This window comes from Notolabrus celidotus, chromosome 16, assembly GCF_009762535.1.
Source record: "Notolabrus celidotus isolate fNotCel1 chromosome 16, fNotCel1.pri, whole genome shotgun sequence".
Taxonomy (NCBI): Eukaryota; Metazoa; Chordata; class Actinopteri; order Labriformes; family Labridae; genus Notolabrus; species Notolabrus celidotus.
Genome location: NC_048287.1, coordinates 4474866 through 4592417, shown reverse-complemented (window position 1 = coordinate 4592417; position 117552 = coordinate 4474866). Strand labels below are relative to the sequence as shown.

The window sequence follows — 117552 nt, the reverse complement described above, 5'->3', positions numbered from 1 at the left end:
TCAAAAGTAAAGTAAACAAAATAAAATAAAATAAAATAAAACAAACAAACAAATAAATAAATACATTAATAAAATAAATAAATAAGTAAACAGTGATGCACAGCTTAAACGTTGACAGCATTTCTTATGAACTTCTACCACAGTGTTCCCACAATTGTTTAAAACACTGACCTTTTAAATTCTGTTTTTTCTTTCAAAAATGTTTTAGAAATCGTCTTAATACCTCAGGAAGATGTGTCCTGATTATTCTTCTAGAATAGTACATAAAACCCCCTGCAAATAAAACTATTTTATTCAATAAACGGTCAACATAATGGATATAAAATAAGATAAGATATACTTTATTGATCCCTCGTTGGGGGAAATTCTCTTGTTCCAGCAGCTAACAACACAGGACGGGAGAGTACAACAATTATACAGTACTTATATAGTGGGTTTTTTTTGGTGAACAATTGTTTATTGGCTGTTTTGCAGTGGCTTTTACATTGCAAAACATAGCACAAGTGATGATTCAGCCATGTTATTGGATAATTATAATAGTAACAACAATAATCAAATGTTAATCATTATATTAATCATCATGATAATAAACTTTAAAATTAAAATGTATACTTACATAGTTAAATATATAAAAAATAATAGTAGTAGTAGTTTTTACCTTTATCATTACTAATAGTAGTAATAGTAATGATAAAGGTAAAAATTTAATAAAATAGAATAAAATAAAATATAGCAAATATTACAGATATATACTCACTATGTACAATTACATCTTATGAATAGACAGTAAGATACACAGATACAATTGTACCAGCTTGTTAAAAACATACACAGTATGAAAAGCAGATGTGAAATGGTTACAATAGTTTGTGAGTGGGAAACCTAAACAATATAACTAATATACTTTCCTACATGTAAAATATTGGTACGGCTGCCAAACTTTAATAATCCAATGTTTGCCCTCCTACCACAACCCTTTTTAAAACTTGAACCAATACAAAAAAAAATGCCCCTCCAATAACAAGAAAAAAAAACCTATTTCAAGGTACTTTTACCTTGAAATGAGCAAAAACAATCTGGCAATAGAATAAGTGAAAATTTGCTTGGTAAGATTTATTAAAATATGACGGAATATTTAGAAAACTGATCTTACAATTAGCAGGGAAAACTTATTTTAAGCAATATTTGACCAGTATTTTAAAGCTGAGTGTCTCAGATTAAGGCAGGAATGAGAACAATTAGTATTTTTTCACTCAAAAAAGATTTCTGCACTAATACATTTCATGTCAACTTCTTCATTTGAGATATATTCACCTTAATTTGAGTTGTATTATAGCGGCACTTCTCTAGGTTTAAGACCATCTTGTGCTTGAAATAAGATGACAAAGTTTAATTTGAGCATTTTGAGATGTAATGTCTTCTCATAGTGAGCTGGATATACTAATATTCAGTCATGTTGTTTTTTAGGATAAGCCAGCTATGCTCTAAAGTAGGTGTTTCATTGTGTGCATGTGGTTTTGGGATGTATATTTGTATCTGATTTAGAAGAAACAGTGCCTGAAAACTGAAACCCACCCTTAAAAAAAAAGTTTTCTCTCTTTCTTTCTTTTATCAATGGAGCAGTGTTCTGATAGATTCTACAATAAAATGCATTTACTTAAATCAAGTAAAGGGTTTGTCTTCAATCAAGATTATCCATCTTCTACAAATAAGATCTCAGCTTGAAAAATGTCTGAAATGTAAAATAAACCTTGTTTCTTCTAAATTACAACTCAAAACAAGATCATTTCAAGATTGTTTGACTTAACAAGATATTTATGATGTCTTAAAACAAGTCCCTCTATCTTGCTCAGATGTTACTTGTTAAATAAATTTATCTTAAATCAGGTGGGAGAAGACATTTTGACAATTTCACTTGGTAAGATGTTGAGTTTTTGCAGTGTGAATACCTGTTGTTTCGACACCCACAGAGCTCAGATGGTCATGTGGTAGCTACTGTTTTTTCCCCAGGTGGGGGAGCAGCATCCTGCCGAGAAATGCGCATGCGCAGCAGCATTTAATCTCCCTACCGAGTTGACTCGCAACACCTTTTGACAGCTAAAAGAAGTTTTGTCCACACTAGTTAGCTACTCCTTTGGCATTAAGCGTTCACATCAGGCGGTGTTTGTTTTCTTTGCTTCACCGTCCGCACCAGGAAGTGACTTTAGTGACTGTGTTTAGGTGAAAAGGTGGAGAAGTGAAGCTAGTTCCGCCTTGCCTTCTCTGTGAATGGACCGAAACGACAAGTGTCAGAAGTGACCAGGGGACAAAGATACACGGGAAAAACTCGACTCCTGACTTCTGGAGAGCTTCCCAGCGACAGACAAAGGGTGAGTACCCGTTCACAGCATGTTATAATGTGCTTTTTAAGCTACACAGTAAAACTAATTTATATAAGCTAACAGAGCTAATGCTATAGCACTGCTGCAGAGATGTAAGTTAGCCACCTGTTGCTGGCTCTCGTTCACTTTGGCTAGCAGAGGATTAGCATTATGTCAGTACTCGTTGTAATCAGGTCTATCTTTAGCTCACAGGCCACATTAGAAGGAGAAATGGATATTGAGGCTTGAAGTCACTTTAATGGACTGTGTTCAGGCTGGGATAGTTTGTTTAACACTCCAAAATCACCCTGTGGTGGCTGCACCTGTAGGGGAGACCGAGGTAGGCTGTCACACTGTTAAGTACTCATGAACAGTACATCCTATAAAGATCACTCACAAATAAGATGAAAGATTAAGGTTTTCCTTTTTAATGAGTATCCTTTTTATTCTCTTAAATTATTTAAACAGTAAGTTATCAATGATTGAAGACACTCTGATGCAACAACCAATCACAGGGTTGGGTTTCACAGGGTGTGTGGGGTCAGTTTATCCTATATTAATCATGGTGTTGAAGTCAAATAAACATCATTTAAGTATTATTATGTTTTAATATTTTAAGCTAGAGCCACATAAGACACATTGATTTTAAAAATATACTTTTTTTAAATCAATGCAATCACTTTAAAACTCACCAGTACTCTTTGTGATACAAAAATAAGGGCTCGCGAATCATACATTTAATTTATTAAAATAGTTATTATGTATGTCAGTGTGTGTATCGGCCAAATTCCACCAAATCCGTCTCCGATCCGTCACAGCACTGGGTCTGATAGGGTCTTATTCTAGTCAATGTGTTAACTTCCACTGGATCCGCTCTGTTGTGTTCTGGCTGCGTCTCTGATACAGCAGGTCGGAGCCCTCCGGATCAGATACTCAAGGCTTCTATTGTTGCCGGAGCACGATGCATCAATCTCAACAGAGCAGATGGAGCGGGACAGGAAGTCAGGTTTCACCCTAACAAAATGAAAACATCCGGTTAATTTTCAGAATAAAACACTCTGTGTTATCACCAGATCGTATTTCACTTAACTACAACAACAAACCAAAGTCATGATGAGCGGAGCCAGGCCTGGAGTCAACAGGTCAGAGGTTTTCAGAGGACCAGAAAGACAACATGGATGAGGAGAGGAGGAGGAGGAGGAGAATCCTTGATTCAGTGATTACTGCGGGAAAACTTCGGTCACATGACTCCAGATGTCCGGAGGTCCTGCTCTGTGCTGCGTTCTGAAAATGCATGGGTGTTGACGAACGAGAGAGCACGGAACAGGACCACAGCGGATCAGAGACGGACCGGACACGAATCTGGTGGAAGTACTTTGTGTGAGAGAGAGAGAGAGAGAGGGAGAGAGGGCGAGAGAGAGATAGAAGGAGAGAGAGAGAGAGATAGGAGAGAGAGAGGGAGATAGACAGAGAGAGAGAGAGAGAGAGAGAGAGAGAGAGAGAGAGAGAGAGAGAGAATGAATGTGTCTGTATTGACCAAATAGTTTGAGGACATACTGTGCGTACTTTGACGTAGATGTTTGCTATGCTGACCATCTCTCTGAGCTGATTTCTGGAAAAACAAACTTAAAAGACAACCTCTAAAGTCGACATCAGTGTTATACAGACTACCATATGGCTTTATCTTGCTATCTGAAACTGAGTTTGAATAAGTGCTGCTGCCTTCCATGTTTTGATAAAGTTTGACTGTGAAACTTTTAATACGAAAACAAAATCTACTGTAAAAAAAATCCCCTTTCGACAAAAGCCCCGTTATGCAGTCCAGCCATCACGACGCCTCTTTCCTTCCACATTGAACCCTGCAGAGGTAACACTGGTGTCCCAGTGTGTGATTTCACTTCATGCATTTTGTTGTTGCAGAAGCGTGAGAGGCTCGGCTTGTAAACACAGCGGGAGCGCCACATACACACACACACTCAGACGAGCACACACGCAGCACTACTGGCACAGCTGCTTCGACGTCGCCACCGTCGTCCCCTGATAATGCTTCTGTTACTACCTCAAAGAGAGGATCAGAGGTCGAAGGACTTTGCTCCACCTTTAACAATCAGTGCATAACACATCACTGATGAAACGTAACAGAGGCGTCAATATCTCTCTTAAGACAGTGTGTAAGAGCGTGAAGTGATGTGGTATGATTAATAGGAATAAGTTCTGTACTTTGATAATTGTGAGGCACCGACCCACTGCCTGCAACCAAGCCACCTGGAGTCGTGCCCCCCACCTGTACTGGTCACTTATCCTGAATTAAGGAGTCTCCCTCACTGCACTCCCGGTCATGAAGGTATATGTCTGTGATGAAGCTAGCTAATATAGATTCTTAAATTAGAATCCCCAGTGTTCATTTTGGCGGCTATTTTGGATTTAGTCTTATTCTTAGTCTTTAGACAAAATGCCTGTTAGTTTTAGTCACATTTTAGTCTTTTCAGCCCTTTATAGTTTTAGTTTAGTTTTAGTCGATGAAGACTCAAAACACTGTAATCAATTTTTGCAGAGACATTTTCTCTCTTTGAATATGAAGTCGATCAGATATCGGTATCAGGGTTATACCAAGTGTTCAAATCATCAACATTTCACTCCTTTAACACTTGTGTAATATCTGAAGTGAAATAATTCAGCCTGTCCCTGCTAAAAAGACAAAAGCAAACATTCTTGATGTGGCCACTGTGACTGTATTTTGATTCTCTTGATTCACAGAGAAATGCCATGAAAGGACTGTATTGCACTTTTACAACGTTCCTTGATTTTACCTGCAGTGACAGGCGCACTTGACAAGACAGTCAGTTCACGGCACTCTGAAATGCATCTGTATCTCTGATGACTAGGAGTTGATCCAAACTTACTGAAGGTGTCTGATGTATCACCAAACTTGATTCAATCAAGCTGTAGATGCAGAGCTTTTTGCAGTAATAGTGGCAAAAACGGAAACATGAAATATTAAACAGACGTCCCCCGGTTGTGTCTTTGTCACTAACGCACACCGGGGGTAAAAAGTCCTCAATGAAGATGAGACAGATGCATGGAGGTGAGGAGAGCTGGTTCATAAAACACACCTGCTGCAGGTAGAGACCAAGCCAACACTGAGCCCCTCAGATAATAACTCAGCCTGTCACAGGAAGTCATCACGCCATCTTTAAAGACGCACAGCGGGGGAAACATGGATTCTGAATGTCTGACGGTTGGCCACTTAAGTTTTCGTCTCGTTAACAAAATCAAAACATACGTTCGTCATAGTCTACTTTTCGTCATGAAAAAATGAGTCTTTGACGAACATTTGTCCTCATAATTTCGTTAACAAAATTAACATGTGGCGTGGAACTCTGCTTTTCAAAATCCACTGCAAGTGGAGTCGAGTGGTGATGATTGCGGTGGCTGTGCTTTCGCCAGCTGGAGTGTCATTGCCGTGTTTGGCACTCTTAGAGTCGCTCATCTTGCCTGAAGTAGTTACAATAAATCTGTCTGATGAAAAAATGTTGTCGAACGAAATATTTAAAAGCACGCTGCAAACTCCAACACACGTCCTTCCCCTACTTTGCAACCGGAAGTTTCCCTGGAGCTAGCTAATATAGCGCTATTATCTGGGCAAAAATACTGTTACACGATAAAGTACCTCTCTTTGCATTTGATACCGGTTTATTACCTGGCTCTCTTCCTGATCTTCTGGAAGTGTAAGATGCTTGACTCTGATTGGTCAAAACCTTTTGACAATGGTTATTAACTTTTACTAACATGATCAACACCAGAGACAAACTGATCACACGTCATGTCAAATCAATCCACAGAAAAGAGTTCAGACACATTTAGCTTCTGCTTGTTGACACCATAGACCGTAAGGTGAGGTGAAACCGTTAGCTTCCGTTAGCATCAAAACAATGTGGCCAAAGCATTAGCTTCAGTTAGCATGTTACGGACAATTTCGTATTGGATTGTGTCCATCAATATGATGAAGGAGCAGAGCAGGTGAGAGAAACTTTAGGTTAGCGATCTCTAACCCTGTCAGAATTCTGTTTCTCATAACTACCTGCTAAACAAACATTATTCCTTACATATTGGTTATACTGGTATTGAGGATGCAGCCCACTTTTTAGAGTGAAAAAACCCACACAAGGCATGTTGTCTTTGCACTATTTTCAGTTAGATGTAGGTTTTCAATGATTTGCAAGCCATTCAAATCTGTGTTAGTTGATGTATCACACAGTGCACCAGCTTTTTCCGAGTCGTGGTCGTCATTTTGACTCTCGTTCTTCCTCTAAATCTGCTCATTTGCGCTTTAAGTTCAACTTTTACACTGCAGCTGTAGCGTCGACTCAAACCCCATTTTCATGACTGGAGGTTGGCTTCAGGTGTACAATATTCAGCTGGAAGGGAAACAACTCTTCTCTGTGAAGCATTCCTCTGCATTCCTTTCACAGGCCTGTCTACTTGTTCTAACAAGCACACAGTGCTCCTGGTACCGGCTGAAAGCAGTTATACGCCCTGAAGTATGACACAGGCACAGAGTGAGAGGAGACAAAAGGAGCTGCAGCTTTATTGTATTTGTTCTAGATAGGCAGCATTGTAATCGGGTCAGTCATGTTGTTGTGCTTTGAATAAAAGATAGATGTGGATTGTTGCAGCCGACGGGGATTATACGCAGAAGAGGTGTTGGAAACTTTCATTTAAATCTAAACTCATAAAGGTGCGTATCACTTTTTAATGTTTGGAGAGAGTGGTGGTGATTGTGTGTGGTGCAGAGGATTGGCATTGATTTTCACAGGATTAAAACGGTGAGAAACGAACGCCTACCTTGGCTCTGTGCAGTAATCTTGTTTACAATGACACTGTCCTTGGCAGGTATCCAACAGATGTCTGTTGGTACACTATCCCTCTGCCAAAGAGATGGTGGTTTGATCCAGTGTCCCTGATAGTGAAGAGCTTAGTTTAAAACTTTATTTAAATGTGTCATTATGATCCGGTTCCTTTTTTCAACTTTCATTCATGTCATGTAACATGTTTGATAAGCCTGTCAGTGTATGGGGGACAGGCTGCAGCTGACAGCTCGGCTTGTATCTGGGTAAGGACTCTTGCAGTGTTCATCATTCACAAGGTTCTTAATAAGAGCCAATTATCCAGACTTCTAAAGCTTCAAATCCGTCTCTCTCCTGCACATTTTCTGTGAATCCAGGATATTGACCTGATTGCCAATCTACCGCTAATACCTTGCTATAAGAGATGCAAGCAACGTCTTCATCTTTGGGGGATAACAGGAGCTAGTGTTCATGCTTTTGTGCTGTCTTTGTGGACTTCATTCTGTTTCCTCTTTTTAAAAATAAATCCGTTTTTCCCCAGGCTGCTGAAACTGTGTTTTGCATTCGGGAAGTGATCCCTACTCCATTGTGCAAACAAAGAACTGCACATTAAAGCCTCAGGAAACATAAATGGAATATTTAAAAATCACATAGAATTTCAAAATTAAATGTGTAATCAAGCTTCAACAAAAATCTGAGTGAAAATAAACATCCATAACTCTGAAGTCACTCTGTTCAAAAACATCTCATTTCACAGGTCAGAGCATTTCTCAGGACTGTGTGGGCGTGGCCTAACTCTTTGATTGACAGGTCAAGAGAGAGTTCACAGCATGCATGTTTGAGCCGTCTGACTCTGAATCTAAAGACATCAAAACTCCAGAATCTGAAAATGATTCATTTACAATGGTCTCTGAGTGCTGAGTCACAAAATACTTCAGAATCAGGACTTCTATCATTTATTAGTTTTATCACTCCGTAGTCTCCGGGGCATCAGAAACATTGGACGCTCGGAGCAGCGGAGGCTGAAGTGTAGTATGTGCATGCAGAGGAGCTCGGCTCCGGGTGTCAGACGGAGCTGTTTGTCTAAACTCTGAACTGTTTGGGGATAGTTAGTGAACCTTTCCTGGGGATGGTTAGTGGAATGGTCCTGGGGAAAGTTAGTGAACTGGTCCTGGGGAAAGTTAGTGAACTGGTCCTGGGGATAGTTAGTGAACTGGTCCTGGGGATAGTTAGTGAACCTTTCCTGGGGATGGTTAGTGGAACGGTCCTGGGGAAAGTTAGTGAACTGGTCCTGGGGAAAGTTAGTGAACTGGTCCTGGGGAAAGTTAGTGAACTGGTCCTGGGGATAGTTAGTGAACTGGTCCTGGGGAAAGTTATTGAACCGGTCCTGGGGATAGTTAGTGAACTGGTCGTGGGGATAGTTAGTGGAACAGTCCTGGGGAAAGTTAGTGAACCGGTCCTGGGGAAAGTTAGTGAACTGGTCGTGGGGATAGTTAGTGGAATGGTCCTGGGGAAAGTTAGTGAACCGGTCCTGGGGAAAGTTATTGAACCGGTCCTGGGGAAAGTAAGTGATCCGGTCCTGGGGAAAGTTAGTTAACCTGTCCTGGGGAAAGTTAGTTAACCTGTCCTGGGGAAAGTTAGTGAACTGGTCCTGAGGGAAAGTTAGTGATCCGGTCCTGGGGAAAGTTAGTGATCCGGTCCTGAGGGAAAGTTAGTGATCCGGTCCTGAGGGAAAGTTAGTGAACCGGTCCTGGGGAAAGTTAATGAACCGGTACTGGGGAAAGTTAGTGAACCGGTCCTGGGGAAAGTTAGTGAACCGGTCCTGGGGAAAGTTAGTTAACCGGTCCTGGGGAAAGTTAATGAACCGGTACTGGGGAAAGTTAGTGAACCGGTCCTGGGGAAAGTTAGTGAACCGGTCCTGAGGGAAAGTTAGTGAACCGGTACTGGGGAAAGTTAGTGAACCGGTCCTGGGGAAAGTTAGTGAACCGGTCCTGAGGGAAAGTTAGTGAACTTGTACTGGGGAAAGTTAGTGAACCGGACCTGGGGGAAGTTAGTGAACCGGTCCTGAGGGAAAGTTAGTGGACTGGTCCTGAGGATAGTTAGTGAACTGGTCCTGGCGAAAGGTAGTGGACCGGTCCTGGGGAAAGTCAGTTAACTGGTCCTGAGGATAGTTAGTGAACTGGTCCTTGCGAAAGGTAGTGGACCGGTCCTGGGGAAAGTTAGTGAAGCAGTCCTGGGGAAATGAGCGGATCCATTAATATGAAGTAAATATATCCAGAGTTGGTCATCTATATTTGTTGTTTTATCAGACCCTCTTGTAGAGAGTGTTTCATTGCGTCGCTCTGTGAAAAAGTCTCTGAGTTTGGTAAAAGCAGCGTCTTTGTTTGGTTGATTGAACGATCAAAGGAAACATTTCAGTTGTTGGAGCATTGGGACATGGTGGGGCTGTGTGGGACTTACATAATCAGCTGTGTGAGCCATTATCTGTCGACAGTGGCTCATTGAGATCCACGCAGCTCACTCTCAAACTCCTACTCAGCTCTTCATTTAGATTCTGCAGAGTCTGCAGGAAGCAGTTGGCCCGCTGGCTGATTGGACTCTCTTTATCCGATGAACTGAGAGTTCTTAATAAGCTAATTGGGAGCTTACAGTGAACAAACAGGATTGTGTAAAAGTTGTGGACTAACAGTGCAGTGCAGTCACAGCTCAGCTGAGTTTAAGCTGTGACCTTTTAAAGGAATCAAATCTATTAGGCGTGTCGGTTATTCCTCTGACATTTCTGCATCATGCATAACATTTAGGATTTATACATCATGCTAAGGCAACATGATCTGCTGATGAAAACAGTGGCTCTGTGGGTCCATTAGAATTAAGAAACACTATGAACAAGTACAGTTTATAATGCTGACTTTGAATTGAATTATACAGTATAAAAGATTCCGACTTGTGCTTTTAGAGGCTGTTTAAAGGTTATCCAATTTGCCTGATATTGGTAAACCTGGTGGTTTGAAGACCTTCCTGTGGCTTTACTGAGTGTGCATTGATTTATCATTGATGCATGTCAGGGAAATGCTGTGTCATGACCCCAGTGGGCTGTGTTACAATGAATTATGTATACAGTAGGGCTGAACGATTTTGGAAAATAATCTAATTGCAGTTATTTTCGGCAATGTTGCAATTGAGATTTAATATGCGATTATTTTTTCAAGGACCTCTCCATGTAATTTTCAACAAGCACAAGCAATAAGTCAATCTGTATTACAGATAAATACAATAAACAATATCAGATTTAATTGTTCTGATTTTAGCTTTCTTCTTCTTCTGTTATTTAATGTGGTTAGCAAACAGCTTTAAGACGCTCTATAGCCACCGTCTGGCGGGAGTACTGTATTACAACCAGGCACCGGTAAAAACAATGAAAAATTGTACTTTCAGAATGAGAAAATATTCACAGTAACTAGATTTTTTACAAAGTGAACAAATATTTCAAAATATTAAAGCAGCAGATGCTTGGTGGCTCTGTTTCTTAAAGAAATAGCCTTCCTTTCCTGAATTTAAGCTGAATCAGATTATTGGTTAGTGAGTTTTATTATACAGTAAAACTATAAAGATGCATCTAGAGTATGAAATGACGGTTGAAGAATGAGAGATTTTGTTTGAAGGTGGGGTCTTAGAAAAATAGTAACTTGCAGTAAGTCTTGTAATTCAAAGAGCAAACCTAAAGCGTTTATTACACTGCGTTGTTGAAGTTTTGATTCTGATTGGTTACCAATTCTTGTCTGCGGTAATAGTGAATTAGCAGTTGGTTGTGATCTTGGAAACTTGAGGACTACATCTGATTGTAGCGATCTCGTTTTTAATAAATTCAACGTCAGCCAATCACTGAAGAGTGTCTGTGAGCCTGTTGATATAAAACCATAGACTGTATAAAATATGGACGTAGTATCCGTGGCGTCACCCATCTGTTCCTGAGAGCTGTTTTGAAGCAAATCGACGGCAGCAGCCATATTGGTAATGCGGAACTCAACTAGGCAGAGTGTGACGTAGTGTGAGTCTCTTAGCCAATGGCTGTGTGTTCCCGACGGGGAGTCACATCAGTCATGTCCTTATTTGGGCAAAACTCATAATCTTAATATCTTCTTAACCGTCAGGTTAGAAAAAAATTCACCCCCGTACAGTGTGTGCCATTAGATAGATTAGCGTTGTAGGGCCAAGCCGTTTTTTGAACCAGGCTGTAAACATGTTTATTAATGCTGCAAAGATTGTCTTTTTCCCCATTCATATCTATGTGGTTTCTGGTGTTTCTGCAGCCAGCCTCAAGCGGATTTTCGATGTATTGCAGTTTATAACACTTCCGCATTGGCTTCATCGTTTGAGACCGGAGTTTGCTGCTTGTATAAAACAGAAGGGATGTTGGCAAACACAGAAATGTAGGACTGACAATGAACAATCAAAGACATGAAGTAGTCAGATAACAGATGTTACTTTGACAATTACAGGGTAGTTCATGCAGCCTGCTTCAGATGTCACTTCACTCTTAATTTAAAGGAATAGTTTATGTGCAATGCGTTCGCTAAGTCGGCTAATTTAAGTCCTAGAGTTTATTGCTGCTTTGAACAAAGTTGTGTTTATAGACGGATCAGAGTTTATTTTATTAACCACACAAATTAAATCACCACTTAAAAAGACAGCTCGCCGCTCATTGCTGCAAAAACAGGGCCTCGACTCTCACATAAAATGCCATGTGCTCTGATTCTGCTTGACGGATGAGGTGATGTGTGCATCCACATGTAGCAGTGATTGAAAGTCTTAGCAGAGAAATAGTTCTGATTTTTACAACTCAAAAACTAAAAATGATTACCTGCATCAGCACCATGATGCAAACATACAAAACATGTCTTTTAGCATCTTCAGTATCAAACAAATGTTGAACTCTAGTTGATAAAGGCAGTACAGTAACATCCAGAATATCACTCATACGTGTCTAGAAGACGCAGTCAGTTTTTGCCCTCAACCGATTCGATGTGTCAAATTAAGGAGTCTTTTCAATCAAAACAGTAGGGCCCAATATTTATTCACTAAATACTATAACAGAGTTTCCTTTAAATGCATGATTGGGGACTAATAAGTGAGGATAGCTGTAATAATGTGGTGTTGTTAGACTCGTCTTCCTCACTGAATATCTGGCATACTTTGGCAGCAAAGCAATGGCTGGATTCTTTGAGTGCTATGCTCTGAGTAATCAATCAATCAGACTTTATTTATAAAGCTCCAAATCCCAACAAATGTTCTCCTAAGACTCTTTCCAAACACAGCAGGTCTAGACCGTACTCTATGTTCTATTATTAACAAAGACCCAACATCAAGACAGGATAAGATCCAGTCCCATCTTACAGACAGGACTCAGTCTGATCTCATCTTAATCCACCATGAGCAGAGCACTTTGCAGCATTTAGCAAGTTACAGTGGCAAGGACAAACTTCCTTTAACAGGCAGAAACCTCCAGCAGGACCAGACTCATGTTAGACACACATCTGCTGAGACTGTGTTGGAGAGAGGGAGAGAGGGAGATGAAGAGAGAGAGATGATAGTGGTGAGACGGTGATAGTAGTAGTTGTAGCAGCTGGAGTCTGGCACGTCCACAGCAGCAGAGATCCAGAGGAACCTACGAGACAAGGGAGCTCAGGGACTCCAGAAAGGTCTATGGTTAGTAACTTTAATGGGACAGGGTGAGTTAAATTAACAGATGGGCAGAGAGAGGAGAGAGAGGGAAAGACAGGATCCTAGTGTGTCCGTTCCCCTGGCAGTCTAGGCCTATAGCAGCAAAACTAAGAGCTGGTCCAAGCCTGATCCAGCTCTAACTATAAGCTTTATCAAAAAAGGAAAGTTTGAAGCCTACTCTTAAAAGTAGAGAGGGTGTCTGCCATCTGGACCCTGACTGGTTGCTGATCCCAAAGGAGAGGGGCCTGATAACTGAAGGATCAACTTCTCATACTACTTTCAGAGACTTTAGGTACGATGAGCAGGCCTGCATGTTGAAGTGTCTTGTTCACTAAATTTTGCGGTGATACTTTATTGAATGGTTTGAATGATCTGCTGATAAATCAATGATAAAAGTGAATGAATGAAACAGTGAATTGACATGATCCTCCTGTTCATGCTGCCAAAGTTTAGAGAATAGTAAAGAATTGTTTGCAGGTTTGTTCAGATGCTTTTTATCTGTCATCTTCTTCAATAACCTCATTTTCAACTCTTGGCAATGTTACAAATAAACATGTATGACAGCACAGCAAACTCTGCATTTTATTCAGTTTATTGAACCCGTTTATTCTGAAATATCAGTCAGAGCTTGTGTTCAGTGTTAGCTGAGTGAAAAAGTATGAGGCCTCACCTCCATTAAAAATACAAGAAGGCCTACACTTACACTCATGTGAAAGTATACCCAGCTGTAATCCCGCTGTGAGATCCAGTTACCAAACCTGAAAATCTGGCTGCCAATTCGTCTACACTTCAAAAATTGCGCTCACCGCCTGCTTATGCTGAGAATGTCCATGTGGGCTTGTTTTCCGGAGACGAGCTCCATTGAAAGCTCGGCCCAGCTTTCTTCTCCTGAAGCTTTGATGCTCTGTGGAATAATGACAGGACTGGGTGTGAACCTGTGTGCCTGTTTGCGCCTGTTTGTACACGCTCACGTGGTGTCCTGAGGGCTCCACCATTACAATGTAGGGGGCCCGAGTCCACAGGTTCAGCTGCTCTACTTTAGTGGCTCGTGTGCTAACAAAGCGCTGCACATTAACCCAGCTGTGTGTTTGCTTTGCTGCCAGCCTGCACCAGCTAGCTGCTGCATCTCAGAGCCGGAGCTCACCTGATCTCAGTGCAGCGGGGGATATCGGAGAGTGTGGCTGAACTTTGTCTGGTAAATTATTTGTTAGTTGAAGCGCGGATCAACTTCTCCCTGTCTCTGGGCAGCTTGGAAACCATGAATAATACATGGATTATACCTTTTTTAAATGACATCAACTGTAACATTCAGTAATCAGATGTTTTCCTAATGTTTGAAGCAAAAATGCCAAACACATGGTGTCCTTCTGTCATGTATAAGAGTTCAATTCTACTCTCTTCAGGAGGAACTTTACCCCTGAACTACATGCATTTCGACCAGAGGACCCAGGGTCTAAATTTAGTTCAGGGGTAGATAATCTCCCCCCTAAAAAGCCCCTGCTAGGGGTAAAGTACTTTTCAAAGGTCCCTGGGCTTTCGGGGGGCGGGGCCTGCAATGCTGAACGTGTCTGATTGGTAGATTAACCGCAGTGTTTTTATTCCGCCCATCGTCCACAATAACATCACACACATCTGTGATTCACTTGATTTCTCTTTCTTTCATTAGTTTTTATTTGTTCTATCTTTTTTGTATGTGTGTGTACTTTTCAAAAGAAGAAGCGGTGATTCTCTTGATTTAGCAGCTTGTAACAGTAGTCTTCTCTCAGCCCACCGTGAATGCGTCTCTCCCGGTGTTCCGGTTTTAAAAGTCACCCTGTAAACTGGAGACCTTCAGCTGAACGTGTCAGTGTTTGTGGAGTTTCCACAGCTGTTGAAACACAGAGGGAGTTCCTGGGAATGCAAACTGGTTTAGTTTTTATTAAGATTTCAAAATATCCTCATCAGATATTTAATGATCGTCTAAAGACGTTTATGAGGGATGCATCCGGCTGAAAGTCTCCAGTTAACAGGGTCGCTGTTTAAACCATAACACCGGTCGATCTCTGCCACGGCTTTTTGAGTTCAAAAGGATTTTAAAGCCGTGTTGAAACGTCTTTGCTACTCGAGCTTATCTCCTCTCACGTGTTGATTCAGTGAATCCATCTGTGATGAAATATAGCACCATCTAAAACAGCACCAGCTGAGTCTCTTCATGCTAACAGGCTAATACCTTTTAAAATAATAATCAAGCGTCATCTCTCTCTCTGACGATGCCAGAGAGAGAGAGAACACAACAGACAATCTTGTAGAATAACATTTGAGTTTTGTAGCTTTCTAACACCCGTCTACATTTGCCTTGGTGTGCTTGGTCACCAAAAACCCTGTCCTCCTAATGTGTGCAGCCCATTGACTGTAGTCTATGGAGCTACTGCATTTGAAGGCTAGTCAATCAATCAATCTTAATTTGTAAAGTGCCAAATCACAACAAACGTTATCTCAAGACGCTTTTTTTGCACCTCACAGTATTTAGCTAGTTACAGCGGAGAGGACAAACTTCCTTTAACAGGCAGAAACCTCGAGCAGAACCAGACTCATGTTAGACACACATCTGCCTCAACTGAGTTGGGTTAGGAAAGAGGGATAGAGGAGAATAAGAGAAAGAGGGAGCGGTGATAGTGATGAGATGAGTAGTAGTAGCTGTTGCTGCTGGAGTCCAGCATGTCTGTATCAGCTGGAGTCTGGAACGTCCACAGCAGAAGGACATCTACGGCAGCTCAGAGGAGCCTACGAGACAAGGGAGCTCAGGGCCTCCAGAAAGGTCTATGGTTAGTAACTTTAATGGGACAGGAAGAGTTAAAGTAAGTGATGAGGGGGTTGGGGGGAAGGGGGTGAGATTTGGGGTCAGTGTGGCTAGTATATATATATATAATAATATATATATATATATATATATATATATATATATATATATATATATATATATATATATATATATAGTGGATTTCAGAAGATGCAAGCCCCTCCTCCCACACCAGTGAACATCCAGGGAACAGACATTGAGATTGTGAAATCTTACAAGTACCTGGGTGTTCACCTGAACAAAAAACTGGACTGGTCAGACAACTCAAATGCACTCTACAAGAAGAGACAAAGCAGACTCTTTCTGCTCAGGAGACTCAGGTCTTTTGGTGTGGAGGGGGCTCTTCTGAAGTCCTTCTTTGACTCTGTGGTGGCATCAGCCATCTTCTTTGGAGTGGTCTGCTGGGGAAGTAGCATCTCTGCTGCTGACAGGAAGAAGCTGAACAGACTGGTGAAGAAGGCCAGCTCTGTCCTGGGCTGCCCACTGGACCCTGTGGAGGTGGTGGCTGACAGGAGGATGATAGCAAAGCTATCTTCTCTGATGGACAACACGTCACACCAGGAGACCATAACAACACTAAGTAGCTCATTCAGTGACAGACTTCTTCACCTGCGATGTCTCACAGAGAGATACCGCAGGTCTTTTCTTCCTGCAGTGCTCACACTCTATAACTAATAATATATATATGTGTGTAAGATATGCTTATTTTTTACCTTTTTAATTGTTATTGCTAATAACTTTTGAATAATTGTTACTTTATAGGCTCTTGTTTGCTTTATATATTTCTTTTGCACTGTCTACTCTGTTACCGTGACTCTTGAATTTCCCCTTTGTGGGATGAGTAATCTCATATCTTATATATCAGGAAGCTGTGTGAGCTTAAATTGCCGTTAAATGTACTTGAAGCAGATGAAAGTGGCACAGAGCAGGGCTCATTACAGACTCTCAGCTCTCAGAAACATGAATGTATCATGGACCATAAACAATCTCTTCATTTTTGGATGACTGATGCGGAAAGTAAACTGGAAACCGGTTTAACTTCCCACTGCCACGCTCGTGCACAAAGCCCATTACTACTAGCAGAATCACTCTTTTTACCACCGGATCTTTGTCAGCCACATTCCTCTGCGTTAGAGAGTGGATGCACATGTTTCCCTGAAAGGTTTTCTCTTTCATTGCAGCTCAGGCAAAGTGTTCAACATGCAGATCCATATCACAGTGACACTGAGGATACAGTTTGTTGTGCAGCTTTTGTGTCAAGTTAACTGTTGATTTTACTTGTGCACGGATCATTTGATTGCACTAGATGATTGTTGTTATGTATTATATAGAAGAGACAATGAGGAGCAGTAACATACACACACTTGTGACAGACGTGGACATAAGCCTTTTAAATGGACCCTGTGAAGTGGTGCAGTCTGGCCTGCAGCTGTTGAGCACACTGTGTGTACATTACAACCAAAGACCTGTCAAACCAGTCGGACTGAACCAAAGCTGACCAGGCAGAGTGTTGCAGAGAGCACACCAGCTCATTTAAAAGTTAGAGACAGAGGTACTTCTTTGGTACGTGTCTGAGGTACTGAACTCATGGATTGTGGTCTACCAGGATGACTCCTGAAAAGGGATCTGAGCAACTAAAGAGAATGGCAGCCACTAAAAGCTTATCTGTTTAATTGAGGTTACATTTTCAGGTTTTGTTTAGAGTAGGAAGATGACCTCCTGTTAAATATATCTGTCTGTTCTATATCTTACAGGAGGCCCCTAATTGCTTTGCTGCCAAGCTGTCCTGCTGGAACCAGGACTCACAGACAAACTGCAAGGACAGCATTACGGGGGAACATTTCATCAGTGATCGATGAGCATCGTTAGAGGTAAGTGGGCCGAAGAGGAGTACACTTGAAAGCTAAATGAAGCTGAATTTAGAGAGCCTGTCAGAAGAACTGGTCTACCTGATCAGTCTCTCTATCTACACTGCACTGTGCACAATCCTCCGTCTGCTCAGTCACACACGCCCGGCCTCTTCAGTTTGCTGTTACAGGACTTTTAACCCTCCAAAGTCCAGTCTGATACTGCCGTTTAGAGCTTCCTCCTGTCGGCGTCACGATGTAGCCACACCCACTGGTGTTGACCAATTAGGGCAGGGCCATCTTTGAACAGTGACAGTGAAGTTCACCAAAGTAGAAAGTAGAGCGCATACTTTGTCTGTTTGTCAGCTGCCTATCAGAGCGCGTAATCCTGATCTTTACACCTGGAGCGTCAGATACCCTGTCTTAAAGCTACAGGACCAAAAACACCTTGAGGTAGTTTACCATACCTCCCTGCTCTTCATCATCTATCAATCAAATGACATTGTAACACAATGTACATAAAAACAACTTAAGATAGAAAAAAAAGATATATCTAAAAATGTCTTAATTAAACCATTAAAAGAAAATAAGGTGCTATACTTAAAATGAGTAAATAAATACATTAACTAATTAATTAATTAATAAATAAAACAAGATAAAAAGTCCCTAAAAATTGAACTAGATAATAAATGAATAAATAAATAAATAAATAAAAAATAAAAAAGAAGTTGCTGAGGAAACACTCTCATGATATCTTAATGAGGAAACACTGGAGGTAAAATAAGATGTTAAAACTCAACACAGGAAATTAAACTCACCAAAATAAAATACATTTCTAAGATATTAAAATATTAAACCACTTAAAGAAAATAAGATGCTTTACTTAAAATAAATAAATGAAAGAAATAACCATTACTCATCTTTATATGTGGTTGAAAAGAGCATGAAGTGGTCTCCTTTAAGACTCGTGTGGTTGACTTGATGAGCACTTCAGGGTTAAACCTGTGTTTTCCTCATTGGTTGAATTATGACTCTGGCACACTGCCAATGTTACTAATGCTCCACACCTCACCTGCTCTGGAGCAGGTTTAAATCCAGATAAGAGATCAACACATATAAAAGCACTTCCTACTGACCTACTTGATCCCAGAGCTCAGCGGTTTGTAAGACGGGAGGTCAAGAGTGTTCAGAGACCAGCAGAACTAACGGTTTTACCTCACCTTACGGTCTGTGGTGTCAACAAGCAGAAGCTAAATGTGTCTGAACTCTTTTCTGTGGATTGATTTGACATGACGTGTGATCAGTTTGACTCAGGTGTTGATCATGTTAGTGAAAGTTAATAACCGTTGTCAAGGGGTTTTGACCAATCAGAATCAAGCTTCTTACAAAACCAGGAGGATCAGTAAGAGAGCTGGGTAATAGGGAGGTATAAATGATACATAAATATATAAATATATTATATGACAGCATGCCTTCGATAGGCGCTGACATGTTTTGTTGGTATCGCCAAGGCACTATACAAACAAAGTTGCCTTGCCTTGCCTAATAATAAAAACATAATAATAATAAACAGTAGAAACAAAAAGGAAGATAAACATAAGAAAACAAGGTTAATAATAATAATAATAATAATAATTGTTTTTAGAAAGCTTAGAAGAAAAAACACATTCTGGGAGACATCTCACGGCCCCCCAGGAGGTCCTGACCCACACTTTGGGAACCCCTGATCTACAGCTTGCTCTCTGTTTGTTAAACGTGGGCAGTCCTCCTATCAGACTGTGATTGGTCACACACTGCAAAACACCGTCCCTCGTTTGTGAATGCACTCATGTCAGGATGAGGAAACCCGGGGATTGAATTAGGCAAGTTGATGTCATGCATCTGCTTCTGTTGGGGTGCTTGGAGCCGGGTGATGATGATGAAAACTATAGAGCAGACCAGGCCTGTTTCTATAGACGGGTCTTTCTTGGTTCCCTAAAGGAGGCATTGCTCTACTGGTAACAGCTCTCATGTGAATTAACTGTGAGTTTGCCATGTTCCTTTTTAATGTCACATATTTCACCCTTCAAGCTTCAGCAGGAGGGAGACGTACTGACACTGACAGCAGTCTCATCCTAATTTCCTGAAACACACACGCACTCACACACACACACACACACACACCGCCCGGACTGAGCTTGTTTTGCTATTCATTGGACTGATATGTTGAATCGATCGGTCTCGAGTTAATGTGTGTTTTCTATCAGGTGTGTTTGTGGTTCCACACTGATCTGCACAAACACACCTTTGTTTAAGTCTTTAGTTTTCTGCTGCACTGAGAGCTGATGTTGTTAAAGGAAGTCCTCTACCTTTCCTGCAGGATGAGTGTTGTCTGACCTCATTTGATGTTCTAAATCTAATTTGCATTTAAATTGTTCTCTGATAGGAAAGTACTTTTTATTACTAGGCTTTGAGTTTAAAGAGTGTCATGATGGGCAGATCCTGGGTCTGTAGTTTTAGATCCTTAGACCTCTTGCACGGCACAAATCGTCTAAAATATTTACACAGAATGCAGGACCATGCGTACTCTCAAACACTAGATCTATGAGACATTTCAGTGATACTGCCTGAGATGGACAGGATGATCATTTCTTCACAACAGGACTACGTTCTCCATAAGTCCTGCTAAACTAGCTCAGGAGTGAAACCGTAACCTTGTATCAGTAACTGTTTCCAGTAAGGTGTTTTGTAGGGTTGAAAAACTGAAATCTTTAACTCAACTCAACTCAAACTTTATTTATAGAGCACGTTCAAAACAACCAGAGTTGGCCAAAGTGCTGTACAGATCAAAAGCAGCACAAATGACAGAAATAACCCAAACAATGCCAAAGATACATAAACGCAGTGCAAATATATATCAAATACGATAGAATAAAATCAATTAAAATTTAACCAAGATTTTGTCAGATGTCCACTCAACCTTGATTAAAAGCCAGGGAGAAGAGGAGAGTCTTTAGAGATGATTTAAAAACCTCAATTGATCCCGCAGGGCGAGTCTGCCAGGGCAGTTTGTTCCAGAGCCGAGGGGAGCCGCCACGAAGGCTCGGTCACCTTTGGTTTTAAGCCTCGTTTTGGGGGTGACCAATAACAACTGCCTCTACGATCTAAGTGTTCTGGAAGGGACATGGTAATGGAGAAGCTCGGTCAGGTACTGGGGGGCTAGACCATTAATAAGAGCTTTAAAGACAAACAATACAATTTTAATCTATTCTAAAAGCAACCAGGAGCCAGTGCAGCGAGGCTAGGACAGGGGATATGTGGTCACGCTTGTGTTTGCCAGTGACGAGATGGGCAGCTGCGTTTTGTACCAGCTGCAGGTGGTGCAAGAGTGAGTGGTCCAGGCCAAAATACAGTGAGTTACAGTAATCCAGTCATGTGTTAACAAAGCATGGATTACAGTCTCAAGATCTCTATATGGCAGATATAAGCTATTTAAATGTTAATATGTAACTCTTAAGCCTGCTTTATACTTCTGCAACGAATCGACGGCATAGCCTACGCCATAGGACTTCGTAGCTTCTGTACCTATGACGTGAACCTCCTTCAAAATGTAACTACGTGTCCAACAACGCGGACCGTAAGCCCAGTGATTGGTCTGCTTGGCGACATTGTACAGTCATGGCCAAAAGTTTTGAGAATGACACAAATATTACATTTTCACAAAGTCTGCTGCTTCAGGGTTTTTAGGTGTTTTTGTCAGATGTTTCTATGGTATAATGAAATACAATTAGAAGCATTTCATAAGTATCAAAAGCTTTTATTGAGAATTACACAGAATTCATGCAATAAGTCAATATTTGCAGTGTTGACCCTTCTTTTTCAAGACCTCTGCAATTCTCCCTGGCATGCTGTCAATCAACTTCTGGACCAAATCCTGACTGATGGCAGTCCATTCTTGCATAATCAATGCTTGGAGTTTGTCTGAATTTGTGGGTTTTTGATTGTCCACCCGCCTCTTGAGGATTGACCACAAGTTCTCAATGGGATTAAGATCTGGGGAGTTTCCTGGCCAAGGGCCCAAAATCTTAATGTTTTGATCCCCGAGCCATTTTGTTATGACTTTTGCTTTATGGCAAGGTGCTCCATTATGCTGGAAAAGGCATTCTTCATCACCAAACTGCCCTTGGATGGTTGGGAGAAGTTGCTCTGGGAGGACGTTCTGGTACCATTCTTTATTCATGGCTGTGTTTTTAGGCAAGATTGTGAGAGAGCCCACTCCCTTGACCGAAAAGCAACCCCACACATGAATGGTCTCAGGATGCTTCACTGTTGGCAAGAGACAGGACTGATGGTAGCGCTCACCTCGTCTTCTCCGAACAAGCCTTCCTCCAGATGCCCCAAACAATCGGAAAGGGGATTCATCAGAGAAAATGACTTTACCCCAGTCCTCAGCAGTCCAGTCCCTGTACCTTCTGCAGAATATCAGTCTGTCCCTGATGTTTTTACTGGAGAGAAGTGGCTTCTTTGCTGCCCTCCTTGACACCAGGCCTTCCTTCAAAAGTCTTCGCCTCACTGTGCGTGCAGATGCACTCACACCTGCCTGCTGCCATTCCTGAGCAAGCTCTGCACTGGTGGTGGCCCGATCCCGCAGCTGTAACACCTTCAGGAGACGGTCCTGGCGCTTGCTGGACTTTCTTGGGCGCCCTGGAGCCTGTTTGGCAACAATTGAACCTCTCTCCTTGAAGTTCTTGATAATTGGATAGACGGTTGACTGAGGTGCAATCTTACTCGCTGCTATAAACTTCCCTGTTAGGCCCTTTTTGTGCAATGCAATGATGGCTGCACGTGTTTCCTTGCAGGTAACCATGGCTAACAGATGAGGAACAATGGTGTCATGCACCATCTTCCTTTTAAAGTGTCCAGTCACTCAATCATGACAGATTGATCGCCAGCCTTGTCCTCATCAACACCCACACCTGTGTTAATGCGTGTGACACCTGTGGGTCATTGAAATGATGTTAGCTGGTCCTTTTGTGGCAGGGCTGAAATGCAGTGGAAATGTGTTTTTGGTGATAAAGTTCATTTTCAAGGCAAAGAGGGACTTTGCAATTAATTGCAGTTGAGCTGATCACTCCTCATAACATTCTGGAGTATATGCAAATTACCATTATAAAAACTGAAACAGCAGACTTTGTGAAAATGAATAGTTGTGTCATTCTCAAAACTTTTGGCCATGACTGTATTACCAGCATTTACAGCACTTCTGGGATCCCCGCTCATCGGCCGTGTATTTCATCTCCTCCTCTCTATTCTTCATGTAATCATGTCTGTATGATAAACAGCAACATGTATCAGCTGTAGATTAACATAACACGCTCTGAATCTCTGTGGAAAAGGAAACAGAGATCGTAGCGGGGCCGGAAAAACAGGCGACTGACTATCAGAGAGACCGTAATTCACGGACACATCAATGCACAAGTATGTGGTGCTCATGTTCGCGTCAGCCCCTGCTGCGTAGGGGAGACACAGAAGACACAATCTCAATTTTATACTTGCTTTGCAGCTTTAAATGCACTTAGAAGTGTCCAAAGCCACTAATTCCCTACACTTGTAAAAATGTAATACAAACACAGAATCACAGTCTTCAGGTAGACAATGTCAAATTGGTTTCCCCAAATGTGGCTAACTCTAGCACTACCAGCCTTCAGTCCTCCCTGCAGGTTAACGTCCACATGTCTGTGCTGGTTCCTCATGTCTCTGCTCAAGTGGTTATGTGTCAGTTTAATCAAACACATCCTACATACAACTTCACCTCAGTTCATTAGATGTAAACACCATCAAACCCTGCTGCACTAGGAGATGCTCTCTGTCAACCGTGCTGGTCTACATTCAACAAGTAAAGCATTGTAGCATTTTGGCAGCAGACATTCAACAGAGCTACGGACCCCAGCTAGTGGTGGGTGCCATTGCTACAGCTTAGAACAACATATTAGCAGCATATGAAAAATATCTTTCTGGAGTCCCTGAGCTCCCTTGTCTTGTAGGTTCCAAACTCCAGCTGCTTCAACTACTACTATCCGTCTCACCACGTGTCAGATATTAAGTGTTAAAGCCAAGATGATCCCAATTAAATATTGGCATAATGTAACTGCTTTGAAAGATTATTAAAGGTGACATATCATGCAAAATTGACTTTTTAATGGTTCTTTACCTGAAATATGTGTCCCTGGCATGTCTACAAACCCCCCGAGAATGAAAAAAATCCATTCTGCCCCTGTTTTGATTTCTACACCTTTCTGTAAATGTGTGTGAAACGAGCCGTTTCAGACTTCCGTGTTTTTGTTACGTAACAACAATATCCGGTCTGTCACGGAGTCAGAGCTCGGAGCTTGTTCAGCCCATAGACAGTATAAAATAATACTGAATCCCTCCCCCGTTTTTCATTACCTGCACAAATGTGTGCTAACAAGGAGCTTAGGAGGGAGGCATGCTAGTTGTAGGCTGTCTTAATAAACACAAAGGTCGGTTTTACTCCCCACGTCTGCAGATTTGAAGATATAGTGGATGATTTTTATTTGTCATGGATAAGTGCTAGCGCTAATTAGCATAGCCACATAGCTATATGTTCATAGCTGTAGCTGTATACCAAGACACATGTCGACATACTGACAAATAAAACAACAAGAAACACTAAATCTGTGACCAATCCTTCATAAAAGGTCCTGCTGCCTTTCTGGCAGAGGTCGGTTTTACTCCCCACGTCTGCAGATTTGAAGATCTAGTGGATGATTTTTATTTATCATGGATAAGTGCTAGCGCTAGTTAGCATAGCCACATAGCTACATGTTCGTAGCTGTGTACCAAGACACACATCTACATACTGATAAATAAAACAACAAGAAACACTAAATCTATGACCAATCCTTCAGAAAGGTCCTGCTACAGGCGCCTCTCCGTCAGGATCAGATTCAGAGGGTTGAAGTAACGCGATCTCTGAGCAGCCGTGTATATTCAGCCAACATGTAAACATTAGATCAACGTGCTGGAGAGCCGAGGCACATCCACTTCCGGAGGGGGCGTGGTCAGAGGGAAAACAGAGTGTTCTGATGAGGAATGAAGAAGAGGACTATTCAGGCATGCCAAAATCTGATTTCAAAGTGTTTTTTTGAGCATAAACTTTAAAGACATGTTTTGGGGACCTCTTAGACCAATATATATTGATGAAAAAAGCGTGATATGTCCCCTTTAACATACACCACTATCCTCACTCCACTAAGTCTCTGAAAGTAGTATGGGAGGTAGAACCTTCAGTTATCAGGCACCTCTCCTTTGGAATCATCTACCAGTCAGGATCCAGGAGGCAGACACCCTCTCTACTTTTAAGAGTAGGCTTCAAACTTTCCTTTTTGATAAAGCTTATAGTTAGAGCTGGATCAGGCTTGGACCAGCTCTTAGTTATGCTGCTTTAGGCTTAGACTACAGGGGGAGCTGACACACTGGGATCCTCTCTCTCTCCTCTTCCTGCCTGTCACTTACTTTAACTCTTCCTGTCCCATTAAAGTTACTAACCATAGACCTTTCTGGAGTCCCTGAGCTCCCTTGTCTCGTAGGTTCCTCTGGATCTCTGCCGTAGACGGCCTGCTGCTGTGGACCTGCCAGACTCCAGCTGCTACAACTACTACTATCCATCTCACCACTATCATCTCTCTCTCTCTCTTTATTTCCTTCTATCCCTCCGTACCTGAAGTCTATAAAAGTATTATAGGTAGTAGAACCTTCAGTTATCAGGCCCCTCTCCTTTGGAATCATCTACCAGTCAGGGTCCGGGAGGCAGACACCCTCTCTACTTTTAAAAGTAGGCTTCAAACTTTCCTTTTTGATAAAGCTTATAGTTAGAGCTGGATCAGGCTTGAACCAGCTCTTAGTTATGCTGCTATAGGCCTAGACTTTCGGGGGAAGTGACACACTGGGATCCTCTCTCCCTCCTCTGTCTGCCTGTCACTTACTTTAACTCTTCCTGTCCCATTAAAGTTACTAACCATAGACGTTTCTGGAGTCCCTGAGCTCCCTTGTCTCGTAGGTTCCTCTAGATCTCTGCTGCTGTGGACGTGCCAGACTCCAGCTGATATAACTACTACTATCCGTCTCACCACTATCAACTCTCTCTCTCTCTCTCTCTCTCTCTCTCTCTCTCTCTCTCTCCCTCTCCCTCTATCCCTCTATCCCTCTATCCCTCTATCCCTCTATCCCTCTCTCCAACCCAGTCTCAACAGATGTGTGTCTAAAATGAGTCTGGTCCTGCTGGAGGTTTCTGCCTGTTAAAGGAAGTTTGTCCTTGCCACTGTAACTTGCTAAATGCTGCAAAGTGCTCTGCTCATGATGGATTAAGATGAGATCAGACTGACTCCTGTCTGTAAGATGGGACTGGATCTTATCCAGTCTTGATGTTGGGTCTTAGTTAATAATAGAACATAGAGTACGGTCTAGACCTGCTGTTTGGAAAGAGTCTTCAGGTATATCTTTAAATACTGCAGACTCTTCTTATGAGTCGTACAGATAAAAAGAGGCGTTTAGTAAATTGTTGGTGTAGTAATTTGTTCCAGTCTTTAATATTGCCCGCTGTGTGTTTCTCTTTTACTGTCAGCAGCAGTATTCAGAGTGGTGTTTCACTCACTTTGTGAACTAGTTAATTCAGTGTTTTGTCTTAGCTAGCACAACAGAGCTTTTGTTCAGCCTCATTCTGGAGCCTCATTAGCTGCACAGAGCAGCCTGTTTATCGCAGGGGCCCTGGGAGTCCGTCACTGACTCACTGAGTAATAACCACATTCTCAAATCCTCACTCACAAGAATAACTGTGGTGATTTTAACTTGAATATCAGCTGATCTGGGTTTTGATGGAGTGGTGGGGAGTTTTTCTGAGGTTTGGTACAAGTTATAGAAGTTGTGGAGTTATATTTGGGACATTTATGACATTGAAAGAGGAAAAAAAGGAAAAACCAGGATATGAATTCATGAGTAAATACAAATATTTAAGAAAACATATAACATTTATGTGGTGCTTCTTTAGTCCTATGATTCAATACTTTTATAATTGAGCTCTGAGCTCTCTGCTCTACACATTTCCTCTCTCTTCAGCTCTTCTATCCATAACGGAAAAATGCCCCAAAAATGTAATAAAATAGATGATAATAAATAAATAAAATGTTTGTATATAGTGTTGTAATTGTTTTTCCCCATGTATTGCATTATTAACATTTTAATGATTTTTTATTTGATGATGATGATAATGATTTATTATCATTATTATTATTATTATTATTATTATTATTATTATTTATTTTTCCTCTTTTTGTTATTTTATTTACAAGACAAAAAAACGAAAACACTACAACATAGAAAGACAACTACAGTGCAGACAGGCACAATTAACACATTTCCGGATCTTCTGATCAGTGTTTGTGCGTGTGTGTGTGAGTGTGTGTGCGTGCGGGTGTATGTGTGTGTGATGAAGCGTGGTGTGTGTCTGTGGATTGTGGATTTGAAAGCAGTGAAAGAGTTCTGGATGGTTTTCTGGCAGTGCAGGTTAGAAGTTAAAAAAGTCTTCATGGACTTAAATTTCATTTATCTGGTTTTGGGTTGGTCTTCTAGACAAGGCTGTAAACAACATAATTAAACAAATTGATACAATTTCAAAAGGAGGAAAACTTTGACTCAGTATGTGCAAAATAAATATGAATATTTATTTACAGCAGTGTTTCCCCTACCATTATACTAGGGGGGCAGGGCGCCCCCCAAACAGCGGCGGCCGCCCCCCTTGGAAGTTCAGTAAATTTTATTTTCTATATAGCGCCAGATCACAGCAGAAGTAATTGAGGGTTACCTCTCTTATAGATCAGGTCTTAAACTTGTTCTTTTATTAAACAGACTAATGATGCGAGAAATGTTCATCAAAAACTCGTTCTTTCAAGACGAAAACGAGACTATGATGAGCTAAAGTGCATCACTGATAATACAAACTCAGATGAAATCTTAAGAAGGACCGTCGGACATTAACAATTCATATTTTCCCCGCTGTGCATCTAATCTTTAGAAATTAAAGCTATGCATTCCTGTGACAGGCTGAGTTATTATTGGTGTGGTGCAGTGTTAGCTTGGTCTCTACCTGCAGCAGGTGTACAGTGTAAACTCAGTCTCCTCTTCATTGAGGATTTTTACCCCTCTGTGTGCGTTAGTGATAAAGACACAACCGGGGGACGTCTGTTTAATATTTGACGTTTGCTGTTTTTGCCGCTCTTACCATAAAAAGCTCTGCATCTAGAGCTTGATTTAATCCAGTTTGGTGATACATCAGACACATTTAGTAAGTTTTGATCAATTCCTTGGCATCAAAGAGTGCCGTGAGCTGACTGTCACTGCAGGTGCATTCAGGGACCGTCGTAAAAGTGCAATGCAGACCTGTATTTTGTGTTCATGGCATTTTTATTTGAATCAAGAGAATCAGATATAGTGGACACATGAAGAATTTTTTTTTTTAACTTTTTTGCAGGCTAGATTATTTAACATGAGATATTACAAAAGCAAAAGTGTTAAAAGAGTGAAATTTCGACAATTAAAATACTTGGTAAAATACTTGGTAAAACTCTGATACCAATATCTGATCGACTACATGAATTATTTAAAGATAGATAGATAGATAGATAGATAGATAGATAGATAGATAGATAGATAGATAGATAGATAGATAGATAGATAGATAGATAGATAGAAAGATAGATTGTTGTGACAAAGTCTGTCTGTCTGCACCCCCCCCCCCCCCCCCCCCAAGGCTGTAAACCTAGGGGAAACACAGTATATATTTTTTGTATATGAAAAACAAATGAAATACACAAACAGAAGCTTATAAAAAAATCTTATTTAAATTTAAGAAATTCCACATATCATCTTCAGTCTTTTTTGAACTGTTATATTTTTGGCACTCTTGTTCTAATCCATTGAAAATGAGAGAGTAATCATTTAAAGAATCAGTCGTGTTTACGTGATTTTAAGAAACTTTCTAATCAGACACCAGCATCTCAAATTAACATTTATTTTCATCTGAAACATTACCTAACCATCCAATCTGTTCTTTTGTTTCAGGAGCTGCTACCTGCTGAGTTCAACACTGTGATGGAAAATCATGGTAAGAGAATCTTCCTGTTCTATGATTGTTTTTAGTTTGTATCCCTCTATTCGTCCACTGTGCTGTAAAACCAATCAGCAAATACAGCATGTGAGAGGAAGTCATCGGTTTCAACGGTCATACTTAATGTAGTATTACTGATGTAATCTCAGCGACAGTATCATGCATCACGGTGACAGAGAGTTGCATCAACAAAGTCCAGGTTGGCCATGGAGCTGTCGTGAGGAGGCGGGCCCTGTGACTCATTGTGCTGGTGACACTGCAGCCATCTGATTGGCCTTCGCCCTCAAGACACACCTGTTTGTTATCTGAGCCGGTTTATCTCACTGCTGCTCATGGCCTCGTGTCTATTTCAACACTGAACCTGTTCACAGACTGAAACGTGTACAGTTCACACTCAGCAGGCCCGGAGGATCTTTGTTTCTAGCCTCAACAGTTGGCGTGCAATTGGAAAATACCTCAATGGCGGTTCAGTCTGAATGTGTCTGTGAGTACCGGATTTCTGTTTGTTGTAGATTTTGTGAATTTTCAGTTCCTTTTTAATTCTCCAATATCTGTCGCTGAAGCAATCGCTACATCCTGTTGAGATTGCACTGAAAGGAAATGATGAGTTTTTTAAATTTGGTTCAATTAAATGCCAAAACAGATCCGAGCATGGCCCCATGATCACTTTCTAAGCACCTATGGGATGTTTGGTACGGATTAAGGGAGCCTGATCTACTTATCCCTGACCAGATTCACGGCCAAGCTGTAAAAATAAACTGGACTTTAATGTGGAGCAAGTAAACACTTCACTTTACTTCTTTCTGATCCATGAGTATCCTCCGGCATGTTGGCTCTTGTTCAGTTATTTTTAGTGTTTGTGTTTGTTCATCATGATGATGATGATGTTTGGTTGGTATTCCTCTGAGTCATCAAGCTTTTGTAGTTGAGCCAGGTTTCATGTTCTTACGTCAAGAATCCTAAAAAGTGTTTGTCTCCATCTGCTGCTGCTCTGTGGAAACACTGAGCAGGACCGTGGAGCCTTGATGAGTCACAAGATAAGGCGTGTGATAGGCTGAGGTCCCTGTTTGTTGTTTCCAGCGACTTCCAGGAATGTTGTCCCGGTTACGTCGTACCCAAACATTGATTGTGGTCTCTGCATTCCTCACATTCCTGTGTCAGAGCGGTGGAGGTCCTGATCTGAAGCTTTAATTGGACTCCAGGGGGAGCCACTGTGAGGTTATATACACTGTTTACAGACGGGGGCATCATGAGGGAGGTGAAGTGCTTGAAACCAGGATTACTCAGCAGTTTAAAAGTCTGCGCTCCCTCAGAGTCCAAGAACTTATTTTAAGTCTTTGAGGGCTGTTTAGTTCAAGACTGTCCACAGGAGGAAGAAGCAAGGCCCTCCACAGCACATGACAGGACAAAGAAGGGCATCACTGCAGGTTTGGGTAGCATTTCTAGCTTTGCCAATATATTTTTTTGTCTTGTGGTTGCATGTCTTCAGGAAAAAGTCAGCTGTTCTTTAAAACACATTTATACATTTGTACATTTATGCTAATCTTCAATAGTTTTCCAAGCAAGGCAAAGCCGACCCACCTTTTATCTTTAAGAAACTGTAAGGTAAGGAAACTAAACCTTCGTCTTCTCTTTTCTCCAGTGAAATTTAAAAACATTGGATTCCATTCAGTGAACTTTAAACTGTCATACAGCTTTATATCACAGCCTACAAAACAAATTTCACCTCATTAATGGTAGATCAAAAGATTTCATTTTTATCTCTAACATGCTTGAAGGAGGTCTTCTCTCTCTCACACACTGATTTTGTTAACAAGATTATTATTGTTATTATTATCTGAGGGGCGCAGTGTTAGCTTGGTCTCTACCTGCAGTAGTTGTGCAGATGTTTATTTTTTACCTCTTTAATTTTAATTGCTAATAACTTTTTAATAATTGTTACTTTACAGCCTCTTGTTTGCTTTATATATATATTTCTGCCCTGTCTACTTGCTACTGTGACACTTGAATTTCCCCGTTGTGGGACGAGTAAAGGACTATCTTATCTTATCTTATCTTAATATGAACTCTGGTCTAGCTGTATAACAGATGAGTTAGTATGTCAAGTAACTGTTAATTGTTGGCACATGCATTTAGGAGTTTAAAAGGACAATCATTGGAGAGTCATTGGAAACCTCTGCTGTGTCACTTCCTCTCCTCTGGCTTTGAGCTCCACCTTGGCTCGACTCACCTTCCACTTCTCCAGTTACTTCATCCCCGCAGAGCCCGCCCCTCGCCTGCCCCTCGTCCTTCAGGGAGTAGTGTTTTGTCAGTGTGTGAAATGTTGCTAGCAGGGGGGCCCCACCGCATCCATCAAGGACTGATGGCTGGCTTGGCCAAACCTCAAAGCCCGCCTGCCGTGAACTTTGCCCCTGAAAAATCTGCTCTCAGGAATGAAAGGCATTTAAGACTGCAGGATTACCTTATTGGTGTACCTCACATATGAAGTCAGAGCTGCAAGAAGGGAGGGACCTAAGAACTTAGCGAGTGAGTGTGTTTGTGTTTTAAAGCACAAGAAGGAGGGAGGAAGGGAGGGAGAGACCATATCACCCAGGCTGAAGGGAAGGGGGGAGGGCAGGACTACAGAGGAAAGAGAGACTGAGCGACACTAGCGAGCAGTCCAGACTGTCTTAAGTTACCAGAGCTCTGATGTCTGGTTCCAGAGGAGCGAGGTGGCTGTAGGTTTTCCTTTCCTGCCGCGGGCCTCAGGAGAGGCAGGGCCCGGCAGGCCAGCAGGGACAGGAGCTGTAGCATGGGACACAGTGCTAGCAGTGAGACAGTGGCCCAGCAACCGGGCCAAAACATCACGGGTGAGTTGGAGTCCAAAGGTTCAGCACTAAATGGTGGCTGTGAACATTTGATTTATAAAGTGCATTTGTGTCTTAAGTCAACCCGAGGAGGTATAGTTACTGAGACCAGGTGTTGGAGAAGTGCAGAGAAACTGGAGGGCGGCAGGCTCAGACAGGTGTACAAGAATGTGTGCAGATGGAATGTGGAGATTGTGAAATACACAAACTTCTCTCTGTCTGCATGCAGCGCTCACATCTCTGTGGAAGTTTGAAAACATCCAGGGTTGTGCTCTGACTGACACAGGATATCCCGTAGTGTTAGTATTCAGCGTTGTTTGTCAGGCTCAAGTGTAGTAATCACCGCTTTGGCATCCAGTCCCCTCGTCTCTTTGGTTAAGCTAATTCTTCAAACTTTCAGAACCAGTTTTTGTTGTCAAAAGAAGGGTCCTGTCTCTTTACACACCTATGGTTCCGTTTAATAACACGGCCTGCAGCTTTTGGAATTCAGCCTCCATGTAATACAGGCCACCCACTGTCTGTCACCTCTTTTCTGCAGAACTTCACAGCCTTTCATTTGTTGACGCTGAGCTGCAGGTCACGGCCTAATGAAGGGCTGCCTGCTATGACATAAACATGATGGATGTGTAATTTGGAAATACTGCCACTTTGAAGAGCATCCGTATTATAACCAGAGAGCTACATGTCTGGCTCTTTTATTTATCCACATTAAGCTCAAAACATCCTCTGTATCAACTTAAGGTGCATTTCAACCAAGAGTTCCGGGTCTTTTAGCCCCCAGAACTACTTTACTCTGAAATAAAAGGTTCCTGTGCCCTCATTGTTGTCTGCATTTCGACCGCGGGCTGAAGGCCCGGGTAGATTGTGCAAATCAGGCCAGTGACGTATGGAGAAAAAAAAAAGTAAATGCACTACACCACCAGACAAGTAGGGGCAGTAAATCGAAGACGAATGCCATTCATCACAGATGACACCATAGAGTAGCAAAGACGTTTCAACACGGCTTTAAAATCCTTTTGAACTCAAAAAGCTGTGGCAGAGATCGACTGGTGTTTTGGTTCAAACAGCGACCCTGTTAACTTGAGACTCTCAGCCGGATGCATCCCTCATAAACATCTTTAGATGATCATTAAATATCTGATGAGGATATTTTGAAATCTGTATAAAAACATAACCAGTTTGCATTCCCAGGAACTCCCTCTGTGTTTCAACAGCTGTGTAAACTCCACAAACACTGACATGTTCAGCTGAAGGTCTCCAGTTTACAGGATCACTTTTAAAACCATAACACCGGGAGAGACGCATTCACGGTGGGCTGAGAGAAGACTACTGTTACAAGCTGCTAAATCAAGAGAATCACAGCTTCTTCTTTTGAAAAGTACACACACATACAAAAAAGATAGAACAAATAAAAACTAATGAAAGAAAGAGAAATCAAGTGAATCACAGATGTGTGTGATGTTATTGTGGACGGAGGGAGGAATGAAAACACTGCGGTTAATCTACCAATCAGACACGCTCAGCATTGCAGGTCCTGCCCTCTGAAAGTCCTGGGACCCTTGAAAAGTACTACCCCCCAAGCAGGGCCTTTTTAAGGGGGAGATTATCTACCCCTGAACTAAATTTAGACCCTGGGTCCACTGGTCAAAACGCACGTAGTTCAGGGGTAAAGTTCCTAGTTCAGGGGTAAAGTCCCTCCTGTTGAAACACGCCTTTAGAGTTAATCACTGTCCTGTGAGGGAGAGAGACTGTTTCTGTATATGGAACTCACTCGAGGATTTCTAACACTTTTAAGCACACGTCTGTAGAAACAAGAGACATTTTGCCTCAGGAGTGCCACTCTGTGAACTGGCGTCAACATGAAGTGTCATGTGATTGGCATGAGTCATATGGACAGCTTGACCAAATGACTGCAGGGTGTTACATGAGTGGTGGACAGCAAGTGCAGGTTTCATGTTTTGCATTGGACTGGCTGAACATTTACAGAAGCGCATGTTTTTACTACAGTCTCAGGTTTTGTTTGAATAAGCTTCCCGGCTGAGTGGAGGTTTATAAATGCATACTCCCGGCCCGGGTCATTCAGCGTGTGTGGAACTGCTGTCGGCGGTCCGTCCCTTTTACTCTCTGGTTCTTCTGTGAAAAGCAGCTGTCTCAGATCGTCATCGTCTCATGGCACCACATCAAGCTTCGCCTCAGTAGAAGCTTTACCACATATATGTGCTCTCCCAGTTTACTACCAACCCACCCAGTGGAGTCTGTGCTGTGTCAGAAATAGCTGCGAGTTCACCGACCTCTGGTGCCTGCATTTTAGCACGAGATTTCACACATACGCTACCAGTGAAAAGTTTGGACACACCTTCTCATTCAAGGGTTTGTATTTATTTTAATTATTGTAAACACTGTAGATTAATACTGAAGACATCAAAACTATGAAAGAACATATATGGAATTATTGAATGAACAACAAAGTGTTAAACAAAGCAGAATATGTTTTATATTTTAGATTCTGTAAAGTAGCCCCCTTTTTCCTTCATGACAGCTTTGCACACTCTCTATTCTCTCAGTCTGCTTCATGAAGTGGTCTCCTGGAATGGTTTCTAATTAACATGAGCCTTGTCAAGAGTTCATTTGTAGAATGACTTGCCTTCTTAATGTGTTTGAGACCATCAGTTGTGTTCAGAGGTAGGGTTAGAACACAATGGATAGCCCTATTTGACGACTGTTGTAATCCAGATTATGGCAAAACCAGATTATTTCATAGTTTTGATTTCTTCAGTATTAATCTACAATGTTGAAAATAATTAAAATAAATAAAAACCATTGAATGAGAAGGTGTGTCCAAACTTTTGACAGGTAGTGTAGATTCAACAGCCTGATTTACTTCATACAAAGTAGGGGAGAACGGGGTTGGTTGTCACACTTTTTACTGTTTTGATGATTGCTCATCATCAAAACATCTTTCAATAGTCATTCCTACATTAAATTGAAGCTTAATGTGTTGGCTTTAAATGTGTATCCCTCTCATTTTCCAACTCATTGTAACAAAAAGGCAATTATTTATCAAAGAAGCTCTGACAAATTGTGACAACCAACCCCATCACAGGGTTGGTTGTCACAATGGTATTTCAATGGGAAAAATCTTATAAAGAAGGCAGAACTAAATTTGAAAGTTTAATTGCACTGACAAGTGATAGGCCTACATAACTTAATGCATTTTAACATAACATGATCAAGGAACATGAACAGGAAACACATCTTTAGGCCAGCCTATATAACAACATTAAGAACCAAACAAATAGGCCTAACAATAATGGCCTACTCAACTAGGCTACATGCAGTCACTGTCTGAGTTACAGAGATGGCTCCAACTCATTTCACCATGCATGATTTTGCCAACACAGGGGTTGGTTGTTACATGTGACAACCAACCCCAAAGAGAATGTGACAACCAACCCCAAAGAGAATGTGACAACCAACCCCAAAGAGAATGTGACGACCAACCCCAACTGGATTTTTTTTCTAGCATCAAGGCTAACAACCATCTAACAACTATTTAGCTAGCTATTAAAAATCTAAGCTATAGCTTTCCCCTCACACTTTGTAAGGGTAACACTTGTTTTGTTATAAACCCATCGTTTAAAAGCCTAGAAGAAAAATACTGAGGAGCTGAATATTTACAATTTGACATGAAAAACACAAAAGGTCCTCTCACCTCAAGTTCAGCTGTCTTACTCCAGAGAAGACTACGTAGGTGAGCTCTGATCCTAATTCTGGTAATGTCCATACCCCAATTTGAGAGACAGCGCCCTCTGGTGGCGAGATATAACGAGTGTGCCAACCAACCCGTGTGACAACCAACCCTGTTCTCCCCTACACTAAACACTTTACAGAGGAAGATGATAAAGTTTCAGAGCCTGCTGATTTAGCATGCTAACCGAAGCTAACATTTTAGCCACATTGTTTTGATGCTAACAGAAGCTAACGGTTTTACCTCACATTACGGTCTATGGTGTCAACAAGCAGGAGCTAAATGTGTCTGAACTGTTTTCCGCGGATTGATTTGACATGACGTGTGATCAGTTTGTCTCTGGTGTTGCTCGTGTTAGTTAGGGGTCTCAGGATGAAAAGTTTGGGAACCCCTGCTTTAAATCACCAAGTTGCTCGACAAAACAGACAAAACAACCAATTAAGGAAGCACTGAACATGGAACTATTACATGGCAATTTTTTGTCTGGTGGCTTTGAAGAGAGTGATGTAGTAGCTGCACTTATATTAAAACAAAAAGGGTTCTATCTGCAGTGATTCTTCTGTAATGTGTTAGAAACGTTTTAAATAAAACCAGAACATTTTTCACAAGCACACTAAGTGGACACACTTTTATTGAGCTGATTTGCCATTAAAGAAAAGTTAGCAGCCATCACAGCCTATCTAAGCCACATAACTGGGCCACTCTGAGACTTTTTTGCAAATATCTTTGGTTGAGAACCAAATTAGAGCAAAAATTTTAAAAAGTCCAGATTATGCATGTATGCCAAACAGACGAACTTCATCTACAGCGGTCAGTGATCAAACATCATTAGTACTTAACAGAGATATACAAAGAGTAAAGAATGTGTAAAATGCAGCTTTTTGGCATAATGACAAACGACTGTGACCTGCTGCCAGTGTGAAGTGTTTTTTTAATCTGCCCCCAGCAGAGATAAATGTAACTGAGTGCAAAGACACAAAGGACCAATTAAAAAGGAGGTCAAGGCTGAAGACTGCTCATCCTGAGGGACTCAAAACATTGTAGCACGATGTAATCTCAGATTCACTCTTGGGATCGGATTTATCCTCTAAATTGTAGCTAACAAACTAAATAAAATGTCCACTGAGTCACGCTCTGCTGCAGGGGCATCCACGGCACATGACTTTCACACGTTCGGTAGGTAACAAAACTACAACACAGAAATGCCAAGCTCATTCTGAAAACATACACTGTCCAAGCACACTTTAAACCAGTAACACGTCACACTTTGCATCATAATTCAGAGATAATTATTAGCATATCTTTGAAACTCCCGTTGATATTTGTGCCCCCTCAAAGGCCACAAGCTTTGGGACTAAATCGTAATCTGAATGCAAAGCTGCTGCCCCGTCCTTGTTTATACTGCAGCGTTAAATCTAAACAGAGACCGTGCTGGAGCCAACTCAAGGGCGCTAAGCCTTTGTGAGAATTTATGCGTGTGAGCTGATTCGTCTCTGTAGCTGTGTAGTAACACTCTTGAATGATAGTTGGCAGTTTGGTCCACAGTGTTGAGCTTTTACTGCCTGTGTAGTTACATTTCTCATCCACGCTGCACTGTGCAGAATCAACATGAAGGTATAAGTCTGTCTGTCTCAAAGCAGGCAGACCTGGCAATGCAGATAATGAATCATGCATTAGTATTTCCCCAATTTCTTGCTTTGATGTCAATAGAAGCATTACATTCACTTTTAAAATCTGAGGCATTTTGTTATAATTGGAAATTCTGCAAGAAACCGGCTCAGAGCTTTTCCCAGCAAGACAGGGAAAGGGACTTTCTGCAGTTCGAATCAGACGTTATGAAAAAACTCTCATCTGCTCTGTGTACATGTGCAGCCTGATTAAAATCAGTCCAACTAGAGATTCAATCTTCAAGATTTGCATGGATGCTAAATAAAGAAATCAGATTGAGACTTGCGTAAACATTCATCAAGCATATAATCTCAATAAATCCATCGTGCAGAGAATAAAAACACCTTCAATACACGCCGTTGCATCTTGCTCCTCTACAGCAGGGGTTCCCAAAGTAGGGGTCCGGAGATACTAATGGAGGGGTCGCAAGCTTATTATGGTTTTTTAAGTAATCTAAAATGTCATATTTTGTCAATTACTGTAAATATATGTAATAAAAAATAGTAATTATAAATCCACCTTTTTCGTTAGTTTTCTGCCTTTCTTTGTTGCTCGATGACTTCCTTAGGTTAGGGTTAGAGTCGGGGTTAGTTAACTATAACAAGAGCATTAGTAGTAGCCATACATTCATAACAGCACAGCAATGAACACTGCAATTTTCTGCAGACCAGCTAAATGAAGTATAAAGCTACATTTAATCACTGAGGTACAGAGGGGGTCGCGAGTCTTTGGCACCTATATTTTGGGGGTCGCGGGCTGAAAGATTGGGAACCCCTGCTCTACAACACAGATTAAACTCTCCTCCTCTCTCAAGTCTGTGACTTTGTATGTCTGTATTCTATTTATTTATTTATTTATTTAATTAATTATTTATTTATTTATTAATTTATTAGCTTATTAACATATGTACTTATGTATTTTTTTATTTTTTATGTAATTACCAATTTAATTATTATTTGCTTATTTATTTATTTATTTATTTATTTATTTACTCGTAATCATTTATTGATTTAATTATCTATTTTTCAAAACGTATTTACTTATGTATTTATTTATTTATTTATTTACTTATGTATTTATTTATTTATTTACTTATGTATTTATTTATTTACTTATGTATTCATTTATTTATTTACTTATGTATTTATTTAATTTTTTAAAATATGTTCTTATGTAATTATTTACTTAAGTACTTGTTTATTTAATTATTTATGTATTAACTTATTTACTTAAGTACTTATACATTTAATTATTTATGTATTAACTTATTTAATTAAGTACTTATCTATTTATTTATTTATGTATCTACTCTTTTACTCATTTATTTATTTAAACTTCACTTTTTAAAGGTATATTTTGTGGGTATTTTTACCTTTAATGGACAGGACAGCTGAAGAGAGACAGGAAATGTGGGGAACAGAGAGTGGGGTAAGACATGCAGTGAATGGTCAAGGCATGAATTCAACCTGCGACCTCTTAGACGAGGACTATGGCCTCTGTACATGGGGCGCACGCTTAGACAGCTAGGCCAACGGCGCCCCATGTACTGAACTTTTTGGCCAATGAGACATGTAGGTTGTTTGAGTCGTTTTAAAGTCTCCAGGAAAAGCTTCAGATCAGTTTGGATTTGTTCCCTCTGTGTCTTGATCAAATCCGGCAATAACAAAATCAGAAACTCATCACGTCACTTTGGGAGGACGAGCTCAGTGAGTACAGTTTTGACTCAACCGAGAAGAAACCAAACCCAACCCCCAATCGGTTCCAAATAAGGGTGTGATTGGGGTTGCCTGGAAGCTTGATACCTGCAGCTTGAGTAAACCAAGCACAGAACCCCGGACTGAAGATCAACACTGTCAGCTCTTATTGTAGTGATTGATGAAACTCCAGTCAGGGATTTGGTGGATTCTGCTCTAAGTCCTGAGTTGTTGATACGAGCTACATTTAACTCTGGCCTTGAAGAACTCATTCTCAAAGCAGAGTTTCACAAGGGCTGTAAAACGCTACAATCTACTTCTTCATCTGTCAGTGTTACGTGCATGACAAACCTGCAGCACACTATCAGTCAGTCTCACTTAGGACCTCCTCCTCCTGTCAGGCGTTGCGGTGCTTGAATCACTCCGTTATGGCGCTCCTCGTATTGAAATCTAATTCAATCTTTTCACTTTGATCTGCGTCGTTCCTCACGTGTAGCGTCTCACGGCCCCTCTGTTTGTGTCGCTTTCTCCTCGTCTGTGATCATTTTAACCACATCTGACGCTCGATGTGATGAGTGCAGCAATGTAACATTAGTGTTCTATGATGACTGCTGTAATTAGGTTGTGTGTATTGTAGACAGCTGATATTTAAGACTGTGATTATATTGTTTGAATTCTGAAGAAGAGGTTGAGCGTGTATTTACTGGTACTTTAATTACTGCTTTGCATTTCACCACTTGTGCAGTCAGTAATGTAAGAACAGTGTGTTACTGAGAACATACATTCTGCAGAGACGACTAGTGCTGCATGATTAATCTAATTGCAATCAGGATGTGAGGATGATGGATTTAACAACCACACAAAAGGATGCAGTTTGTAATTTGAATAAATGTGCACGTGTGTTTGTAATTGTTCCAACTTCCACTGTGATTGTTTGGAGTCTGTTTGGTTCTGCCCATCGGCTGCTCTGACTGTGTGTGTGTGAGTGTGCTCATCAGGACTATCCAAAAACAGGAGCGTGACGGGAAAGCTGATGCTGAACTGGTGGTGAAAGAGAGAAACGAAACAATTCAGAAAGAAGGGCTGTGCAAAACTGGAGAAGTTTGCAGTGTTAAGTCACGTAGCATCACACTGCCTTTATTTTGTTATCACAATCAATCAATCAATCAATCAATCAATCAATCAATCAATCAATCAATCAATCAATCAATCAATCAATCTTTATAGACTCTTTCTAAACAGAGCAGGTCTAGACCTTACTCTATGTTCTATTATTAACAAAGAGAACTGAAGCTGAGCCCATGCTGTGTTATCATCCTCTCATTGTGCACATGTAGGCCAATGCTGATTATTGAAGTATACGACACACCTGGTGACAGATAGAGTCTTTTGTTACAACTATGTCATGTGATGTGAAAATGAGCTCACCTGTCTTCCTGTACGTGAACCTGTGGATAGGTCAGCCCCCCTCCCTCCTCCTCCTCCTCCTCCTCCTCCTCCCCCCATCCTCCTCCTCTGTTCTTACACCACAAACCTTCTGCACAGCTTCATGCTCTGTTGTGCAACCGCTGCTGCACGACTCATCACCCAAGAATTGCCCCGGTGGTTTCACGCCCAGTTGTTCCTGTTGGAGGATTTTCAGCAGCTCAAGACCAGCTTTGAGTCACGGCTTCTGTCTGTCTTCTTTTCATTCACATTCAATCAATCTTTTGATAGAGCACCTTTCATACAAATCAAAGGCAACCCAAAGTGCTTTACAGTGATTGGAAACAAGAAAGAAACAGAAATAAAATAATGGCAAGACATATTAAAAAACAAAAATGGATTTTAAAATAGAGACTCATGCACTCTGACAACAATAAAATATGTGTAATTAAAATAGGTTAAAGCATCAAATTGATATTAAGAATATAAATAGTTAAAATAAATACATTTTAAAAGGGTAAGGATAAGAGTTGAAAATAAAATGAATGCTTAAAATATCAATAAAACAGAGTAGATAAATTAAAATAAACAAATGAATGAATGAATAAATAAAAATAAGATAAACAGTTAAAAGTAATAAAATAAAGCAGTATTTAAATCAATATAACAGTTAAAAGTAAGTATTAAGATTGTTAAAATAACATTACTCTGGTTTTTAACAAATTGTTTACACTTTTGTTATTGACAGTGAACCTGAGAAATGCAGATGTTATACCATAACTGCCACATCAATTCTCACGTCCATGTAAATACAAGCAGAAATCTCTGCCCATATATCCCTGTCTGACTCCATGGTGACAGCTGAGGCAGCTAAGCAGGACTGGAATTTGGGCCAACCTTATTTTGAGCTTTGGTCAATTTTATTATGACAGATAATTGAAGCAGCAGCTTAGAGCCCGGGCCCCGCCCCGTGTGTGGACGTGCATACCTGATGAGGCTGCTGCCACAGAGGAGGGACTTTCCTATCTCCAGTTTTCATACATTTATAAAAGCTGTCATAGTGATAATATAACAGACTGAGGATGGAGGTGTAATGCTGTTCCAGTGAAAATTGAAAATTATGTTATCACAATAAAATATTTCATATCAGTCAATATCGATAATTGTCACGATAAATATCAAATCATTATTTCATTTAGATTTAAACGCTAGTCGCCACCCAACATTAGACAGAAGAAGAAGACGGTATTGAACAGCAAATCATGTCGCAGGGTGAGAGGTAGGCGGGGCTTAAAGATGTTCAGAGCAGAATGTAAACACAGCTGAGACAAGCGACAGAAACACTGAAGAAAACTGAAAACCTAGCCGCTCAAAGCAGAGTCATTAGTCTGACACTGAGTTGACTCTGCTTTAACTATTAACTTCATACACTTCATTAAATATACTTTCAGGATGTGGGTAAAGGAAGAGCACAGAGACATCTTCTGCTGTGCATTTCTAACACGTTTAATGTCCACCGTGACCGTAGAAAAACTGAACACAGAACAACCATGATGCATTCACTGCACTGTGGGAAACAACACCACTCTGCCTGTAACCCTTAGTAATGTTAAAGGGGAGAGCACTACTCAAAACAATACTCTATAAACTTATACACAGAATACAAATTGATATATCTTTGTTGTAGATTTAAATAAAATTATACATATAACCACAACCTGAGAAAAATAAGAATCTACAAACTAAAACTTCACAAAAATCTCATCTTCCATTAAAGACCTGCTTCCTGTTAGCACCGTCAGAAATGATGGATTCAAGAAGCTCATCAGAAACTAAATCCAGATACAAACTAAGGAGCAAAAATCTGCCTTTAAATCTAAATAAAATATAGATATCGACTGATATGAAATATTTTATCGTTATAATATCATTTTCAATATCGCCCAGCTTTACATTACTCCCTTTCTCCCTTTTCAGTGGTTGGGGGTGTAATTGCAGGTTTAAATATATTGAATTCAAACATTTGTTATATTTATATTGAGAAAAAATATATTGCGATAAGTACTGTCATTGAATTATCGCCCAGCCCTACCAGGAAGTGTGACATCACTGCATAATAAAATCAAACCTTCCTCCTTTCATTATTCATCCTGATCCCTGGCCTTAATACTCTCCCATAGACGCTGTGATCCCTTTAAGCTGTGTGAATTAAAATTGATTGTTCCCCGAGTTTTGTCTAACATTTAGACCAGAAGGTGAGTCAGAATTTACATTTCTGCTAAAACAACCAGGACATCAGTTGCATCACGATTACAGCCCTCCATCCTTTCTGTCTTGAACCCTCCTCTGCACACCGACAGATCAAATACAGAAGGGCAGAGACTGGATGCGCTGCGGTCTTCTCAATTCATATTTCAAATAATCAGCTTCAGTGGATCGACACTACTTTGTAGTCTCAGAACCTGAGAGGAAGCTCACTGAGCGGTGCTGTTTGCTGTAGTCACAGGCTCCAGCAGCTGTCTCCGGGATACATTCAGCAGAGCAAGCATCAGATTCCTTCATGTCAGTGTCGTAATAACGGCTCGCCAAGAACTCTGTGATAAGCCTGAAGTATATCTGGGTTAGTCAGCACAACATTGCATGGACTGATCAGTGAGATTAACATCCTCACAATGCACTGCTGAACAAAATGTGGGCGTGTGACGTTGCAAACTTCTCTCTGTAAGGATGAATCCGAAGTTTATGTTACGCAAACTCTCTGACAGCTTCGACCTCAGCGTTAGTCACCGGCTGCAGTGTTGGTTTCATCTGAATGCTGATTTTTGTTCATGTTCACGCAGATGATGATGTCGACCTGCAGAGCAACACGGCACAGAGCGAAGAAGGGAGCTCTGGGGGAGGATCGCCTCAAACAAAGCGAAAAGGCAAGTTCTCCAAGATGGGCCGGATCTTCAAGCCGTGGAAGTGGAGGAAGAAGAAGCAGAGTGAAAAGTTTGCGCAGACATCAATAGGTAAGCTGAGTTTGTTATTGTTACCTGGTGTGTGCTTTAATTTCTGCATTATTTATTCAATCAATCAATCAATCAGACTTTATTTATAAAGCGCTTTTCATACAATGACATTGTAACATAAAGTGCTGTACATAAAAACAACTTAAAATAGTATAAATTAAGAAAATATATATAAATAAAAATAAGTAAATAAACCCCAGCACTGACCTCAAACCCACCCCACAATCTTAAGGTTAAGAACACAATATTTGCAACAATAATAATAATCAGAATCAGCTTTATTCGCCAAGTATGCTTGAACACACAAGGAATTTGACTTAAGTAAACTGTGCTCTCTTTGTACAAGGCATAAGAATAAGAATAAGAATAAGACCTACAATAAAAAATAAAATAAAAATATAATAACAATAACATCAGCTATAAATACAAAGAAACAACAATAGGCATGACTAATATGTACAGGCCAAAATAATATGATAATAGTACAGTGGTGAGTAGCAGAGGTAGTTTTTACATTATAAAAATAGTAGTTAAATTACAAAATAAATAGAAATATGGAATTCTGCTTGGAGAATTGTTGCATTGTGTATCTACATGTATATTTAGAGAGAGTGTTTATCCAACAGGTATGACACTGTTATGGTTTAGTGTTCATCAGAGTGACAGCCTGGGGGAAGAAACTGTTCTTATGGCGGGTTGTTTTGGCGCACAGTGATCTGTAGCGCCTGTCGGAGGGGAGGAGTTTGAAGAATTTGTGTCCAGGGTGTGAGGGGTCAGCGGTGATGCTACCTGCCCGTTTCCTGGCCCGGGACCGGTACAAGTCCTGGATGGGGGGCAGGTCGACACCGATGATTTTTTCTGCAGTCCTTATAGTCCGTTGCAGTCTGTGTTTGTCTAGTTTGCTTGCAGATCCAAACCAGACAGTGATGGAGGTGCACAGAACAGACTGAATGATGGAGGTGTAGAACATGATCAGCAGCTCCTGGGGCAGGTTGAACTTCCTGAGCTGACGCAGGAAGTACATCCACTGCTGGGCCTTTTCTTCTGATTGTGTCTGTGTGGGAGGTCCACCTGAGGTCCCGGGAAATAGTGGATCCCAGGAACCTGAAAGACTCCACAGTAGACACAGTTCTGTTCAGGATGGTGAGGGGGGGGAGTGGCTTCTCCTGAAGTCCACTGTCATCTCTACCGTCTTGAGCGGGTTCAGATCCAGATCCAGATCCATAATAACTATAAAATAAAATGAATAAATAAATGAAAAATAAAAAAGAAGTTGCTGAACAAACTGAGGAAACGCTCTCATGATCTCTTAATGAGGAAACACAGGAGGTAAAATAAGATGTTAAACTCAACACAGGAAATTAAACTCACCAAAATAAAATAAATTTCTAAGATAATTAAACACTAAAATATTAAACCATTAAAAGAAAATAAGATGCTACACTTAAAACAAAAAAATAGAAATCTAAATAAATAAATACAACTATTATGAGAATGAAACTCAGAAGCAAGACTAAAAAGGTCAGTCCTGAGTTTTAAAAAAAGTTGATGCTCTGTGAAGCCCTCAGGTCTTCAGGTAGGGTGTTCCACAGGCGTGGGCCGTGATGATAAAAGGCTGCCTCACCGTGAGTCTTTGTTCTAACTTTTGGTACCATTAAAAGTCCACTACCTGAAGACCTGAGGGCTCTCACTGGATCATAAGATAAAAGCAAATCTGATAAATAAGAAGGAGCAAGACCATTAAGAGATTTTAAAACCAATAAAATAATCTTAAAATATATTTTCCTTTTTTAAGCCTTAGAGAGGAAGATTTCTGTGAGGAAGAGTCGACAGGAGCTGATTGCCCGGGGGGTTTTAAAGGATATCCCAGAAAACGGTAGGCTGAGCTTTAGAAAGAAATATGCCATCCATGCATTTCCTCCATCTTTGACTTAACTGTGTTTTCATGCTTGTCTTCTTGTGACAGAGAGCAACGATGTGAACCACTCTAAAGCTCCACCAGTGAAAAATGGACACCCTGTTCCCATGGATGTGGACAGGGTGTCAGAGGCAGGTACCAGAGTGTCCCGAGGGGAGTCGGACATTAAGGGGAATGCCCTCAGGCCGCCCCAAGCAGATGAACGCCGCAGCAGAGCACCATCCGATGCCTCCCGGAGTAACCGGGCACCTTTGGATGTGGACTCTCACGCACGGCTCTCAGTAGACCCGGACAGGAGAAGCCGTCTGCCATCAGATGTTGATAAAAGAGCTGGATCCTTACCCAGAGGACCTCCGCAAGATGACAGATACCGCAGGGAAGAGCGGAGAGATGCCAGGGATGACAGGGAGGACAGTCGAAGGAAGAACAGGGAGGACGTGGAGAGAAGAGAAGACAGAGACTTCAGAGAAAGGCGGGAATGGAAGGAGGACAGAGACAGGAGGGATGAAAGGCCAGAGAGAGAAAACAGAGAAAACAGAGAAAGGAGAGATCGAGACGATAGGGATAGGAAGGACAGAGACGAGAGAGAGCGCAGAGACAGAGACGACCGGGAAAGGAGGGATCGGGACGAGAGGGAGCGCAGAGATCGAGACGATAGGGAAAGGAGGGATCGGGACGACAGGGAGCGCAGGGACTTTGAGGAGAGGGAAAGACGAGATCGCGATGACAGGGAGAGGAGAGACAGGGGAGATGATAGGGATCGAAGGCCTGAGAGGGAAAGGAGAGATGACAGAGAGAGAGATGACCGGGAGAGAAGAGACGTACGAGTAGATAGAGATGACGGGGACCGGAGGGATGACAGAGACAGGCGAGAGGACAGAGAGAGGAGGGAAGACAGGGACAGACGGGAAGACTGGGCCAAGAGAGATGAGAGAGAGCGACGGGACGAGCAGGAGAAGAGAGACGAAAAGGACAGGAGAGAAAAGCCTGAGCCTCAGCGGCCCGTGGAGGACTCTCGATCTGTCGTCAGGCCGGTCTCTGAGATTGACTTGAGGCCGCCTCTACAGAAGAGCTCCTCTGAGGAAAGCAAGAAAGTCCGCCCAGCCTCAGAGTCTGACAAGAGGAGCACCCTGCCCCGATACATGCCGGCTGCAGATTTCAGGGAGCGCTCAGGTAAAAAAAAACCTGCATCACACAAGTGATACGACATATCTTACATTTTTTACAGCAACACATACTTTATATTTGTACCTTCATTGACCCTTGAACTTACTCTGACCCTATCCACACTCTCTGCTCTAAGCCTCACCAAGTAGTCCACAAGTAATCCCAGAGAAACTGTAGCAGTTCAGGAAAGTTAATCTTTGTTAGAAAGCTTTCTTTCTCTCCCAGATGAACTCTACATGGCTTTGTTTCTGTGGCTCTGGCTCCTAGTTATAACACTTTACACTCTCCAGAGAGGTTGTGCTACTCTAGTGGATACATTTGAGATCAGGGTGCATGACCTTTGTGCAGACTGACTAACATCTTAAGGCCAAATTCCACCAGATCCGTGACCGGCCCGTCTCCGATCCATCACAGCACCGGATCTGATTTGTTTCTATTCTAGTCAATGTGTTAACTTCCACTGGATCCGCTCCGTTGCGTTCCGGCTGCGTCTCTGATCCAGCAGGTCGGAGTCCTCCGGATCAGATACACAGGACTTCTATTTTTGTCGGATGCCGGAGCACGACGCATCAATCTCAACAGAGCAGATGGAGCGGGACAGGAAGTCAGGCACCAAAACAAAATGAAAATTGCGATTGTTAAACCTTCTAGTCTTAAAGGTGTCATATTAGGTTTTTTTCATCAATATATATTGGTCTAAGAGGTCCCCAAAACATGTCTTTAAAGTTTATGCTCAAAAAAACACTTTGAAATCAGATTTTGGCATGCCTGAAAAACCCTCTTCTTCAGTCCTGCTCAGAACACTCTGTTTTCTCTCTGACCACGCCCCCTCAGGAAGTGGATGTGGCCTTGGCTCTCCAGCACGTTGATCTAATGTTTAAATATTGGCTGAATATACACGGCTGCTCACAGACCCGCGTTACTTCAACCCTCCGAATCTGATCCAGAATCTGATCCTGACGGTGAGGCGCCTGTAGCAGGACCTTTCTGAACCATTGGTCACAGATTTAGTGTTTCTTGTTGTTTTATTTATCAGTATGTCGATGTGTGTCTTGGTACACAGCTACAAACATGTAGCTATGTGGCTATGCTAACTAGCGCTAGCACTTATCCATGATAAATAAAAATCATCCACTAGATCTTCAAATCTGCAGACGTGGGGAGTAAAACCGACCTTTGTGTTTATTAAGACAGCATACAACTAGCATGCCTCCCTCCTAAGCTCCTTGTTAGCACACATGTGTGCAGGGAATGAAAAACAGAGCAGGGGTTGAGTTGTATTTTATACAGTCTATGGGCTGAACAAGCTCCGAGCTCTGACTCCGTTACAGACCGGATGGCGTTGTGACGTAACAAAAACACTGAAATCTGAAACGGCTCGTTTCAGCACACATTTACAGAAAGGTGGAGAAATCAGAACAGGGGCAGAATGGATTCTTTTCATTCTCGGGGGGTTTCTAGACATGCCAGGGACACATATTTCAGGTAGAGAACCATTAAAAAGTTGATTTTGCATTATACTTCTGCGTCTCCCCTACACAGCAGGGGCTGACGCGGACATGAGCACCACATACTTCTGCCTCAATATGTCCTAGTCGCACCACAATTCTCCGCCGAAACACTTAAGGGCAGTGTGGTCTCTCTGATAGTCCGGTTGCCTGCTTCTGGCCCCGCTACGATCTCTGTTTACTTTTCCACAGAGATTCAGAGCGTTTTATGTTAATCTACATCTGATACATGTTGCTGTTTATCATACAGACATGATTACATGAAGAATAGAGAGGAGGAGATGAAATACACGGATGATGAGCCGGGATCCCGGAAGTGCTATAAATGCAGGAAATACAATGCTGCCGAGCGGACCAATCACAGGGCTTGTGGTTTGCGTCGATTCTTCAGGTAGTTACATTTTGGAGGAGGTGCACGTCAGCTACGTGCGTAGGCCTCTGCGTAGGCTATGCCATCGATTTGACACAGAAGTTCAACTCAGTCTTTATACTTTACATATATTTTGGGGGTCGCGGGCTGAAACGTTTGGGAAGCCCTGCTCTAAGTGATACGCCATGTGCAGTGCAAACCTTCCTCTGGCTGTTAAGCAGCATTGAGGTAGTAGAGTGTTTAATGTAAGGCTGCACCTGATCCACTTCACTTCAGAGTTTGGTTTGTCTGGTCAGTATCAACATGTGTTTTTGTTCCTTGTTCTTTAGGGCACTGATTCCTTGAATGAATCTTTAACATTTACAGCTTTACAATTTAACCGAATGTCAGTATCTGAAGTAAGCAGAGAAAAGGCTGAGCATGAGTCAGCTCTGGACCACTGAAGAAGAGTTTCAGGGGGGGGACTATATTTTTTTCACGTCAACACTTTGGTCTGTGTTCATTTACCAGCTGTAATCATCATGGCTGTTTGTGTCTGGAAGGAAGACACGTGCAGTTAAGCACACTGCCCTCAAGTGTTTCGGCGGAGAATTGCTGCGCAACACGGACACATCGACACACAAGTGTAAATCAGCCTTTAGTGCAGAGTTCACAGCCCACTGTCACACTGCTGCTCCTACTCTGCTCTGTGTGCAATCAAATGGGTCATGAAGACGTGTGAGAGGACTTTGAACCTTGTCAATGAGTGAGTTATCACCTTTCAGAGGGAGTGGCCTTTTTACTGGGACATTTTACTGGACTTGTGGAAGTGACAACATACTACTTACTGTATGTGTTATATAATTGGGTCATAAAGAGGACTGACCCTTGCATGGATCCTTGAAAAGTCTTCAAAGTCTTAAATCAGGTTTTAATTAAATTAAGGGCCTTAAAAAGTCTTGTTTTCACTTCTGAGAGGTCTTAAATTTTAGATTGCACTTTGATATAGCAGTCAAAAGTTCTCAATCAATGGTTTCATTTTAATTATTTTGGTCATTGTAGATTAATACTGAAGAAAGTCTTAAAAAAGGTCAAGAACCCTGTTGTTTAAAGTTCCCTCTTTAGCCAGTTTTCTATTCATTTCATGTAAAGCATCACAGACTTAACACCCTCTCAGCCTCCAGGATGATATATTCATACCTCTGGTTGTGCGCTGCTTTACTCTGGAGTGTCAGTAAATCAGTCGTGGTGTTTTTGGACTCCTCTTTGCTGCCTTAGGTTGATCTGTGGAGCTGCAAATAAAAGCTCCGTCTCCAGGATACTGCAAACAGTTTTTCAATGTTTGGATGTTGAGATTACCAACATTTGTAGGAAGATGGTGTAAAGTTATTTTAGATAAATGATGTGAGCAGGAATGGTGAGGCTTGAAACTGAGCGAGGGTAAACACGCAGCTTTGATTCAGGGATTTAAAGAACACATCAGACTCTGCTTTGATCCGTCTCCACGTTTGAGCTTCATCCTGTCTGATTCACTTTAACCTTTAGCCATGATCCTCTGTCAGCTGTAGAAGCTTGAGTTAAAGCTCACTGTATGTGCCTTGTTGTTGTTGTTGTTGTTGTGACCCCTCCTTTAATGTGTGTTTGTGTTCCTGTGTGTCCCCCTCTGTAGATTCTGCAGGTGTCCGCTTCGCCTCCAACCCTCATCCATCAAAAGACCCCCAGCAGGAACCTCCCCCACCCAAACAGGCCCTTCTCCCCCCGAAAATTCTCAACAACGAGTCCGGCAGAAGTCCGACCCCATCCTCCTCCTCTTCATCCTCCTCCTCCACCTCCTCAGCTTCCCTTGCTCCCGTAGCCGTGGCAAAGCCTCCCAGGACAGTCTCCCTCATAGTGGAGGACCCGTCTCGGCTCCACTACCCCGCTCCTTCCTCAGCCGACTCTAACACGCCGCCCCCCGTTCCTCCTCATGCCAAGCAGCCTCCTGTCCCTCCACCCAAACCCTCCAACCGCAACAGCAACCCCGCACTGCTCGGTGAGTTTGTGTCAGTCTGCTTCTTCTGTTTTAGAAGATTCTGCTTCGGTCTTTGGTTTTGAGTAGGAGGAAAGAAACAGACACGAATGATCCCAACATGAGCTCTGTAGGATTTTAGGGGGCCCAGGGACATGATGGAGAAACAGGGGACTGCAGAGCGCTGTCTTTTCTTTATGACTTTAAAAATGTGTAGACTTTAGGATGCTCTTTTTATTTTGCTGAAAACAGGTTGCACCACACAAGAGAGTTGCAGCAATCAATCAGTCTTTATTTGTATCGCCAAATCACAACAAACGTTATCTCAAGACTGTTTTACAAACAGAGCAGGTCTAGACCACTCTGTCAAATTATGAACAGAGACCCAACACCAAGACAGGATAAGACTCAGTCTTAACCCGCCTTAATCCACCATGAGCATTGCACCTCGCAATATTTAACTAGTTACAGCGGAGAGGCAAAACGTTCTTTAACAGGCAGAAACCTCGAGCAGAACCAGAATCATGTTAGACAGCCATCTGCCTCGACTGAGTGCTTTTTTCACCACTGACAGGCAAAGATCATCCCTGTTAGAGTCTGACTTCATAAAGAAACAGAGCTCTTTGTTAAAATAAGACCTTAACAGCAGCTACATAACGCTCTTTGAAGCGGACTCCATTGATAAGAACAGTCATTTCACCTTGAGGAACACAGAAGCCGCCGGTCTTTGGCCGCCTCTACCATGTAATCTGTGTGTGTTAATGAGCTGTGTTGCATCTCAGCCGTGTGTTTAAAACAGCACGGTCACACAGCAATACAAACTACATGATTAAGGCAGTAGTAGACAAATATCTTCAGTCGCTTATTTTGTCAGATGAGTTCTTGGCTTGAAAGAAAGCGATGCAACTACTGTTTTATGTTTTTTTCTTCCTCTAACAACGCCTGAATCTACAGGGATCATTTCTGTAAAGTTATCATACTCCAATGATCTCAATCCGAGTGTGCCAGCCTGCAAAATCCAACATTACAGGAGTTCATTTTCCACATGATTCATCCATTTAGACTCAAAAATCGCAGTCATTTCTCTTTAATTTCACAGGTTGTAAACAGCGGTACATTTCTGACCTCACTGAAGGTAATGGGAGTCCGTCTCTCAGCTTGATCTTCTTCTGGTTCAAAGGCTCCTAATTACAGTCAAAATGTTGTGAAATATCAGTGAGGTTTGGATTTACATGCAGTGTCAGGTGTGCAGCGTTTTCCCACACCTCTGTCAAAGATGCAGATCTTCCCTCTTTGTTCGACTCTATCATCTTAAATACATTCTAATAATAATAATACATTTTATTTATAGGCACCTTTCTGGACACTCAAGGTCACCTTACAACATACCAACAGTAAAAACAACACTCAACAGTAATAGATAAATAAATACAACAGAATAATAATACAATACTAATAAAATGAGAGGGGGGAGAAGTCATTCCAGTCCCATAGAGACAGATCAAATCAATCAATCAATCAATCTTTATTTGTATAGCGCCAAATCACAACAAACGTCATCTCAAGACGCTTTTACAAACATAGGAGGTCTAGACCACTCTATGTCTAGTCTATATCTAATCTATCAGAATATATATCTAAAAAAAGAAAAAGTAATGTTCATCAAAGACGACAGAGAATCCTCATGTCAGCCACCACCTCCACAGGGTCCAGGACTGAGCTGGCCTTCTTCACCAGTGTGTTCAGTCTTGCTCTCCTGTAGATTAAAGCGAGTAGGCTTATGGAAAATGGGTTTTGAGGCGGGATTTGAAGGTGGTGGGAGAGGTGGAATTTTGTACGTACAGGGGGAGAGAGTTCCAGAGGCGGAGGGGGGGCGAGGGACTGAAGGCTCTCGACCCCATAGTGGTCAAGCAAGCAGGTGGGAGGGTGAGTTGGGTAGAAGAGGAGGAACTGAGACTACGAGTGGGTATTTTGGTATGGAGGAGGTCAATGAGGTCCTGAGGAGCTCGGTTGTTGATAGCCTTGAAAGTGAGAAACAGAATCTTAAAGATGATGCAATGTTTGATAGGAAGCCAGTGGAGCTGCTGCAGGACAGGTGTGATATGGCTGGGGGAGGGGGTTCTGATGATGATGCGGGCAGCAGAGTTTTGAACCGGTTGAAGTTTATGGATGGATTTGTCTGGTAAACCAAAAAGAGGGGAGTTGCATTAATCTAGGCGGGATGTGACCAGGGTGTGAGAGACGGACGCAGGCGAGAGATGTTACAGAGATGAAAGTATGCTGACCGAGTGACGTTATTGATGTGGGACTGGAATGACAGTGTACTGTCGAGGATGACACCCAGACTCTTAACGTGGGGGGAGGGGGAATGGGAGGAGTTGTTAATGAGGATGTTCAGTTGTTGAGGGTACATAGTGCAGAAAGAAATGGACATATAGTGTAGTGTAGTTTGTTTTTAAGATGATTAAAGTATGCATCATATTTATTTCGATCAAACGCATGAGCTGAGTGGAAGAGAGACACCGCAGCTCATTGCATGTAGCTGTTTTCTAGTTTGTAGTTATCGGGAAGGTTCAGTGTGCAGCTATCGGCCTCTGAGGAGACGACACGCACCGGCTTGTCTTTGCCCCATTAATGCAATATCAGCACTTCTCTGCAGGTTACATAGAAACCGATTACCTTTTCCTATTTGATTCATCCTTTGTCCCAGCATGCTGCAGCTGCTCTTGTTTACAGCCCATCCCAGTGCTGCCTTTCTGTAACCGTATCTGTGGCAGGGACCCCACTGCCCCCCCCCACCCCTCGTGTTAGCCCAGGTTTCCATACATATGTTAGTGGATTGCATTTCTCACTGTCACATTTCACGCTCTGTGCCTGTACACTGAGGCCTGTCTTATTGGCTGTTTGAGATTGCTAGGTAATGGACTTTGACATGATGGGAGTGTGTTGTTTGGACTGTACACGGCCACACAAACACACACACACACACACAGACAGACACACACTCACACACCCCCACACACACACACTGAGAGCTGGCTTTATGCAAGCGGTCCCTGCAGAATGCATCTTCTGTTTGTTTCATTTCTCCCCGTGATGTTGGATGCATATTTTATCTTCACATATTTTCAGTTCAGTATTCTAAAAAACAAATGTTTGTAACACGTGACAGAAACATAACCTGACACAGACTGTTTTAGAGGACGATCCTGAATTACGTATCTGGAAAAGCTGACGTTTTTAACATGAATCCTTCAGGTGTGTTACTGTCCGTGTTTGTGTGACACCTTATAATATACAGCTCAACTTGTCACTGCCTCCTGGTGGAGAAATGTTAATCATCAGTGTGACATTTTTTTGGATTTCTTCAAGCCTAGTTTGAACTCCTCTGCAACAAACTTAAACTGGCTGGTACAATCTGAATGTTCCTCAGCACTGGTTATTAGGGATGTAAGGATATATCACAAGACGGTAAAACATCAGTATAAATAAAGGTGGATTAAAATCAATTCAACAACATTTGTATTGCTGTATTAGTTTTAAACAGTAAAAGGCGCTATCTGCATTTCACTCCGCTTGTTCAACATCATGAAGTCTCTTGTGCTGCTCTCTCGTCCCTCGCTGAGTGGAGTGTAACAGACATGGAGGCAGCAGGTGAAGACTGAGCAGGTCAGGATGCACCTTTGTGTTTACAGTCTGAGGTACGGCAGCATTTTGACTCTCCCTGATATTCCTGAAGAAAAACATGTCAACTCCAAACCAGGAGCATCAGCTGCTCTTTAGATTATTTAAAGAGATTTACTTTATTTGTTTGAATATTTAATTCTTTCATTTGGGAATCGTTCACTTTCCATTTCTTAATAATTGTTCAGAAATGTTCCAACAAGGTATTTTTTGTGTGGTCATTTTGAGTTTTATAACAAGGTGCTGAAAAAAAGTGTGCGGAGGTTTTATTTGAGTTACAACACACCTTAAAAATGAAAAAGGATTACTTTGTTTACAAAGAAATATAAGAGAATATATAGCAACTGTCCATATCTGAGAATTGAATCAGAAATAACAGTCATTTAAATTTTGAGTTCAATCCAGTTTTCTTGAAAATCATTAGAGAATTGTGAGTGAATCTTACGGTGAACCAAAAATCCAGATTTGAATCCTGGGTTGAGTGTATCCTCACATCCCTGCTGGTCTCTTGAATGTAGGGCTTATGTGGCATTAAGCTCTCTATGGAAAGATGTAGAGTGTTCCCCTCAGAGAGAGCTGGACTGTAACGTCTGAGCAGAAATGTAGAAGCTAAAGTGTTTGCCGTTGGAACATCACTGCAGCATTTCTTCATGTACTAGGGGTGATTAACCAAACTGTTCCTTATCTCCTGTCCACATATTTGAGTTTTATCTCCACAGATGTTCTTTAACATCAACCTAAGTGTGCACACTCTGCTCTTGGATCATGTCAAACCAGTCCAGACTTATCTAAACCCCCCCTCCCTTCTTTTGAATTTCTCTCCAAGCTTGGAATGTAAACGCAGCCCTATCCCTGACATCTCCACTCATTTTTGCCAGCCTCCTCATTGAACAGGGGCTCTAGGGTCAGGCAGCCTTGTTACTGGACCAGCTGGAGACGGCAGAGCGAGCTCGGCCTCTACCTCTCTCTGCCTGTATACATGCGGCACAGGGGCTGCCAGACCTGCTCAGGTACCCGGCGGGGAGCCCGATCACAGTGCATCCTCATAAAGCCTGCAGACTGGTCTTAGAGATCCACCACGCTCGTTGCTAATGTATTAGCTCTGCTCCTTTCTAACACCAGTAGAACGCTGCATGTGTTTTTCAGACTGTGGAGCTGAGCTCAGCTCGACTAACTTAACTCTGCAAAGAAGAGACTGCATGGACTCTGGCCTGATATCTAATGTGCAGGAGTGTGTGCGATGATCTCAGTGAATGTCCACTACAGACTGCTGATACATGTGTGTGTTCATATGTGTGTGTCACCCCCCACTGACTCAGCAGCAGTAACAGGACTGAGGTCTTTTCTCCCCCTCTAAAGCCATAATCGGCGTGTTTGCTTGTTTTTGTTAACTGGACTAACTTTGCTTGCTGCACACATCATTTGCTTTTTCATGTTGTCATTGCAGGATACATTTTTCTGTTAGGGGGTGTCACAATTCTTCATCTGAAAGAGATTATAATTATCGACACAGAAAAGTGGATGAGCTAATTCAATATACACTACCAGTCAAAAGTTTGGACACACCTTCTCATTCAGTGTTTTTTATTTATTTTAATTATTTTCAACATTGTAGATTAATACTGAAGACATCCAAACTATGAAATAATCTGGTTTTGCTATAATCTGGATTACAACAGTAGTCAAATAGAGCTATCCATTGTGTACTAACCCTACCTCTGCACAACACAACTGATGGTCTCAAACACATTAAGAAGGCAAGCCATTCTACAAATGAACTCTTGACAAGGCTCATGTTAATTAGAAACCATTCCAGGAGACCACTTCATGAAGCAGACTGAGAGAATACCAAGAGTGTGCAAAGCTGTCATGAAGGAAAAAAGGGGGCTACTTTACAGAATCTAAAATATAAAACAGATTCTGCTTTGTTTAACACTTTTTTGTTCATTCAATAATTCCATATATGTTCTTTCATAGTTTTGATGTCTTCAGTATTAATCTGCAGTGTTTACAGTCATTACAATAAATATAAACCCTTGAATGAGAAGGTGTTTCCAAACTTTTGACTGGTAGTGTATTTAAATAGATAATGTCTGAAGGTTTCAATTTATAGCTTCCCCCAATTTGAATGTCTCACATACTGGTGATGGTTTTGAATTCCTCTTAATTTTAGATTGACTTTGAGTTACCAAATTTAAACAAAACCTGATTCAAAATTGTAAACATGGCCTCTTGAAATGTTTTCTTTTGTTCTGGAAATCTTTAGAATAACCATTTTGGCTGAGAAATGAACAGAATACTAAAGATTCAGATTAAACTCTCCATATTTTTTTTCTCGTAGTATTTGAAATCAGTGAGCATGATAATCTACTTCCTGGGGAAAAGAAACAAATATAACAACAGTTCTGAAGGATTGTGACACCTCTGTCTTCCATGAGACGATCTTTGATTTCTGTTAGTAATTGTTTTTCTTCTGATCTATCAGCGGAGCTTTCACAAGCTGGCAGTGGTGTCGTCATAGTGCCAGCGCCTGCTAAGCGCTCTCCACCGACACCACCCAAGAGGATGACACCCGTCACCAAGCGCCATGCTGTGGACCCTTCTCCTGCAAGTCAAGCATCCGAGTCTCCCACCACAGAATCTGCTCCTGTACTGGCGCCCCCTGCTGCACAGAAAGGGGACAACAGCGAGGAAAAGACCAACACACCAGCTCCCAAGACCTTCTTAGAGTCTCTGCCTGCACCTCCGTCCCACATACCTCCGTCTCCTCCCAGAGTTCACTCGCTCCAGCCGCCAAACTCTTCTTCTTCCTCTGGTCCCGTGCCCACTATTCAAGCTGATCCCCCCAGCCCCACCACGGAACCCCCCAGCCAGCCTCCTGCCATCCCCCTTCACATCCTCATCCAGAGAGCCCTGACCAGCCCCGGTCCAGCTCAGCCCAATCCAGAGGGCTCCCAGAGGGCTCACTCTCTGCTGTTTGAGTCTCCGCCAGAGTTTCTCAACGAGTCTTGGGGTAACCCACGCAACTCTCTGCCCATCACCATCGAGCCTCTCAAGCTGTAAGTGTCCCACAGTCTGTGGATCACCTTCTCACATTACATCACTGACAGCTGGGAATGAGAGGAAGCCTTTCTCCCTCTCAAGATTAATTGTTGGATTTTAAGTTTGTCACATTCAAAACACTGATTTACAGATGACTCCAGGGCGATGATGGTTAGTCGTGTCCTTTTGTCAAACCTTAGTTATCTTGCATGGTTGATGGAGATCAACTTTGAAATAAACACTTTAATTTAATTCAAAATTTACAGAAATTATGAACATGTTCAAAAAAATTCATAAGTCATAATTGAAGTTGGTTATTCAGGGAATTAACACTTCATAAGGTGAAAATAAAGTAAGATTAAAATCTGACAGTAATTAGTAATCATCTAGAGATAGGGTTATGTCAGTATGTCTACCTGCAGCGCAGTGATTCTCACATCCCACTCTGCCCTGTAAGATGACCTTTAGTGCTCTGAAAGGTGCCTTTAAATACAATGTATTTTTATTATTATTAATGTTAGTATTATTATTAATGATAGTAACATTAGTAGTACTTAATTGTTATTTCTATTATTATTATTGTTATTATTATCATTATTATAACTTTTATTATCAATATTAGTATTTAAGTATTATTATTGTTATAATGTTATTATTATTATTATTTTTATTATTACTATTACTATTCATACCTGGGATTTTTTTTGCAATTAATTGTTTAGATTTTTTCTTTTTTAAAGGCTGAAAGCACAAATAATTAGACACAAATATATCACACTATAGTTTCTCCTCACCTTAATAATAATATATATAAAATAAATCTTATTTAAAACATTTATGTCTTTATGCCATATCAAGAGCATCTTATCTAAGAGACCAAGATCATATTTTACATTTATATTTAGTTTCTATGAAGTTTTATTTTTAGTATTATAAGTATTATTTTTAAATTTATTTACTTACTAACATTTATTTATTCAGTTATTATTAATTCATTCATTAATTACCTAAGTTATTTACTTTAAACAAATGATCTGTAGAGTTAAATTTCAATCCCTCATTATTATGAATATTTAATTTCATTCTGTTTTTTTTCATCAGAAGTTTTTGTTATTGGATTTATGTTTTTCAGACGTTCAGATTAACTCAGCCTAATGCAAAATAAACTCATAACTGAAAAGAATTATGGGCTTTGTTTCCAAGATTATTGACTTGAAGGATTTTAAAAGGTGACCAATGAATGGACGCACTCTCCAGGCACACAAACAAGTATTACATCAGACAGTGCCTCGGTAATCTGTTGCCAAATGTCTGCAGCAGCGCCTTTCATACCCCTCTGCATACCGGATTAGATCTTTAGATTAACGTTAGGAAAACCAGATTATGCCCACATTTGGAAATAACAAAGCTGAACTTGTTTACAGACCAGAAGACGATGACTTCGACATCGAGGAGGAGATGAGGAAGCAGCATCCTCCGAGATCGTCTCGCCAGACGGAGCTGGAGCCCCGCAGCAGGAGGGGCTTAGTGGGAGACCCCAGAGTGAGTGTGATCCACGAGGGAGGAGGTCCCGGGGGCAGCGAGGAAGAGTCTGACTCTGACGGCCCCATCCTGTACAGAGACGGAGATGATGATGACGATGAGGATGCTCCCATCAGTAAGTTGGTCTTTCACACACTGCTTCATCTCTGCCAAACTTGAGAGACAGAAAAGTGCAGAAAATGTCACACAGCCTTTACAAATGAGTCCGGCTGCAGTCTGGACTTTCTCTCGCTTACTATTTCCTGTGTCACCAATAAGAAATATCTGTGAACAGGTGCAGGACATGTTACCTCTGTTAACTGGAGCCAATTAGTTATTTGTTATCTAACCTGATTATGATGTATATGCACGCACTGTGATGTGATGTTCAGCCCACAGCTGGATGGATAATCTATTCATCTAGCACAGGGGTTTCAAACTCAAATACACAGAGGGCCAAAATAAAAAAAATCGGTGCAAGTCAAGGGCCAGACTGGTTTAATGTTTATTGCAAAACTTATTGAAATGAACTTATTGCACATATTGAACATTGAATTAGCAAAGCTTAAGTTTTTGCCTATAAACATTTAAAAATGAAAAATATGTTGAATTCATTTCTTATTGCTCAATCTGCAGCTTATCTAATGAATAAGCTTTACTCATTTCTTATGAAAATATTTTTCCACAGGCCAACAACATTAGCAAAAAAAATTTGCTAATGCAAAACCAAAAATGCCCTGTGGTAGTGAGAAAAAGTGCAAAAAGGAAACATATTAAAGCTCTCTGCTGCTCTGTGATGCACACTAGTCTAAGATACTCAGCATCTCATCTTGGATGTAAGTTAATCAATGTTTGGGGTCAGGCTCTGAGCTGAGAAGGTGTTCATCAGTAAGACGACTCCTGTGAGATGTTTTGTTTAACTTCATCAAAGAGAACAGTTGTTCACACAGGTAGTTTGGCAGCACGGAAAATGGCTCAAGTTTTCTTGCAGCATCTGCGTCTCCCACAGGCGCAGCTTGGTTTTAAAAGCCCTCACTGCAGCGTACATGTCTGTGATCACTTGGCCCCGCCCCTGAAGCTGCAGGTTGAGCGCATTGAGATGGCTCGTGATGTCACACAGAAACTTTTTTATTGCGGAGCTCTGTTGTGTCTTTCCCTTTGCTCTCCATGAACTGACAGATCTCCTCACGCCACTCTAAACACCTTTTCAGCACTTTTCCCTGGCTCAGCCATCACACCTCTGTGTGATGGGGCAAGTCACCAGATTCTGAACCCAACTCCTCCAGAAAAGACTTGAACTGGCGCTGATTTAAACCTATGGCTCTTATGAAGTTAACTGCTCGTGTTATGGTGCTCATCACATGGTCCATTTTCAAGGCTTTGCCACACAGCGATTCCTGATGTATGATGCAGTGATAAACTGTCAGCTCACCTGGGCTGATTTCCTCCCGCATCTTCTCCCGGATTCTGCCCGCTAATCCACTCTTTTGCCCGCACTTCCCGGGCGCTCAATCCGTCGTCAGTCCCACACGTTTATCCCAAGGCAGCCTTGTTTCATAGACCTCTTCAAAGAGATCTTTCCCCGTAGTTGTGCCATGCATTGATCTTAATCCCAAAAGTTCCTCTGTTGCGCACATGCATATACTCTGCCTCCCACCTGTCTTGAACCCCCCTGTTTTCAAAGTCCACCTTTCGTTTAGCAGTTTTTGGGGAGAGGGATAGCTGAAAGTTGACTGCAGGTGACTAGCTTCATAAGGCTGATGATGAGCGGAGTCGGGTAACAGCTCTCGTGTGCGGGCCCTCGATTGACATGCAGTGCATTGTGGGACTTGTAGTTTTAGTTGTGCGTGCAAAATACCGTCGGGCCAGCTCTATAAATAATTTGATATTATCTCGCGGGCCAAAGATAATGCCTTGAGTTTGACACATATGATCTAGCAGGAGGGATCAGGTCCACCTGCAAGCTCTAAGACAAACGCCCCACATTACTGCAAAAACAGGAACAGGTGTTTAACCATATATTACTCCTTACATCTCATTATATTCATCTGATGTTTCAATCCACTTATTTATGTCAATCCTGCAAATATAAAACAGAATTCACAGAGCGTCTACCATGAGGAACAATAATCGATGATGCAGTTAGCACTCTTCTTCTTCTGTTATGTAATGTGGTTTGCAAACAGCTTTAAGAAGCTCTATAGCCACCGTCTAGTGGGAATACTGTATTACAACCAGGAATGAAAAATGAAAAATTTTACTTTAAAAATGAGAAAATATTTGAAGTAACTCTTCGGTTTTTACAAAGTGACTGAATTTTCGAAAATCATTGCCCAACCTTAATACAAAGCCAACAGACTGGTGGGAATTGCTTGGACACAATGTTTGCAACATCAGAGCCTGTCTGGGCTTTTGTGCCACTGCTGATTATGACCCGGTAGCTCTCCTTGCTAACACCTGACCACGTACACATGTTTATTTTTCTCAATAAGAACGAGTAGACAGAAAAATGGACACTGTGAGTCTGAAACATGTTTCTGTTCAGTTCCCTTGTTGCAGCAAAACCAGAATAACTAGTCTGAGCATTCACTTTATAAGACTGTATGTCCGTGGATAATATTTTTGTATGAGCCTGATCATTGATAATCAGCTTGTTAAACATGTTGTACCCGTATTCAATACCGGCAGTTATATGTTATATTTATGTCAGAACGTATTTGACAATGTTTTTGACTGAAGAAAACTCAATGTCTTTTATTGGTTAATGGATAATTGATCGTTAAAATGTCCAGAGATCGATCACAGAGAATACTTAAAATTAACATTCCTATTCACAACACACCGTTTCCTCATGACGCCTGCAGGAACCATCTGATTGATTTTTAAAATGAGCCTCACAGAACATCATCTGCCTCAGGTTCACTCTCTTTGCTCGGCCTCCAACGAGGAACATCAATTATAACACGCATGAAATTAAAGCTGTAGGTTGTTTACCACACACTGAGGTTTGTTTTCACACTTAACAAAAGGAGTAAACACCTGCACCTGATGTTTTTGTATTTTAATACATTTCAGGGAATAAAGAGTTAAATCAAGTTATCGTGAGTTATGCATTCTCTGCAGAACAATAAGAAGCTCCTCACAATCTGACTCTGCAGCTTCGCTTTGATGGTGAAACACTCATAATGAACCAGACCTGATACATTGAGCAAGTCCAGAACTCCAGATCACTTCATTTCAACGTCCTAGTAGATTGTGCAACAAAAACAGAATCTGAAGTTGTAAAATAGTAGCACAGAAATAAGGAACGTCCATGTTTTTGACTGTATTGTATCTTTCATATCTGTATCAGGCGGGCTGGCAAGCAAGATCAAAAGGAAGGACACGTTGGCCCTGAAGCTGGAAAGAGAAGAAAGGAACGCCCAAGAGAACCACGACATGAGCTGGCAGAGCAGGGAGCAGTGGTTGGCTGTGAGGAACAGGATCGGCACCACGCTGACACGGTACGTCGTACACCTCCATCCATCATCACGTCTCCACACATCATATACTTTATTTATAGCCAAGGGCGTGTTGTAACATTGTCTGCAGAGATAAACACACAGAGCGGGCTGCAGGTAAATCGTGGCCCCGTCACGTTGATCCATATCATGCTTTAAAAATGTGGCGTCACTCGTGTTATCTGTCCTCAGGCGGCTGAGTCAGAGACCGTCTGCAGATGAGCTGGAGCAGAGGAACATCCTTCAAGGTAAGCCTCTTCTCCCCTCACTCTATCCCTCCATCCCTCATCCCTCCACTCAGGCGTGTACTCTGCACTACAAGGTCAGAGGACTCGGTTCTCCTGGTTTTTGCTGAAATCAATAATCTGCATTAGTTATTCATCAGCGGGGTAATGAGTGGGAGGTTTTTTCACCTCTTGCCTCGGGCATTTCGATCATGTCTAAACACTGATGATTTCATATTATCTGTGATATGACTTATTTTAAGATTCTACTGAGTCCATCCCGAAAACACAACCACTGTTTCTACAGAGAAAGATGTGCAGCCATGTGGAGTTAAGATCAGACGTATAGAACAGTTCTTTAGACAGAACTAAGAGTATTCCTCTAGATGGAGGTAATGTTATATTAAAATCAAATGTTATCTTTAGTAAGTCCACATAGGGGACTAAAGCCTGGTGTATACTTCTTAGTCGACCCTACGCCCCAAAGCCTCAAAATCACAATTACAGAAAAAAGTACAGGGAATAAAACCGATGTCTTCAAAATGTGAGGTTAAATCTGAATGTAGTAAGACTTCAGCTCCTCTGCAGTCTTAGATGGGTTTACACTTGTCAGCCAGTCAGTCAGTCAGTCAGTCAGTCAGTCAGTCAGTCAGTCAGTCAGTCAGTCAGTCAGTCAGTCAGTCAGTCAGTCAGTCAGCCAGTCAGTCAGTCAGTCAGTCAGTCAGTCAGTCAGTCAGCCAGTCAGTCAGTCAGCCAGTCAGTCAATCAATCAATCTTTATTTATAAAGCTCCAAATCCCAACAAATGTTCTCCTCAGACTCTTTCCAAACAGAGCAGGTCTAGACCGTACTCTATGTTTTATTATTAACAAAGACCCAACATCAAGACAGGATAAGATCCAGTCCCATCTTACAGACAGGACTCAGTCTGATCTCATCTTAATCCACCATGAGCAGAGCACTTTGCAGCATTTAGCAAGTTACAGTGGCAAGGACAAACTTCCTTTAACAGGCAGAAACCTCCAGCAGGACCAGACTCATGTTAGACACACATCTGCTGAGACCGTGTTGGAGAGAGGGGTGTCAACAAGCCAAAGCTAAATGTGTCTGAACTCTTTTCTGTGGATTGATTTGACATGACGTGTGATCAGTTTGTCTCTGGTGTTGCTCATGTTAGTGAAAGTTAATAACCGTCATCAAGGGGTTTAGACCAATCAGAATCAAGCATCTTAGACAGCCAGAAGATCAGTAAGAAAGCCGGGTAATAAACAAAGACTCTAAATGAGTGTTAGTTGCAGCTTGTAGCAGCAGACTGGGGACTGAGAATCAGCTCAGCGTTACTGCTCCCAGAATCAAGCATCAACAGAATACTTCTCAGAATCTGTCAGCAAGTTTTGATCCAGGCCTGAGTCCACCACACCGTGTCTCGCCTGTCCTGGAATGACTCAGCCAAGGCGGCGCTCCCCGCACACACAAACAATGAAGCTCATTGTCCGAAACAAGCCAGTGATTAGAGATTCCTGTAACCTCAGTGTGCCGACAGCAGCTCGGCTGAAATCCACCCGAGTGTCCGCAGTGTTTCCTTCTCTCATGGAATGTTTTTTCTTCCTGCAGCCAAGAACGAGGATGATCGACGATTAGAGAGATGTGAGATCAAACGGAGGCTCACAAGAAAGGTCAGGATGCAACCAGAGAGCTGTGTTTACACACTTCATCTTTCACGTTGTTGTTTCGAAGTGATGACTAAGTACATGAGAGTGAACATGCCCTTCTTGTTTCTGCCTCCAGCTCTCTCAGAGACCCACTGTGGCTGAGCTGCAGGAGAGGAAGATCCTGCGCTTCCACGAGTACGTCGAGAGCACCCACGCCCACGATTATGACCGACGGGCTGATAAACCGTGGACCAAACTCACACCTGCTGACAAGGTAGGACTCGGCACATACTCGCACACACTCACAAACGCTCTCCACCTCTCTTTAGACTAACAGGGCTGTCGAGGCTCAGAGCGTCTTAGTGAGAGCGAGCCTAAGCCGTGTGCATTTCTGACAGCAATGTCTTTTACCTTTGGTCCACCGTGTGAGGATTTGCATTCCAAGCAGATTCAGTATCGAGGAGGAATCCTGGGAATGCAATACAGACGCAAGTGAATTACCTGGTCCAGTGAAGCCTGGAGAATATATAGGGACAGAAATTACACGGATTCTGGAGGAGCTGTTTCATGTGCACGCTTAACCCTTCGAGCTCTGCTTTAGATACAATCAAGCTACCTACAGCTGCCCTTTAAGTTAGTGATGTCATTAATTAAACACATTCGAGCCAGTTTGTGAATTTAAAAATACATAATGAAGTGTTTCAGCAAAATGTGATGCTTTCATTAATATGACTGAACAGGCAAGTATATCATATTAACTGAAGAACATTCTGAATCAGGAAACATGAAGAAATATTTCTTTACATAAGAATTAGTTTGTATTCTCTATAATTCTCTGTGTTCATTGTGGTGTCATTTTTAGAGCATCCCTGAAAGCCTCATGTCTCCAGGTTAGGGCTGGGTGATAATTCCGTAACGATAAATATCATGATATTATTTTTCTTGAAATAAATAAAACAAATGTTCAATAAAACAAATGTTCAATAAAAACTTGATATAAATAAACCTTTAATTACACCCCCCAACCACTTGAAAGAGAGGAAGCGCTAATGCACATTGAACTTTAGTTTCCACCCAACATTAGATAGAAGAAGAGGGCGGCATTGAACAGCCAATCATGTCGCAGGGTGAGAGGTGGGCGGGGCTTAAAGACACGTGGACCAGAATGTAAACACAGCTGAAACAAGCAACAGCGACATTGAAGAGAAAACCTAGCAGCTCAAAGCAGAGTCGTGAGTCGACTCTACGTTAACTATTAACTTAATACACTTCATTAAATATACTTTCAGGATGTGGGTAAAAAAATCAGATTATGCAAATGATCTCAACCTAACAAACTAACAAACTGTCTGGTTTCTTCAACTTTCACTAAGGAGCAAAAATCTGACTTTAAATTAAAAAGAAATAATGATTCGATATTTATACTGATAATAATTGATATCGACTGATATGAAATGTTTCTGCAGGAGTCGACTCAGTTCATTGCACAGTCTGTTCAGAGTCCTGATGTTTATTAAAAGGTGCATTTCGACCAAGAGTTCCAGGGTCTTTTAGCCCTCAGAACTACTTTCCCCTGAACTAAAAGGTTCCTGTGCCCCCATTGTTGTCTGTGTTTTGACCGTGGGCTGAAGTCCCGGGTAGATTGTGTAAATCAGACCAGTGACATATGGAGAAATAAAAGTAAATGCACTACACCACCAGACCAGTAGAGGGCATTAAAACAAAGAGGAATGCCATTCATCACAGATGACACCATAGAAGCAGACGGACAGGCAGGTGTCATTATGAGCAACACAACAGTTAGCCTGTTAGCATGAAGAGACTCAGCTGGCGCTGTTTTAGATGGTGCTATATTTCATCACAGATGGATTCACTGAATCAACACGTGAGAGGAGATAAGCGCGAGTAGCAAAGACGTTTCAACACGGCTTTAAAATCCTTTTGAACTCAAAAAGCCGTGGCAGAGATTGACCGGTGTTTTGGTTTAAACAGCGACCCTGTTAACTGGAGACTTTCAGCCCTCATAAACGTCTTTAGACGATCATTAAATATCTGATGAGGATATTTTGAAATCTTAATAAAAACTAAACTATTTTGCATTCCCAGGAACTCCCTCTGTGGAGTTTACACAGCTGTTGAAACACAAACACTGACACGTTCAGCTGAAGGTCTCCAGTTTACAGGGTCACTGTTAAAACCGTAACACCGGGAGGAGAGACGCATTCACGGTGGGCTGAGAGAAGACTACTGTTACAAGCTGCTAAATCAAGAGAATCACAGCTTCTTCTTTTGAAAAGTACACACACATACAAAAAAGATAGAACAAATAAAAACTAATGAAAGAAAGAGAAATCAAGTGAATCACAGATGTGTGTGATGGGATTGTGGATGGCGGGCGAAATAAAGGGGTAAAGGTCCTGCGGTCGAAAAACGCCTAAAGTGTGCTGCTCAGGAGCTAAAAGATGGAGTATACAGTTATTTAGGAAATCTATACAGAAGTGTAACGTCAGGAGATGCTTCACGTTCCTTTTGTGAGTGCAGCTGTTCCGATCTTCCCCTTCAAAATTATACGTAAACTAACCGTAGCCTAAAATTCAGACTTCTCATGAAGTTATTCTTGAAATCTCAGTTTCATTGTCCTCCAAAGCTCCGTCCTAGTCCTGCAAACCTCAACCTCCTTCCTCTTCTTTCAGGATGAATCTGTACCTTAAGTTACTGGAGTTATTTTCAGTTTGTTTCCATGTAAACAATCTGAAATAATCATGTAGCTGAGATCATACTCTGTCATTCTTTTTCCTATAAGTGTTTAAAGCTCCCCCTGCTGACGTGCTCTCTCTCTCATGTCCCCCGCAGGCTGCCATCCGTAAGGAGCTCAATGAATTCAAGAGTTCAGAGATGGAGGTTCACGAAGAGAGCAGGATCTATACCAGGTCAGGCTCATAAACACAAACACATTAATAATTCACCTCATCTGTTGTTGGTGTTTATTCAGCAGACACATCAATACCTGAATATCTCTGTGTTTATTCTTTATTCACCTCGAGATGTTAAAGAACGACCTCCTGACCTTTCTTCTCCTCCCACCAGGTTCCACCGACCTTGAGCGCCTACGCTCACCAGCAGAGCACTACAGCTGGGAGGAGAAACAGGGGTACAAGTCTCACTCCTCCTCCTCCTTCTCCCTCTCTGAACTGAACATGTGGCTCATTTGGTTCTTTTCAAACTGACTGCCTGCTACCCTGCTTCAGCTTTTTGTCCGGTCACTGGAACCAAAGTGAGGGAGGAAGCAGCCACGAGTCAGCTCACAGATTTTCTCCAGGGTCCAGGTGGAGTTTGTTGTTGGGGCGTCTTTCATGGAGGTACCTGTTGCCAACACTACACGAGTTAAAAAACACGTCCCTCTTCTTCTACTGGGGTGTGAGGAAGAGTTCGCTGGAGCTGCATCGGAGAGGTCTCACACTGTGTCCCTCGGGGGAAACCACTCTCACCGCGCCTTTACCTGCCTTCATGTTGGACTTTTTATGAGACTATGCACATTCAGACATGATTGTAGTTCTAACACTGTCCGTGGTACCACCATGCTAGACTTTGTACACTTCTTCTTCTTTAAATAAAGGTACTACAGAGGTCCTTCTTAAGGTGCTGTGCAGCACCCGCCTTACTCCTCACAGGATCTCGCTCTTCAAGGTTCAGACACGCATATTTAACATCACTCATAGTTCTTTTTGAATCATCATTTGACCCCTGAGTCTAACTTAATATCAAAGTGTGCATTTTACTGTATTTTTGTTGTTTAATTGATTCTCATTGAGCACATATCACTAGATCATGTTCTAATAAGGCACCTTATGTTCCTTAATCGGGTGTGTAGGAGAGTCCAAGAGTTTGGAGCCTATAATTCTATGTTTATAACTGAATAATCAAAGCAGGAAAATGTACATATTTTTATTTTCCTGGCTGTTTTACGGTACTTTATATGCCAGTCCATAGTTGGCTGCAGTTGTATAGATCAATTATGTAGATTTAATTGACTTAATATTGTACATCCACAATAATGCTGACATATTTTAATTGTAAAGTATTTCTCAGATGTTATTTCCGAGTAGTAATGGTAAAAATATTTCTTTTTTTTTTTTCTTTTTTTTTTTATACAGAGATCTTAAAAATGTTTTTGCAAGCCACACTGTACAAATGAACAATCAACTCAGAAATTAAAACAACCTGTGATTTTCATTTCAACACGCTGTGCTTATTCTTCCTTAGGGTTGCAAAGGGGTGGAAAATTTATGGTAAATTTCCATGGGAGGTTAAGCTGGGGAATTTTGGAAATATTCCAAATTGGAAACTTGCGAGGGGAATTATGGGAATTAACCAAGTGGCAACCTCCAGTCTCAAAATATGAAGCCTATGAGTAAGTGTTATAAACTGCAATTCATCGAGAATCCGCTTGAGGCTGGCTGCAGAAACACCAGAAACCACATACACACCCATTCAAAGAAGACGATCTTTACAACAGACATAAACATGTTTACAGCCTGGTTCAAACAACAGCTTGGATCTACGTAGCCAATCTCTCTATCAGCACACACTGTACAGGGTGAATTTTTTTCTAACGTGACGGTTCAGAAGATATTAAGATTACAGGTTTTTGCTCAAATAAGGACATGACTGACTTGATTGACAGGCGGGAACACATAGCTCTTGACTAGGAGGCTCAAACTCTGCCTCTTTACCTCACACTAAGGCTGTTTTTGAAACGGCCTGCTACATTCTACCTACGAAGATAGTAGCAGTGTTTCCCATACCATTATACTGGAAGGGCTGCCGCCGCCGATTGGCTTCAAAACAGCGCTCAGGAACAGATGGGTGACGTCACGGATACCACATCCATTATTTATACAGTCTAAGGAATGAACTGTGAATTGAGGGTAATTTAATGGGAAGGTATCATATCCAAGCATAAATATTTGTTTTGTTATAAGCAGACATCCATCCAAAATAATACAATTCAAACAGATTTATTTGTAAGTAGAACTTTATCAAGTGTTAAATATTTTATTGAAAAATCAATTATTTCATTAGAGAACAAAAACATGAATGTTGAGTTAAATATTACTCATCCCCCCAACCCAACCCATTCCAAAATTAACAACAATGTACTCTCAACAAAGTCCCATTCAAAATGTGAAATGAAAAGAGCCGCTCTCCCTCCAACAAAGTCCCACTCAACATGCAAATCAAAAAGCATCTTCCCTCAAGCTTCTCAAGCTTAGCCTCTGCAGAATTCTAGAAATCATCTGTGCTTCATGTGATGGAGGAATGCACAGTGCATGTAGGGGGCGTGGTCTCAATAGCCCTGCAGTAAGCAGTGTGCTCTGTGCATGGGATTGAGGAATAGCAGAGATATTCAACTGTACTTGCATGAAATCTGGTTGTTTTAGTCAGGATAATGCTAAAATATATTTTCCCAACTATATTTAAGTTCTCTATTAAGAGCCAACCTTCAATTTAGTCAATTCCTGCTTTATTCACGTTTATTCCCATGAAAAGTTTCCAACTTTGTAAATTCCCGGAATTATGCAACCCTATTCTTCCTCCTCCTGTCTTCTGCTTTAGGTGAATGACGGTGTATTGCCTGTTTAAACAACCAGATGAGGGCAGTGTTATATAAAAGGTGCACCACAATCTCACCCTGCACAAGACGACATCAGGATAATCTCTGTCCTCCCAGAGCGCAGCTTTCTGTCCTTTTTATATCTTTTAGCAGGAAAGTGTGAAGTGCTGACATTTCTCTGAACAGTATGTCTCACTGTGGTGTTAATGAGCAGCACAGAAGCATGCGTCAGTCAGCAGTGAAGCAGTGTTGCCCCACTTAGTGTTCAGACAGCAGCTGAAGCTAAGATGATGAGCGTATCATGAAGGTGGTATGTACTTAATGTGTTTTCTGGTTTACACTCCATGATTCATCTGCTTCTAAAGCCGGCTCACATGCCTTCACAACAAGCTTCAAATAGTTGATGTTTTCTCGCTCCACACTGACAGGGGGAGCGAGAAACATCAACCATCTCTTTACGATGGCACCTGTCAGTGGGCGGGGCATGTCAGGCAGCAGGTGAACATTTGTCCTTGAAGTCGATGTGGAAAATGAGCGAGTGTAAAGATTTGAACAACTTTAGCAGAGGGTAAAGTCTGATGGTTACCCGGGACTTCCACCAGATCTGGAGCAGGACCGTGGGACAGCTGGAGTCATGTGACCGAGGTTTTCCTGCGGTAATTTAAAGGATTCTCCTCCTCCTCTCCTCATCCATGTTGTCTTTCTGGTCCTCTGAAAACCTCTGACCTGTTGACTCCAGGCCTGGCTACGCTCATCATGACGGTTTGTTGTTGTAGTTAAGTGAAATACGATCTGGTGATAACACAGAGTGTTTTATTCTGAAAATTAACCGGATGTTTTCATTTTGTTTTGGTGAAACCTGACTTCCTGTCCAGCTCCATCTGCTCTGTTGAGATTGATGCGTATCTGATCCGGAGGGTTCCGACCTGCTGGATCAGAGACGCAGCTTGAATGCAATGGAGCAGATCCAGTGGAAGTTAACACATTGACTAGAATAGAAACCTATCAGATCAGGTGCTGTGACGGATCAAAGACAGACCAGACACAGACTGTAATTTGGCCGTAACAAGTCTTAAAAAGTCTCAAATGGCATTTAGAAACTCAAGGTCTTATGTTGTCTTAAAAGGCCTTATTTGACTTGTGAAAGGTCTTGAATTTTAAAAGGCACTTTGATATGCATGCAAATACAATATTAGTTCAACAATTTTCTTGTTAAAGTGACTAATCTTTGCATTTACGTATGATGTTTATTTTTATGTCTGGTTAAAACATTTCCCCCTCTGTGTAATGTAAGCTTTTAGTGTGGGTCAAAGTAGACTGACCTGTCTGGCTGAGAGAGATCTAGACTCAGGGTTAGGACACCTTTGTGGTCCAGTATTTCCCATTGCCTCCTATGTTGAGGAGAGAAGGGGAGACGAGGAGAGGAGAGGGATTAGGTACGTGATAAAATAGGTTTCAGAGGCACGGTCCTGTTCCTGAACTTACATCATAATAACTTCATGAAAAATACTCATTAATACAAAAGATAAACAAGTCTGTGTTGACCTTACTCTCCTCAGTGGCCACAGGAGCTCAGTATTTATCCTGTTCAAATTGATCTGAAACAAAAACAGTAGCAACTACAGTCCTAGGTAAATGAACAAAAATAAATAAAAATAATAAATATTTTTAGATAACTTTGAAAAAAACATTCTGGAAGACATCTCACGACCCCCAATTTGTGCTTCCCAACCCCCCATGGTGTCCTGACCCACACTAGTCTAGAAGAGTCAAAATCTTGTATCATGTATCACTTTCTCAAAATCATTAAAAGATGAAACTGATTTAATCTTCAATAAAAGCCTCAAATGGTAAAAACAAGATCGGACTGCAGAATGTATCTGTTTATCTAATGTATCCATAATGTACAATCACTCAGCGTGAAACCAATACATGGTCTCTGTGTTGTTCATGTAACCTGAGCTGACCTGATGAGTCGTGTGCTGCTCCTGCAGAAGGTGATGAAGAAAAATCCTTTTATGTCAATTTTACCATCAGTGACAAACATGTGAGACGAGGGCACTGCAGCATGGATAAATGCTGATATTGTGAGCACTCGTGGTGACTTAAAGTGGGGCAAAAAAAGGATTTAGTCAGCCACTGATTTTGCAAGTTCTCCCACTTAGAAAGATGAGAGAGGTCTGTAATTTTCATCAGAGGTACACTTCAACTATGAGAGACAAAATGAGAAAAATAAATCAAAGAAATCGCATTGTAGGATTTTTAAAGAACTTATGTGTAAATTATGGTGGAAAATAAGTATTTGGTCAATAACAAAAGTTCAACTCAATACTTTGTAACATAACCTTTGTTGGCAATGACAGAGGTCAAACGTTTCCTGTAAGTCTTCACCAGGTTTGCACACACTGTAGCTGGTATTTTGGCCCATTCCTCCATGCAGATCTCCTCTAGAGCAGTGATGTTTTGGGGCTGTCGCTGGGCAACACGGACCTTCAACTCCCTCCACAAACTTTCTATGGGGTTGAGGTCTGGAGACTGGCTAGGCCACACCAGGACCTTGAAATGCTTTTTACGGAGCCACTCCTTCGTTGCCCGAGCAGTGTGTTTGGGATCATTGTCATGCTGGAAGACCCAGCCACGTTCAATCTTCAATGCTCTCACTGATGGAAGGAGGTTTTGGCTTAAAATCTCACGATACATGGCCCCGTTCATTCTTCCCTTAACACAGATCAGTCGTCCTGTCCCCTTTGCAGAAAAACAGCCCCAAAGCATGAGGTTTCTACCCCCATGCTTCACAGTAGGTATGGTGTTCTTGGGATGCAACTCAGCATTCTTCTTCCTCCAAACACGACGAGTTGAGTTTTTACCAAAAAGTTCTATTTTGTTTTCATCTGACCACATGATATTCTCCCAATCCTCTTCTGGATCATCCATATGCTCTCTGGCAAACTTCAGACGGGCCTGGACATGTACTGGCTTAAGCAGGGGGACACGCCTGGCGCTGCAGGATTTGAGTCCCTCTCGGCGTAGTGTGTTACTGATGGTAGCCTTTGTTACTTTGGTCCCAGCTCTCTGCAGGTCATTCATCAGGTCCCTCCGTGTAGTTCTGGGATTTTTGCTCACCGTTCTCATGATCATTTTGACCCCACGGGATGAGATCTTGCGTGGGGCCCCAGATCAAGGGAGATTATCAATGGTCTTGTATGTCTTCCATTTTCTTACAATTGCTCCCACAGTTGATTTATTCACACCAACCTGCTTGCCTATTGTAGATTCACTCTTCCCAGCCTGGTGCAGGTCCACAATTTTCTTCCTGGTGTCCTTGGACAGCTCTTTGGTCTTGGCCATGGTTGAGTTTGGAGTCTGACTGTTTGAGGCTGTGGACAGGTGTCTTTTATACAGGTAACCAGTTCAAACAGGTGCCATTAATACAGGTAACGAGTGGAGGACAGAAGAGCTTCTTCAAGAAGAAGTTACAGGTCTGTGAGAGACAGAAATCTTGATGCTTGTGGGTGACCAAATACTTATTTTCCACCATAATTTACAAATACATTCTTTAAAAATCCTACAATGTGATTTCCTGGATTTTTTTCCTCATGTTGTCTCTCATAGTTGAAGTGTACCTCTGATGAAAATTACAGACCTCTCTCATCTTTCTAAGTAGGAGAACTTTCAAAATCAGCGACTGACTAAATACTTTTTTGCCCCACTGTACATACTAAAAGTTTAGTTCCAGAGTTCATTCTTGACCTTGGACACTGACTGATAATCCATCATCTGGGGAGACTCTTTAAATCCTGCTTATCTCACTCTCCTGAGAACTTCATATTCTTCACAGCAAAGCTATTTCTCTTCACTGAGGAGGTCACTGTGTCCCCCGTGACACCAAAATTCAACACTGGCTCATTATTTCTGACATAAACAGCCTTTTCTTGAAACCCACAGAGATGTTTGGGTTCCAAAATATAATCTGACATTCTTGTTGCACAGAATGAAACTGAGTTAACAATGCAGTCAGGTTTGAGCACGACTACTTTTATATTCAGCGTCCCAGACTCCTTCAATTGGACAATTATCTTTGTATTTTTTATTTATCATCTTTCAAGTATAGCAGTACAAATAAAGCAACAAGGACGGACTGATATCAGACTCAGACGTATACAGGAATGAAGTGTTTGAGAGGAAATGGGAAAAAAAACAGGTAAAAGATGGTGAGGTAGAAAAAAAGTCGATATAACTTTACTGAGCTGCAAACTGTGCAAGGCAAGGCAAGGTAAGGCAGCTTTATTTGTATAGCGCATTTCATACACGAGGGCAACTCAATGTGCTTTACATTAAAACATTAAAAGCATTGGAGACATTCAGACAAGCATAAAAGAACACAATTAAAATGTCAAATATGATAAAACAGAAAAGAAAAGGAAAATTAGAAATATATTAAAAATCACATTAAAATTTTAATTTAAAGTGGGTTAAAATAATCTAAGATAGGAAGGCAGTGGCAAATAAAAAAGTCTTAGTCTTTGATTTAAAAGAGGTGAGAGTTGGAGCAGACCTACAGCTTTCAGGGAGTGTGTTCCAGATATGTGGTGCATAATGACTAAACGCTGCTTCACCATGTTTCGTTCTGACTCTAGGGAATGAAAGCAGACCAGTACCTGATGACCTCAGAGGTCGAGGTGGTTCATAAAGTAGTAGCAGATCAGCAATGTATTTTGGGCCTAAACCACGGAAACGTTTTATCTTTAGGCCTAGCGCCAAGAGTGTTCCAGCTGGTCCCAACTGCACAGTCCTCCTGTTTTGGAGTGTCATTGTTTGGGCTAACTAGCCGTGTGTTAGCAGGTACATGTCTGCTGCTCTGACCCCATGGAAGAGTGGTGTCATTCCCGCATAGTCCATTCACTTCCACATTCACTTCTATCCGATGCATCTTTGTTTCCAGCACAGCAATTTTCTGAAGGATCTTCTGAAAATCGTCCACAGTGAAAGGAGGCATTTTGGTTCCAGTTAGCTTAGCTGCTAACAGGCTTTTGCCGATCAGTAGGCCACGTTTGCAGTTTCGATAAAATGTCGAGATAAGGCAGTAGTTTACTTTGTCGACAATAAATTATAGTCCCAGTGGTTTCTAAGTATCCTGGAGTGACTGCTTGTAGTCTCTCAGTGAAGAAAAAAGAGTTAAAATGAAAACAATGCAAGCATAAGCAAGAGCAAGCAAAAAAGCATCTGTACTCCTCAAGAGCAGGAAGTCCTCAAAGAGGCACTGTGCACTCTCTGACAGGGAGTCTTCACCTCGCATCAGCCCGGGCCAGGTAGACGAACAATTGGTCCCAGAAAACTGAAAGTGTCTTCATCGAGTCCGACCTCAGGAACCTGATGCTGTCCGTTTGTGTGACTGACATCATCTCAGTACTCCAGCTGTATAGTGAAGGAGGAGAGGAGGACTTCCTCTCTGTCAGAGTGAGCCTCTTTGTGATTGTCATCTGCACTGTCAGTGAAAGGAGGATGGGAGACCTGAAGACGAAGAGGGCGAGCACAGCTTAGAGAAGAGCTTCAGCTGGAGATAAACGAGTGCATCAAAATGTCACAACACTTTAGCTTGACATTTCAGCTTAACATGTTTGAGTACATGATGATTATTCAGGTTGCTAATATGCAGCCGCCCCGACTCACACTGGTCGCAGGATCCAATCCCGGTCCTGGCATAATTTGGTGCATGACATTTTCCTGATTCCTTGTCTCTCTCAAGCCGTCCTATCTAATAAAGACCAAAAAGCCCCCAAAATAACCTTATGATGACTTATTCAGTTTACTAACAGCCCGGCCAAAGTTCTTTTAAAGATCTTAGAAAATATTTAGAACATTTCTTCTGTCATGGTTCAAGCTGTGTCTGTGGTCAAGTTGCAGAGAGCATAAATGAAAGCATGTGTTTGTGAATCAGAAGGTTTTAATGAAAAGGAAGTCAGTGGAGACACCCACACTATTACACCTTCATCCCAATATTTATGTTCTACTGATAAATCACACAACCTTACACGGCCCCTAAACATGACGGGATGGGTTAGGCTGAGAACCACTTCCACCTACCAGCTCACCATACATTATCCTGTTTATTACTAACTTAAGATACAAACACGTTAAAAACATTGATTAAAGATGATTTTATTGATTTAAATGATTTATGTTTACAGTTTTTAAAAATAGTCCCAGTGATTCCTTGTCAGTAATCGTTCCATGGTGACGATAACTGACTTTCAACCACAGAAAGGCTTTGTAACCCGTTGTTTGTATGTATTTCTCTCTATACTGAAGCCAGCTGATCCTGCCTGCTCTGAGCTGGCGCTACGCTCCAAACACGCGTCATGTGGAGCAGGGAACAAGCCCTCGGACGCAAATGGAACACAGTGCACATGCCTCCTGTGGATTTTGGGGGTCAGAACGAAACATGCTTTCACATCAGTCTCCAAAAGTCTCCATTCAACACCAGAAAAAGCCCCTAGATTTGTCTTTAGTTGCTTTTTTAAAAAAGAGTCTCTAGAGGGGTCTGGAAACTCCCTAAATATAGAGACAAAGTCACAAAGACTCACTGTCAGGACATGACAAGAATTTGTTCTTAATGACTTACCTGGTTAAATAAAGGTTAAATAAATAAAACAGATGCATCCTAAAAGAAATAAATGCAGATCTCAATCAATCAATCAATCAATCAATCAATCAATCAATCAATCAATCAATCAATCAATCAATCAATCAATCTTTATTTGTATAACGCCAAATCACAACAAACGTTATCTCAAGACTCTTTTTCAAACAGCAGGTCTAGACCACTCTATGTCAAATTATGAACAGAGACCCAACACCAAGACAGGATAAGACTCAGTCTGACCCCACCTTCATCCACCATGAGCATTGCACCTCACAGTATTTAGCTAGTTACAGTGGTGAGGACAAACTTCCTTTACCAGACAGCACTCAGCCCTCACACACTCACAGTAAATGAATACATCCGTGAGTCCGTGAGTCTGTGAGTGTGGTGTTCGGACCTTAGTGACGCAGGAAGAGACGCTCACCTTTGGTGAAAACAGGAAAAGAAACAGCACAGAGTGTGACAGGTGTGGACGTCACTAATAATCTCACTTTGGAGGACAGGCTGAATCCCTTTCATCAGTAATTGTTGGTAATAATGTCTCGCCAGCAGTTATGCAGATCCATAAGGCCTTGCTGGATTGCATCCTTTTGTCGTTTCCACTTTGTTATTATCCTTTACATGAATCATGCTTTATTTTGAAGGTTACAGCTTGAATCGAGTTCTCTCCCTCTCTGATGAAGATGAAGTCATCACTGCTGGGAAATTAGGGGCTGTAGATGTGTCTGTGTGACCTGAGGTGAACCCTACCAGCTCATCCTGTGGGTTTGACAGGGTGGCTAAATGAATCCTGTAAATACACGATCTCTCAGCGGGAGGGTCGTTCCTACAGATTGTCAGATGATCTCTTAATTGGTTAGCTAGTTATCACCGTGTCAGATCGCTGATAGATGGTGTGAGGGTAATTAAAGCCTCTGACATCATCACCTGTATCAGTGAAGCAGCTTTCAAGAAGCATAGCTGATTACCTTTCTATCATGTTCACTGCTAAGCTAGCAGTGTGGGGTGAAAATGATGGTGGGTCAGTGTTTGTAGAAACCAATCAATCTTTATTTCAACCACAACGAACGGTAGTATGAACATCCACGGCCTCCAGTGCGGGAGTCTTTATGACCTTGTTGGTTCACTGACTCTTTCTGTAGCATCACAGCTCCACAGTTTGAGCATGCTGGCTTCAGTGAATGTGAATATTTGAACAACTCTAAAGCATTTAGACCAAATTATCCTCTTGACCACAAAGATGAACAGACTAGATGTTGGTTGATCCTGAAACTCTTGTTTGTTACTGTTGTTACTGGGAACATTTTGTATCATCAATCACTGTGCAGTGGTGCGATAGTCGGTATAATGACTGGACGTAGTATCCGTGACGTCACCCATCTGTTTCTTAAGCCCTGTTTTGAAGCCGATCGTTGGGGGGAGCCATATTTTTTATTTTGTTTATTTTTTCTTTTCTCCTTTTCTCTTGTCTGTATATATATTTCTTGTTTGTGTCATGTTTGTCACAAACTGTCAAATATTAATGCAATTTATTCTTGCAGCAAAAGAAAAGAAAGAAAACCTTTTTCTTCTGTGCTTGTGACTGTGTGCATGCAACCATCACCATCCCTCTTAGAACTCTGGCCTATCTTTTATTGACAGCTAATATCATGTTCTGTAAAAGAGGGCGTGCACACCTAGGTGGGCCAAAAAATAAATAAATAAGAGAAAGTGAAAGAAAGATTACATAAGGATATACAAAGGGACAGGGAGAGAGAAGGAGAGAGAGACCTAACACACTTAGATGGAGAGGGACCATCTCACCATGATGCCAAATAAAAATCCGTGCGGTGATACTAATGATTAAGCAACCCTTAGTGTCCACAATCATTACTGAAGCTTGGGTCGCAGAGGGTTGCCGCCGTGCTGTGTTCTATTTGTGTAACGAGACCACCACTGGTGCAGATGAAACCACTTGGGTCAGATCAGCCGAGCGGTACGGCCCGGCACCCGGGCCGCGAGAGCGGTCAGACCGAAGGACCCAACCCGCCGCGGGAGACCCAGGCCAGGGGACAAGCCAAGGACCCAGACCGGAAGCAAACAGGTACCGCTGGAGCACCCAGGGCGACCCCCAGGTCACCCAGTAGGAGGAAAGGGGGGCGAGGGGGGAGAGATCCCGCAGCCCCCCCAAGGGACACCCCCACAACACCGCCCCCACAGCCCCCCAAGACGGAGCCAAAGGAGCCACCAGGGCCGAGGGGGCCCGGCACCAGGAGCAGACAGCCAGGCAGACGGGCAGGACCAGGACCAGAGCCCGCCAACCGGCGCGCCGGAGCGATCCCCCCCGCCCCCCCCAGACGGCCCGACCACTCCCCCCCACCCACGCCCTGCGATTGATGGACCAGGCTGCAGGGGCATGGAGGGACACCCCAATGGCTGCCGTAGTAACACCCCCCCAGCTGCGCACCACCCCACCCCCCAAAGAGGACTGCGAGGGAACCCCGGGAAACCCGGCCCCGAGGGCAGCCGCGGACCAGGCCCGCCACAGGGGAGGGGGCAGCAGGGGGACGGAGGGTGACAGGGACACCAGCCACCCACCAGCCCCGATGGACCCCCAACGAGTAGGGCCGAGCCAAACACTAAGGAACCGCCAAAGCTGATCTGTGTGTGTGTGATATGATTTGAATTTTGTTTTGTTTGTTTTTTTGTTGTATGTATTGCTAGTGAGGTGGATTAAAAAAGGGGGGCAGGAAGGGAGGCGAGAGAGCCGTAGTGCACTACTGCATCACAATCCGCCGCCCCCCCCCCCCGTATAAAACTTGCCCCCCAACCCTATATCTTTACCTATATCAGTATCTAGTGAGGTGCATTAAAATAGGGGGGGGGGGGGGGGGCGGGAGAGAGGGGGGAGAGCCGTAGCGCACTACTGCACCACAATCTGCCCCCCAAATTTAAATGCTGAACTCAACCTAACTTCTGTCGAGCTAGTGTGAGGAAAAGAGGCGGGCCTTTAGCCTATTCACTAACAGCTACAGGGTGCCCGCCTGTCAATCAAGTCAGCCATGTCCTTATTTGGGCAAAACTCATAAGTTTAATATCTTCAAAAATAAAGAGTTTTGAAAAAAAAAAAAAAAAAAACAGTGTGTGCTGATAGAGAAATGAGCTACTCAAACTGTTTTCAAAACCAGGCTGTAATTAACCCTTTTATTATGTTAAGGGTCAATTTGACCCTTTTCAGTTTTTGTGTTGACCAAAGTACTGGTTATCCTTTCTTTTTCTTCATGAAATGTTGTGACTTTTCCTCATCTAGGGTCATGAACTGGTGTGTAAAATCTGGACACTTTGATGTGTAGTGGAATGTCTGTGCAGAGATTTGTAAACAAAGATGATGTTAAGGGTCATTTTGACCCAGACGCTTTAATGTGGGTAATTAGCTGTTCAGATCAAATATACATGTCTCTTTGATGTACTTTTTTTTTGAGTTCCTTTGAATAGCCATTCAGACCCAGAGACCTAGGTGTGTGTAGAGGAGGAACTTTCTCTCCCTTGTCCTTTTCACTGTTCTCATGTCATCTCTTTGACAAACACACAAAAAATGAGCTCCAGAGGGATTACAGCTGAAGAAGCTTTATCACAGATTTTGAACTGGGATAGTGATACAGAGGAAGAGATTTCAGAGACAGAGGATCTTTCAGAGACTGAGGACAATGTTATTGATGATCCAGATTGTCAATTTTCCTACGATGAGGAGGATTCAGAGGACGAGTCTGCCGTTGTCTCTCCATCAGATGAAAACCAAGGAATGCAGCGATCATCATCATCAAGATTTGTTTTCACTGAGAAAACAACTGTTGCAGTTGTTTCATACTGCCCCAAAGAGAAACAAGAATGTTCTTGTAATGAGCACAATGAACAAAGATGCATCTCTGAGCACAAGAGAAGATATGAAGCCACTAAAAAAACATTAACTAAATAGTTCTTTAATATAGTGTTGGAATTAAAAATGTATTGTATGTCTCTTTTCTACATGTTTATATAATATAAATTAGAGTTGTTATTGGTTTAACCTGTTTTTTTACTTTTTTGAGTGGATTTTCACAGTATGGGTCAAAATGACCCGCAACATAATGAATGTAATTTTTTTTCAACATAATACAAGGGTTAAGAGATAATGTATGATTAGCAGGTAGTTATGGGAAATAGAATCCCGACATGGTGAGACAAGACCCTGACACAAAGCAGAGGGGTCTTAACCACCCTGGATTGTATTTACAGCATATCTGCACTTCTGGGATCCCGCACATCGTCCGTGTATTTTCATCTCCTCTCTATTCTTCATGTAATCATGTCTGTATGATAAACAGCAACATGTATCAGCTGTAGATTAACAGAACACGCTCTAAATCTCTGTGGAAAAGTAAACAGAGATTGTAGCGGGGCCGGAAACAGGTGACCGGCTATCAGAGAGACCACACTGCCCTCTAGTGTTTCGGCGTAGAATTGCTGCACGACACGGACACATTGATGCACAAGTATGTGGTGCTCATGTACCTGTCAGCCACTGCTACGTAGGGGAGACGCAGAAGTATAAACCAGCCTTAAGAGCTGGTCCAAGCCTGATCCAGCTCTAACTATAAGCTTTATCAAAAAGGAAAGTTTGAAGCCTACTCTTAAAAGTAGAGAGGGTGTCTGCCTCCTGGACCCTGACTGGTAGATGATTCCAAAGGAGAGACTTTAGGTATGATGAGCAGGCCTGCATGTTGGGAGTGTAGTGTTCTAGAGGGGTAATAGGGCACTATGAGGTCTTCAAGATATGAAGGTGTCTGATCATTAAGAGCTTTGTAGGTCAGAAGAAGGATTTTGAATTCTATTCTATATTTTATGGGGAGTCAGTGTAGAGAAGCTAACACTGGAGAGATGTGCTCTCTCTTCCTAGTTCTAGTCAATACTCGAGCTGCAGCGTTTTAAACTAGCTGAAGACTCTGGAGACTTATTGGGACAACCTGATAAAAGGGAGTTACAGTCATCTAACCTGGAGGTAACAAATGCATGGACTAGTTTTTCTTCGCTTTGAGACAGGATGTGTTTAATTTTACAAATATTGTGCAAGTGAAAAAAGCCTGACCTTGAAATTTTCTGAATGTGGGAGTTGAAGGATAAACCTTGATCAAGTAGGACTCCCAGATTTCTACTAGCTTGTCTACCATGCCTGCAGGATTGCAAACTCCACACTGCAAAAATAGGAACTATAGAGCAACACAGCTGCACAGAATTTCAGGGTGTTGACGTCCCTGAGGAAGAAAGTCCAAACACAGGAGAGATGTGCTCTCTCTTAGTTCTAATAATAATAATAATACATTTTATTTTGGGCGCCTTTCAAATCATCCAAGGTCACCTTACAGATAATAAAAACAGTCATCATTAAAACATCATAAAAACAAACAAATGGAAAGAGTCATAAATAAGGGCTCGTGTTCTAGTCAGTACACGAGCTGCAGCAGGATGTTATTTTTAATGTTATGTCTCTCCTGTTGTTCTTACATTGTATTTTCTTTTAAAATAATTTCAATAGTAATATAGCACCTCCACCCTCCATCGCCTTGCCCCACCTCCGCCCAGACCATGTTTGTGGATGTACAACCAGCAGTTCATTCAGCCAGCACAGAAAAGTGTGCTTCCTGGTTTTGTTGGATTCGTTTTTTTGTTACTTTTACTCTTATTACATTCAGTCTGTTGTTGTTGATTTGTCTCTCTCTCATAAATATACAGATATTGAAAGTCTCATGAATTTATACATAATAAAGATCCCGTCTGAAAGCAACATGATTCATACTGTTAATTTAAAATCAGAAAGGCAAGACAAACTTTCTTATCTTCTCCAAATATCAAGGTAACGTGAGACAAAATAAAAGCAGCATAATTTGAATACCATTTGTGTCCATAGATTGCAAAGAAAGAGAATCAAAATCAGAAAGTACCCAGAGAGCGGCCCTGCATGAATATAATTAATTATGAATTCCAAATGTTGACAGCTACTGCGTTATCGGTGAGTTATTATGTTCTGCAGGAAAAAAAGGAAAGGTCTGGTGGGCTGAGCTCGACTACATGTTGAATATGAGCATTGAATATTTATGACGGCGCTGGGTCGATGAAAATTTCATGCCCAATTTGTCTTGCTGGGGACTAATCGATGCACTGCAGCTTAGATAACCCTCCTCCATGAGTCTCACATAACACAATACGTCTTTAGCTTCATGCTTCATCGTCATAAATATATCATCATGTTTTAGTTTGGAGGATTTTAAACACAGAAGAGATTCAATGGCATGCGTGTAAAAGCTGTGTCATAACTGAAAGCTTCTTATAATGAAATCCAAGGTTATTTAACTATCAACCCTGAAACATGCTGCTGACAAAGCACAAATAAAGACATTTCTTTAAAGTGAGAAGAGCTGACGTGTTTTTTGAAGCAGCCTGAGATGGATGTCAACAAGGCTGCGGGGCATCACTGGATCATTAGAGACCCGTGGGAGTCTCCAAACAGCAGCTCCTCAGGGGACTCCAGAGGGGGGCAGGCTATTGATGCAGGACTGTGATTATATTTTTGAATATAACAAAGTGTGCTGCCACTCTCCATCGTCACTGCGATGTGGTTACGTCTCAATGGAAGTGGCTGGCCCTCGCGGCTCATGATGCTCACAGATGGAGCTGCTGCGTGGCTTCAGATCAGGAGAATATATTCTGTCAGATGATGAGGTGCTTTGTGGTGAGAGGAGATGGAGGAAGACAGAACATAGTAAAAAAAATTTATACCATGTTTTTCCCTGCAGGTGTTACAAAGTTCCCCAGGTAGGCCGCGCCGCTCTCTTTCACAGCTGCTGAATGGAGAGGCTGGAAAACAGAGGATAAAATAACTTCACTGGCTCCTTCATGACACCATGAAAACCTCCCCAGTGATCTAACTGCATCGATCTTACTGCAACAATGATGGTCGGAGGCCTTAAATGATCCTGGCTCAGGACAGGGTTTTCTATTCTCACCTGTAGCACTGGCTCAACTTTTATTTCAAAGATGGTTTACTTCACAGTTATTGTCAGCAGCACTGCTTTGTTACATTTGTTAAAGTTCTTGTTACATCCTGGTAGCAAATCAATACAGTCAAGTCCTGACAAAAACACAGTGTATAGTAAAGATCTGTAGAGAGCCGCCCAATTTCCCACCTGGTGAGGAAAAAAGTACCAATACTTTGTTTCTTTGGTCGAGTCTGTTCTTATCTCTCCTACACAATTTCTGCTTTAACTTCCTCTGTGTTATAATTAATATCCTTACCTCCTTCTCCTTGCATTTTCAAAATGATGGAGGAGAATACGTTGAGCATAACAAAGGTTACAACATGAAGATGTTAAAGATGTTACATCCTCCCCCTCCTGATTTGCACACCAAAGCTAACTGAAGTTGAGCTTCCTAAATCAAGTAGTAAAGTAATTGAACCTTGTTTTTGTTTCTTGATGTTTGCATCCTCATCGGGGACTTCCATCAGATCCGTGTCAGGTTCGTTTCTGATCCGCTGTGGTCCGGCTCTGTGCTCTCTCATCCATCAACACTCACAGGTTGTGTTTTCAGAACGTGGCATGCAGCAGGACCACCGAACAGCTGGAGTCATGTGACCGAGGTTTTCCCGCGGTAATTACTGAATCAAGGATTCTCCTCCTCCCTCTCTCCTCATCCATGTTGTCTTTCTGGTCCTCTGAAAACCTCTGACCTGTTGACTCCAGGCCTGGCTCCGCTCATCATGACTTTGGTTTGTTGTTGTAGTTAAGTGAAATACGATCTGGTGATAACACAGAGTGTTTTATTCTGAAAATTAACCGGATGTTTTCATTTTGTTTTGGTGAAACCTGACTTCCTGTCCCGCTCCATCTGCTCTGTTGAGATTGATGCGTCGTGCTCCGGCATCCGGCAGAAATAGAAGTCTTGTGTATCTGATCCGGAGGGCTCCGACCTGCCGTATCAGACACGCAGCCAGAGTGTAACTGAGCGGATCCAGAGGAAGTTAACACATTGACTAGAATAGAAACCTATCCGCTCTGTGCCATGATGGATTGGAGATGAACCAGACACAGATCCAGTGAAATTTGGCCCTTAGTCTTTTTCTCTGCAGCCTCTCCTGTGTCTCAGTCCCTGAAACCTGAGATGTGAGCAGAGTACTCAGAGAGACAGGCGCCCAGGATTTAACACACAAAAAAAACAGAGCCATGTGGCCGTCACTTTAAGAGACTGAGTGGGTCTTACACCAGGTGACATATGATATGTTACATCCTGCAGGTCCTGCAGTCTTCACGTCAAAGTGTCATTGGGAGAGATGATGAACTGCTAACTGCTCCTGAAGGCATCACTGTCAGTGTGAGAAAGTGTGTGTGTGTGTGTGTGTGTGTGTGTGTGTGTGTGTGTGTGTGTGTGTGTGTGTGTGTGTGTGTGTGTGAGTGTGCCTACATGGAGGACAAGCAGAAATACTTGAGTGAAAGAGGACTGCGCTTCAAGTGGAAGTATTGATCATCTTGTTTCATGATGTTCATCATAAAGGTCACTAAGTACTCACAGTATCAAAGTAAACATCTATCCTCTGCAGCTTCTCTCCACACCTCTCTTATCGGGGAGACACACTCTTTGTTTCTGCTGCAGCTGTGTAATCCACTCAGGAATACCTGCAACCCACAAGCTATTAATCAATGAACACGTCAGACCTTTAGCTTGGATTGTTAGCTTGCAGCTTGCAAACAGAAACAGTCTAACTCACATGTGTCAGACACAAGGCCCGCAGGCCAAATGTGGCCCACCTTATCATTTTATGTGGCCTGTGAGAGCTTAAGGCTTATGACTGGGTTTTTTTTTTTTTTAAATCTGCGCTAAAGCATGCATTGACCACAAACTACATATCCCACAATGCATTTCGATTATGTTACCCACGAAATGACGGCATCCCGCCTGGAGGGTGCAGAGTAATCCACAGCGGTATTTACTACAGTGACTACAGGTTGAGTCTGTAGAAGTGCATACAAATGACCCCAAAATGTCCAGGAGGAGAAAAGTTGATTCAGAGGAGAGTTTCAAGACAAATTCAGAAGGGGAGTACATGTTTGTGCTTCAAGGTGAAAAACCAGTGTGTCTTTTGTGTCATGAGGCAGTGTGGTTGCCAAAGAGTACAAGCTACGTCCGCATTTTGTCTTACGGTTACAACCAGTGATTTGTTCATGATGAAATTAAGACTAAAGTGAGCTAAAGTGAATCACTGATAGTAAAAACTCTGACTAACATATGTTTTGATTTTTTTAACGAGACGATGACGAGACGAAAACGTTAGTGGCGGACCGTCGGACATTCAGAATCCATGTTTCCCCCGCTGTGCGTCTTTAAAGATGGCGTGATGACTTCCTGTGACAGGCTGAGTTATTATCTGAGGGGCTCAGTGTTAGCTTGGTCTCTACCTGCAGCAGGTGTGCTTTATGAACCAGCTCTCCTCACCTCCATGCATCTGTCTCATCTTCATTGAGGATTTTTACCCCCCGGTGTGTGTTAGTGACAAAGACACAACCGGGGGACGTCTGTTTAATATTTGAGGTTTGACGATTTTGCCACTATAACTGTAAAAACTCTGCGTCTACAGCTCGAATTAATCCAGTTTGGTGAAACATCAGACACCTTCAGTAATTTTGGATCAACTCCTCGTCATCAAAGATGCAGATGCATTTCAGAGTGCCGTGAACTGACTGTGTCCAGTGCGCCTGTCACTGCGAGGTGCATTCAAGGACCGTCTTAAATGTGCAATACAGTCCTTTCATGGCATTTTTTCTGTGAATCAAGAGAATCAAAATGCAGTCACAGTGGTCACATGAAGAATGTTTGCTTTTGAATTTTTTGTAGGGACAGGCTGAATTATTTGACTTAAGATATTACACAAAAGTGTTAAAGGAGTTAAATGTTTTGGGTTTCCGCCGACTATAAAGGGGTGAAAACACTAAAATGTGACTAAAACTAACAGGCATTTTGTCTAAAGACTAAGACTACATCTAAAATAGCTGCCAAAATTAACACTGGTTACAACTGGCCCTTTGAGGGCAACCATAATGCTGATGTGGCCCTCAGTGACAATGAGTTTGACACCCCTGGTCTAACTTTAGCACCTTACCTCCTGATGTCTGCTGGAGTTTGAGTGCTCCCCGTCTTCTTCCGATGGTGCTTTCACATGTTGAACCAAGCTCCTGCTTGCATTTTTGCTGTACCTCTTCTGACATTGTGGCAGGAACGGTTGCTGAACAAGATGAAACGTGAGCATGCATGCAGATGAACATGTGTGTCAGGTCTTATGAGGGAATTATAGAAAAACCCTTACAAAAAGAATAAGCACACTGAAAAACCTCAAAATCTTACCAAGTGAAATTTACTCATTTTTAGTCAAAATGTCTTCTCCCACTTGATTTAAGATACATTTACTTAACAAGTAACATTTGAGCGAGATAGAGGGACTTGTTTTAAGACATCTTAAATATCTTGTTAAGTCAAAGAATCTTGAAATGATCTTGTTTTGAGTTGTCATTTAGAAGAAACAAGGTTTATTTTACATTTCAGACATTTTTCAAGCTGAGATCTTATTTGTAGAAGATGGATAATCTTGATTTAAGACAAACCCTTTACTTGATTTAAGTAAATGTATGTTATTGTAGAATCTATCAGAAAACAGCTCCATTGATAAAAGAAAGAAAGTAGTTGTTTTTAAGGGTGGGTTTCAGTTTCTTCTAAATCAGATCAAAATATACATCCTCAAACTACATGCACACAATGAAACACCTACTTTAGAGCATAGCTGGCTTATCCTAAAAAACAACATGACTGAATATTAGTATATCCAGCTCACTATGAGAAGACATTATATCTCAAAATGCTCAAATTAAACTCTGTAATCTTATTTCAAGTACAAGATGGTCTTAAACCTAGAGAAGTGCCACTATAATACAGCTCAAATGAAGGTGAATATATCTCAAATGAAGAAGTTGAAATAAACTTATTAGTGCAAAATTCTTTTTTTGAGTGAAACAATTTTAATTGTTATCAATCCTGTCTTATTCTGAGACACTCAGCTTTAAAATACTGGTAAAATATAGCTTAAAATAAGTTTTACCTGCTAATATTAAGATCACAGTTTTCTGAATATAACTTCTTATTTTTAGAAATCTTACCAAGCAAATTTTCGCTTGTTCTTGTTTCAAGGTAAAAGTACCTTGAAATAAGTTTTTTTTTCTTGATTTTGGAGTGGCATTTTTTCCAGTGCAAGACAAGGTGCAGACTCTCATCCAAGCCACTTCGCACTCAGCTGCAAACCACCCTAACTCTGCCTGCTGGAGGTCCCAGCTCAAAGGAGCCAACAGAACCACATCATCTGCAAAAAGCAGAGATTGTAATTCTGAACCCCCCAAACTGGAGACCCAGCTCCCCCCGGCTGCAAACAAGGGCAACCCTGGTGGAGGCCAACACGCACTGAGAACGTGTCTGACTTTGTTCCAAGTATGTGGACACAGCTCTCACTTTTATCTTACAAGGAATCAGATAGCTCGTAGTAGCTGCTCTCGAAACCCATACTCCCGCAGAATCCCCCACAAGACCCTCCACGGAACATGATCGTAAGCCTTCTCCAATAATCAATGTCATCTCCATGCAGAGACTGATCATCGTTGAACAGAGCCCCTCTGATGACATCTGATAAAAAAAGATTAATGTGAGGCCACATGATAGTAAGTCATAGCCACTACTGAGCTGTGAAGATGCATGCATTTCAACAGATGACATGCGGATGACTAGAAATCAATGCTCATCCATGCACCTTGCAGCTGCTTGTATCATATTATCTACATATCACACTAGTAGGGAGTGTATGCTCACGTTTACATGGTTTCAAAGGAGCTCAAGCAACATCTCTGCAAGGAGATGACTAACATTGATCATCTCGTGGCCATGGAATAATTATCTCATGGCCACCAGATAATTATTCTGTGACCAGGCATCTTCCCCCAAGAGACACTCTGCAGACATAAAGAGAACACACATTTATTTCATGTGCTGATGCATGCATATTGTGTATTTACTAAAACATTCATCGCAGCTATCTGTGCAGCGGGGTCTCCCCTGTAGTTAGATGGACTCAGGGTTCTGTTGTCGCTCTGCTGAGCTGTGATGTGTCTTCAGCTGAAGCAGTCATCACGAGACTAACAAGCAAAGAGGAGGTTGATTCCTACAACCGGTGACACTTCAAAAACAAGAGCAAGTCTAAAGATGAAGACACAGAATTGACATTCAGGTGAAGAGAAAAAACTGTTAAACTGTCAGCGCGGGCGGCGTGTTGATCCGTCAGTGTGAGGACCAAAGGACCAAAGCCTCAATTGATGAAGAAAACACAAAGACACAAAGAGACAGACACCAGGAGGGTAAAATAACATGTGTGGTTATTGTCATCTGATCCTGAAGGTCAAACTAATTCATCAGCTACAATTCATGAAACACAAAACTAGAGAAGAGCTCACTCCTCCACCCTTTGTCCTCTTGGGATTGTTGTACATTTAGTATATCCTGGTGTGTGTCTAAGTATCTACTCCATGCTTCGCCCACTCACCACAGCCATCGATCTGAAGAGATATGTAAAGCTCCGAGAGCTCATTGTGTAAGAATCACTGCAACAACAATGTGCACAATAGGACACAATGTGAGCTCATTTGGCAGGTACACTGCGTGGGAGTAACATGTTTTGTAGCATGCTGAACATGCACATATGGAAATATCCCACGCATACTTAAGGATGATTTGTCTTTCAGTTATTTTTCCACAGTCGATTTCAGGTGTTTGGCTCTGTGTATGATTTAAGGCAATATTTAAGTACGTTCTTTGTGAGTTACATAAACTGTTTCATATGCAAGGCATATTAGAAGCCCAAGGGCTCCTGGGCCTTCCAGGTCCATCTACTTTGACCTCTGTATATAGAAATTGTGCCTTTGAGCCATCTAAGACCGATTCAGCATTTCGGGTCTGTCACAAAAATGGTATAAGGTCAGTCAATGATACTTACACAGACAATACCTTTTCTTCTTTCACTCAGCTTCTAATACAGTATAGCCTCCAACACCATCATTCTTTTTCAGGTCCATGACTATGTCAAAGAACTGTTTCCCCACTTTCCAAGTCGCCCTCCGGAAACCCTGGTTGATACTCTTTTGAACACAGATCCGACTGCTAAGGGATGCATTTCCTTACATGTGCAATACGTCTTTCTACCCATCTTCCCAGTTCTGTTCTGTACATAGTTTATACAGTATCTAGACAAAAAGTCTGTCTACTTTGCTGCTGTAACACTTAAATTTCCCTGTTGTGGGACGAATAAAGGATATCTTATCTTATTTTATATACGTCTATTTGTTCAGCATCTTCAACTTCCCTTACTGCTGTGCAGACTGTATTGGAGGAGAGTCTCAACATTAAATGAACTGAGCAGCAGTGGGAATCCGCACTTTCTCTTGTTCACTTGTCATCAATCTGTGCTTGTCACAGGTTGATTCAGTGTAAGGTTTTAGAACTCCCTATACAACGCAAGACTTGCGATAAAAAAACGTACCCTTCTGTTAGCGATTCCTGTGGCAGATGTAAGTCATCTCCTGCAAATCATGTACACATGTTCTGGTCTTGTGCTAACCTTGGGACGTTGTGGTCATATGTCTTTGATACACTAACTAAGGCATACGGTTACGCTATTGCTCCAAATAGTTGATTTTTGGCATTGTACCTTCTACAGGTGCTCCTAAAAATTCAAAGCAGACCTTAGCATTCACCACCCTGCTGGCCCGTCTGTTGATTCTCTACAGTTGGAGGCCGCCCGCCCCCCTTCACATTCTCATTGGATCCGCGAGGTGCTTTAAATTATAAGCTTGAGAAGCTCAGGTTTACACTGAAAAGGCTCAGTGAAATCATTACATGTTACTTGGGATCCCTTTTTGAACTATAGACATTCTCTAGATTTCTCCTCAGAGTTGGAGGACTGATATGTGCAATCTTAACTTACTCTTTGTTATCTATTTTATTTAATATATTTATTATATTTTATTATCTTTTTCCCCATGTATTTATTAGCATTATTATTATTATTATGTATTTATGTATGTATTTTCTATTGTTATTATTATTATTATTATTATTATTATTATTATTATTATTATTATTATTATAAGTAATGTCATTATTATTATTATTATTATTATTATTATTATTATTATTATTATTATAGTAATATTATTATTATTATTATTATTATTATTATTATAAGTAATGTTATTATTATTATTATTATTATTATTATTATTATTATATTATCATTATTATAGTAATATTATTATTATTATTATTATTATTATTATTATAAGTAATGTTATTTTTATTATTATCATTATTATTAGAAATGTTATTATTATTATTATTATTATTATTAGTAGTAGTAGTAGTAGTAGTCGTAGTAGTAGTAGTAGTAATGTTATTATTAATATTATTATTATTATTATTATTATTAGGTAGTTGTTGAATGGCCTTGTAATGGGTAGTTGGTGGGAAAGAGAGTTGACATTCAGATCTGACAACTGATGTTTATTCTATATTTTTTATACCTTATGTTGTATATCACACTGTCTGTCTAAAATGTTGAAAATCTAAAGGTAAGTCCAAGGGCTCCATTTCACAGGCTCTTGTGTTTCCCAGCTCAATATCCTCTTCATGCAACTCGTATAAACTCAGCTCAGGACTTTTGAAATCCTGACATAATTAAAAATCCTGTCACATCAGGCATCAAAGGAGAAACTTCACAGATAGGAAAATAATGACACATTGTTCACTTCAGAGGGATTTTTAAGAGGAATGTTTCGGCCGGAGGGAGTTTACCACCTCATGTGATCTCAGGGGAAGCTCATGAAAACAAAACAGACTGAATAAAACCTGTGGTGGTGATGCTTCCATGTGGAAAAAAAAGCACAAAGCTCAGCCTCCCTCAGGCTCGGCTACTCCCACAAGAAAGCTCTATCAATCTCATCTCATCAACTTGGTTGGTTTCTAATGTTCGGCCCTGATTACTTTGAAGTGTGAAGAGTTCATAGATCCAGTCTTGACCTTCCAGACATGCTGACTTTTTGGGACTGCTCTGATATTTTCAAAGATTTTAAATTTCAATGATTTAGAAGTAAACATGTTTTTGTTCACATGACACATGACAGTTCTTGATCTGGAAGTATCATAGAATACAGAATACAGGTACACCAGTACAAGTAAGCAGTTTGTTTTGGGAGGACTCTCGGGGGAAAAGGTTTGAACTTTCTTCCTCAGGGACGTCAACACCCTGAAATTCTGTGCAGCTGTGTTGCTCTATAGTTCCTATTTTTGCAGTGTGGAGTTTGCAATCCTGCAGGCATGGTAGACAAGCTATTAGAAATCTGGGAGTCCTATTTGATCAAGGTTTATCCTTCAACTCCCACATTCAGAAAATTTCAAGGTCAGGCTTTTTTCACTTGCACAATATTTCTAAAATGAGACACATCCTGTCTCACAGCGAAAAAAAACTAGTCCATGCATTTGTTACCTCTAGGTTAGATGACTGTAACTCCCTCTTATCAGGTTGCCCTAATAAATCTCCAGTCTCTTCTGCTAGTTCAAAACGCTGCAGCTCGAATACTGACTAGAACTAGGAAGAGAGAGCACATCTCTCCAGTGTTAGCTTCTCTACACTGACTCCCCTTAAAATCTAGAATAGAATTTAAAATCCTTCTTCTGACCTACAAAGCTCTTAATGATCAGACACCTTTGTATCTTAAAGAGCTCATAGTGCCCTATTACCCCTCTAGAACTCTACGCTCCCAACATGCAGGATTGCTGGTCATACCTAAAGTCTCTAAAAGTAGCATGGGAGGTAGAACCTTCAGGTATCAGGCCCCTCTCCTTTGGAATCATCTACCAGTCAGGGTCCGGGGGGCAGACACCCTCTCTACTTTTAAGAGTAGGCTTCAAACTTTCCTTTTTGATAAAGCTTATAGTTAGAGCTGGATCAGGGTTGGACCAGGTCTTAGTTGTGCTGCTATAGGCTTAGACTGCCGGGGGAAGTGGCGCACTGACACACTGGGATCCTATCTCATCCCCCTCCCTCCATCACTTACTTTAACTCTCCCTGTCCCATTAAAATTACTAACCGTAGATCTTCCTGGAGTCCCTGAGCTCCCTTGTCTCGTAGGTTGCTCTGAGTTGCAGCTGTAGACAGCCTCCTGCTGCGGACGTTCCAGACTCCAGCTGATACTGACGTGCTGGACTCCAGTAACAACAGCTTCTACTTTTACTATCTGTCTCACCACTATCATCTCTCCCTCTTCATCTCCCTCTCTCCCTCTCTCCAACACGGTCTCAGCAGATGTGTCTAACATGAGTCTGGTCCTGCTGGAGGTTTCTGCCTGTTAAAGGAAGTTTGTCCTTGCCACTGTAACTTGCTAAATGCTGCAAAGTGTTCTGAGTCCTGTCTGTAAGATGGGACTGGATGTTGTCCTGATGTTGAGTCTTTGTTAATAACAGAACATAGAGTACGGTCTAGACCTGCTCTTTTTGGAAAAGAGTCTTGTGATAAGGTTTGTTGGGATTTGGCGCGACATGAATAAAACCCTTGTCGTCTTAAGCTGAGCAGTCTTTTCAATCAAACCAGCTCTCCATGAGGTTTATTTACTTCATAGTATACCACTGATTTCTTTGAATGTATGGGTTTAACTAATGAGGAAGAGAAGCTGTTCTTAAGTAGAAGCTCCAGCCTTGTGTACAGCGGTATCCCAGCATGCATTGTGCAGCAAAACACGTCAATCATGTCAGATTGTTTGCAGTGGACGATGGAGGCGGCTGCACCAGTGGTAATGATAACACTAAGTGAAAAAGCTGAAGTTCCATTACAGCACAGTTGTCTGGGTGAAACAAATCTCTATCTGCTTGTGTTGCTCTGGTGTATACGACCACAGACTCTGGGTTTCCTGCTTCAGAGAGGGAGGTCACTCAAACCAGTGAAGAAGGGACATCTGGAGCTTGATCTAGACCAGTGGTTACCAAACTTTTCCCCAAAATATAGGTCCCAAAGACTCGCGGCCCCCACTGTCCCTCAAAGTGATTTAATGTGGCTTCATGTAGCTGGTCTGCAATAAATGACCCTACCTATATGAGCATGTGTCTGTGTTTCATGTGCTGTTGTGAATTAACCTGCTGCTACTGATGCTTTTGATAATTAACTGTTCACTAACCCTAAACTTAGGAGTCATCTGGAAACAAAGAAAGGCAGAAAACTCATTATATTTTATATTTTCAAGGTTTTATTTCAAATTTAGCCACTGTTTTTGTCAATATTTTTCACTATGATGGGTAAAATGTAATATTTTTAGATAACTTTTTTCATTCATCTTTTTTTATTGCATTTTGTCAGTATTGTTTTGTTCACCACAAGTTAACAAATTATATATAAGTAATACAAAACCAACAAAGAGAAGAAAAATGAAATAAATACAAAAAATATAAAAACAATAAAGAAATAATCATAATTAACAATACAAACAAAAAGGATGATAAACATGAGAAAAAAAGTCAATAAACAAAAATAAATAATAATAATAAACATTATTAGATAACTTTAAAAAAAGAACATTCTAGAACACTCACGACTCCCCATTTGTGTCACGCGACCCCCCAGGGGGTCCGGACCCACACTTCGGGAACCCCTGCTCTAGAGAGAGAGGTAACGTCAGCTCTGAGTCTGGTACTATAATAAGTCTGTGAGCTGGAGCTGTTTGATTTCCTTATTCATTCATTAAGTCTGCATCACATGCACATAGATAAAGATTCAACATTAGCCTAAATAATAATCCAGGTGTTAATCTGTGAGGTGTACTAGTCCATATAAATTCCTTTTGTTGAGCATGGTATGCCCTGTTTATTGAGCAGCATATAGAAGAAAAGGCTGCAACGCTCTGCAGGGAGTTATGTTTTTGTGGGGAGAGGATGTTTAGACCTCGGCTGGATGTTTGATCTTTCCCAGATTACTACCTTTAGAGCTTTATTGTTTTTCTTTTCATTCTGTTGTGTACCTGCAGGATCTGATCAAGCCTCACATCACCTCCATCTCCCGCTGTGAACGTGCTCTTACATCCAAGCAGATTATTTGTTTACCCTAGGTGTTTTTACAGATATGAGTATTCTTTACAATAACAGCTCTGTAGAGCACATCAGTAAAGCCTTCTTCCTGTTGGCTGTGTAGAACTTAAATGTTGAATTAATGAGGCCTAGTAAAAGAACTAAACAGGATGTAGGTGAGAGGACATTATGTTTGGGATAAAGCTCTGCACACTGAAATAACCACTGAAGGATATTGACTTTATTTATTGACCATCTCTCACTGATCTTCTGGTTGTGTAAGATGCTTGATCCGTATTGGTTAAAACCCCTTGACCACAGTTATTAACTTTCACTAACATGAGCAACACCAGAGTCAAACTGATCACACGTCATGTCAAATCAATCCACAGAAAAGAGTTCAGACACATTTAGCTTCTGCTTGTTGACACCATAGACCGTAAGGTGAGGTAAAACCGTCAGCTTCTGTTAGCATCAAAACAATGTGGCTAAAACAGTAGCTTCTGTTAGCATGCTAAATCAGCAGGCTACAGACGTTTTCATATTGGATCCTGTCCATCAATATGATGAAGGAGCGGAGCAGGTGAGAGAAACTTTAGGTTAGTGATCTCTCCAAAGAAAGTTAAACCATGAGTGGTGGTGATGATAGCAGCAGGGTTCAAAGTTGTGACATTAGTTTCTTTTTAAAGGTGTGTGAACCACAGAGCTCAGAGAAGAAGGAGAGCTGAATGAGGACAGTTTCATGTTCAATCCACCACAACAGGCAGAGAAGAATCCATCACCATGGAACGCCAACTGACGAGGAATCACTGGGATTTTTTTTTAAAAACTGTAAACATAAATCATTTAAATCAATAAATCAATTTAATTTAATCAATGTTTTTAACAACGTGTTTGTATTTTGAGTTAGTAGCCTCTGCTTTGTCTCACCCTGTCAGGATTCTATTTCCCATAACTACCTGCAAACATTATCCCTTACTTCATGCCAAATGATAAGTGAGGCACTACCACCAGCCTCACCTGTCTGAACTTTATTTTTATATTTTATTTAACCGCTGCCTCAAAGTTTGCTTTTTATGCCTGGATATTATATAGTCATGTAGTAATATTTCAATCAGGAGAGACACATTTTGAAGATTTAAGGTTATTTATTACAACTTAATGAATAATGAAACTTGACAGAAATCTTTGGTGTAAGGACTCCATGGGGATAATTTTGTGAGCATAGGATGTGTGAATTTAGCAGCAGAAGAAATCCCCCTAGAGTCCAGACACTTGTGGTGGTGGCTGATGAATTCTAGGAATTGAAGACTTTGTGGAGATGGGGAGGTGGAGGGGTGCGCACCATCAATGCAAGAAGGAACTAGCTGGAGAGAGACACATTTAAAGAGACAGCCGAAAGTTGATAGGCTGACAATAAGGGCGTGTCATTGAGCTATTGGACTTTGTTGGGATGACATTGTTGTTTATTTTTGTACGGGTTGGGTCGGGGGGATGAGTAATATTTAACTCAATATTCATGTTTTTGTTCTTCAATGAAAGAATTGATTGTTCAATAAAATGTTTTACACATGATAAAGTTCTACTTACAAATACATCTGTTTTAATTGTATTATTTTGGATGGATGTCTGCTTATAACAAAACAAATATTTATGCTTGGATATGATACCTTTCCATAAAATTACCCTCAATTCACAGTTCATTCCCCAGCTTAACTTCCAATGGAAATTTACCAGAAACTTTCCTGAAACTTTCCCTTCTCAAAGCAGCTGCTGTGGAACTGAACGCCTGGAGTTTCCTGTATTAAGATAAATCCAGTTTGTTGAAACTCCTATAACGGTTCACTTTTGATTTTCACCAGTAATGAGTCAGAACATGTGACATGTTCAGGGACAGACGTCATGTAACTGAATCTGTTGAAAGAAAGACGTCACATGTCATGAATATGGAGGTCTTCCTCTTAAGAGAACAGATTAGTACGTCAGTCATTGCTTCTTGTTCCTTCTTTGTTATTCTGCTCACAGCTACACACCAAAACTCCACACACTCTCAAACTGATGCTGAGAATTAATCCACTCACTATAAACGTTCTCTGCTTTTATTAAAAATCAAATTGCCAGAGGCCAAAATCCAGACTTCTCAAATGGAGCGCTTTCATACATGCAGTCAATATAAACCATGTCTTCTATCATACATGGAAACTCTGTTGACGGTTTTACATTTGCTTTGGCTTTTATCTACAGGTTTGACATTCGCTGGTCCATCCTGCACCATGCTGTTTTAGAGCCCTTTGCACCTGTGAAAAATGACTGTGTTAGAAAAGCAAAGGGAGCTGCAGAGAGAAAGAGAGAACCAACAGGGGTCAGAAGTACAGCAGTGAAGTGTGGGCTGAAGCGCTGACAGCCTGAGTGTTTCTATAGAGCCTCTCTCTGTAAGGGCCGTCCTGCCTCCAAACCAAATGGATCTCAGCTCAGAAACTGTAAGCTCTGCTCTTACACAGAGGACATTCTGCTGATGTGCAGCAAACATTAAAATGATTAAATTTAATTAAATATATTACAGGAGTGCATTCCCCTCCAAGATAACACATTAATTTCATTTTCTTAATTTTGTCCAAGTTTCTCCTAAAGCAGCCTCCGATTTTATACCACCATTCTTTTGATTACCTTTCTTCAAAAGGAGTCTCTCCCCACCGGCCCCTGTGTGTGAGTTAACAGCCTGCGTTTCAGCGTGGTTGATGAGTCCCCTCTCTCCCCACTTTTAAAATGCCGGGGGAGCAGCGGGAAGGAACCAAGCTCAGCTCCAACAGGCGTGATGCTAACTGCGCTGCAATCAGAGGAATGTGACTGCATGCCTCACAAGATAGACTAATTGGCAAAGCTTTGCTGAGTTCTCAATCCACAAGGAGCCCATATGAAGCAAACACAAACATGCTAAACCCACTGAAGGGTAAATGTAGATGCTGTTGATTCACAACCTGTCTATGTTGTCCTCTGGAGGGACGAGGATCCAAAAATACTGAAGATATAACATTCTGATTTTTCTCTGGCAGTTTGTTGAACTTGTGACCTCTTTTGGCCTTCTGTTGGTGAGAGTTGTGGACTGTTTTTCATGATGAAATCACCAACTTTAACTTTTACTCGCATTACTGTTGTCCTGCAACCCCGCTTTGTTTTGTTTTTACTCATGCTCAGCTGGCTGAGCTGAAGCAGGCCGGCTTGTCAGCTCGGGCCGCTGGATGTTCCTGCAGAGCTCTGCAGATTTGGGACACATGGAGGCAGAGGAGGCATCGAGCTACGAGGAGGAGAGCTGGTCTAAGAAGCTAACAGGACTAGCCAGGAGTCAGACGGAGTTTCAGGAATGTAGCATGGTGTGCTTCACAGAAACGTGGCTGCATCAGGATATTCCCGACCACAACGTCTCCATTGACGGCTTCCTGACTGTCCGGGCAGACCGGGATAGCAGCGACAGCACTGTAGGCCTCCAACCATATTATCTGCACAGGGAGATCTCACATGTCATACTGGTAGCTGTTTACATCCCCCCTCTGCCAACCCGACTACGGCATCCAACGCTCTCAACGCTGCCATAGCCAGACTCCAGACAGACCACCAGAGTGCCCTCTTCCTGATCTCCAGACAGACCATCAGAGTGCCCTCTTCCTGATCTCCAGACAGACCACCAGAGTGCCCTCTTCCTGATCTCCAGACAGACCACCAGAGTGCCCTCTTCCTGATCTCCAGACAGACCACCAGAGTGCCCTCTTCCTGATCCCCGGAGACTTCATTTCTTTTCTACATAGCTTATTTTGTCTTCTGTACATACTTTTATTATCATTATTTTCATTGTATTTGTATCTTATATCTTATTAATTATTTTCTTCTATTAATATTATTTGATATTCTTAATTATTGTGTGTAGTAGCAACTTTAAAGGTGACATATTATGATCTTTTTCATCAATATATATTGGTCTAAGAGGTCCCCAAAACATGTCTTTACAGTTTATTGCTCAAAAAAACACTTTGAAATCAGATTTTGGTCTGCCTGTAAACCTCTCTTTTTCAGCCCTGCTCAGAACAGGCTGTTTTCTGTGTCTGTGCCTTTAAATGAGAATGAGCTCTCTGACCACGCCCCCTCAGGAAGTGGATGTGCCCTCGGCTCTCCAGCACGTTGATCTAATGTTTACATGTTAGCTGAATATACACAGCTGCTCACAGACCCGTGTTACTTCAACCCTCGGAATCTGATCCAGAATCTGATCCTGATGGAGAGGCGCCTGCAGCAGGACCTTTCTGAACCATTGGTCACAGATTTAGTGTTTCTTGTTGTTGTCGACGTGTGTCTTGGTACACAGCTATGAACATGTAGCTATGTGGCTATGCTAACTAGCGCTAGCACTTTTCCAAGGCGAATAAAAATCATCCACTAGATCTTCAAATCTGCAGACGTGGGGAGTGAAACCGACCTTTGTGTTTTCTTAAGACAGCCTACAACTAGCATGCCTCCCTCCTAAGCTCCTTGTTAGCACACATGTGTGCAGGTAATGAAAAACAGAGGAGGGGCTGAGTTGTATTTTATACAGTCTATGGGCTGAACAAGCTCCGAGCTCTGACTCTGTTACAGACCGGATGTCGTTGTAACGTATGAAAAACACTGAAAACTGAAACGGCTCGTTTCACACACATTTACAGAAAGGTGGAGAAATCAGAACAGGGGCAGAATGGATTTTTTTCATTCTCGAGGGGTTTGTAGACATGCCAGGGACACATATTTCAGGTAGAGAACCATTAAGAAGTCGATTTTGCATGATATGTCACCTTTAATGACTGAATTCCCCCCCAGGATAAATACATTTTTCTGATTCTGATTCTGACACACAATTTATGCAGAGCAATACATTCACTGTTGCCAAGATAATCTGGCAAACAGTTAGATCGTAGCCTCTACTGTCTTTCTAATCTTTACTACAGGAACCCTAAAATAGCTGCGCTGGAGACTGGAGACCTCCACTGTCCCTTAGGATTGGTAAATGTTGCAGGCGTGCACTTATATAAAAATCCAAAGACAGATCACATATAAAAGCCTAGAAAACATAATTTAGCTGATCAGTAGACCTATGTGCACATGTTGCTGTGTTTCCTGTGCAGCCGTAAATTAACCAGCTGCTGTCATTAATCAACCAATCAATCTTTATTCATATAGCACCAAATCACAACACATGTTACTGAAGACCAGTGTTGTCAGCTCCTCTGTGAGGAAAGTAGCTATTGGCTGTTCTAAAAGTGGCTAGAAGTCGCTAAATGACTTTGTCACGCAATTTGCATAATCTGAATTGTAATTGATGCTGTCGGAGAGACGTGTAACGTTGAGGGAGAGACAAAAAGAGGTTAAAAAACACTGAATGTTCATAACTACACTACATTTGCAGTCTGGATGCTGAGGGGTGAACTCCTCCTGCTCTGAATGCAGCTGGAGGGACTCACAGCAGCATCCACTGCTCATTGAGGAGAGTAAGAACGATACATTCTTTCATGTAAGTCTCCAAAAGTCTCCATTTAATGGCTGGTCTACACTGCACGATTTTTACTGTCATATAAGATTAACGCAAGTCACATTGCATGATGGGAAATTCCTAGACTTTGTGTTCACACTGTGCGATGGAGCTATCATTGAATCTTGACTGTGACACAGCTTATTTCAGGCTGCAAACGCCGCTACATTCTGTCATTAGTGTGCGTCCCCCTCAGGTCGTTGTCATGGCGCGCATGTGCCGACACACTGCATTTGGGTTTGTGGCATTTGTGTGCCTCGAAAGGAAGAAATGTCAAATAAACAAGGCCTTTGTTGCCATAATTCAACCAAAAGTTCCTCTTTGATGGAGTCCCACGTAGAACTTATGCGTCTTCTTTTCTCCTCCATTTTTAAATTAGCACCGATGATGGTGTCCATAGCGATAATGTCTGTCTGAGTGGACGCAGTAATATCATGTCATATCCTGGTGTGTTCCTATTGGTTTGTTCGCTGACAGGCATCATAGAGGCAGAGAGTGACAGACACACTATACGATGATTTCTCAAATTTTCTGACACTGCTTAGTATTTATTGTAGCTCATCTTTGGTCGCAGATGGCTCCATCTTTCGTCTTTTCCCTTGTCACACTGGGAGATGTACGACCACCGATTTTCAGCTACGATGGACCATTTTTTTCCAAGATCGCAAATCTTTCGTCTGAGACGCCCAAAATCGTTCAGTGTAGACCAGGCAGAAAAAGTTGATAGATTTGTTGCTAGTCGCTTTTTTGAGAAAGAGTCGCTAGAGGGGTCTGAAAACTTGCTAAATATAGCGATAAAGTCACTAAATTGGCAACACTGCTGAAGACTCTTTCCAAACAGGGCAGGTCTAGACCGTACTCTATGTTCTAGTATTAACAAAGACCCAACATCAAGACAGGATATGATCCAGTCCCATCTTACAGACAGGACTCAGTCTGATCTCATCTTAATCCACCATGAGCAGAGCACTTTGCAGCATTTAGCAAGTTACAGTGGCAAGGACAAACTTCCTTTAACAGGCAGAAACCTCCAGCAGGACCAGACTCATGTTAGACACACATCTGCTGAGACCAAATCAATTAATATGGCGTTATAACCTCAGGGGTCACGTGACAATAAAGAAAAGTAGAAAACAGATGACTCTTTATTATTTGCATGTTTTCATTTAAAGGTGACATATCATGCAAAATTGACTTTTTAATGGTTCTCTACCTGAAATATGTGTCCCTGGCATGTCTACAAACCCCCCGAGAATGAAAAGAATCCATTCTGCCCCTGTTCTGATTTCTCCACCTTTCTGTAAATGTGTGTGAAACGAGCCGTTTCAGACTTCCGTGTTTTTGTTAGGTAACAACAATATCCGGTCTGTCACGGAGTCAGAGCTCGGAGCTTGTTCAGCCCATAGGCTGTATAAAATAATACTGAATCCCTCCTCCGTTTTTCATTACCTGCACACGTGTGTGCTAACAAGGAGCTTAGGAGGGAGGCATGCTAGTTGTAGGCTGTCTTAATAAACACAAAGGTCGGTTTTACTCCCCACGTCTGCAGATTTGAAGATCTAGTGGATGATTTTTATTTATCATGGATAAGTGCTAGCGCTAGTTAGCATAGCTACATGTCGTAGCTGTGTACCAAGACACACGTCGACATACTGACAAATAAAACAACAAGAAACACTAAATCTGTGACAAATCCTTCAGAAAAGGTCCCACTGCCTTTTTGGCAGAGGTCGGTTTTACTCCCCACGTCTGCAGATTTGAAGATCTAGTGGATGATTTTTATTTGTCATAGATAAGTGCTATTGCTAATTAGCATAGCCACATAGCTACATGTTCATAGCTGTAGCTGTAGCTGTGTACCAAGACACACGTCGACATACTGACAAATAAAACAACAAGAAACAGAATCTGTGACCAATCCTTCAGAAAGGTCCTGCTGCCTTTCTGGTAGAGGTCGGTTTTACTCCCCACGTCTGCAGATTTGAAGATCTAGGGGATGATTTTTATTTGTCATGGATAAGTGCTAGCGCTAGTTAGCATAGCCACATAGCTACATGTTCGTAGCTGTGTACCAAGACACACGTCGACATACTGATAAATAAAACAACAAGAAACACTAAATCTGTGACCAATCCTTCAGAAAGGTCCTGCTACAGGCGCCTCTCCGTCAGGATCAGATTCTGGATCAGATTCAGAGGGTTGAAGTAATGTGATCTCTGAGCAGCCGTGTATATTCAGCCAACATGTAAACATTAGATCAACGTGCTGGAGAGCCGAGGGCTCATCCACTTCCTGAGGGGGCGTGGTCAGAGAGAAAACAGAGTGTTCTGAGGAGGACTGAAGAAGAGGGTTTTTCAGGCAGACCAAAATCTGATTTCAAAGTGTTTTTTTGAGCATAAACTTTAAAGACATGTTTTGGGGACCTCTTAGACCAATATATATTGATGAAAAAAGCGTGATATGTCACCTTTAATTTGTAAACTACATTTATATTTTTTACAATAAGTGATAAAATATGCAATTCTAAATCATTATTATTTTCATTTTTTAATTTTGGAAGACATCTCACAAACTTCTGTCAGAGTCTCAACCCCCTCTTTAGGGATTACTGATTTAGCAGACAGCTTTGTTAATCACTTGACACTGATTGGTCATTAACAGTTCAATCTTCATCCTCTTACTCATCATGTCTGTTTTAAGTACTCATTGTGTGAACTACTCATCAATGCACTGATTTCACAGATTAACAAGCTCATAAAGGCGAGCTGAATCCGGATGTGAACCTGATCATCTGATCAGACTTGCAGGTTTCCTTTAACACCATGCTTTCTTCATCAGTAAATTAGAAAAGCCTCTAAGGTTTCCTCACTGGGATATTACAGAAAAAAAGACAGGGAGTAATAAAAGCATGATGCAGAACAGGGATCGTGTATTTCTCAAGATGAATCAGGACGGGCTGAAAGATGTTGGCACAGCTTTTGTACAATGGCCAATTTCAAAAGCTGTCGGCTTCTTTGTCCCAAAATGTGATCCCCTGTGGTCATGCTCTAATGGGGTGAGTTATGAATCCCACAGTCTGTGACAGTTTTGGAGGGGGGCGCGTCCAAAGTATTCAACCTTGAAGCCAAAAGAAAATAAAAGAAATGTGGTCTCTCTCTGGCTGCAAACATGAAACAACCTCATGAAATTCTATATAACCTTTACTTATAAAGGACTGATGAAGATGCAAAACTAATTTAGTTTAAAGTGATGATAAAATGTACCATGCAGTGTTTCAATCCACAGCAGAACAAACTAACACTCAACAGTAAAGATTCATAAGAAGTTTGGCTTTGTCAGCTGGAGTGGAGATTTTTCCTTAGCATCTGAAGTACCTCACAGCAATGATCAAAACTGCTGAGTTTAATGCCATGTTCCTCCTCACCTCATAAAATATGCACATTTAATTTGGTACATATTTTCATGAACATATTATCGATGAAGTAAGATGTTTTGCTCTCTCTCATTCTACTTTTCTTTAACCTTTGGTCCCTTTAACTCCAACATCAAAAGACAGTCTGATGCTTTTTTACTGATTGGAGGTTTATGGAGAGGAGACAGAAGCCGTGTCTCTCCTCTCTCATCAGGGGCAACGTGAGATCTCTGGATTATAAGATGGACGAGCTAACAGGACTAGCCAGGAGTCAGACGGAGTTTCAGGAATGTAGCATGGTGTGCTTCACAGAAACGGGGCTGCATCAGGATATTCCCGACCACAACGTCTCCATTGACGGCTTCCAGACTGTCCGGGCAGACTGGGATAGCAGAGAGAGCGCTGTGGGCCTCCGACCATATTATCTGCCCAGGGAGATCTCACATGTCATACTGGTAGCTGTTTACATCCCCCCTCTGCCAACCCGACTACAGCGTCCAACGTTCTCAACGCAGCCATAGCAAGACTCCAGACAGACCACCAGAGTGCCCTCTTCCTAATCTCAAGACAAACCATGAGAGTGCCCTCTTCCTGATCTCCAGACAGACCACCAGAGTGCCCTCTTCCTAATCTCCAGACAGACCACCAGAGTGCCCTCTTCCTAATCTCCAGACAGACCACCAGAGTGCCCTCTTCCTGATCTCCAGACAGACCACCAGACTGCCCTCTTCCTGATCTCCAGACAGACCACCAGAGTGGCCTCTTCCTGATCTCCAGACAGACCACCAGAGTGCCCTCTTCCTGATCTCCAGACAGACCACCAGAGTGCCCTCTTCCTGATCTCCAGGGACTTCAACTATGTATTTATTTTCTACAGAGCTTATTTTGTCTTCTGTACATATTTGGGACCTATAATAATGTCATGCATTGATGTGGACACTGACCCCCCCCCCCCCCCCCCCCCCCCCCGCTGTTGTACTTGTACCTGTTGTATAATAATTCCTGGAAGTGAGTAAACTATAAAAAACTACCCATGCACGCCTGGAAAACCACTTTTTGTGTCCATGTGTGTAACACATACTTTTCTTATCATTATTTTCGTTGTATTAGTATTTATATCTTATTAATTAGTTTCTTCTATTAATATTATTTGATATTTTTAATTATTGTTTATAGGAGCAATGGTAATGACTGAATTTCCCCCGGGATAAATAAAGTATTTCTGATTCTGGTTCTAATGTTTGAGTCTGATTAACACAAAAACATGAACAGGTATCCACTGACAAAGAAAGATCTCATGTGTCTTATAAACACTTTAGCTGTATTGAGTTTCATGTACAGCCTACAGTGTTTTAGCCCTAATTATTTTGTTGACAACACGAGAATGAACCCCGGGGAATTCGTTCAGGTCTCAGAAAACATTCATTGTGGTCTCAGGTAAATAAGTACAGCGCTGGTCTCAAATTGACAGAGCTCCTGCAGGAAATCAGCAAAATGAGCCCTGAGTCCAGGATATCATAATCTTTTATAGAGATACATCTTGAAAGGCATACAAGAAGTATGCAGCCAACTCCAATCTCCAACACAGGTACCTCAATCGATACACATGTCTTCAGACAGTCTTACTATTGTGCATTGTAAACAAGTGTGTGTGTATGTAGCTGTCCTTGAAGCAGAGCTGATAACCACAAGTTTGTTCCTGCGTTATCAGCTGACGGTAACACAGCCTCCTCAGTTGACCTACACTACCGTTTAAAAGTTTGGGGTCACTTAGAAATGTCCTTATTTTTGAAAGAACAGCACTGTTTTTTTCAATGAAGATAACATTAAATTAATCAGAAATACACTCTAAACATTGTTAATGCTGCAAATGACTATTCTAGCTGCAAACGTCTGGTTTTTAATGGAATATCTACATAGGTGTATTGAGGCCCACTTCCAGCAACCATCACTCCAGTGTTCTAATGATACATTGTGTTTGCTAATTGCTTTAGAAAGCTAATGAATGATTAGAAACATCTTGAAAACCCTTGTGCAGTTACGTTAGCACTGCTGAAAATGGTTTTGCTGGTTAGAGAAGCTGTAAAACTGGCCTTTCTTTGAGCTAGTTGAGTATCTGGAGCATCACATTTGTGGGTTCAATTATACTCTCAGAATGTCCAGAAAAAGAGAACCTTCATATGAAACTCCACAGTCTATTCTTGTTCTTAGAAATGAAGGCTATTCCATGCGAGAAATTTCCAAGAAACTGAACATTTCCTACAACGATGTGTACTACTCCCCTCAGAGAAGGACAGCACAAACAGGCTCTAACCAGAGTAGAAAGAGAAGTGGGAGGCCCCGGTGCACAACAGTACAAGAAGACAAGTACAGTAGAGTCTCTAGTTTGAGAAATAGACGCCTCACAGGTCCTGAACTGGCAGCTTCATTAAATGGTACCCGCAAAACGCCAGTGTCAACGACTACAGTGAAGAGGCGACTCTGGGATGCTGGCCTTCTAGGCAGAGTGGCAAAGAAAAGGCCATATCTGAGACTCAGACATTGGACAGAGGAAGATTGGAAAAAAGTGTTATGGACAGACGAATCAAAGTTTCAGGTGTTTGGATCACACAGAAGAAGATTAGTGAGATGCAGAACAAGTGAAAAGATGCTGGAAGAGTGCCTGACACCATCTGTTAAGCATGGTAGAGGTAATGTGATGGTGTGGGGCTGCTTTGGTGCAGGTAAAGTGGGAGATTTGTACCAGATAAAAGGGATTTTGAATAATGAAGGCTATCACTCAATTTTGCAACGCCATGCCATACCCTGTGGACAGCGCTTGATTGGAGCCAATTTCCTCCTACAACAGGACAATGACCCAAAGCACACTTCCAGATTATGCAAGAGCTATTTAGGGAAGAAGCAGGCAGCTGGTATTCTGTCTGTAATGGAGTGGACAGCGCAGTCACCAGATCTCAACCCTATTGAGCTGTTGTGGGAGCAGCTTGACCGTATGGTACGCAAGAAGTGCCCATCAAGCCAATCCAACTTCAGTACGACAACTCACGTTCACTTAAGATAAAGTTTATTGCAGCATACAGCATTGTGTTTGGCGTATGGGTTCCAAACCTCATTACTCAGCATACATTATTTAAATGCATACATTTAGGAGCAATGAGATAGGACTAACCCCCCTCGGAGCCCGCAGGTGGATGCCGGGGAGGAGGTGGGTACAAAGTTTGCACACAGCACTGAGCAGGACAGCAGGAGCACTTGCAAAGCAGAGGCAGAGACAAAGACGGGGAGACATGCAGCTTAAATAGACCGCCAAATGAGGATGTTAGGATCAGCTGATAGGGAGGATGATGACGTGTCAGTATGACTGAGCGCAGCTCGAGTTGTCTGCCTGAACTAGCTTGCAGGTGGCGCTCCATTTGTGGGAGGTGCTTCAGGAAGCGTGGGGTGAAATTTCTTCAGATTCCCTCAACAAATTAACAGCTAGAATGCCAAAGGTCTGCAATGCTGTAATTGCTGCAAAGGGAGCATTCTTTAATGAAAGCAAAGTTTGAAGGACAAAATTATCATTTAAACTAAAAATCATAATTTCTAACCATGTAAATGTCTTGACTATATTTTATATTATATTACAAAATTGTCTGGGTGACCCCACACTTTTGAACAGTAGTGTATTTCCAGTACTCCTTTAGGTAACACAATATGATGAGGCCTTTACTGCTCATCTCTATACAGTATATAACTGTTGCTGTAGGCTCTAAGATATTAACATATTAGTCAAATTAAGTCAAATTATCACAAGAGGATAACATTTAAATGTTATTTTACTTGCAGTACCTGCTCTTTAAGTTGCAGTGTGTGCTGAGTGTGTGCTTTCCTTCTCCATTAATTCCAGTTAAAATGTGAGCACTGAGTATTTGATGTAAAATTGTGGCAATAGAGAGAAAAAAAGACCATTTAGGAGCACTCAGGCATTAAGAGAAAGAGGCTTGCAGATTTACCAATTACCTTTGGGAAAATTAGCTTCCAAGAAAAAGGCCCAAGCTTTGCTACACAGTGATTAGTATAATTTAACTGAAATATAAAAGCCCTCGTATTTATGGTGTTTCTGCAGAAGCTTAGCAGCTGCCTCACTCTGCTTTGGTTCCAGTCCATTTTCTTTTTCTCTGCACAGAGGGAAATGAGATAAACTCAACGTCAGGCTCTAAGTATGTGTGAAACTGAAGACTGGTTTTCAGAGTAAGGAGTGGTTCCCACATTGGTCTCTCTTCCTACAGTTAAACATTGTGACTTCAATTTAAACCCACTTGTTGTAGAAAAGCTTCCGTTCTCAGGCAAGTACCAGGGTTTCAAACTTTAAAAACTTTGACACTATGCAGACACCCTTTGTATTTAGTGTTGAAGTACTACCGAAGATCTTGTTTCGGCCTCAGACTAATCAACAGATTTATTTAATGACAGGTCACATCAACAGTTTATATACACTGCTTAAAAAAAATAAAGGGAACACTTAAAAATTACAATGTAACTCCAAATCAATCACACTTCTGTAATATCAACCTGTCCTGTTAGGAAGCAACACTGATTGTGAATCAATTTCACCTGCTGTTGTACAAATGGAACAGACAACAGGTGGAAATGAGAGGCAATTAGCAAGACAACCCCTATAGAGGAGTGGTTCTGCAGGTGGAGGCCACAGACCATTTCACTGTCCTCATCCTTTCTGCCGGATTTTTGGTCACTTTGGCATTTTACCAGTGCCCTCACTACTAGAGGCAGCATGCTTCGGGGTCTGCAACCCACAGAAGTTGCTCAGGTAGTGCAGCTCATCCAGGGTGGCACATCAATGCACGCTGTCGCACGAAGGTTTGCTGTGTCTCCCAGCACAGTGTCAAGAGCATGGAGGAGATACCAGGAGACAGGCCAGTACACCAGGAGACATGGAGGGGGCCGTAGGAGGACAACAACCCAGCAGCAGGACCGCTATCTGCTCGTTTGTGTAAGGAGGAACAGGAGGAGCACTGCCAGAGCCCTACAAAATGACCTCCAGCAGACCACTAATGTGCATGTTTCTGCTCAAACTGTGAGAAACAGACTCCATGAGGGTGGTATGAGGGCCAGACGTCCACAAGTGGGGCCTGTACTCACAGCCCAACACCGTGCATGCCAATTGGCATTTGCCAAAGAACACCAGGATTGACAGGTTCGCCATTGGCGCCCTGTACTCTTCACGGATAAGAGCAGGTTCACACTGAGCACATGTGACAGACGTGACAGAGTCCGGAGACGCCGTGGAGAATATTCTGCTGCCTTCAACATCCTCCAGCATGACCAGTTTGGTGGTGGGTCAGTGATGGTTTGGGGAGGCATATCCTTGGATGGCCGCACAGACCTCCATGGGCTAGCCAGAGGTACCCTGACTGCCATGAAGTACCGGGATGAGATCCTCAGACCCATTGTAAGACCATATGCTGGTGCAGTGGGTTCTGGGTTCCTTCTGATTCTCATGACAATGCCCGACCTCATGTGGCTGGAGTGTGTCAGTAGTTCCTCCATGATGAAGGCATTGATGTTATGGACTGGCCTGCCCATTCCCCAGACCTGAATCCAATAGAGCACCTCTGGGGCATCATGTCTCATTCCATCCACCAACGCCACGTCGCACCACAGACTATCCAGGAGTTGATTGATGCCCTGAGCCAGGTCTGGGAGGAGATACCTCAGGAGAACATCCGTCGTCTCATCAGGAGCATGCCCAGACAATGTAGGGAGTGTATACAGGCACGTGGAGGCCACACACCACTGAGCCTCATTTTGAATTGTCTGTGATTCTGAATCCAGACCTCCATGGGTTAATGATTTTGATTTCCACTGATCATTTTTATATTATTTGGTTCTCAACACATTCCACTTTGTAATGAATAAAGATTTTCAACTGGAATATTTCATTAATCATGATCTTGGATGGGTTGTTTAAGTGTTCCCTTTATTTGTTTGAGCGGTGTATTTCCTGTGTACCTGTTTTTTTTTAAGTGACCTTTTATGGACGTATGTCTTTATTTAGAGGGGAGCAACATGTGGTAAAGGGGCTGCAGGCTGTACCCAGACCCAGGCTGCCCACCTGCCTCCGTACATGAGGCGTCCAATTGATCCTGGCAAAAATGCTTCCCCTGTCTGATTCATTTAATATCAGCTTTTAGCCGGCATTGTCATCATAAGTGGATCTTTAGTTTAGTTTTGGCCTTGTGTTTCATGCCTTGTTTCCTCCCTGTCTGTATTCTGTGTTGGTTATCCTTTGTCTCTCTTGTGTGTTATTAGTAATCCATGTCTCTTGTTGTATTTTCTTGTGTTTCTTAGTCTTGTCTTGTGTTTCCTGTTTAACTTTACTTCCTGTCCTTGTGTGTTGCCCTCCTTTTTGATTAACCTGATTAGTTTCACCTGTGTCCTGTGTCCTCACCTGTGTTAATTACTCTGTTTATTTAGTTCCTCTGTTTCCCCTCTCTTGTGTTGGACAGCACGTCCGTATAAGCTGGAGTCTGGAATGTCCACAGCAGGAGGACGTCTACAGCAGCTCAGAGGAACCTACGAGACAAGGGAGCTCAGGGACTCCAGAAAGGTCTATGGTTAGTAACTTTAATGGGACAGGGAGAGTTAAAGTAAGTGATGGGGGGGTTGGGGGGAAGGGGGTGAGGTAGGATCCCAGTGTGTCAGTCTAAACCTATAGCAGCATAACTAAAAGCTGGTTCAAGCCTGATCCAGCTCTAACTATAAGCTTTATCAAAAAGGAAAGTTTGAAGCCTACTCTTAAAAGTAGAGAGGGTGTCTTCCTCCTGGACCCTGACTGGTTGCTGATCCCTAAGGAGAGGGGCCTGATAACTGAAGGTTCTACCTCCCATACTACTTTTAGAGACTTTAGGTACGATGAGCAGGCCTGCATGTTGGGAGCGTAGTGTTCTAGAGGGGTAATAGGGCACTATGAGGTCTTTCAGATACAAAGGTGTCTGATCATTAAGAGCTTTGTAGGTCAGAAGTCTAGATTTTATGGGGAGCCAGTGTAGAGAAGCTAACACGGGAGAGATGTGCTCTCTCTTCCTAGTTATAGCCAGTACTCAAGCTACAGCATTTTGAACTAGCTGAAGACTTGAAGAGCTAGGATCAAACCACAAACCCTCTTAATGAGAGACAACCGACTCTATTACTGCACAGTTAGGCAGGCATGCAGGCAGGACTACACAGAAAGCCGTCAAAGCATTTAATTAATCGATCCCTGTTATGATGAGAAGACAATGTCAACAAATAAAACAAGCAAACAAACAAAAACATTGTCTGACAAATCTGCACAGGCAAGCTTTAAATCCTGTAGCTCTCTGTACAGAGTTTAGAGATCTACGCTGCAGAGAAAATATAAATCCAGCTCATGTCTTTCATCCAGAGCTTTGAACTGAGATTGTGTTCACAGGAGATGTGTGAGGCAGCACAACAGACCAGTCTTCCTCTAATCATAAACTGCACTGCATCTGCTTTAATTATCACTTAGTTAAGTTGGTTATTAGCTGGCAAGTCAACATCTATGGCAGCTCATTAAAACATAATCATCCTGTCCAAAGATGAAACATTCATCATCATCACGGTAACTCATTATATTCTGATGTTACTTAAATATAATTCAGAAAAGTTGACCTGATCTGTTCTGACCTTGTGTGTGATTTATTGCACAGACAGGGTTTGGGTGATAAGGCGTGCCGCTTGGCAAGCTGTGTTCAAGAACAATGTTTGGAGCTCTCTTATTTACCCTGAACTTTCTTTGTTATGAGGGAGACAGAGACAGCACTGTGGACTTAACAGAGGGGTCAGTACCTTGGAGAGTTCCTCAGTCCGTCTGTTGTGTTACTTTAAGTCATAAAGTTGGGGGTTTGAAAGTAGAGTAAAGTTGGGTGGTTGATTAATGACTTCTTTTGCAGTGCTGGCTCTCAGTGTTTACTCTTATCTCCTGTGCACTGTAATGTCTTGATATCACTTTTTCCACTCCAGGTCACTGTTATCAAGAAAATGGGCTGTGGAAGTTATCATTTGGAGGTTCTTATGAGAGACACTTTAATAGCTTGCACATTGGGAGATGGAGCGTTCAACATTTTTCATCCTTGTCTCCTGAAAGGGCCTAAAAGCCGTCATATCCCACACTCTTTCTTTGTGTCTGACCATTTATTCATTCACTGTTTTCAACCACTTTGTTTGAATTGTGTTGATAGTGGATTAGAGCTCATGAAAGTCACATATCCAGTCTCACATTATTAGAATATTTCCAACCCTTAGTTATAGCTAACACATAGACTACACACTCAGAATATAGTAGGTAAAATATATGGACTTATTCAAGGGGAGAGGGAGGAGCTGAAAGCATTGATTAATTACATATCAGAACAAGAATTTGAAGATATTTGCAGTAATACCTGGAAAACTACAAGCTCACTGTTCTGGAGGAAGTTCTCTTGGAAACTTCAAATAAGATACTTCAAAACACCTAAATTCAATCAAAATACAACCACCATATCACATTGAGCTGCTGGCGTAACACTGGAGAAACTGAAGCCAAACATATTTATATCATACTCGTGTATGTACAGTAATGAAACAGGTGACTAAGAACTGGCTGAAACCGACCCCACCACAAACAACGAGATGGAAACGACTATTAATGAAATTCATAATATGGAAAGAAGATGTGGGCGTTGTATTGGACCGTTGTGGTAAAGAGGGAGCTGAGCCGGAAGGTCTACGAATCCTCACCTATGGTCATGACCTGTGGGTCATGACCATAGACTGTATGAAATATGGACATAGTATCTGTGACCTCGCCCATCTGTTTCTGAAGAGCTGTTTTGAGGCCAATCGTCGGCGGGAGCCATATTGCTTCTGTCGAGCCAGTGTGACATAAAGAGGCGGAGTTTGAGCCTCCTAGCCAACAGCTGCAGTGTTCCCACAGGCAGCTGTGCCTCTCATTGGAAGACTCTTAATCTCAATATCTTCAAAATTGCTGCGTTAGAAAAAAAATCACCCCCCTTACAGTGAGAGCACATCAAGAAATGAGCTATCCAGACTACACTGGTCTTTTGTACCAGGCTGTAAACATGTTTATTTTCTGCTGTAAAGATCGGCTTTTTCCCATTCATGTGTATGTGACTTCTGGTACTTCCAGAGCCAGCCTCAAGCAGATCCTCAATGAACTGCAGCTTTTAACAATTACGCATTGGATTCATATTTTTAGACCAGAGGTTGCCGCTTGGTCATGACCGAAAGGATAAGATCTCGGATACAATCGGCTGTAATGAGTTTCCTCCTAAGAGTGGCTTGGCTCAGCCTTAGAGAGAGGGTCAGGAGCTCAGACGTCCGGAGGAAGCTCGGAGTAGAGCCGCTGCTGCTTTGCATCAAAAGGAGTCAGCTGAAGTGGTTCGGGCATCTGATAAGGATGGCCTCCCTTTAGAGGTGTTCCGGGCAAGTCCAACTGGGAGAAGGCCCCGGGGTAGACCCAGAAATCGGTGGAGGGATTATATATCCTGCCTGGTCTGGGATCGCCTTGGGACTCCCAAGGAGGAGCTGGAAAGTGTTGCTGGGGAGAGGGATGTCTGGGTCAATTTGCTTGGACTGCTACCCCTGCTACCCAACCCTGGATAAGCAGAAGAAAATGGATGGATGGATGGATGGATGGATGGATGGATGGATGGATGGATGGATGGATGGATGGATGGATGGATGGATGGATGGATGGATGGATGGAGAGAATAACACAGAGGATAAGGAATTTAAGTGATGTTTTTGAGTCATGAAGGAAACAGATAACTAACACTGATGTAACATAAAAAGAGATGTGACATGACATGTAGATATGTGTGTACTTGAGCATTGGATTTGAGCTTGAAACAGACGGTGAAGAACACAAAAATCAGCGAAAAATCTAAAGAGGGGAAGAAGAAAAAACAATTTCCAGGCCCTAAATAAAATCTGATTAAATTTGCTCTATGCTTTCACTGTCCTTATTTTATTTTTTCTTTTTATTTTGTTGTGGTTGTAGCTCTTTCTCTTTGTACATTTTCTTGTTAATTTTGTTTCTGCTTGAGATATCAAACTTAATACTCATGGATGTGTTAAAATGAATTGTTTATATATAGAAGGTAGTCTTATACAAATTATAAACAAACTCATCCATGCTAATGCTGACATGCTGTAACGTCTTTGTTTTTTCATGTTTTGTTTTTGTGTTTTTTCTCTCTCCTTTATTTCTTGAAAACTATTAAATAAAAAGTATTTTAAAAAGAAGAGTATTTCTTAAGAGGTATCAAAAACCTGATGAAAAATGTAAAAAAAGTCACATTTCTGAAAGTATGTCCATTTTCTTGACCATCCCCTGCAGGCTGAGGTTATCCCAGTTGCTTGTGCACTTTCATTTTTTTGAGCTGCACTTATAAATTGAAGATCTCCTTTTACCTGACTTTGGGTGAACACCGTCACCTGAAGGAGACCCACAAACAAACTCAGATGCTCAGAAGCACTGCAGCTGACTGGTGTGCAGCACGATGTGACCTCAGAGCAAAAGAAGAAATCCTCTCCCTGACCAGAGGGAAACTGCTTCAGTGCATTAGTGGCTCTGAGGTGAGTCTGCGTTCACGACTCGAGTACCTGCCTTAAATTACTGAACACAAGTCAGACTGTCCTGCCGGGAATATCTGACACCTGTTTGCTTCGCTGTTAGAAGTAAAATGTAAGAAAACAGATGTCAGTTAGACGCTTTCTTCATCTCTGCTGCATTCAGAAACCAAAGGCTTCATATTGAATTACTCATCAACTTAATTTATTCCCATTAGGATCTGCTCCACATCTGGTTGCACGTGGAGCCTGCAGCTGGTGGAGCTGCAGAATCTATGTGGAGACAGTTCGTCATGTAGAAGTGTGACATTAATGAGAGCGGAGAGGCAGCAGACTAATGCAGCCAGAGACATGATTGGTGTTACAACTCATCTGGTCACAGCGACGGCGTGCCATCACTCCTGATGATCAATCACTGCAGCGCCTGATGCTCTCTTCAACCCTGAGATTTCTACAGAAACGTCTGAATATCTTCTCATCCTGTTTTATCTGATTGCATCAGGCTCTTGTCAGTGTTAGCCCTGAAGAAGAGCAGGCTTTGAACTTTGAATTAGTTGGAACCATGTTCCTCATTTACTAATTGAAGATTATCGATTAATGTGGGCTTGCACAAGGCTACAGTGTCTCATACAGCAGTTCATGCAGCAACAATAACAGCAACATTTTTTTCTTTCTTTTTCACATTTATTTTTCTAGCCACAAATATATTTATGATAATAATACTGTTAAATTTAAATGTTAAATCTAAATCTAAATGTTAAATCTAAATCTAAATGTTCAACATTAAATCTAAATGTTCAACATTAAATCTAAATGTTAAATATGAATCTAAATAATAAATATAAATCTTCAATGTTAAATATAAATGTTAAATATAAATTTAAATCTGAGTCCTAAATTTAAATCTAAATCCTAAATATAAATCTAAATGTCCAACATAAATCTAATTGTTAAATATAAATCTAAAAGATAAAATATAAATCTAAATGTTAAATATAAATCTAAAAGTTAAAATATAAATCTAAATGTTAGATATAAATCTAAAGGTTAGATATAAATCTAAATGTTAAAATATGAATATAAATGGTCAGCGTTAAATCTAAATGTTAAATCTAAATCTAAATGTTCAACGTTAATCTAAATGATAAATATAAATACAAATGTTAAATCTAAATCTAAATATTAAATCTTAAGTTACAGTTGTGCTCATAAGTTTACATACCCTGGCAGAATTTATAGTTTCTTGGGTAGTTTCTGTGGTCTTTATGATATAAAATTTTTTCTTCACCCAACCACTAACCATAAGTGAAAAAAAAGTTTTTCTCTTATCATTTATATTCTCTGAAAAATGGCCAAAAAAATCACAAATCCTGCCAGGGTATGTAAACTTATGAGCACAACTGTATATATCAAATATTAATATAAATGTTAATGTTGCTCTGTGATCCTTAATATTTAGCTGATATGTAAATTTACACTGCTGCCTGGCTGATATACCAAAATAAAAGCTTCATAAAGCGATACAGACTTAGCAATAGCATCTTAGCTTGTCTGTACCATAGACTGGGTCAGTTCAGTCTCTGAGTGTTGTGAAATCTCTTACTTTACGGTGGCCCTGAAGTGCAAATCACAACGGCAAATCAGAAAACACAACGGCAAATCAGAAAACACAACGGCAAATCAGAAAACACAACGGCATTAACCAAACTGGAAGAAGAAGGTAGCCTCTGGGGACATGACTCGTCGCTGATTGGACTGAGTGTACCTTCTTCTTCTGGTGCCGTTGTGTTTCCTATTTTGCCGTTGTGTTTTCTGTTTTGCCGTTGTGTTTTTTGATTTGCCGTTGTGTTTTGCACTTCAGGGCCACCGTACTGACTGGAATCCAAAACTGCCTATCCAGCATTTTCACGGCAGGCAGTCCGGCTATAACCCGTAGGAGTCAGTACTGACCGACTATGATGGGATATCTGTATCACTTTATGATGCTGTTATTTGAGTAAATTTGTTTTCTTAAACGTAAATTTGTTTTGTTCTTGGTAAAAGTGTTTAACGTCATTTTGTTTTATAAAATGTAAAAATGTTTTCAAAATGAAAATTTGTCTCCAACTTTGTCCAATTAATTCCTCCTTTGTAGATTTGCATTGCACTTCCCCACCATCATATCAAACAGAGAGACAAAAGAAAACATATTCAAGTAGTAAAACTCTTCTGTGTTATGATACCCAAAAGAGACATCAGCTCATCTGTTGTTTAGGACGTGGAATACATCTTGAAAACATTTGTTTTACTGACTGCTTGCTTTCAGGGATGCAAGAGAGGATTCTTACCTCGAAGTTCTCATCACATACTGTGCCAGTGGTGAGTGATAACTTCCGTGTCTGCATGCTTGTGACTCTGCTGTCCTTGTCTGAGCTGGTGGGTCGGTCTAAGAGCTGTGATGGATTGGATATCGGTAAAAAAATGTGAGGATTAAATCACAGCTCTCTGAGTCACAACACCCACGGGTGCGATGTGCCTGGTTGAAGTGACAGTGACTGATCATTAGTTGAATGGAATCACATTTCTATGTGAGCAGAGGTCACGACAGGTCAAAGGTTAATTGCAGTTGACCCAGACTTTTTTTTACCAAAGCACTTTGCATCAGCACTTCAAATGTGCAAACAGAGCCGTCTCATTAGAGCTAATGAGGCAGAGACATCTGACTCATGTTGGTCTTAACATTACCTCAGCTCTTTGAACGAACACACAATGCTGCTGCCTCGTTAGGGCGGTGTAACGTGGACGGGAGACATTACAGAGGCAGGGGAAAGTTAGTGAACTGGTCCTAGAGAAATGAGCCGAGCATGTGCAGGACCGTGTCCCAAAGTTTCCCCAAATCCACTGCAGTTATGAAAATAGAAGAATAAAGCTGTCATCTTCAGCGGTGGATGTGCAGACAGGGACACACGAGCACAGCGGTGCAAAGAGCAGAGAGACAGCTATACAGACTGATTACAGGGAGTACATGATTAGCAAACAAGCTAACAGCTAAGACAACACTGAGGGGAGCTGGCTGAGACGTCAGGAGACGGTCTGAGCAGGAGCGGAGTAGTTTTGTTGAACATGTGTGCACGTGACTCAGTGTTTCATTTCTGATTGGTTGGATATTTATTACGTAATAAATATCAGGTTAAACCAGCCCCCTTAAAACCCAGTGTGAAAACATGTTAAAAAACTTAATTGAACATATTTGAAAAATGGATTGAAGTTGAGTTCTAACATTTGTACATAGTTTAAGTATTTACATATGGTCTGAAATATCATAGGTAGAACGTTTTTGTTGGGCCTTTCAAGCTGCTTCACACTCCTCCTGAGAGACTATCTTAATCTTTCTTGAAAGATCTTATTCTATACATGTATTTATCAGAGGGATGTAGTTGCAATCAGAGGTTCGAGTTCATTCTTCAATCAGCAGAGCCTCATTGGGAAAAGGCTCCGGGAGTATTTTTTAAAAATGAATCAATGTGACATTTAGGCTGCATGATGTAAAAGCTGAGCAGATATGATTGCATCTCATTATGGATTGATTACATGTCATGCAGTTAGTCACAGCCTGAGCCACACAGGACGGTCTCCCTGATGGGTCTATCAGAGGTGATAATGATCTCAGAGTAGACCAGAGTTGAAGAACTGGATGAATGTGAGCGGCAGCAGGTTTCATAACTTAACAACTCTGGCAATGGTCCCTAATATCCCTGACCTGCACACACACAAA

General features: G+C 41.6%; 1 protein-coding gene across 5 annotated transcripts; it reads left to right on the top strand.

Moving 5' to 3' along the window:
* Positions 1–2034: 2034 nt before the first annotated feature.
* Positions 2035–67369, top strand: phactr4a (phosphatase and actin regulator 4a). 5 transcript variants are annotated; one of them, XM_034704952.1, is made up of 16 exons: positions 2035–2369; positions 17522–17638; positions 28730–28772; positions 42997–43167; positions 44963–45043; positions 45134–46258; positions 49779–50141; positions 54680–54811; positions 56287–56860; positions 58268–58500; positions 61717–61867; positions 62057–62112; positions 63702–63763; positions 63876–64013; positions 66593–66669; positions 66827–67369. In XM_034704952.1, the coding sequence occupies exons 3-16, from the start codon at positions 28760–28762 to the stop codon at positions 66840–66842; spliced, it is 3192 nt and encodes a 1063-aa protein (XP_034560843.1). In that variant the 5' UTR covers positions 2035–2369; positions 17522–17638; positions 28730–28759; the 3' UTR covers positions 66843–67369. The 5 variants fall into 5 exon arrangements, with proteins under 5 accessions (XP_034560843.1, XP_034560845.1, XP_034560842.1 ...); XM_034704954.1 differs by lacking the exon at positions 54680–54811; XM_034704951.1 differs by lacking the exons at positions 2035–2369; positions 17522–17638; positions 28730–28772 and adding an exon at positions 29122–29259.
* Positions 67370–117552: the final 50183 nt, after the last annotated feature.

Excerpts from the sequence above, each read along its gene's own strand:
- phactr4a (XM_034704950.1), top strand. The coding sequence starts at position 31,567 with ATGGGACACAGTGCTAGCAGTGAGACAGTGGCCCAGCAACCGGGCCAA. Across the intron at positions 61,868-62,056 it reads ATCGGCACCACGCTGACACG|GCGGCTGAGTCAGAGACCGT; the intron begins GTACGTCGTACA and ends ATCTGTCCTCAG. Across the intron at positions 64,014-66,592 it reads AACTCACACCTGCTGACAAG|GCTGCCATCCGTAAGGAGCT; the intron begins GTAGGACTCGGC and ends TGTCCCCCGCAG.